Source organism: Anabrus simplex, chromosome 11 (genome assembly GCF_040414725.1).
Source record: "Anabrus simplex isolate iqAnaSimp1 chromosome 11, ASM4041472v1, whole genome shotgun sequence".
NCBI classification, from domain to species: Eukaryota; Metazoa; Arthropoda; class Insecta; order Orthoptera; family Tettigoniidae; genus Anabrus; species Anabrus simplex.
Window position 1 is genome coordinate 66,720,823 of NC_090275.1, and position 144,179 is coordinate 66,865,001.

The following is a 144,179-nucleotide window of genomic DNA, read 5'->3' on the forward strand; positions in this document are numbered from 1 at the left end:
AGCCCCAGCATTTGTCTAGTGTGAAAATGGGAAACCAGGTTGATCTCTAGCCCATATTCTAAACTTGCATCTTTTACCTTTTTTTTTTTTTTTTTTTTTTTTTGTTAGGGGCTTTACGTCGCACCGACACAGATAGGTCTTATGGCGACGATGGGATAGGAAAGGCCTAGGAGTTGGAAGGAAGAGGCCGTGGCCTTAATTAAGGTACAGCCCCAGCATTTGCCTGGTGTGAAAATGGGAAACCACGGAAAACCATCTTCAGGGCTGCCGATAGTGGGATTCGAACCTACTATCTCCCGGATGCAAGCTCACAGCCGCGCGCCTCTACGCACACGGCCAACTCGCCCGGTCTTTTACCTTTTACAATCGCATGTAAATACACTATTCTCATCATAATCCCGCTCTCTCAACAAATATTCAGGTACTTTATAAATGATGAATAATACCACTCGGGTAATTTCGATTCTGTAAATCTCACTGAATGAGATCAGCAACTGTATAATTTATCATCAATATGGTATAATATTTTAACGTATTGTCCCACCTCTGGTTAATTACTCAGAGCACTAGGATAACCTATTATTCATACTGCTAATAATATAATGTTCACACTTCAACTACACTGTATTAAGCATACCTTCCCATGTTTAAAGTAAGCTTTGTCCTTGACTGTGAAATAATCCTTTATTAAATAATAAATCACTGTTACCAGTCACTTTGGAAGTTTCATTTAAGTAGGGCCTAACTAGCCGTAGTACCCACCGTTGACGGGACAATCATATAGGATGTACAAAGTTATCTAACTCCTCAGCTAATTCCCGCCAATATTCAGGCATGCTGTTTTACTCGTGACGCAGCAGTAATCCCATCTACCGGAGGTGAGTGGCAGCAGAAGAGACAAATCACATCACAGCAAACAATGGCCAATGTAATGTTATTGTTGATCAGTTTTGTGAGCTTTCGGTATGGTGGACCTCTCATTTAGTTTTCTTCCGACTCTGTGATATTAGAGCATCTATTGTAAATGTAGTCTTTCTTTCTGTCATGACTCTCTCCTGTCTTATTCTTCAAGCGATCCTTCCTTTACGATTTTTTCTCATTTTTTATTATCATCTTCACTATTTTCCTTGACGGTATGGACCGATAACCACGCGATTTTACACCTTAAGACAATGATGACAAAAACCATCGCCAGTTAACACGATTGAACAGTGTGTCCATGTTCGCAATGCTCGACGTTGATATGGATTAAACAAAAATCTACATTCATGAATATTATGTTATCATAGTCGGTACGGTGGAACTGTATAAGATATAGGGCTAAATGATCAGAACTTGTAAACTTTTGTTATGTAGTGCTTTTCGATAGGACCAATAACATAGGCATTTAAAAATACATTTTAGGCACCTTCTCCTAAACTACCATTGCATCCAAGCTATACTGTATTACCTTATTCCCAGACATTACCGATTTTCATTAAATTCTGTTCACCCATTTTCTTGTGATTCGGCGTTCATATGGACTTTGGAACAAAAATCGAAATTCATTAATATCACTATTATCATAGCCGGTACGGTAAAAATGTATAAGGGGTACATGATCGGAAATTTACCCTGTATGACTATCGAAATCGTGATGCGCATACATCCATACATCAATCCACACATAAGCTACAGACAGACAGACAGACAGACAAACGGACAGAGATGGCGGAAAATTAAAAAGTGCTTATCCTTATTGCTGTGCACATGACCGATAGAAATATACAATTCTTTTTTAAATTCTGAGCAACGTGCAGACAAAACTCTTATTATTTATACATGGTGAACAAAAAATGCCGCACGTGGAGCTCGCCATGCGGCTCTTCGTCGAAATTCACGACAAAAGTTTATCTTGCAAAACCTAGTCCCACCAATAGGTTTAATAGAAATGCAAGTTAAGAAACGAGGCTCTGGCAACGCTGTAACGGCGTGCAGCGTGGCCAGGCACAGGTCGCATGAACTCGGCGCTCTGCCGGAGCTGTCTGATTAGCTCAGCGAGACGAGGTAATGCCATAAATGCCGGTTGTGTGGACGCGCCGATGTTCGAGTCGCATTTGCGCCAATTTTTATCAGTTAATGTTTTTTTTGCTTTACGTCTCACTGACACAGATAGGTCTTATGGCGACGATGGGATAGGAAAGGCCTCTTAATTGTGGTATAGCCACGGCATTTGCCTGGTGTGAAAATGGGAAACCACGGAAAACCATCTTCAAGGCTGCCGACAGTGGGACTCGAACCCACTATCTCCCGATTACTGGATACTGGCCGCACTTAAGCGACTGCAGCTATCGAGCTCGGTAGTTAATGTATCCAATGTATCCAATGTACACCTCCACTATGCAATACACTATGTTCTGTCTTACCGTTACAGTTGCCTTTATTTAAACATTCAAACATAACATGAACTTCTTACAGACGTACATGACCACTTTGTTTCGTCTATGGCACAAATAAAGCCAATACGTAGAACATAATAGTGGATTCAGTAACATCGTCTCTATCCAATGCGGTACAAGGAAACACAATACAGTACAGTAGGTAGGCTACACTGGATTGCCCATTATGCTACGCACAATAATTCCATAGTGTAAGTGTGACGTCCAGACTTATCTTCACAGAGCCGGCACGTACACTTACGAGCAACGTTCACTTCACAGCAGATGTTCAAAGCGACCACCTTGCATTTGCAAACACTTCGCCACTCGCTGAAGCATACTTTGCCGGACCCTACGCAACACACCTTCATCCACCATTGCCGATGCAGCATGCACGCGAGCTATTAGGTCTTGTACGTCCATGGGTGGAGTACTGTAAACATGTTCCTTTAAGTGTCCCCACAAAAAAAAAAAAAAAAATCTAGTGGATTAAGGTCCGGGGGACGTTGAGGCCAGAACATTGGACCTCCACGACCAATCTATTTCCCTGGAAACGCTTCATTTAACCAGTTACGTACAATCATTCCAAAGTGTGGCGGTACACCATCATGCTGAAACCATAGCTGTCGCCGAACACCAACTGGAACGTTTTCTAAAGCGTCATGGAAAGTATTGCCCAGAAACGTACGATAGCGGGGCGCATTCAACTTGTCCGGCAATAGGTAAGGGCATAAAAGCATTCCTCCCACTATTCCAGCCCACAGGTTTATGTCAAAGCGTGCTTGAAAGCCACGTTTACGGATGACATGTGGGTTGTGGTCAGACCATTAATGGCTATTGTGATGGTTGAAAATACTTTCCCGAGTGAAGCTACATTCGTCACACCATGCCATATTCTTTACAAAATGTTCGTTATATTCAACTTGTTGCAAAAGCCATTCATAGAACTGTACTCGTTGAATGCGGTCTTCTGGTGTTGGATTAACGTGGAATGATATGGAGCAGATTTTCGTCATCCAACACGTCAACAATCAGTGTTTGGGATACCTGGAACTGCCTTGCAATATCACGGGTACTTCGCCGAGGTGATTGGTGAACGGCTTCAAGAATGTCGTCCTCTGTTTGTGGAGTACATCTAGTCCTTGGACGACCTCTGTCCACTACTTGTGGACGAAGATTACCGGTTTCCCGCAGGCGTTGCTCAAGGCGACGAAAAACATTCTTATCTGGATTGCGTCTTCGAGGGTACCGTGCTGCTTACTCACGAGCAGCAGCAGACGCTTGGTTATCGGATGCACCCAACACTAAAAGCATATCGACATACAGTATTCGCCGTTTGTGTACTCCATCAGGAAGCCACCCTACATGCACTTGACAGGACCAGTTATGGTTGTGCACTGCGTGGTTAGTCGACTCATGCATTCAGTTGAATGGATCACACTGACATTTGTTCGACTATTGTCATGTGACAACAGGATGTCATGCATACAAACACAGTTACACGACGGGAACTAGGGACCTGACGTCACACACACAAAAGTATAAAAGAACTTAACGTAGATTCGAGTCGTAGCTCCATGGTGCATGTGGGTTTGATAACCCAGCCGTCTACTCAGTGAACTGCGACGGCGGGTACGGTAGAGCGGGATGATGCACGTTTCTCTATTACATTCCGAGTGCTGCATGATGTAACAGTGTTGCCAGCTTCTCGTTTTCGACTTGTTTTCCAACAGCACTATATCCGATTTGGCTATAGAAAATTTCGTCTTGCAATGGGATGAGGAATCGCATGCCGACCTCCAAGTGCGGCATTTTTTGTTCAACCTGTATATATACTACCTGGATGTACTCGTGCTTCGCTATGGAATTCTGCATTGTATACCGAATTCTAGGTTAAGTAGTGTACAAGTTGTAAGATTATATTAAATTGCATAGCTCTTAACGTTACCCCAGAAAAGCGACGGGAAAGTCACCATATGTATTTTCTTATGTGAAGACTGGGTTAGTGAATTTTCATTGTAATGGCAGGCCCTCTTGCCTATTATCAGCCACGATCAAATTGAGGAGTTTTTATTATGATGGCAGGCCCACTTGCCTACTGCCATTCAATCGAGTTGGACAGTTGGACTCTCCACCTGCCTTTTTACATCCTCAGAAAGACTGTCTTTGTGGTTTCCCCAACTGAAATTAACATAGGTCATTACAATGAAATCTGTAGGAATGTTGCAATTAAAACAATGCTATCATATAAAATACTCGATCAAATGAAAACCCGCACATTTAATGAACAGTACTACGATGCCGACCTAACAGTACAAAGTTCCCGAGCTGGAAAGACCAAGCCGTAGACAGCCATGAACACTCCTCTAATATTACTTTTTTTTTTTACAATTGGCTTTACGTCACACCGACACAGATAGGTCTTACGGCGACCATGGGATAGGAAAGGCCTAGGAGTGGGAAGGAAGAGGCCGTGGCCTTAAGGTACAGTCCCAGCATTTGCCTGGTGTGAAAATGGGAAACCATGGAAAACCATCTTCAGGGCTGCCGACAGTGGGGTTCTAACCCACTATCTGCCGAATGCAAGCAACTATACTAATACCACTACTAATACTACTAGTACTACATTGTTTTCATTCCTCCCCTGTCCGGCTCCATGCTAAATGGTCAGCGTGCTGGCCTTTGGTCACAGGGGTCCTGGGCTCGATTCCAGGCATTGTCGGGAATTTTAATTGGTTAATTCCCCTGGCACAGGGACTGGATGTATGTGCCGTTTCTACATCATTTCATCCTCATCACGACGCGCAGGTGGCCTACAGGAGTCAAATCAAAAAAGACCTCCACCAGGCCTTTCCGGAGGCCACACACGCCATTGCTCCCCTGAAGGGGGGAGGCGGGCCTCTAGACGGTGACGCCTTCACTCAGGCCAGGAGATCTGTTACGGTGAAGGAGATGTACAGAGAAGGTGAAAGGGTTGGCGGCCGTGGACTATACTAGGAACTGTCCCGCCATTCGCCGTAGTGCAGGGGAATGGAAAATCACGAAAAAACCATTCTCAGGACAGCCGACTGTGGGGACCAGCTCCTCTCCGTCTCCCGAATGCGGAGGTGTAGAGCAACGGCAGAGCCGCGGCCACCCCTCCTCTGCGTGGGTGGTCGGACTGCAGAGCCGTCGGACCAGCCGACGCCCACTCTGCAACCGCCCGAACTTAAGTGTGCACACTGCTCCTGCTCATTCCAACCAGCGCCTCAGAGTAGGGACCCAGTTGCTGGAATACTATGATGAACCAGCGTGTTACTTACCAGTAGTATCAGAAAATACATGAACCAGATGAATGACATGCTAAAGAAAAATGTTATCTAACTCCCCAGCTACTTCCCGTACTCCGTACGCAGCAGTAATCCCATCTATCGTAGATGTGTGGCAACAGAAGAGATGAAGCATATCACAAAAAAACAATTGTCAATGAAATATTATTGTTGATCAGTTTTATGAGGTTTCGACATTGTAGGCCTTCACATTTAGTTTTCTTCCGACTCTGTGATATTAGGGCAACTAATGTAAAAGGAGTTTTCCTTTCTTTCATGACTCCCTCTTGTCTTATTCTTCAAGTGATCGTTTCTTTACGATTTCCCTAGATCAACTCTTGTTCTTTTCTGACCCCAACAGTGTTACGTATGGAATCCTAGGGAGTATTTATTTTTCACGCCTTTCGTGGCCTTTGTCTTAGGCCGAAACCTTTATTTTTCGAAGTGTCGGACCCCTTCCATTTTTCCTCTCTGATTAATATTATATAGAGGATGGTTGTCTAGTTGCACTTTCTCTTAAAACAATAATCACCACCACCACTTCTTCATAGTCGGTACGGTAAAACTGAATAAGACTTAAAGGATAGGATATTGTATTCTCTATAACTTTTGTTATGTAGTACTTTTTTATACGATAAATAACATAGGTATTTAAAAATTAAATTTCGGGTGCCTTCCCCTAAACTACCTTTTCATCCAGCGTGAATAAAATTAGTTATAGCCTAGATTACAGTTCCTTATTCCCCGACTTTGCATAACGATTTTCATTAAATTCTCTTCAGTCATTTTCTCGTGATGCCTGTACACTAGAAATCTTTAATATCTCGTGGCCAGAAATATTCATTTCAGGCAAGAAATCAGTATAGCCCTCAGAACCACTCAGTACCTGCTTACACTTTCTCTCTCATTAGTCACGTCCATCAGACGCGTTAACACATGCACACATCTGAAGAGTGAGGGGAGGCGGAGGAAACGGAAGTACGAGGATTTCTAGCATGAACGAAACACACGCGGAGGTGAAGGTACTTGCTTCCCCGCCTGCCCACACGTCCCACTGGCTCAACAATGATGGGAGAGGGGAATGGATGGAGGAATCACACGCCTCCTTCAAGGCAACAGACGTAATGCGTATGTCAACTCATTGAGGGTCAAATTCTCCAGTTTCTTTCGTCATTCTTGTGTGCGAGGTCTGTTTGAAATGTTAGTGGTCTCGACTATGACTTCATTATTAAATGGCATCGCGCTCAACCACTGTAAGAAAGAATGGCCCTTATTTTCTTCAGAATAGGTCCTGTTAAATACTGCTACTACTAATTATTATTATTATTATTATTAATATTATTATTATTATTACTATTATTGTTGTTGTTGTTGTTGTTATCCTCAAAAACCAAAGTAGAAATAACGTGGCATTAAATAATTATGACCGGGCGAGTTGGCCGTGCGCGTAGAGGCGCGCGGCTGTGAGCTTGCATCCGGGAGATAGTAGGTTCGAATCCCACTATCGGCAGCCCTGAAGATGGTTTTCCGTGGTTTCCCATTTTCATACCAGGCAAATGCTGGGGCTGTACCTTAATTAAGGCCACGGCCGCTTCCTTCCAACTCCTAGGCCTTTCCTATCCCATCGTCGCCATAAGACCTACCTGTGTCGGTGCGACGTAAAGCCCCTAGCAAAAAAAAATAAATAATTATGATTATCACAGACACAAGGGCGTTTAGAAAACCGTTCCTATGAAGTTATTGTCAGGGATGATCAAAGAATTAAATGCCATATATTGGGGTGGGATTATATCGAGCAAACTTCATCGCAATTAAATTACAGTTAATTAATTGTTTTCCTTGATTAGGAAAAGCTCGTATAGCCAGAATGTTTAACCATAGAAACATATTAATCAGTTTCCGAAAATATGGAGTTGGGAGTGACCTCTGAGTGTGCAACGTCGCAAGCTGCACCTCCTGGAAGACGAACACATGTGGTGTTGTCTTGGTTACTTCTCCTTCATCCTCAGAGTTGGCCAAAATCTTCGCCCAAACGTTACCTTTTCCACCCGAAATTCTTGTGATCGTGATTGTACATACATACATTTCTTTAATGCTATTTGTTCGGGGCGTCGACTTACAGATATATTTTGCCTCTACTTGCACCATATGATATGAACCTGCGTGTAATTGGAATCGTGGAAGTGTAGAGTGTTGAATGTGAGGAAAGGAACGTTAAGGACGACACAAACACCCAGTAACCAGGCCAGGGATATTAATCATTTACAATTAAAAACTCCTGACCCGGCCGGGAATCGTACTCGGGGCCGCCGGCTGACAGGCGGACGCGTTGCCCCCCCACACCGCGGGGCCGGACTACATACGTACATACAAACAGACAGATAGAGATAACGGAAAGTTAAAAATTGCATTTACTTGTTACTGTGAACACGACCGATAAAGAAATACCGTTCTTTTTAAATTCTGAGCAATGTAGAGACAAAACTCTTACTTTATATACCAGGTGGCTCCCGAACGCTGTACTTTCTACGTATAAATGTCCCGCATGCACAAATGATGATATCTACCAACTTTATTTTACAGGGGCAGTACTGCCAGCGTGCAGGTTACGTCAGAATATGAAGAGATAAAAACCGGACTGTCGCTCAGCGCTACCGGTCTAATCCACCCCTTGCTTAGTAAACCTCGTTTTCCACCGCATAGTTCTAGGCTGGTGTATGGTACAGCCGCACTATATTTGCAATCTGCATATCGGCAAAGGCTAGTGTGTTCAGCAGCGACGAATACACAGGCATTATTTTGATCTGGACAACCTGATCGGAATGCATCCGAAGCTTCAAACAGGCGTTTGCCTTCTATAGACGTATTTCGCCGAACAGTATTAGTTTTTGTTTCATACAAGCAACACTGTTATCGAGTAGAATATCTACACGTATATAAATTAATAAATTATTAAATTTCCTTTTCTACATTTTTGGCGTGTTTACAAACAGTAGTGGCGATTAGGGGATGGGGCGAGGAGGGACAGTCGCCCCCCCCCCCACTTTGTGGAGTAAACATTACGTTTTTATTCCATTTTAGCCAGCTGAAACTAGGAATAATTTTTTAAAAGCTATTTGTACAAGCCTTGTTGTGTTATCTGCTATTTCTTTCCTTTATTTTCTTTAATTATTAACATAATTATTGGCGGAAATACGCACAAAATGCCGTTCGCCGCGGCTAACCGATATGTATAGCGCTACGGCAAGTAGTGGAGACTTTGCATGTGCTGTGAGTTAGGGTAGGAGGGGTACATACGAAGGTTGGAACTTAAATAGTGGAAACTATTTATTTACAACAGATACAAAAGAGTTACATGTTAGCAACCTTTAACGTCATTCAATGTAGTCACCAGCGTTGTGTATAACCCGTTGCGAGCGATGTGGAAGTCGTAGTATACCCTTAGCAGAGCCTGTTCTGTTGATGGTGCGAATGGAGCGGTCTACTGCCTGTCGAATCTCTGCAACAGTTCTGAAGCGAATGCCATGAAGTGATTCCTTCATCTTCGGAATCAAATCGAAGTTACAAGAGTTTAAGTCCGGGAAGTATGGTGGATGGTACAGTATCGCAGTCCCATCGACCGAACAAATCAGCCACAGGTTGCGCTGTATGCGCCCGAGCCCAATAATGGAGACTGTGAGTGTTGACAATGGAAACGTGCGAAAAGTAACATTCATCGCTCCACAGGATATGCCTGATAAAATGTGGATCGTGCTGTGGTGAGGCGGCCATTCTTCTACAATATGTTACCCTGCGATTAAAATCGTCTCCACATAGTTGCTGAGGTAGGTGCGCCTTGTATGGGTGCCATTTTCTCTCCTTCAGGATCCTTTGTATTGGCACTCGGGATACTCCTAGCTCATCCGCAGCTCGTCTTTGCCCTAAGTAACATTAAACATGTGCACGTTTGTAACAATGAGGTTTGTACACTGACTGAGCAAATGTCATGGGATAGCAGAGCACTGATGCGCAGATGTGTTGTGCCGGCGGCATTGTATAGGAAACCTTGTGAGCAATGGCTGTGCATGTGACAGATGTAACATGGAACGTCGTCGTGAGCTGACACCGTTCGAACGGGCTATGGTGGTCGGTGCCCGACGGATGGGAAGTGCGATTTCGGAAGTGGTGCGGGAATTCGGTTTCACACGATCAACCGTGTCCAGAGTGTGAATGGTTGAATGCGGGTGTCACCGTCCTCAACAGACGAACGACCGGCCGTCCAACCACCCTCGATGACCGTGATCGGCGACATCTGAGACGGATTGTCAATAGTGACAGACGGTTAACCGTGCAACAAATCAAGGCTCAATTCAACACAGGCCGTGCTAGACACTTCTCCAAGTGGACAATCCGTAGGAACATGGGTTCTGTGGGGTATAGGAGCTGGCGCCGCTCACGGGTGCCACTGTTAACCCAACGTCATCGGGCACAACGACGCGCATTTGTCGCCAATCACCAGGGATGGACACTGGAACAATGACGTAACGTGATATGGTCGGACGAATCACGATTTCAACTGCACCATGCCGATGGGAGGCACCGTGTATGGCGCAGACCACATGAAGCGATGGATCCCGCCTGCCTCGAAGGTGTGGTACAGGGGCTAGTATCTCTGTTATGGTCTGGGGTGCATTTTCCTGGTATGGAATGGGCCCCCTAGTTGTTCTGGAAGAGACTTTGAATGGTACGCGCCGCCACATCGCTCCCACGTCGCCCGGGAATATTTCCAGGAACATGCAGCGGAGGTCCAACGACTGCCATGGCCACCCAAGAGCCCCGATATGAACCCTATCGAACATATCTGGGATGTCCTGGAACGCAGGCTCCGTGCCATGGTTCCTGCACCTACGAACAGAACAGCATTGGCGGCCGCTCTGCAAACGATTTGGTGTCAGCTGCGTCTAGAGGACTACCAGGGACTTGTCGACTCACTTCCACGGCGTCTCACTGCAGTTCGCAGGGCCAGAGGAGGTCCCACACGCTATTAGGTGACTATCCCATGACATTTGCTAAGTCAGTGTATATTGTTATTATTATTATTATTATTATTATTATTAGTAGTAGTAGTAGTAGTAGTAGTAGTTTTTTTTGCAAGTTGCTTTACGTCGCACCGACACAGGTAGGTCTTATGGCGACGATGGGACAGGAAAGGGCTAGGAGTGAGAAGGAAGCGTCCATGGCCTTAATTAAGGTACAGTCCCAGCATTTGCCTGGTGTGAAAATGGGAAAGCACGTAAAACCATCTTCAGAGCTGCCGACAGTGGGGTTCGAACCCATTATCTCCCGAATACTGGATACTGGCCGCACTTAAGCGTCTGCAGCTATCGAGCTCGGTGTGTAGTAGTAGTAGTAGTAGTAGTAGTAGTAGTAGGCCTATTGGTTTCACCCTCCCTTTTCCCGCTATTATAGATCACGTAATTCATTTCATCTCATTAACTCCTCTGATGAGTTCGACGTCAGGAAGGTTATCCGGTTGTAAGAACTTACTGCGAAGATTCATCTGACTTCATATTCGAATATCGTCTCTCAAAATTCTCTCTTCCTCTGATATAGAGGTTGCGTCTTCAATTCCTGGCTTTCAGGGGATTTTAATATTGTTTTGTGTTCAACGGGGTTCGCACATCTCCGTGAGGTCAGCTTAGCAACAGTCTTATATGAGATGCTACGAACCCAGCCAAGAGAGCAAAGTATTATTATTATTAAATAAGGATAGTTAGGACTACGTGAAGTGCTTAGAGGTGTCCGTTTGCCTTCCTCCTCGCCTATTTATTTCATTCTTTTGCCGTGTTTTTCTTTTCTCTCTTTGACCCAAGTTGTTGACACTCAAAACATTGAGAAAAAGGAACGCCAAATGTTACGAAAAATTCTAGGCCCAAAACTCACTGATGGACAATACCAACTTAGAGGCAGACAGGAAATCCGACAGTAGTATGGACATATTAAAAGAATGGACCCAGACAGACTTACAAAATAAATACTCGAATGATACTAAAACAGGAGTAAAGCCAAAACAGACAAAATGAAATGGATAGGTGAAATCAAAACCAATTTGAAACAGACCGGTATTACACCAACAGATGTCCAAAAGAGGGTAATCTTCATATCCAAAATTCACAAATTCCTCTCGATCAACCTGCCATTTGCGATTAGATCGAAAGGTCTCTCTGTTCAGGATGTTTTCTTATGTGATTCCTGCCTGTTCAAGGCCGAATCTGATTTCGCCAGTCCATTTCATACAGTGTGTTTTGATTTTACTCGTGTTTTCATAGAATTCGGCTATTCGTTTTGTGAGTCTGTCAGAATTCATTCCTTTGATATGTCCGAAAATATGAATCTGCATTTTCTAATGTCGCTTTGAATATCCATGTATTTTTTTATTTCCTGTTTGGTTCTGAGTCTATATTGTTCACCTGTGGGTTTTTGGGCCTTGAATTTTCCAAACGAGTTTACATTCTTTTTTCTCGGTATTTGCGATGCCTGCTTCTCAGTGTAAAATGAGATACATTCTGGTTTAATAACCAAATTGTAATGTCTGCTATTAATATATTATAAACACAATACCCGTTGAAAAAACAACGGCTTTATTTATGGCCGTCTTTATTCTTCCTACATCATAGTATTCCGTACAGACTATAATGCAGTATTCCTCCGTATGATGCTAACACTTACAACCAAAATAATTCGTGGCATTTCCTCTTTGTATGTATTTTTACGATCGGCTCCTTGAATCGATGTGTGCTGCCATCACGAGAATCCCCGCCGAACTATCTACACATTGGCGACATCATAATGTACTTTATTATTATTATTATTATTATTATTATTATTATTATTATTATTATTATTATTATTATTATTATTTACAATTTGCTTTACGTCGCACCGACACAGATAGGTCTTATGGTGACGATGGGATAAGAAAGGCCCTTGAAGTGGGAAGGAATCAGCCGTGGCCTTGATAAAGGTACATCTCCAGCATTTGCCTGGTGTGAAAATGGGACAACCATCTTCAGAGCTGCCGACAGTGGAGTTCGAACCCACTATCGCCCGGATGCAAGCTCACAACTGCGCACCCCTAACCGCACGACCAACCTGCCAGGTATTGTTATTATTGATATTATTCTTTCATGCATAAGAAGTGATTATTATTGTTAGTAGTAGTAGGGTTTTTTTTCAATTTTATTGTAATTTTATCAGGATGAAATTCGGGACACTAAGTTATTATTTTCTCGGGATACCGGGACAGACCTCTGAAGTTCGGGATTGTGCCAGTGGCGACTCATGAGGTTAAGAAAAAGAGAAGCTCACCTGAAATGTTTCTTAATAAATGAAAAACCATGCTTAAACAAAACTCACCTTGACACTTAATTTATTGTACACCAGTTCTAATCTCCTATTTTTATCTGCAGCAAACTTCCTTTATTGCACGCTTATTAAAGCAAGGAACGATTTTACATTCATTTTCGTCGGTTTTGCAATGCCTGCTTCTCAGTGTAAACTCCCGAGTTTCTTCTCAACAACAGTAAACCCTCGGAGAATTTTCGCGATATATTATTGCCAAAAGCAGCAAAAAAAGGGGGGGCAATTCACTGGAGATAATGCACTGGCGTTCACAGCTATACAATTCTGTTTGCAATTGTATAGTTTAGGATATAATTTGGAATGTGTTGCAGTACTGGGAAATTATCTCACTTTTAAGAGCGCTACAGTGAGAAAACAAGTCAATATCTTCTAGCGACTGCAAAAGTAACTACAATGTATCGACAACATTATGTCAGCGCTAAGGTCCGACTCGTTGGCTGAATGGTCAGCGTTGAGGTTCAGAAGGTCTCGGGTTCGATTCCCGGCCGAGTCGGGGATTTTAATCGCGTCCGATTAATTATTCTGACTCGGGGACTGGGTGTTTGTGTGTTCCAACACTTTCATTTTCATATTCAGACAACACACTACACTACCAACCACCACAGATGTAGGAAAAGCGGTAGAAGAAGAAGAAAAAGGAGATTATGTCAGCGCTACAGTGAGAAACTGCAGAGTTATATTGTCCTTGAACCTAGACCAATGGAATTTATTCTAGCCCCATTGTCATCTCCCTCGGCTAAATGTAGGGGATGTCATTAGAAGGACGCTTTGGCAAATCTGCACCGATCTGTGAGCCCGTCGCTAAGTTTGCGAAGGCGAATACATCACCACATCAAACGAAAATTACCGCCCGTTTTTAAAGAAGAGGAACTATTTGAAACAAATGACATGTGATATATAATGAACGACCTTTGATGGAGGGGTACGTGAACCTTGTGCCCTTAAGGTAGAAACTTCCCTGGAATGTAGCGAGTTTTTCGGTATGTGTAGAGGAGATGTAAAAGTACCACACCTCTCTTTCCCGTCCCGCTGAAGAAGTAGTATTCAGGTCATCGACAAACAAGCAGGTGTTCTGACTACGAGTGTAACCTATGAGTTAAGAGTGCGAAATTGATGGTTTGCAAATAATTCTCAGAAATGAGGGGGAAAATACTCTTATTTTGCGGCTGTTTTTATAAACACTGCCTACTTTCAGAAAGCGCTGATAGTGTAAAAATGCTGGACTCCTGAGTTTGCATCCCGATACTTGTATAATCTCCATTACGCGGATAATTTCCGGCGGGGAGGTGAAATATGTGCCTGTGTAGCCACTACAATGACAGAGGGACGTAGGGGGTGTGGGTTGCGAACTAATTTCCCTTGTAAATTAAGCGCATGGACTGTGCAGTTAATCACACGCTGAAGCGACGCCAGGGAGGGATGGAGTGGGGTAAGCTTGTCTGCTGGGAGGAGAAGTAAGAAGGGTTGTTCTAACTTGCTCTCTGGTAGCTCAGTCTTACTGCTTATTAACTAACAAAGATTTTCTCTTAAGCATCTCACTTTACCTTGCTTGTAGATCATAGATTGGCAGTGCTTGCCATCCTGTAGTACCGTAATAATAATTGCAGACGACCTTGCAATCTTAACCCGAGACATTTCAGCAGCCCAAAATCTGATTGAAACTCCTGAAAGAAATTGCGGAAAGAATCGGTCTTCAGATATCTTTTGAAAAGACAGAACACATGACCTGCAACAAACAAGCACCAAACATTCCTTGAGACAAAATATGGCAAAATTAAACGAGTATCGCGATTTAAGTATCTTGTGAAACAATTCAGGAAAATTGACTTGAAACAAAAGCCAATGAAATTACATGCCGAAAGATGGAAACTGCATACCGATTAATCCAAAATATCTACAACAAAAATGTATCTCCAAGCACACAGTTTTGTGTCTTAATTTTGAGACATTACAGTACAGTCATTAAACGAGAATGTCTTCATGGATCAGAATGCTAACTTTGAACAGGAAAGCAGACACTCAAAACATTGCGAAAAAGGAACGCCAAATCTTAAGAAAAATTCTTGGCCCAAAACTCGCCGACGGTCGACTCAGAGACAGGCAGGAAATCAAACAATACACAAATATTCACAGTGAAATCAGAAAACGCAGGTTAAGATGCCATGGGCATATTAAAAGAATGCACCCAGACATACAAAACAAATAGTCGAATTATACGAAAACAAGAGTAAAGCCAAAACAGACAAAATGAAATGGATAGGTGAAATCAAAACCTATTTGAAACAGGCCGGTATTACACCAACAGATGTCCAAAACAGGGTAAACTTGAGATCCAAAACTGACAAATGGCAAGTTGACCAAGAGGAAAGACCAAAGAAGAATGGAATAACCTGGTCTGAAGACAAAGGAAGCCCATAGTAAAAGAATGAAAAAAATATGGGCACAAATGAAGGCAAATACACACCTTTAAGTACTTTGTGTAGTCCTAATATATATATGTAGGGGAAAGGGGGGGCAAGACGAGGTGGGGACTTCCTTGTCTCCATGGTGCTGCCACTGTCCTGAAAACGGAAAAAGCTTGAAGGGCAGATGTAGGTTACACAGTTCGTCCGACTTCTAGTCATTATGAGGACGTGCTCCGTTACGATGGATGGACCAGATCAAGAACTTAACCAGGATGAGCTTACAGCAAGCAAGTCACCATGCCCAAAGCAGAGACTCCTGGAGGAAGATCACCAAAAGGATTGTCGCGTGATGCCACTACACCCTTACGAAGGGTTGGACTAAGAGAGAGAGAGTATGCGTGGAGTGGCCTTTTTACTGTTTCTCACCCCTGTGATCTTATACATCTGTATCCTTTGGACTTTGATGAGGTAAGCTGGAATTGCAATACATTTGTTCTTGAACACTATCCATTAGACTGTACCTTAATGTATATATATTGAGCTTGTGGAGGTAATTCATAAATAATTGAAGATATTTTTATCCCGTTAGTCTCAATATAACATTTGAGGTAAGACGGGGACGTCCCCGTCTTGCCCCAGTCCCCATCTTGCCCTAGTCCCCATCTTGCCCCAGTCCTAATCTTGCCCTTTAGGATAAATATTAGCCTACTTCGCCTTTAGGTACTTATATAATTTCTAGTCATATTTCATTTTTATAAATTATGTCCCCTAGTATAGGCCCAGGGATCAAATACTGAGTGCAAAGGGTAGTGGATTTCTCACTCAGTCATTACCGACAGCAGTGGCTACGCTGGCTAAAGCGCAGCGATAGGTCATGGGGCCAAGCTCTCTGCTGACTCGGTAGACGCGTGGGTTCGAGTCCCACCGTCGGCTGTCCTTGAAATGGTTTTCCGTGGTTTCCCGTTTTCAACACCGGTCAAATGCTGGGACGGTGCCTTCTGACAGTCCGCGGCCACTTCCTTCGAAAATCTTGCCTAGTTTCTTTCATCTTCATCCATTCCATCTCTCATTCCGACGCGCAGGTCGCCCACGGGAGTCGATTTTGAAGTCCTGCACACGGCTTCTCACGAGGTCACATGAAAAAATAGGCCATTTAAAATCCGTACATTTTTACTATAAAAATGAATTTAAATTGTATTCTTGCTCATTATGCTATCTATGAGCCTTATGATGGTTTATTATGGTGTAATATTTTACGTTAATATTAGTAATTCAAGGTTATGGGAATAGATTCAAATTTAAGTATAATTTTTACTGAAAAATTTAAGTTTCCAGGCCAGTGGTAGCAACATGGAGGCAAAGAAACCTCCACCCCGTGATGCCCCATATGTGGGGCAAGACGGGGCATTGGTAGTATGTACGATTTTTTGTGTGTGGAGTTTTTTTGTTTGACTTTTCAAAACATATTTTGGTGCACTATGAGAAACAGATAGTGACGCAACAAAATGGAACTATTTATGAATATCTTATTAACATATATAATGCACCTGAACTACTTTTTTCTTAGCGTCCCCATCTTGCCCCCCCCCCCCCTTTCCCCTATATAATTATTATTGTACGCGAGTCGAAAAATACAAATTTACAGTTAATGTATAAGTCAATGCCTTTGCTGGCAAGATGTAGTGTTTACAGTGCACTATGTCTTCTGGTATGGGCTAGAATAAATTTGTTACTTTCATTGACCTGTCTCGGTCTCATCCTTGGCTTTGACAGTATGAAAGTGACCGAGGTATGCGTGATGCTAGTAATACCATTCCTTATGCAGCCAGTCCCTGTTATGAATGGTGTGAAAATGTCACTCAGAGAGTCGATTGGTGCATGCATTTCGGTAGGCTTGGCAGACTGATGTGTAATAGCAACTTCTGGCTCGGTGAGGAAAGCAACTGGAAACTACCTCACTCCTCATTTCCCTAGTATGCCTCTTCAGTGATGCCTAGGCTATCTGTAACAGCTGTTGGTGGAACTGTGTAGGATCAAACCAGCCTCCGGGCTGAATACCCAACATACATGCGTATAGCCCTGACGCTCAACGCATACCCAAGAGGTATCTTCTGATCTCAAAACTTGGCCCTCTCTGGTAATAATGAGGGTTGTCAGTCTCCCCGCCCTAGTGATAATGAGGGTTGACAGTCGGCTCCTTTCCTCTGAACACAAGAGGCGCGTGTCGTTTAAAAGGCAAGTGAGCTCTGTCAAAAGCAAGGTTGTCATATTTTGCGTCGATTATTTAAACATGTTAACATTTAATTTATTCTAAAGTCAAAATATAAAAACTTGATAATGAACCACAGCACAAACCGATATCGCAGAATAATTTGTTTCGTGCTTAACCCGTGCGGTGGTCGCAGATGTTGAAAGAAAGAAAGAAAGAAAGAAAGAAAGAAAGAAAGAAAGAAAGAAACGAGAAGAAAGAAAGAAAGAAAGAAAGAAAGAAAAAACAGGAAGAAGGCATTGGCAAATAAACTCGACAAAGACTAAACTTAAATTGATACCAAAGTAGGCCCATTAAAATATTAATTTTATGCTGCTAATATCAGTGTCTCGCTCTCAGTAGAGAAATGAAAAGTGCAACATTTTTATACAATTTGTTTTATGTCGCACCGACACAGATAGGTGTTATGCCGACTATGGGCTAGGAAAGGTCTAGCAGTGGGAAGGAAGTGCCCGTGGCCTTAATTAAGGTACTTCCCCAGCATTTGCCTGGTATGAAAATGGGAAACCACGGTGAACCATCTTCAGAGCTGCCGACAGTGGAGCTTGAACCCATTATCTCCCCGATGCAAGCTCACAGCTACGCGCCCCTAACCGCACGGCCAACTCGCCTGGCAAAGGAAAAGTAAAATCACGAACTAGGGACTGGAATAATAATAATAATAATAATAATTGTCCGCCTTTGTGGTGTAGTGGTTAGTGTGATTAGCTGCCACCCCCGGAGGCCCGGGTTCGATTCGCGGCTCTGCCACGAAATTTGAAAAGTGGTACGAGGGCTGAAACGGGGTCCACTCAGCCTCGGGAGGTCAACTGAGTAGAGGTGGGTTCGATTCCCACTTCAGCCATCCTGAAAGTGGTTTTCCGTGTTTTCCCTCTTCTCCTCCAGGCAAATGCCGGGATGGTACCTAACTTAAGGCCACGGCCACTTCCTTCCCTCTTCCTTGCCTATCCTTTCCAATCTTCCCATCCCCCACCAAGGCCCCTGTTCAGCATAGCAGGTGAGACCGCCTGGGCGAGGTACTGGTCATTCTCCCCGGTAGTATTGTAACCGTCCAAGCTTCTCCAGCCCTACTAATTTAATATAATATCATTTTACGCGATATCATTTGATATCAAGTTTATCCACCATCGGCAATTATTCGTAATAACATATTTATTCAACGTCAATCATTTGTAATCAAGGCCTTTTGGAATCATATTGTATATATGATAACATCGTTTTATTATTTAAATTATTATATTATGTAGGATAGGAATTCATTATGTTGTAAATACGGTCAATATGTTGAGACATAGTTGTTTTCATTTCATCTCATGTTTGTGTATACGGAAAGTTATTCTTGAAGCTGGGGATTTTGCGTGACTCATGGGTTTGGGGAAGACAGTAAACAGCGACCCGCGCGCGAGGCTTGCAAGCTGGTCAGAGTACATCATCACCACGCCTACTGGACTCGGCAAGGAAGAAGAGAAGGGGAGATGATAATGCGATCTACGAATCAGATGTTTCGTTATATAGAGATCTGAGATGAAGCTGTTACCAAGAGTGGGGGAGCCCGGTGATATTGTCAAGTGCGGAGCGAGATACTTACGGTGACTCCATCACTACTACTTCTACTGTGAACATCTACTTTGAACGACGTGATTTGATTTTTGAAGCAGTGTGTGGTCGCTCCGCGACATAGTTATTTTTGTACAATGTGTTGTCGCTTCGATACAGTACTTAGGTACGGTAATAGTATCGGATCTGCGTGAGACGAAACAAGCTTACGGCTTGTGTTATTTTCAGTAAATATTCTGGACGAAGAACTATGTTTAGTTCAAGTCCATGGAATTTTGGTACAAGTCTGTACCGTATAAATAGTGTAGCTCAGTTGGATTGAGATTTCTACTATGGAAAAATTCATATCTCTGAATTTTCTCCTCATACGATCAAAGCTGATCAGTTTTTACAAGTATAGGGCCAATGTCTAATTTAAAGACTAGGCAAGTAGGGAGTGTTTGTCCAGATAGCCCGTACCATATCAGAGAAGGAAGGAAGGATGTCCATGGAGCAAATTCTACATCGAGAAGAAAAGAACGAGTAACCACGGAAACCAGATGACTTCAACGGAAGCTGCAATTGGTGAGCTTCAATTAGATAAAGCAAGCAATTAGTAAATTCAGTAATGTAAATTCTAAATTCCTCCACGCTTTAAGGAAACTTTTCCGATTCATTTCATTTTTTGTATAATAAATTCATTTGTATTTTATATTGCGTTAATTTTCTTTCTTAAGCGATACTTAATGGTTAATTATTTAAAATCCTACCCCTGTGATTTTAAGTGTAAGTCTCTATGCTACGAAATATAAATTTTGGTTTACAGTTTTGTTTAAAACTGTAACCCTGGCGCCCAAACATCACATAGAGAAATGGGAAACCATGGAATGTTAATCGTTTCTATTTGCGTGGCAATTTGCGGGCAAGCCACAAATAGTTTATTTGATATTCATGTGTCCCAAGATAATAACTTTCATCTCCCCAAGTGTTTTGATGAGGGGTTGAACAGTTACAGTATCCCCCGACCAATTGTCTCACGCTCCAGGACACTGCCCTTGAGGCGGTAGAGGTAGGATCCCTCTGAGTCAGAGGGAAAAATTAACCTTGGAGGGTAATCAGATTAATAATAATAATAATAATAGTAATAAATATCGGAGTATGTAGTTGGGACAAAAATAGCCAGCAAACTTAGCTACTTTTAAAACAAATGCAGTATCTACCTTACCTCTATTCGTCGTCCTCGTCATTGTCTGCTAGGTGAATTACAAATTTATCTTGGTTGCTATCCGTGTCGTGTTTCATGTTCTTCTCTTCTGTCTTAATGGTGCTTCGAACACAAGCAGACCACCTCTCAGGACCGATCGTTCCAGCTCCTTCACGAGGAAGTTGACACACACTAGCACTCAAAGTTGGTGTAACATTATTTTTCCTAACATACGTCTTCAGCTGAAACCAGATCATTTCTATGGGGTTTTAAATACAGTGATATGGAGGGAGTCGCAAAACTTCGTGTCCACGTGAGGCTGCGATCTCCTCTACAGCGTACCTTTTACTGATATTGGCTGATTTGATTTCCTGCAACATAACTGCCTTGATGGGTACAGGTTTTGACACGGGAATGTTATTGTACTCCATAAACTTAATAATGTCCTTAATATTAGTGTTCATGGAAGGAAACCTAATCAGCTGGTGCGAATGATAGCTTGCGTTGTCCATCACGATTACACATTTTCGGTCACGTGGTAGGTTCTCTAGAAGATGAGACCTAAACCAGCTTTCGAAAACTTGAGCTGTCATTTCGTCATGGCTATCAGCTTTGCAGTCTCCAATGTATTTAGCCGATAAATAAAGGCTCTCAACCCAGCCCTCACTGCCTCCAGCATGCAATACCATAATACGCTTGCCTCGCGATGTTGGTGCTTTCAGTATGCAATTACAAGTTCCATCATCCCACCCTTTCTTCACAATGTCATGAGTATCGTACCAAGTTTCATCTAGATAGACAACTCTACATCCCTCGGAACGCAATTTCCGGAGACGGTCTATGAATTTATATCGCCAAGCTACTATTCTAGCAGATTCCATTACAATCTGTTTTTTCTTCAGAATACGGAAACAAAACCCAAGTTTTTTCAACAGCTGTCGTAGAGTAGTTTTTTCATAAGGAAAGCCACACTCATTTTTCAAATGTTTTAACAGTTCCTGTACGGTTGGTGACTTACCTTTAGTAAAGAATGAATATACCTCGCGTCACACCAAGTCACAGCAAAAATCATCAATTTTATTAAAGATAACCCTATTATTGCCACACTTTTTCGGAGTTGTAGGTCCCCTCTTTACTATTTTACTTACAGTTTTCCTGTTAAGTTTCAACATTTTAGCTGTCTCAGAAATATAACCCTTGCGAACGTTGTTCTTCATAACGTATTCGTATGCGTTATATACCAGCCGTTGACTTTGTTTACTTTAAGTTTTAGTCGCCTTTCTTTTCTCCGCGGAACGACTACTACCCGGCTGAGTATCACTCGCGGTCGCGGAACCACTGCTGCTCGGCTGAATATCAATCGTGGGCACGGAACCACTGCTACCCGGCTGAGTATCACTCGCGGACACGGAACCACTGCTGCTCGGCTGAATATCACTCGCGGGCGCGGAACCACTGCTGCTCGGCTGAGTATCACTCGCGGACACGGAACCAGTACTACTCGGTCGAATATCACTGTTACCGGTGCTCGGTTGAGGATCGTTTGCCTGCACTGGCAGATTTAATTCAGGATTTTCTGATGCGATAATTTCCAGGCCTCCACATTACTGCGTGAAGCGAAGTGGAAAACAACACACTTCACAAATATTAATTAACGAAGCAAAGAAATAATCCAAAACTTTCAAACAGCGAACAAAGCAAGTGTGAATTGTCTGAGTTGAAAAGAGAGACTGACGTCTATTTAACAAGAGGTGCATTGGCAACAGAGCTGTGAGGATTTCTGAAGGGGAATGCGAACTTCTGTTTTAAAGCCCACTGCCGCCATAAATCACCCCCTACTAGGCAAGTGAGTGGCCAGGGAGATCAAACGTTTGCCGAACTCTGTGAATGCCGCTGGGTACGCGTAGCCCGTCTCAGCTATACAAGTCAGTTTGAAGTACGCACAACATAACATGTGGGATCATATTACACATACCCAGTATTTTGCACTGTCCAGTGCACTCTGAGTGGCTTGTAGGAGATCATCCTCTGCGTAAGATGTTGGGCACGGAGAGCACTGAAGCATGTGGCTCGTAGTTTGTTCTTGTCCACATTCACAACTTGTCACACTTGTACTGAACCCGCATTTCTTCAATAATACTACTCCTAATAATAATAATATACATTATTCATGATGTAAGTTCCGTAGCTCAGGCGGCAGCGCGCCGGCCTCTCGCCGCTGGATTCCGTGGTTCAAATCCCGGTCACTCCATGTGAGATTTGTGCTGGACAAAGCGGAGGCAGGACAGGTTTTTCTCCGGGTACTCCGGTTTTCCCTGTCATTTTTCATTCCAGCAACACTCTCCAATATCATTTCATTAATCATCCATACTAATCATTGCCCCAGAGGAGCGCGACAGGCTTCGGCAGCCGGCACAATTCCCATCCTCGCCGCTAGAAGGGGGGCTTCATTCATTCCATTCCTGATCCGGTAAAATGACTGGAAACAGGCTGTGGATTTTCGTTTTCATAATTCATTATAGAATGTTATGTCTTTCAACGTTCAGTCTACAAGTCGCTATGAACTACCTAGCGCTTTGCACAATTCTACATTTGCAACTAAATCCGTTGCCTCGCTTAATTCCTCACCACTTATCGTTAAATCATTAAAAACTGAGCCTAACCATCGTCGTCTTCGTTTCCTTCTGCTTCTTTCATCCTCCTTTGTGGTCGATTCCATCCTCCTCCTTCATTCACTTAACCGAAGCTGATTTATTCGTAGGGTATGGCTTCAGACATCGAGTTAATTTCTATCTTAGAAATGGAGCCCTCTCTAGGGACACCATGACCTTAACGTCGGTGTGAAGGGTGCTTGTGTTCTTGTTGATCCCGAGGGCTGTGCGTGCTCAGGGTTACCCATGTTGGATCGGCCTCGGTGTAGGAATAACAGGGTGACCCCCGAGTTGCCTGAGAGGTATCTGCGCTCTTTTTCCTCCATTTCTATTTGTACCTTTCTATTCTAACCTTATTAAATTTAATTTCTCTTACTGTCTAGCCAACCTCCCTGCCTCGAGTAGAGCCCTAGGGGCCCTTAACATGGGAGCGTGTGTTGGCATCCATGGGGCCTTTAGCTAAGTCTTGGCGTTGCTTCCACCTTGTGCCAGGCTCCTCACTTTCATGTATCTTATCCGACCTCCATTGGTCAACTCTTGTTATTTTCGACCCCGATGATATTAGGTTCCGAATCCTAGGGAGTCGTTCGTTTTCACGCCCTTCGTGACGCTTGTCTTCCTTTGGCCGATATCTTCATTTTTCGAAGTGTCGGACGATTTCCATTGTTTACCTCTGATTAGTCTTATTAGAGAGGATAGTTGCCCAGTTGTACTTCTTCTTAAAACAAGAATCACCGCCAATCACATTGGAAAATGAGGGAAATGGAAAATGAATAGTGGCTTGGGTAAATCAGCGAAAACTCATTGTAGATCTCAGAGAATATCACTGGACAGATGGCTCTGTGGCTAACTGGCTAGCATGCTGACCTTTGCTTCAAGGGGTCCCTCGTCGGGAATTTCAAGCCTCATCGGTTTTTTCCTCTGGCTCAAGGACTGCGTATTTGGACCGTCTTCAACATTACATTTCTTCCCAGGTAAGGCCCCCGGCCTCAAGCTAGTAGGTCGCCCGTAGGCATCAAATAGAATGACCTGTACCGGGCCTCTCCAAATATTGCTGGACAGATGGAAGGAATATTTTGAAAATCTTCTCAACGTAAGAGGAAATACTTCTGTTGAAATCCCAAACAGAGGAGAATTATTATTATTATTATTATTATTATTATTCGCTGGGATCTTCTATTTTCCATTCATTTGGCAGTGAACTTTGCTTTCTTTTGAGCCCAGAATTCCCTAAACTTTCTGAGTGGGCCTGCTTGCGTTCCTCAGTCCAAGGGACACCGTGTCTTTATTTCGGTTGTTCGTCTCGGTTTAGCCCGTTCGTCGCTATCTTTTTAGTAAAAGATCTCTGTTAAAGGCGTCTTCCGGTTTGATCTGTAGCACTCGAAGAAGGTCTTCTTTAGTGTTTGTAAACCAAGGCGTAGAGGTTTTAGGTTTTGAATCAAACAAGTGAAAGATCTGTTTGGTCAACCTGTTTCCGTCGATTCGTTTGAGGTGACAGTAAAATCGTATCCGTCTTTTGCGGATCGTGCCTACAATGTTCTCTCTTTTGTTATAGACTTCCTTGTTGGATCTCTTTTTGGTGGATGCCATTCTTGTGGTTGGGTCCCATGATTCTCCTAATGATTCTGCGTTCCTTTTACTCCAGTTCTTCGAGGAGTCATTTATTGACATTTAGGGATAGGGTTTCGGCTACATACATAACTACTGTCTTCAGAACAGTTTCATAATGACGTATTTTAGTGTTTTGGGAAAGGCTTTTTTTCTTTTTTTCTTTCTTTTTTTATATCTTGCATGACGTTTGGTAGGCTATTTCAAGTTTGCGTATTCGTTACCTGAGTGCTTCCTTGTCCAGTCTATTTTTCATGATGATCTCACCCAGGTACTTAAATGTTTCTACTCGCCTGATGTCCCCGAATTTCGTCCGGAGTTTTGGTGGTGCGTCTTTGATGTTAGTCATTATTTCTGTTTTTTTCGAACGATGTCTGTAGGCCAGTTTGTACGTCGTTTGACAGAATGGCGATGTCATCGACAAAAGCTAGACAGTCTACCATAATTCCCATGGTTCCCATTTTCAGTGGGTTATAGTCGGCTTCCATTCATCTCGTTTCCCAGGTCCGGATGATCTTCTCAAGAATGATGTTGAAAAGCATCGGAAAGAGCGCATCGCCTTGTCTGACCCCTGTTTTGACCTCAAAGGAATCCGAGAGACATCCTTGGAACTTCATCTTGGATTTTGTATCTGTGAGGGTCGCTTTAATTAATGCCACCAGTTTCAGGTCAACCTCGAATTCGTTAAGGATGTTTAGCAGCACCTCGCGGTCTATCGAGTCGTACGCTTTCTTGAAGTCAAGAAAGACTGACACATACTGTTTAGACCTTTGAGTACAATACTTGGTGATCGTTTTAAGGTTATTTATCTGTTCGGCTGTAGAGCGACTTTTCTGAACCCCCGTGATATTCACCTGATTGATGCTCGACTTCTAAACGCTCTAGGATGGCAAGCGAGAGGATTTTTTAGGTTACCGGCAGCTATTATTACTATTATTATTATTATTATTATTATTATTATCCACACATTGCAGATACAATTCAGGGATGGTGAATGGAGAAAGAACATAGCCCCACATACACGAAGGTGCTTCCATTCCCATTTAAAATTTCAATATTAAATAATTACAATTATGGGTTACAGAATGTGCTAATATACAATTACCGTATTTACATAGACGTATTATTTACATAATGTGCACAGGATCTGTTCAACATTCGAGTAATTCTACTCTCTCCCTCACACACACACACACACACGCACGCTCACGCGCGCGCGTATCCCTACATATACTTCACCTAGGCCGGCTCATTCATACCCACATACAGTCCACAGACCCGGGATCACATAAACTTTCATCCGTCCTCCCACGCATACAGAACATTCACACAGTAGAAAATTATGTTATGCACAGAAGGTTTCGTTACGTATACATTCTTTTTACCCCTTAACAAAAATTTTCAGTAGATAGTTATTTTGTCTGTGGTGAGAGTTCATTCCATAGCCGAACAGAACTTATAAAGAAGCCACTTCGATAAGATGCTGCTCTTGCAAGTGAAGGGAAAACGGACACACCTCGACCTGTTTGAGCGGAACTGTAGTTCAGATGAAAGCGGTTGAAAGGGTTGATATGAATGTTACCTGCGAGAGATTTTCTCAGAAAAACAATATCTATTTGTTTACAGAGAGCTGTTATGGGGGGCAGTCAGCTGGCTGTATTTAAATGACCGTGTTGGGCAATTATTCGTTCTACTCGGTGTTGAACTCCCTCTAGTTTCGTCATGTTCTCTACTGTCCGGCTCCATGGCTAAATGGTTAGCGTGCTAGCCTTTGGTCACTGGGGTCCCGGGTTTGCTTCCCGGTAGGGTCGGGAATTTTAACCATCATTGGTTAATTTCGCAGTAGTATACGTGGATGGTTCGGCGGCTTCCTCCTCCTCAGGCTCTCGGGAGAGACCTCCTCCTCCTCCGCAGGCCCTCGGGAGAGGCCTCCTGCTCACGCTGACTAAGAGCGTGACCCTAACCTCACATCCGCCATCTTGGAGGGGCGTACCTAACATTTTATGCGTAAGAGAGCTAGCCTAACCTTATGGAAGGGCCTAACCTCAGTTTTACATCCGGATGATGAGACGCCTTAAGGGCGCTTGCGCAATATGGCTGCTGCTCTTATGAGACGCCCTAGGAATGCTTGCGCAAGATGGCGGACACAAGCTGGCGGCTATACACGGCTCCTTATGAGACGCCTTAAGGGTGCTTGCGCAAGATGGCTGCTGCTCTTATCAAGAAAGCTAGCTTAGAGTATAACGTGCGGTGCTAGAAACAACGGTTCGATTAATTAAATTTGGAGCTTAAATGCAAAATGTTAAATATCTCGAAAACGATGCGTCGTAGAGCAAAACGGACAAACTTTTTCTGCCCAATACTTCGATTCGCAGTATCAGGAACATGATAGCATAAGAAAAAGGTAGTCTAATGATGAGATCAACGGTTCGGTTCCTACTTAGGCCCTTTGTTATTTGGTCTGTTTTAGCTTGTTATGTCGTGTCTTAAAGCAAGTCTTCGTAACTTGATCAGGTCTTGCTATGTAGAGAGTATAACGTACCGGTACCGTGCTGGTTCGATTTATTAAATTTGGGGCTTAAATGCAAAATGTTAAATGTCTCGAAAACGGTGCGTCGTAGAGCAAAACGGACAAAAGTTTTCTGCGTAATACTTAATTTTGCAGTATAAGGAACATGTTAACATAAGAAAAAAGTAGTCTAATGATGAGATCAACGGTTCGGTTCCTACTTAGGCCCTTTGACATTGGCAGCTATCTTATACTACAAGATGGTAGCTATGCATAGCTTTTTATGAGAAGGTCCCCCTGTGGGTGGGGGCGGTAGAATAACACACACGGTATCCCCTGCCTGTCGTAAGAGGCGACCAAAAGGGGTTCCAGGGGCTCTGTACTTTCGAGCGTGGGTTGGCGACCACGGGGACCTCAGCTGAGTCCTGGAATTGCTTTCACTTACTTGTGCCAGGCTCCTCACTTTCATCTATTCTATCCGACCTCCCTTGGTCAACTCTTGTTCTTTTCCGACCCGACGCTATTAGGTTTGCGAGGGCTAGGGAGTCTTTCATTTTCGCGCCCTTCGTGGCCCTTGTCTTTCTTTGACCGATATCTTCATTTTTCGAAGTGTCGGACCCCTTCTATTCTTCCCTATGATTAGTGTTATATAGAGGATGGTTGCCTAGTTGTACTTCCTCTTAAAACAATAATCGCCACCACCACCACCTTTTATGAGAAGGCTTAAGGGTGCTTATGGCTGCTGCTCTTATGAGACCCCCTAGGGATGTTTGCGCAAGATGGCGGACACAAAATGGCGGCTATACCTAGCTCCTTATGAGACGGCCTAAGGGCGCTTGTACAAGATGGCTGCTATACATAGGCTCTTATGAGACTCCCTAGGGATGCTTGCGCAAGATGGCAGCGACAAGATGGCGGCTATACACAGCTCCTTATGAGACGGCCTCGAGGTGCTCGCATAAGATGGCGGCTGCTGTTATGCATGTGGTGGAGGGCAATTTGTAATTTCACGTGCTCTTATTTGTAAAATTCCACGTGCTTTTTTGACAACTCTCATCTTTAATCAACAGAGCATCGTGCTGCTATCTTTACACCACTAAACCTCATAACTTTGAAATGTGGTGGCGGGTAATTTTAAAAATTCTACGTGCTTTTTTGACAGCTGTCAGCGGCCATTTTTAAACAATGGCAGGTATACATAAGCTGTAAAGACCTCCTCCTATGTCAAGGCATAGCTTCATATCTTTATCGAACAAGTTTAAACCTGCATCGCGAAGGCAAGAGTGTGCAGCGATAACATCATTGTGCATGTTTAGACTTGCAGATGACAAAAGAAGTGATTGAAACATAACAAGACTAGAATCGAACACTGTACTCGATGTCGTTAACTTTAACATGTGATCAGAACATTGATTGATGTGTTCAGAGCACTAAATAAGTGATCAAGACTAGAATCGAACTCGATACAACATGTGTTTAGAACATGTCAGGGGATTCCTTTGTTCTAAGAAGATCAGATTACAAAAGAAGTAATTGAAACATAACAAGACTAGAATCGAACACTGTACTCGATGTCGTTAAATTCAACATGTGATTGTAACATTGATTGATGGGTTTAAAACACGGTACACGATACATGTGTTCAGAACATGTCAGGGGATAAGAAGGTGGATTCGAACAGAGAAAACATAATAAGACTAGAATTCTGAACAGCTTGCGCAAGATAGCGGTTGTTATAACGTCCTCTTCCTCTTCCCGCTCGGTTAAGGCATATCTCTATCGAACATACAACGCGATGATGATGAAGACGACACATACATCCAGCCCCGTACCAGCGGAATTAACCAACTATGGTTAAAATTCACGACCCTGCCGAGAATCGAACCCGGGACTCTTGTGAGCAAAGGCCAGCACGCTAACCATTTAGCCATGGAGCCGGACGAGGAAGTAGAAAGATTGGTAAATAAACTACACCATGAAATAGCAGGAATAGATTAAGACTTGAAATGGTGGAATATAGTGGGAATGCAGGGCTAGAGTAATAGGATTAGCATAAAATGTGAGTAAGGTACCATCTGATTGGAGAAAGCCGTAGTAGCATCAATAATAATAATAATAATAATAATAATAATAATAATAATAATAATAATAATAATAATAATAATAATAATCGTCATTAAGTTATTGGTTTTACGTTCATTAACTACTTTTACTGCTTTCGGAGACGCCAAGGTGCCGAAATGACGTTCCGCAAGAGTTGTTTTACGTAGTCCGACAGTCCCGCTAGCGACACGAAATTGGCGTAGTTGAGGTACAACCGGGCTAAGCCAGGACAAAACCCACCTACTTGGGCTCAGAAAGCCAGCGCTTTTACAGGCTGAGCCATTCAACCAAGCGATGATTATTGAACTTTTGTTTTTTTTTTCTTTACGTCGCACCGACACAGATAGGTCTTACGGCGACGATGGGATAGGGAAGGCCTAGAAGTGAGAAGGAAGCGGCCGTGGCATTAATTAAGGTACATACCCAGCAGTTGTCGGGTGTGAAAATGTAAAACCACGGAAAACCATCTTCAGGGCTGCCGACAATGGGATTCGAAACGACTTTCTCCCGTATGCAAGCTCTCAGCTGCGCGACTCTAACCGCACGGCCAACTTGCTCGGTGAACACTTTACGCGTTAATTAGGGTGGTTTCTGTTGTAAAATTAGCGGACAATTAAGACTCAACCGTAGTACGCCCAACGGAGTAAAACATGGCAATGAACAAGCAAACAGCTTGAGCCACACGATTATTATTTTATTTATTTATTGTTCGCTTATCGGCCAACTAGGGACCACGATAAGTATCATTATACATTCTGGCGTTTATTCATTTTTCTTTTCATCAAGCTGGTTTTCACTCTAGAAAGCCAAGAATAACGGCCGAGAGGATTCGTCGTGCTGACAACACGGCACCTCGTAATCTGCAGGCCTTCGGGCTGAGCAGCGGTCGCTTAGTAGGCCAAGACCCTTCAAAGGCTGTAGTGCCATGGGGTTTGGTTTGGTTTGGTTTTGGTTTTCATTAGTTCTTTATGTCGAACACAGCCTTCATCCCACCACTTTGCACCAGTTGTCTATTTTCCTTTTCCTCGTTGTAATATCTGTTTGGGTGAAAGAAAGAACTGTAAATGAGACGTAATCATTGTTATTTATAAGTAAAATCTCATATCAAAATACTTACGGTCTCCACGTAAACAGTTGGTCCCACTTTACTGCTAGGTTCGAAACATAAACAACACTGAACACTCTACTCAGACACAAGCAGGTAAAGTAATGATCCGGCTTCCTGTTTGTTTTGCATCATGGGTAGGTCTATCATTTACGCTATGTATGGTCGAAAATATTAATGTCAACATACTTATGGCCGGTACTGTACCTGTGTTATTCTGATGCAACCGTCTGGGTCCATGGCTAAATGGTTAGCGAGCTGGTCTTTGGTCACAGGATTCTCGGGTTCGATTCCAGACAGGGTCGGAAATTTTAACCATCATTAATTTCGATGGCACGCGGGCTGGGTGTATGAGTCTTTTTCATCATCATTTCATCCTCATCACGACGCGCAAGTCGCCTACGGGTATCAAATCAAAATACCTGCGCCTGGCGAGCCGAACATGTCAGTAGAGGAGCTGTGACAGTTCTAAATCACTGGCGTCAGCAATTCTTCTGCTGATTTAGCATCCGAGGTCATTGACCCCGGCCAAAGTAATTGACCCCATGACCACGTGACCGTAGACGTCACGACCACGTGCTCTTGTTTGTAAACAAAGTATGTGCTTTGTGACAGCTGTCATCTTGACGGACCCTAACCTCACTTTTTCAGAGAAGTGAGCATCGCTAACCACAGTGCTGCCATCTTAACAGGGCCTAACCTCGTTGTTGCCACCTTATGCACGTGGTGCCGCGCAATTTAAAATCCACGTGCTTTTGACAGTTGCCAAGATTACAATTCCAAACCACGTGGGTGTGGATTTTGAACAAGTGAACGTGGCTAAGCTGAGTGCTGCCATCTTAACAGGGCGAAATCTCATTGGTGCCACCTTATGCACGTAGGCGCGTGGAATTTAAAATCCACATGCTTTTTGACAGCTGACAGGATGACAGGTCCTAACCACGTGCACTTGTTTAGAACGTGGCTAACCTCACTGCTGCCATCTTGATAGGACCTATCCTCACTGCTGTTACCTAGGAGCGCGGAATTTATCTTGACGGCACTTAGCCACACCATGGAATTTTTTGAACGAGGACATAGCCAGGGGGCATAACTACAGTGGATTACTGCAAGCTGCCCTTCTCGACATGCCCCTTCCCGTTACCATCTTGGAGGGTGGCTAACCTTAGAGGTTTAAGGCAAGCTGCCCTTCTCGACATGACCCTTCCCGGCATGGTTTTCATGCAAGCTGCCCTTCTCGACAAGACCCCTCCTGTTATAGTTTTGATGCAAGCTGCTCTTCTCGATATGGCCCTTCCCCGACACTATTTTGGAAAGAGGATTATAATTTTAAAGCAAGCTGCCTTTCTCAACAAGACCCTTCCCGACATAGTTTTAATGCAAGCTGCCCTTCTTAACATGACCCTTCCCGACATATTTTTAAAGCAGGCTGCCCTTCTCGACATGGTCCCTTCCCGACACTATTTTGGAGAGAGGATTATAGTTTTAAAGCAAGCTGTCCTTCTCGATATAGTTCCTTCCCGACATCATTTTGGAGAGAGGATTATAGATTTAAAGCAAGCTGCCCTTCTCGACATGAGCCCTTCCCGACACTATTTTTGGAGAGAGTATTATAGTTTTAAAGCAAGCTGCCCTTCTCGACATTAGAGATTATAATTTTGTTAATAAAGAGCCAACTCATGATGATCTAGTCTAGTTTGCAAAGAGAGGATAAGTCAAATATTACATTTTACTAGATATACTTACGTTATGATATTAAACTGGAAAGCATGGTGTAGCGTTGTCCTCTTGTTCTTTTTTACCTCGTCGCATAAGTTTTTTACTTACCCTTTTTACTCTTTTCGATTGAGGTGGGAGCGGTAGGAGGAGGAGGATGCGGTAAGGATAAGGTAATACTTTTTTACCCTCTTCAGTTTTTCCTTTTCGATTGCAATTCGACAATACAAAACATGTTGACCATCTGTGCAGGATCAGTCTGTTACAGAATGCAATTAGCACACACGTAAACATATAGAATTGATTGTAGAACAAGCAAATGCTGTATGTCGCTATTCGACAAGACAAAACATGTTGACTATTAGACATTATACATTTCCTATCGTGTTCTGAACAGAAAAACTTTCCTTGATTATAACGCAAACACAGTAGTTACCGTGCTGTATGCCTCCATCCGACAAGACAAAACATGGTGACTATCTGTACAAGTTCTATCCTGTTACAGAAGACATAGAACATACTGTTGTTATCTTACAGTAAAGAATAGGATTCGAACTCTGTTCCCTTTCTACTAGAAAAAAATCTGTAACACATGCATTATGGGATTCGAACACTAATCTCTTCGTTTGAAACAGGATGCACTTCTTTAAGTGATATATGCAATCAGCGCACACGCAAAACTATAGATTTGATTGTAGGACGAGCAAATGCTGTATGTCTCCATCTGACAAGACAAAACATGTTGACAGGTTCAATCCTGTTACAGAGGACATGGAACATACTGTTGTTATCTTACAGTAAAGATTTGAATAGTCATTATTCATTTCCTATCGTGTTCAGAACACAAAAACTTACCTTGATTATAACGCAAACACAATAGTTACCGTAACAGAATAAAAATCATGACATTCAAACTCTGCTTCCTTTCCATTAAAAAAATATCTAATACATGCATTATGAGATTCAATCACTAATCTCTCTGTTGAGAACAGGCTATACATGATAGCAAACGCACTTCTTTTAAGTCATATGTGCAATCAGCGCGCACACACAAAATGTGGAATTGATTGTAGGACTTGCAAATGCTGTATGTCTCCATCCGACGTACAGTTGTACTTCCTCTTAAATCAATTATCGCTACCACCGTGCAGATAAAATGATTTTACATTTTAGTTACTACTTAGCAGAGGATACCATGAAAAATCTTTGTCCTACCTATAATTCTACATCATATTGTGTTAAGGAGATAGATTTTGCGAGATTCGAACACTGACACATGAAAGAGAAAACATCTGTATTACAGGTATGGATTTCGAACTCTGATTTAGTTAGCGTAACAGAAAAAATCATGGATTCTCTCCAAAATGGTGTCGGAAAGGAACTATGTCGAGAATGGCAGCTTGCCTTAAAACTATAATCCTTTCTCCAAAATAGTGTCGGGAAGGGACCATGTCGAGAAGGGCAGCTTGCTTTAAAACTATGTCAGGAAGAGTCATGTAGAGAAGGGCAGCTTGCATTAAAACTATAACGGGAAGGGTCTTGTCGAGAAGGGCAGCTTGCATGAAAACCATGTCGGGAAGGGTCATGTGGAGAAGGGCAGCTTACCTTAAACCTCTGAGGTTAGACCCCCTCCAAGATGGTAACGGGAAGGGGCATGTCGATAAGGGCAGCTTGCGTTAATCCACTGTAGTTATGCCCCCTGGCTATGTCCTCGTTCAAAGAATTCCGTGGTGTGGCTAAGTCCCGTCAAGATAAATTCCGCGCTCCTAGGTAGCAGCAGTGAGGATAGGTCCTATCAAGATGGCAGCAGTGAGGTTAGTCACGTTCAAAACAAGTGCACGTGGTTAGGATCTGTCATGTCAGCTGTCAAAAAGCACGTGGATTTTAAATTCCGCGCCCTCCACGTGGTTAAGATGGCAACAGTGAGGTTAGGACCTCCTAAGATGGCAGCACTGAGGTTAGCCACGTTTACTTGTTTAAAATCCATGCCCACGTGGTTAGGACCTGTCAAGATGGCAACTGGCAAAACACGTTGATTACATATTCCGCGCCCCTACGTGCATAAGGTGGCTTCAATGAGGTTTCGCCCTGTTAAGATGGCAGCATAGAGGTTAGCCACGTTCACTTGTTCAAAATCCGCGCCCACGTGGTTTGGAACTGTCATCTTGGCAGCTGTCAAAATCACGTGGATTTTTAATTGCGCGCCACCATGTGCATACTGTGGCAACAATGAGTTTAGGCCCTGTTAAGGTGGCAGCACTGAGGTTAGCGATGCTCACTTCTCCGGAAAAGTGAGGTTAGGGTCCGTCAAGATGACAGCTGTCAAAAAGCACGTGGCTTTGTTTACAAACAAGAGCACAGGGTCATGACGTCATGGGCTCAATGACCTTGGCTGGGGTCAATGACTCAGCAGAAAAAAAATGCTGGCGCCAGTGATTTAGAACTGTCACAGCTCCGCTACTCATATCCTCGGACACTCCCGGCACTGAAAGCCATACTCCATTTCGTGTCATTTCTTCCCTGTATACGTATGAGTTCCATTTCCTGTTACTGGATCGGGGATGAGGTGCGATCAAATAATAAGGCATGTTTTTACGGCCGGCTGATATTGATGCCAATCTCAGTTGAGCTAACGAAGATGAAATGAATGATGATGAATGAAACTGGATAAGGAGGCGGAAGAAATCGGCTGTGGCTTACGAATAGGAAGAATAGGAACTATCCCGGCATTTGCCTTGGGAAAACAGAAAACCATTCCCAGGACAGCCGATGGTGGGGTACGAACCCACTTGTGTCTCGAATGCAGAGCTTGGCCACGCGCGGCCACCCCATTCGGTCATAGGTTACGAATACCTATGTACAGTATTTAATTTGTTTTTTTATTTATCCTCTTTTATTATAAGCTAGCTGAATTGCCCGTCGTTGACGCTTAAAACAACAATCACCACCATCATCAGACCGTGAAACGAAACCACGCTGACTTAGGATTGTGATTAATTCGTTTATTCCTTCCTTCATTATTATTCACTGCTTTCCATTCCGAGAGGCTTCTCTGCTTCTATGAATTTTATTGCTAACTGCGCGGTATGTAGTATGTGTGGTTCATTTTTGGTTCGTAAATCAAGAAAATAACGGGGAAAAGGGGTTTGATTCCCGCCTCAGCCATCCTCGGAAGTGGTTTTCCGTTGTTTCCCCATTTCTTCTCTAGGCAAATGCCGGGATGGTACCTACCTTAAGGCCACGGCCACTTCCTTTCCCGTCCCCCACAAGGCCCCTGTTCAGCACAGCAGTTGACGCCGCCTGGGAGAAGTACTGGTCCTCCTCCCCAGTTATATCCCCGACCTAAAGTCTCACGCTCCAGGACACTGTCCTTGAGGCGGCAGAGGTGGGACTTCTCGCCGATTTCGAGGGGAAAACTAACCCTTAACGGATTAAAAAAATTAAAAAAATGAATATTTTCTTTCGTTATTTGAAATCTGAGTCAAAATATGCCTGGAGTTCTAATAATATCCTCCATGCCGTTCAGGATCCTGATTCACTGTTTTCGGTAGTGTTGTTTCAGGTACCAGATTTCACAGAAGTTTTATAATGAATCAGTGTGTCACGTACCAGTAGTTATCAGAACATACATGAACCAGAGCAATGGCATGCTAAAAAAAAGTGATATAACTCCCAAACTACTTCTCGCCATTTTTCAGGAATAAGTAATGTCATATGTCGGATATACCGGGTGGTCCACCAGCCCCATACGATCTAGTTTTATGCATCCCTTCACATTCACTACAATTCTGAAAGACTTCGGTCCCTCTCCCTAAACCGGGGTAATATAACGAGATGTGTGTTTACGGGCTAGAAGACAGCGAGAATCGTGAGCGCCACTATTAAAACGAGTACAGAACACGTACTTTAAAACAGGAGGTGGACGTACAGACCGGGAGCACGGTGCTGTATAGGCTGGGAAGTGGACACCGTAGGTGAAGTGTCGCAGTAGCTCACATGGCAAGCGGGCGAAGAGATATGTGATAGTGGACAGTGCTCGAGGTAGGAGGTTCGAATCACATATAAAAATCTGTTTTAATTGCCAGTTGCCTGGGGTGTGGTAAGGTTGCATACTTGATAGCTTCCAAGGACTGATTTGTTTAATTGACCCTGTAAAAGCCCGTATGTATGGGTATGGTGCTGGGTTGGACGAGGATGAGGAGATAATTGTCTGCCCCTACATGACGTAAGTACTCGATAAGCTCTTCTATGTAGTGCTAAGTGTAGTATTTAAGTATACGAGAAACTACAGGGACTCTCATATAAACTAAGACCGAACGCACGGTGTTTGTACTCTGCGCTACGGCAGCTGCCTCAGCCGAACTTATGTCGCGCGCGGTCGCCCTGCTTTAAGCGTGTATACATTCTTATATGAACTCCTACCCTATAAAAGATGCTGGAAGTGGCATCCTTCCTGGTGTATAACCCAGGCAGTGTATTCGGTACCCATATTCTGGCTGACGCGAGTGAATTCTACCACTGTCATGTTTCTGATTTTATTCGTAATGCTTTCTTTCAGTTTACCCCACAAATAAAAAACACACACTGTTAGATCTGGAGAACGAGCACTGATCATTCTGTCTGCAAACACTTCCAACATTGCAAGTATGGAATCTTTTGCTGTATGAGCAGGGGCTGTTGAAACCACCCACGGGATTTTTTCCCTTCTTCCGTTAACTAATGAAAGAACGGCGTCAAAATGCCATCTTGGTACCTCTCTGCACTTATTGTCGTCTCGAAAAAAGTCCCAATTATTCGTCTTGCACTAAAGGCACACCAAATACTAATCTCCCTATTATAATGAGGGACTTCATAAATACCATTACGATTTTCTGCACACCAATAGCGAGAGTTATGACTGTTCACACGACCATTAAAATGTAACCAGAACTTTTACATACAAAAATACGGTGTTGTAACGATAACTGTCTCACCTTGTTAACAGCTGAGATTCAGACTGGCGACTGATGCTTGCCAGGTCGAACATGTGCAGACTGCTTGCAAGGCCAAGAACTATTCGCGAGCCTCCCATACTGCAGCTTACGGATCGGACAGTAAAAACGCCGCTTCCACGGTCTTAGTTTATATGAGAGACCCTGTATATATGTCAGTGAAATTTCGCTTGTGAGAGAATACTCAGATGGTGAAATACAATCTTAACAATAGTGACAGGTCGACCGACCATGTTGGCGAGTCCTGTTAAAAGCAATGGTATCTAATGAAACGCTCGGTCAAATGTCAAGTGGCCCAGATTCTCACTTTCCACGAATACTACTACGCTTGCGATTTTCCAACGGTAATTTCCAGTGCTGGAGTAACCTGGCCACATGCGGCGGTGAAGAAAGCTCTGCTATATTCCGTTCAGTGTGTAAACTTCCCATTCCTATCTGCGCCTCCATAGCACAGGTCGAATAGCTCGAATACTATGATGGGCAAGAGTCAAATACCACTAATTATCAGAATATATATGATCCAGGGGAATAGCAAGATAAAAAAGGTCTAATTCCCCAGTTCCTCGTCATCAATATGTATTCAGACAAACGGTGCTTCATTCCTCTTCTCTTATAAGAATTGTTCGGTAAACTCAAAAAAAAATCATATAGTGAATGTTTCATTTATTATTCGTCGTAGAAACTATGTGTTCTACGGATTAGATAGCAAAGTATATTTTTCACAACTTCTGTAACTGTATCGATAGGACCAGTATGAACGGATACACGTGAGATTTATAAAGAATTACTTTCTCCTTAACTACTGTATTTCACCCACCGTTACTTAAATTATTTCAGCCTAGATTACAGGCTTATTTTAAATATTTGTTTTCGTTAAATCCTGTTCAGCCGTTTTCTCGTGATACGTGTACACATGTATTCTTCTGAATAACTAAAATGTTTTCATTCCTCCCCTGAAGGGGGAGGCGGGCCTCTTAGACGGTGACGCCGTCTCTCAGGCCGGGAGATTTGCGACGGTGAAGGAGATGCTCGGAAAAGATGAAGGGGTTGGCGGCCGTGACCTATACTAGTAACTGTCCCGGGATTCACCTTAGTCTAGGAGAATGGGAAACCACGAAAAACCATTCTCAGGACAGCCGACGGTTGGGGTCAGAGTGCAGGGCCCTGTTTCATAAAACTAACTAATAATATTACCTAATAATATCAGAATTCGTAAAAATAATTATTAGTTAACAAAATTCTGGTCCGCCTCTGTGGTGTAGTGGTTCGTGTGATTAGCTGCCACCCCCAGAGGCCCGGGTTCGATTCCCGCCTCTGCCACTAAATTTGACAAGTGGTGCGAGGGCTGGAACAGGATCCACTCAGCCTCGGGAGGTCAACTGAGTAGATGGGGCTTCGATTCCCTCCTCAGCCATCCTAGAAGTGGTTTTCCGTGGTTTCCCACTTATCCTCCAGGCAAATGCCGGGATGGTACCTAACTTCAGATCACGACCGCTTCCTTCCCTCTTCCTTGTCTATCCCTTCCAAACTTACCACAACCCCCCCCCCCCCACAAACAAAGCACCTGTTCAGCATAGCAGGTGAGGCCGCCTGGGGGAGGTACTGGTCATCCTCCCCAGTTGTATCCCCAGACCCAGAGTCTGAAGCTCCAGGACACTGCCCTTGAGGCGGTAGAGGTGGGATCCCTCGCTGAGTCCGAGGGAAAAACCGACCCTGAGGGTAAACAGATTACGAACGAACGAACAAAATTCTGTTTCATAAAGATGTACACATGACTAATAAAAATATATTCACTAATAATATTAGTTCATTACACAGCTGATACAAATGGAGGTTAGAATCGGTCTGTTGCCTATGTTCTTGGTTTGGGTTTTTTCCTAGCAGTAGGCTAATCCTTGACTACGACCGACTATTAATCCACATGTTCAAAAGGCTCACTTGATATTTTCGTTGTTGTGACATTGATATATATGAAAACGGATAAAAGAAGTGAAAACAATGTGAGAGAAAATTTCTTTGCGGAAAGTGATTGAGTTAAAGCGTCAACTATTCGCAGCCTTTTGCACACTATAACCCAAGGTAACTACACTACTACTGTAACCCTCCTTATTCCTTTTACTTTTTAATTTCAAGTGCTCTTAAAAATCTCTGTTGAGGTGGACTAGCAAAATCTTTGTTTACTACCCCCAGTTGGTGGGGGCGGTAGAATAACAGCCACGGTATCTCCTGCCTGTCGTAAGAGGCGACTAAACGGCGTCCCAGGGTTCTCAACTTGGGAGCGTGGGTTGGCGAACACGGGACACTGAGATGAGTCCTGCCATTGCTTCCACTTACTTGTGCCAGGCTCATTTTCATCTACCCTTCCGACCTCCCTTGTTCAACTCTTGTTCTTTTCCGACCCTGACAGTATTAGATTGCGAGGTCGAGTGAGTCTTTCATTTTCACGCAATTCGTGGGCGTTTTCTTTCTTTGGCCGATACCTTCATTTTTCAAAATGTCGGATCCTTTCCATGTTTCTATCTGATTAGTGTTATTATAGATGATGGTTGCCTAGTTGTAGCCTACTTCTTCTTCTTAAAACAATTATCATCACCACCATCATCTTGGGTTACTGGTGATATAAGCCAAGATTTTAAACGATAGCTGGAGTATCCGAGCAGAACTGCACTAGAGAAACACAATGATACTGTGTATCACTATCAACCGGTGGAGTGCAATGCGAAGCTGCTATTTTAAGGTTAAGCTTCATTCCTTGCAGTGGAACGTTCTATTATCTACCAATCTTATCAAGCAAATGCTCAAAAGTTCTGTAATCTAACCTAAATCTCCCATTGTACCAGTATTCATATGTTTGTTACATGCCAGTACAGGCTGTTTTTGACTTAACATTTATTGAACAGTGAATACCTACACTCTGTCCGGCTCCATGGCTAAATGGTTAGCGTGCTGACCTTTGGTCACAGGGGTCCCGGGTTCGATTCCTGGCAGGGTCGGGAATTTTAACCTTAATTGGTTAATTTCGCAGGCATGGGGGCTGGGTGTATGTATAGTCTTCATCATCATTTCATCCTCATCACGACGCGCAGGTCACCTACGAGAGTCAAATCAAAAGACCTGCATCTGGCGAGCCGAACTTGTCCTCGGACACTCCCGGCACTAAAAGCCATACGCCATTTCATTTCATTTTTACCTAAACTCTTTCATTATCACCATTTGAATCAGAGTCGGCCATTTCAGTGATCTTCACGATTTTATGCCAAAATATTAAAATATCACTCGCTCACTTTGGTTTCACTAATAATATGAATTATGAGTCAAAATACACTCATGGAAATAATCCTAATAATATGAGTAACTTTCATTAGTCATGTTGTCTATGAAACAATTTAGGTACTAATATTATTAGGAATATCTAGTAATAATTTTGACCCACAAACTAATTACTAATATTATTAGCTAATAACTCTATGAAACGTAATACTAATATTATTAGTATTGGTTTCTTACCAATAATATTAGTGAAAGATGTTTTATGAAACAGGACCCAGAGTTGTTGGACCACGGATCAGCCGTGACCACTTGAGGGCCGAGACCCACTCTGCATCTACCGAAGACATATTTTTGAAAATTCTGACCAAAGTACTAACGACACTCGTTATTTTATTTATAGAGATACTATGCATATCATTTCTGAGATAAGACTATTCGTGACTAAACTTTTCTCACCGGGCGAGTTGGTCGTGCGGTTAGAGGTGCGCGGCTGTGAGCTTGCATCCGGGAGATAATGGGTTTGAGTCCCACTGTCGGCAGCCCTGAAGATGGTTTTCCGTGGTTTCCCATTTTCACACCAGGCAAATGCTGAGGCTGTACCTTAATTAAGGCCACGGCTGCTTCCTTCCCACTCCTAGCCCTTTCCTATCCCATCGTCGCCATAAGACCTATCTGTGTCGGTGCGACGTAAAGCCACTAGCAAAAAAAAAGTTTCCTCTCTGTTCCTCAATGGTCCTGAATGGTTTTATTTCATTTTCAAGCACTTTTAACAACGTGAAAATCTTATTTCCGTTACATCAGATAATTACATCCCTTGGCACGGGCTCTAGATGGCGTGGCAATGCACTTTCGTCCCCAACCAGTCCTACACGCTCGCCACCAACTTTTACACTCCCCTTTACTACACTTCATTCAATACATTTCTCATCTACTCAACGAGTGTAATTCGCTTAATGCATTTGCAAATTGCATTCTCTGTTTCATTGGATGAAGACGAAGTTAGGACAACGAACTTGAAATCCTCGTTTGAAAATTAAGCCCATACTCATTTTTTTTTCGGCCGATGACCTTCGATGTTAGGCCCCTTTAAACAACAAGCAAACAACAACATACTTTTTTTTTGCTAGGGGCTTTACGTCGCACCGACACAGATAGGTCTTATGGCGACGATGGGATAGGAATGGCCTAGGAGTTGGAAGGAAGCGGCCGTGGCCTTAATTAAGGTACAGCCCCAGCATTTGCCTGGTGTGAAAATGGGAAACCACCTTCAGGGCTGCCGACAGTGGGATTCGAACCCCCTATCTCCCGGATGCAAGCTCACAGCCGCGCGCCTCTACGCGCACGGCCAACTCGCCCAGTATATACTCATACCATGGGGGCTGATGACCTTCGATGTTAGGCCCCTTAAAACAACAGTCATCATCATCATCAATACTTACCATGATAACTCAGAAGAAACCACAGAGCTAGAGGACTGCTTGGCATGAGTCGCGCAGCTCTGAGAGAGACCTGACCATTTTCACACCAAACAAATTCTGGGGCTGTACCTCATTTAAGACCATGACTGCTTCCTTGCCCGTCCTACTGCCACCCTAATACTTTTTAAAATATATAACTTACTTGTATATGTTCGACGAATATGGCGCATTGCCGTTCCAGAATATCTAAGTAGCATGTATTTATATTGTCTCATTCATTCCCCTTTTATTAGAAGTATCGCCTGTTTGGACTCCTTTTGATTTCATCTCGCAATATGTCAAATTATAGCACATAATTGTATTACTCTCTTTGATTTGCTACATTTCCTGTTTAGAAACTTAATACTTCCACTTCATTTCTATAAATATCCTTCTCATCCACGCAAATTTACTCTTGATTTTCTCATTTCTTCACATTACTTTAGTAGGTGTACACTTATTGCATGATATGTAATGATTTTCTTTCCTTACTTACGACTTCTTTGTAGTATACCACCATCAACCACCAAATTACTACACTAATTTTCCTTTTGTAGGTGAATCGTAGATACTCTGTGATAATGATAGTAAAAATTTACAGGACTTAAAACAGTTCCTCGGTTTTTTATTATGAAGCATACTTATTGTAACTAACACAGTTACATTATTAAATTTCAAACCATCTTCAATTAGTATCACAAAATACCTCCGATGAATATCCTATGAAAATGACTGCTAGGAATAGGAAAGTGTAGAGGAATTTAAAAAGAACAATTATTTCTATATTTTTCAGGTACTTTTATTTTTGACGTTTTTTTTTTATTCGTCGGTAACCACACAATTTGGTACATAACACATCTCTAGGAGTAAATAGTATGTATGTATATATAATATTTATATGATAAAATAAAAAATTCAAGCTTGTATGTATGCATGATGTGTAGATGGTACATTGTTTCAGGAGACATAACGGAGGAAGAAGTACTTTTTCTATTACATTCCTTTGTTAATTTCAGTTTAGTCGCATTCAAGATCAGTATGTAAGTCGTAATTAATGGATTTCAAGACTTGGAAATAACTGAAATTGCCATTAGTCCTATTTTGTCTCATAAGACAAAAGGGGGTTTGGAAGTTTTTGCCCAAACTTAAATGTATGGACTTGATTATCAGAACTTAGGTTTCATTACCTCAAGATAAATTTGAATTTGTCACCTGTTTTATATGTATAGATTGTAGTCAATTCACAAGGAACTAACAATGCTATTAGTTACTAAACTCGTGAAAGCGAAGATGCCTTTTTTAAATAAAAAAAAAGAACATCAAGTCCGCTTAGGAATACAGTCATGATGTTTGTATGCTGATAAAATCAGGAAAAAAGTACTGCTAATAAATAACGGTAATTATTATAATCTTTTTACGAATATAATAAGCTTCTTATTTCTCCCTATGCCCATGTTAAGTTAAAAGAAATATAATAATCAATACAATATACTGCAATAAATACATTTTTGTCGTCACAACCCAGGAAAATGTTAGTAAGAGAAGATAAACACGTTCTGTCTTCTTCAATCTTACTTCAGTTATCGCTACAAAAATATGCATGACGATATTTCATCATCAGAAAGAAAAAGGCAATATTGTATCGTATCAGTCCTACCTTTATTTTACATCATTTTGTGCGCTGTTTATCTTCTCTTAGAGTTAGGAAAAAACTTTTAGAACATTTGTGCTTAGAAACAAGAGTATGTTCATAACTGATTATACATAATTATAGATACATAATATAGTATATATATTTAAAAACTGAAAAACTATACATTTTCTTTGCTTACAGACTTCAAGTGATCCTTGAAGCCGTTGAACAATAGAACCACAGAATCTTAAAACCGTTTGATCAGGCCAGTGTCGTTTTATTTCCATGATAGCTGCATTGGGGTGAAGATTTGTGAAAATGATAATATATGAATGAAATAAATATTTTCACTCAATCCCTTTTAAAAAGAATTCTGAGAAACAATCTGGATCTTATTTCTTCTTCTGTCACGAATGTCCATTAGCAATTAACAATTATGATAAAAGATGAAAAGTTTTCTTTTCTCAATGAAATAATACATAACTTGTCAATTGTGTAGCAAAGAAACAATACATTAGTGTTGAATCGTAAAAATATTCCTGATATAAAAATGTGAGAGAAACTTTAGCATGTGTTTAAATACGGTCAAGTACATCCATCTACTATTCATCTTACAATATAGATTCAGAAATCGGGATAGATTCTATATTTAGTTTTCCATTCTGGAGGAAGAACATTCCATTTTAAGATGCGTTATTTTATTACTCTGTTGAGTAGTTTTGTTACGAGAAAATAGATTTGCCGATTAACTGCAATTTTTCAACTTTTTTAAATAATAGACTATCAACAGACATCTCTCTGCTCAAAAATCATTTTCAACCAGAATGGACTTTTGTTTTTGCAATACACTTGAAATACATTTTTAAAAATGTTTCTTTCATGCCTCTAATTGTTATTTAAAAAATTATGGTGATCTTTGACAATTTCTACAAAAGCAATATACATCATTTTTTCTCATGAAAGACAAAGAGGGCGATGAATTATATGATGGCTTTAGTAATAGCCCATATCATTAAATGGTCGCAAAATATCATGTCATGTCTTGTTCCCCCTAATATCATTATCAAAAAAGGCACTTGTATTATTTTTTTCAATTTGATTTTTCTTGCAAAATGCCGAACTATATAATAATAATAATAATAATAATAATAATAATAATAATAATAATAATAATAATAATAATCTGCATTTATATCTCCACCAATTATTATTTGGGATGTTTTGTACAATTCCCTCTTTGTCCTTCTATGTATGCGCTGGCAATCATCTACTTCTGAAAAGCGGCTATTAAAAGCGCAGAATCACACAGAAAGGAGAGAGAGCTAGAGAGGGCAGGGAAGAGAGATATATGACTTATTTAAAATTTCCAATATTAAAAAAGGTATTTGAAATAATTTTCCTCACAAGAGTTGCTGCATTAACACATTCAATGATTTAATAAACAACGGTACAAATATCCATTTTCAAAACCAAATGTTCTCAACACGACTTTATTCACTACCTAGGATTCCTACGTTTTAAAAGGTGGAAGTTGTCAAGACCTGTCCTGATTTTGCCTCGGTCTTTTAATTGTACTTATAGGGAGTAATAAATCATTGAAACTCTAACTGTTGATAAAAAGCGTATTTTCCTGTGTTTATCTCAACTTTACATTTATCTCGAGAAAAATCTATAACGAAGTTTAAAATGTTCAAATAATTGGTCACACATGACACCAAACTTATATTTAAATTTAAATAAAGCATTTTTAACAGAGAATTCCTAAAATAACTTTTTGGTTTTAAGGACCTTCATTCTACATTTATGTATAGTTTCAACTTTAAATATTAATGACAAGTCTTTGAAAGAGAATGGTTTAATACTTGACATTTCTGGAGAGTTTCCTGTTTTAAAGGTATATCAACAATGCGCGATTTTGGTACTAAACTGAATACTAAACGGATTATTTGCCTCTGAATGATTAGGATAGTTTTCAAGTTTAAAAAACGGAATTTCAGGGGATATGTTTTGCACTTAATGGTGTGCAAAAGAACAAAATATTTGATTATAGTATGAAACAACGGAAGTACAAGGACCATCGTTTAAAATCTTTTAAAGAAATCGGTGGTCCACGATGTTCATCACCGGGCGAGTTGGCCGTGCGCGTAGAGGCGCGCGGCTGTGAGCTTGCATCCGGGAGATAGTAGGTTCGAATCCCACTATCGGCAGCCCTGAAGATGGTTTTCCGTGGTTTCCCATTTTCACACCAGGCAAATGCTGGGGCTGTACCTTATGGCCACGGCCACTTCCTTCCAACTCATAGGCCTTTCCTATCCCATCGTCGCCATAAGACCTATCTGTGTCGGTGCGACGTAAAGCCCCTAGCAAAAAGATGTTCTTATAAAAATAAAGAATTGTGTTCGTTTAGATTTTATGCTTACTTAGGTTCATAAAAAATAAATCAAACATGAACACATGAGGAAATCATCAATTACATTACATGTGAAGGTGACTTCTGTAATATTAAACAAATAACCAAGACGATTTCCAGATTCAGTTTGATATAACCGTTTGCCCACAACATCTAATCAGTCTATTATTCAATAGTGACTTAACACCTTGACGAGTTTCTGAAGGGGTAACATTACTGCTACCTGTACTTTCAATCTATCTTCAATATTCTCAGCAACTTGTTAAATATACTGAACGATGGCAGTAATTGTGAATATTTGAGAAAACATCATTCGTCTAATATATTTCTAAAATAATGCAATCAGTAGGAACTTTGAAACTTGACTGATAGTAATTCACACGGAATTATCAACTGAACAATGCTACTGTGAATCAACATACTGAACTAAGTAACTGTGACGGTTCCTGACCATTAGAGGCAGTAATCTGTGGTTTAGAGTACTTAACAGAACATCTTTGCATCTTTCCCCTTTATTGACCCACCATTAAACACTGATGTTTCTATTTTCCACAGACTAATAAGAATGAATAAACTAATGTACGACAGTTATGAATTCGCCATTTAAATATACAAATTCCTGCTATTAACCAACATACAGTATATCAACGATTTAAAAGTAGAACTTCCGATCTAATAATACGACACCCACGCAAATTAAAGCATGTTGAAAAACAGTGAATTTCGGCGGGATTAACTTAAATCAAAGTTTTATCAAACCTCTCAAACAATGAGTTTATGATAACTGTCGAAGATACTTAGTAAACAGATGGAGATTTGCACTAAAATAATGGATGATTGCGAACTGAAAAATAATATATTCTGCAGTTTAGTTGAACAGGAACGCCGTTTCGGAAAGGAGTTTTCCTTAGATTATTATTATTATTATTATTATTATTATTATTACTACTGTTTAGGATACAAGAGTAGGTTCAATTTTACATGCAGTTCTACAGAAAAACTCTTAAAAGCAGCGATAGACAAAAGACTTAAACAAACAGAATTCAATTATTAAAGAAGTTGTAGGATTGTGGAAAATGTGTTAACAGCATTCCATCGAAGTACCAGTCCCAGTAAGATGACGACAGAATGACAAATACCATCAATTATTCAAAGGTATATTTTGGATATCCACTATGGTGATGAAAGTGGGGACAACCTTCGTAATTTTTCCAGATTTTAGACACGATGTGATCCATAAATTATTTTAGAAAATATATAGAGACGAAGGAAGTTTCAGAAGAGCTGGTGCCCTTAATCGGGACTATTCAGACAATTCCCCTATGAGTAGCGGGAAGTGTTTGATTAAAAGCCAAACAGGGCGTTAGTTGCAAGATCAAGCGGACTAACAATCATGAGTAGTGTAGGGCCTCCACTGCATATGCACAACAATACGTGAAGTGCCGGCCCCGCAATCTAGGGGTAGCGTGAATGCCTCTTAACCGGAAGCCGCGGGTTTGATTCCTGAGCAGGTCAGAGATTTTTACCTGTACCTGAGGTTCACTCAGCTTTCATGGTTACAACTAAGGAGCTATTGACGGAGAGATAACGGCCGCGGTCTAGAAAGCTAAGAATGACAGCCGAGAGGATTCGTTGCACTGACCACGTGGCACCTCGCAATTTGCAGACCTCTGGACTCAGCAGCGGTCGCTCGGTAGGCTAAGGCTCATCAGGGCTGTAGTGTCATTTTATATATATATACGTGAAGTCATGATTGAGAAGCTGGAGACGTTCGTTTGATGAAACAGCATAATGGAAACATAAGTACGATGTTTTTAACGCCCAGTATGAATCCACTTGGCGTTCGCGGAATTAATAAGGCGAGTTTCCGTAGAATTTTTTCAACTAACTGGATATAGGTTTACGACTTTGCAAAGATCAACAACATAACTTTCCTAAAACAGTAAAAGATCAATCCCAGCCTGCCATCAGCCATTAAAACAGCTATCTCTACCTCTTGCCGTCAAAGTGCCGTTCTATCAAGGTACTTGAAATATAAATACCTCACATGTGCTAGGTTTATCTCCCTTTATGAAATACGTGATCAAACGAACTGTTGCAAATAACAGGATTGATATATGCTACAAAGAGCTTAATTTTAACACTTTACATCGTCAAATTGTATCTTCCTTTTATATAACTTCAAACGAACTCTTTTCATTTCTCCTTTTTAAATTCAAACTCATGATGAAAAGAAAATTACAGTTATGTTTCAACTGGCACTTACAGAAATCTTTTATATTCTCCTAGAGGGTGTTTGTTTTAATATGGGTACAGTAACATATGTACTGATTGAGTGTAAGATATACTCCAACCGATGTGACACGTGAATACTTGAATTTGTTTGAATGGAACAGAGAAGTCGATAACAAAACAGAACAATTCGTTCAATGTCAATAATAGTGAAATAATTACGAGATAAATCATATAAGAATTGAGGAAAATTTTGAACTGAAAATCATCAAATAATGGTGGTCTTTTACTGTTATGATTATACAAATAAGCAAGGGAGAGAACTATGATCAATCCATTAATGTTCAATTCTAAACTGCTTTATTAAGTACCTTAGTCAATACAAAGCGAAAAATATGTAAGTTCTTTGATTTTCTGATTAGGTAACAAGGCCGCTAACCCTAGTTCATATCAGAGCTCGGTGGTTAAATAAATCAACCCAATTTTCCCCAAACAACTGAAAATAAACCTATCAGAATGTTTCATTAGCCATTCAATTTTCCTCGTTTTTTTATAGGTTAAACCTGCATATTTTTGAAGGTAAGTCGTAACAATACTTATATGAAAATGAGTATGTTTTATTTATTCAACTTAAAATAGATTGTCTCTGAAGACAATAATTTTCACAAGTTTGACAATGTAGTCGATTTCGAAGCTTTTGCAAACATTATGAATAACTGCAGGCACATAAAATATGTCAAAGTAATCTCTAAGTACAATAATTGTTACGTTCATTTCCGATTTCATTATAAGCCCAACAATGAAAAATTCATTTGGAATTAAATCCTATGATAATTTATTTCACAAGGGAACTAATATATTCTCCCGGCAAAGATTTTGGAATACAAACGGATCAAGTCTTTACAATTTCCATGTCACATGTATGCCAGCGAATTTAACCATAGGCTGTGTGTAGAATTAAATTTAAATTGTCATTCTCTGTGAGCAAAATTGTTTTTCAGATTGCCATACCATATGCTTAATTATACAACAAAAATTCTGCATGCAATTTATTCATTACTCCAGTACCACAAATGCAATAAATAAGATTTTTTTCATTAATCATCAATCAGAGCTTTGTAAAAAGTACTATCAAAAGACTCAAATTTTTCCTTCATTCCTCATAATACTTTGTTTTTAAAATTTTGACAACAGAAAAAAAATTGAAAAATCATGCAAGATATAAACACAGAAAATATGTATAGTATCACACTTTGGTAATGCCAACGTAAAATAAACTGCCCATTATTTTGTTCCAATTTGGTAAAGTTCAAATAAAACCAGTAATTATCTTGAGATAAGTTAACCAAACCTTAATTTCAGGTTGTCTGTAAAAACACAATGACTTGGTATGTAAATATTACAATGTGTTGGACCAGCTATTCCATTTATAACATTTTCTCAGCAGTTTCTACCAATTGGTCAGTTAACTGTAATTATACTGTGTTTCACTTAAAAATGAACAAGAAAGAAAGAGTTGAATTTTGGAGTACAAACCAATTTATATTCCAAAAATTCACCAGTATACAAATTCGGTATTTGTTAAGCCTTACCAAGACATCAACAAAATTAGCACTTTGAAATATGCAAGGAAGTAAATAATGTTATTGGTTTAATTTTTATGGTGTTTGGAGATGCAACGCAAAGAAGTATCTACTGGTATATCTAACATCTGAATGGAGTTAAGAGCTTATTTGTTTCCTTCTCTATTCTGCATCATTATTGAAATAATCTACCAGTGTCTCGGAAATGCAGAATTCATGTAGATAAGTGTCTGTGTGACTTTACATCTAAAATTTATTACTTTGGTATTGGACACTGTTAAGTTCCCTATTCAGGCAGACAAACATCGAAAATGTGCATGCTTACTTATTTAGATAAGCCTCCCTTGAAGGGACGAAAAAAATGAGAAACTAGGATACAGTATTTGGAGTTCTGAAAAGGTCCGTTGTAAAACTGAAGGATAAAACTTTTTGAGAAGTTTGATTGAGTTTTGGAGAAAATGTGGAGAATTACTGATCCTGTACCTTTTGGCAAAATGTAGGTCATAACATCATCAATGGAAGAATTATAACATACTTTTTCCTCCACAATGAATTAATTAAATAATAAAATTGCGCCAAATTTCTTTAAAACTTAAACAGCACACAAAAATGGGAATTTGTTTTTCATTAAATCAAAAGTTGTAGTTCCTCTTAAAACAACAATCACTACCTCTAAATCAAATTCTCTCATGAAAACAAATAAACTCTTCATATTCAGGCATTTACCCTCCAAAGAACGTGCTATAAAATCCAGTATCTAACATAATTACAGTGTTGTGCTCATCCTTCAGGCAGGTCATACAACTGCCTTCTGGAACCTCCTCCTTCATGATATAACTCAACTTTACTGTGTTACTAATATTGTACGTGAATACTACATTTAGGCCTTCCTGAATGTGCCAACAAATTTGTTCATTTTTGACGCCTCCGTACAAAGAAATGGCTTGTTCCCAATTATGTAAAGTTATTACAAATGAATTTTTAATTTTTTCTAATAAACACTTCCACATTTTGAAGTCAGTATCTTACATTTAAAAGTATAAATTACAAGTTCAATACAATGACCTCAAGTGACCTCCAATATCAAATTTGACTTCCAACAAAAATTTCAATTTCAATGACTGGCAAATATTCTTTGCATGATTTTAATGTGCTAAAAAGTAACTCCCGTTTTCAAAATCAGAGCTGACATCAAATCTGGTAATTATATATGTAGGCTATATTTGAAGGGCATTTCCAATAAACAAATAAAGACTTGGCCATCCTCTTTCTTGCCACATCATGGAACACAGTGTAGTACATTGGGGGTAGAGTGCTAGTAACAAAGGCAGATTACACTTTTCCACTGGGCAGAAACATACATTTCATTTGCATATTCATGCATTACCATTAGATACACTCTCTTCTCTTATCACCCTCTCCATACAAAATACTTGCAAAACACAAGTTTGTTTTTAGAATAATTCATTTTTCTTTCCCTTTACACATCTAAAACTGTTTTCCAGACATTTTAAAAATGGGAATAACTTTGTAGTGTACTGTATGTTTGTGTAATTCATATACATGCAATATCTAAATTTATATACATAACTATGTTAATATACATTTCTTTTCAATTTAAACTCTATATATAACATTGAAATTTTATGTCACTTCAGTTTCCTCCTTAATTGTGGACCACTTGCCTTAAGTAAATTTTCGAGGAAACAGCCTCAACATTCTTAACCGAAATAGTCTGTATATATTTTGGACCAACAATGTAAAAATCCAACAAAGCTGTCATCTGCTTTGATGCCTTCTTACTTCTTTTTCTATTTTTACATAAAAATAATATGTAACAGTTTCTTACAATTCTGCTGTGCTTTTATATTGCTTGTAGAAAGCAATAGTACAACAGAATTTAAAAAGTCGAACAAAAAAAGTTGCATGTAAAACTATAACTTCATATAATTTCACACAGTGTGCAGGCAACTAGATTTATGTAACTTCAAAATACTCTCATATACTTTCTCCATACTTTTTTTTTATAATTCGAGGTTTTTAAATAATTCATTTTGTTTCTTCAGGAACCGACCGAAGTCCAAGTGAGTAACGCGTTTATACAGGGAAGATATTTAAAACTACATTAAACGAAATTTTACGAACGGTTATTCCTCCATTTTCGGTTGGAGTGGTCGTGTTTTGTATCATTCACTCGCTACGACTCAAGAGAAGCTATCAAACTATGATACACTACGGACTGGATCTCACCGAAAATGGACGAATGACCGCAAGAGTACTGATGTTCTGTCGTATCCAACACCATAGCATTGTTGTTATTGTTGTTGTTACCCAAACAGAAATTACCACACGGTGACATCACATTCTTGTTGCTATCACTGATATCAAACCTGAGCGGGTGAGAGTCCACTGTCGTACACTGATCGGTTGAGGTTTGTTGAGATCTCCAACATGAATCGATCGTTGGTCTCTCTTCCTCTATATGAACGGATGACGGAGATGATCTTGTCCTATTTGCGTTACTACACAGAAAGAGTCTCCTTTCAACATCCTCACTGTCTTCGAGAACAACTTCGATATCGTCAGTCTCTTCGGATTCACAAGAAAGAGGGTGGGAGGACGGAGGATGAGAAAGGGAGGGTTCCGATGATCGGGACGATTGCTGTGTTGTGGAATCAATTGTCCTACACAACCTATCACACTCCTGCTCTTCGACAAACCTATCCACTGATTTACTGCTCTCACAATCATCAGTTTGCAATGATGAAGGTAAGGACATTTCGATATCCACAACGTTCACTTCGTCGTCATTGTCCTCACTATCAAACCTCGGCCGTTTGGATGAAACATCTTGTCCATTGCTATCAACAGTAGCAGAACTCAGAGCTGAAGAAAGTGAAATGTCAAGGTCGAGAGAGGAAGAACTGTCCACATCTTCAGCGGATAGTCGAGGCCGCTTACTCGGTTGTTCAGGGGTGAGTACGCCACTAGACTGTAGTGCTGAGGATAAGGTCATGTCAGGTGTCACAATATCAATATCTACAACATTGACATCCTCATCTTCATCGTCAGTATCGTCAATAGAAGTCAGCATCCTGGGTGTTGGTGGCATGTAGAACTGACTTAGGACATCGTGAACATCACAGTCTTCCACTTCATCGAACGTACGTTTCTTGCTACTAGATGACGTTGTTGAAGATACTGTTGAAGAGATGGTAGAAGATGAAACACTGCCGTTACTGTCCTCGCCCACTTCCCCGGTAACATCCACTAATTCGTCGATGGTTTCATCACAAACAACAAGCTGGGAAGCAGGCTTTTGAGGAACGGCATCCTCAACTTGCTGAGAAGAAGGTTTGTGATCGTTCTCGAAGTCAGACACAGTGAAAGGTGAGGCATTCTCCTTGTTGGCTTCAGTGGCAGCAGAAGGAAGAAGAGAGTTACTGTCGTTTACAACAGAGGAAGGGGTGCCATTCTGACGAGATGTGTTACTACTGAAACACCTATTAGGATATTGTTTCTGAAGCTTCTCTTCACGAGCTTCTCGTTGCAGCCTTTTCATTGTGTTGTTGATGAGCACAGATCGCCTAAGAGAACTCTCAGGGTCCTCAATCTTACGCAACTTATTGATTGAGATCTTGAGCACTTTGCGCCGTTCTTCTTTCAGGCGGTACTTGGCACTTATCATGGTGGGACGCAGTTTGGTGACAAATCCACCAGTGCTGCCGCCATTGCCATACACTCGTGAACTAGTAGAAGAGGAAGAGAACAAATCATCTCCACTCCCACTATTATGCTGATCCACCAACGCTCCGCCACCCGACTTCATCCTGGGGGGAGCGATGGATTTCTTGGCCTCTTCACTTGGGGTCTTACGGTCTCCACCTGAAACATAAAAGGGAAATATTTAGTGCTATTAAATAACAGTCAAATTTTCTTATGCAAGTTTCAAAATATATAATACGACAGTGCCGAGAAGGTTGGCATGTGTGTAAAAGTGTTTCCTAGTTAGAAATGCACTGTAACCGTGATGGGTATTATAAAAACCTCAAACGGATATACTCATATCAAACAATCTGAATGCGCACTTCTTACAATGGGCTATATCCCCTCTAACTGAATGGGAGTAATTTTAGGAATTAGGTTTGAGTATGTAAACAAACGAGGTAAAGGAAACTCGTACAATGGGTGGAGGATCACAAGACCCTTACGATATTATATATCATAGTGGAGAGAGAGAGAAAACGTACAGACACTAATAACAGCACAGAGAGAGACAGAAAGACGTTCCTCTTCTCGTCTCGCCATACATTATTCATGGGCCCTTCTATAGAGACTATTTGCCTTGTGTGCGCCCGCGCGCTACATAACGTTACTGCAGAAGGCAAAGCCAGGCGAGAAGAGCCGTGGCTCTAGATTGCGGTATGTGTGGGGGAGAAGCCAGCGACACTCACAAAATACGTCGTCTGATCGCTCAGCTAGATTATCGGTCACAAACAAAATGTATATCCACACAAGCCTTACTTCGTAAGACCGATTCGGCTGAACGATGAACTCATAAACATCCACTTTCCTCAAAATTGTATTATTTTTCACTTTCCACAGAACTGCAGGAAACCGAATTCATCTCGTACCCATCTATTCATGTTTAATATTCCCCAGAAAGGCGTTCCAAACGTTAACATTAAATTTTCACTTGCCTTTAGTACTAGACTTTCCAGTTAAAAGCAGAGATACAGTATATGATAACTTACACTAACAGATTGTAAACGAATGATTCGATCAACAGCACACGCTACTGGTCTCCTACGTTTGATTACTGTCAGTTCTATAGCAGTAGTCAAGTGTATGGGTGTTCAGTCTTCAGTATTTTCCTCGAAAATAAGAGAAACTGAGGAAACCATATTCTGATTAGCCAATGCTCGTACAGGGTTTCTAACCTCGGATCTGTGAATGATGTAGTTTCATCAAATTGCGGAACGAAATCAGCTAGGAATGCGAGTAGAGTTCATCAATCTTCAAATGCGGGTCTCAGAAAGCATAAGTGAGAGAACTGTTTCTTCTACGGAGCTTGGAATGCCTGGTCATAAGCGCCGTATACTTGGTGTGTGTGAATTCTTGCCAGATAATAACCGGTGTCCAGTGAGTAAGAGCGATGGTAATAGACCAACTCAGAAATCGTTCCTGATCGCTAATTGCAGAGTTCAATGGCAGTGATTTCAGCAATGAGTAGACATCATATGGAGGTGAACCAAAAGGACCAATTCATGTTCTCGTGAAAGGCAGGAAGGTTTCGAACCTTCTTCCCACACTAATTAGAGTGAAAAAGGAGAGATTTGATCTCTAGAAAAGAAACTGAGAGCAAGGACGATGACGTATGATTCTTACATATTATTTCAGTATGTAGAATAATGTGAAGAGATATGCAACAATTCCGTGGTTTCCCATTTTCACACCAGGTAAATGCTGGGGCTGTACCTTAATTACGGCCACGGCCGCTTCCTTCCCACTCCTAGCCCTTTCCTGTCCCATCGTCGCCGTAAGACCTATCTGTGTCGGTGCGACGTAAAGCAACTTGCAAAAAAAAGATGCAATTCAAAAAATTTGTGGTAGTTCGAAATAACAACTTGATCAGCAATTAAACGACCATGGCGATCAAAAACGATTTTTAAATATAAACTACAGCAATACAGCACAAGTTTCTCGGAGAGAGAAAAATATTCTTCCTATGTGAGGTATTTATCTAGTTATACCATATCTGGTAGATGCATCTTATAATTCTTCTACTGATACATCAGAACCCATATTAAACATGAACTAATAGGTCTCGATTGAGAGTGGTTGGTTGAGTGTGCCAGAACAAAGACAGGAAGTGACGTGCCCGTGAGGTCAATGGGAAGAGGGCTTTTTCTCTAAATGGCTTCACTGTGGTCTAGCGGTACATAGTGAATACGGTATTGAGAAATTCACTTTCTCCCGCAATTAATGGCAATTGTGGGCCATTGAACAATTTGCAGCAAAAAATAATTTATTTTCGTAATCGTGCACCGCAAATGAAAGGAAATTTGATTTTCCAATCAATTGTACAATATATAACATTTCATTTCATCTTGAGTCATTTATTATTGCCCCAGAGGAGTGCGACAGGCTTCGGCAGTCGGCACATTTCCTATCCTCGCCGCTATATGGGGGGCTTTATTCATTCCATTCCTGACCCGGTCGAATGACTGGAAACAGGCTGTGGATTTTCATTCATAATTACATCATTGAGTTTTGTTATAATTTTAACACTCGTCTACGTTACTGGTGGAAGACAGCAAACAATAACAGCTGGAATAAGAAAAAGCCGATATACAATGCAGACAATACCTCAAAAACGTTTATACATTTTCTACGAAAGGGTTTCTTCTTTTCTGCTGCTTTTTCCCCACACCTGTGGGGTCGCGGGTGCGAACTGTGTCGCACAATATGGAGGGATGTAATCACTACTGCGTGGTTCTGTGGTGGTTGGAAGTGTGATGTATTGTCTGAATATGAAGAGGAGAGCGTTGCGACGTACACAAACACCCAGTTCACGCGCCAGAAGAATTCATCAGAAGCGATTCAAATTTCCACCCGGCCGGGAATCGAACCCGGGACCCTCTGAACCGAAAGGCAGTACGCTGACCATTCAGCCAACGAGTTGGACAAAGGGTTTCTCTAACAGAGTTTTTATAAGACTCTAACAGAGTTTTTATAAGACTACATCTCCTTACGAGAAGGGCGTACAAATAGCGTAAAACACAATGCATAGGCCCTATCTAGTTAGATATTTGGTTTACATTGGATAATTAGTAGTTTGCAGCTCCAGTTTTAATACAAGTAAAAAAATAAATGCGTACAACTTTGAATTTATTGTTGATATACCCGGGAGCCTCCGATAAAGCGAACATGCCTTCAGGACTTTACATTAATGGGCAATGAATCCATACACCAAGTTACTTCTAATTGAACAGAACCTCATCCTCAATAGTACGTTCACCACTTGTAAAACAATGTTTGCTTAACTGTTTGAGTATTTTTTGACAGGTATATTCCTGTGAAAGCTCTTTTTTTTAATTTGCTTTACGTCGCACCGACAGAAAGGTCTTATGGCGACGGTACCTGTAACAGAGTAAATCGGACGGCATAGACTGACGACGACCTTGCTCAACCAAGTTAACGAGATATACAACACACAGTTCTTCAAAACAAACAGCTTCGTTACATCGTTCCTCTTTTTTTTAATATACGACTTCCCTATTACATGCATGCTAATATTTCTTTATAACAGATAATATTTCTAAAAAAAGACCACAGCACAGCTATTCTCTTCTGCGTGTTTTCTTTTCTCCTTTTTGCTCTTTTAAAATACATGTACGTAATTTATAAAACAGGAATAAATTTCATGGACCAGTTCTATGCACGCGAACAAGCTTCACCACACTGCATTAAAACACACACACACACTAAATATCCAATAATGAGATGAATACATTTGAAAAATATAATGTGAGGTAGTGAAAAAATGAAATTAAATACATTAAATAGATGCGCGTTCGTACACATCCGGATTTTTTGTACTCGGTACAGGCAATAACAAAAAATACTCTCCTAAAAATATATTTAAATAATCCTTTTACTTCTCTTGTCAGGTTGAATGCGTGAGATGCACTGCGCTTTTGTTCCCTTCTATCGTTGGGAAAGCGACCGCCAGGACGCGTGTGTGTAGCAGCTAAGCAATCCAATATTCTACAAAATTCGGGCCGCATACAAACCTGGTTACAACCTTACATTAAATCCAGTTCCCCCTCTACACACAAGAGAGAGGGCGGAGGAGGGAGAGAGGGATGCTAATCCAGGTTAAAGTCGCTAGAGGATAATGCAAATTAACCGCGGGCTTCTCTCGTCTCGTGCTGTTTAAACTGAGACAAATTTTAAAGCTGCTACATGTCTGAGACACTTGAGTCTTAGTAATTGTTGTGGCTTCCCATGCTTGCAGAAAACAATCTAGCTAAAATACGGGTGACGTCGGAGTCCAAGTTGATGTCAAAACGGACTATATTCATTATTTCTAATAAACGCAAATAGTCGTAACTCATCTGTATTGCAGATGTGAATTTCATACTTAGAAGGGCAATGTTAGCCGTAAATTAAAATCAAACAGTTGTGGTCACTGACTGGTTCTAATCCCGTTGATAGAAAAACATACAGTATTTACCATCAGAATATTGGCCGGCGGGTCTCTAGATTGCATGCCCTCGCCCCCACAAAAAAAGTTTGGGTTCAATGCCACAACATCGCCGCAGTCCTCATACGGTGATTCGTCCGTCGAATGGAGGCGTTAAGCCTTCAGCAGACCCTTGGTGTTATCCGGCAGGAGTAGGTTCTACGCCGGCGAACACAACCAGACGCGCAGGTCGACCATGGACCTCAATCAGGCCACATGTTCCCATCGTCATCTCTACGCAAATTCAAAAGCACTTCAATGTACATTTACGAACGTAATATGTATGTTGAGTACTCGTCCCCAAGGCTGGTTGGATCTTCAAAGGCGAGTACTCAGCTGTCGCAGATGGCCTAGGTGTCGCTGAAGATGTTTACCAGGGAAACGAGGAGTGAGGTAGACACGATATGGGCCGTGAAAGCATCAATGAGTGAGGTAGTTTCCCCGCTGCTTTCCTCGCCGAGCTGGAAGCTAGCCAGGCCTATAACCTATAACAGTGTACCAACCCCACTGATATGCATGTTCCAATCAACCATATGAGCGTCCTTTTCACACCAAACATAACAGACTGGCTGCATAAAGAATGGTGTTACTACAGTAGCATCGCTCATACCTCAATCACTTTCATACTGTCAAAGCCAAGGATAAGACTAAGAGGAAGTAACAAAATAACTTAATTTAGTCCATACCAGAAGATAGTGCACTGAAAAAACTAGTTCTCGACAACAAAGGTAGCAACGTAAGATACACGAGTAAAAGATCGACCAAGTTGTCTGAGCGGTTCGTGTCACGTACTTGTATTCGGGAGATGGTGGGTTCGAACCTGAATTTTGTTTTCCGTATTTAACCATTTTTACAAGAGGCCAATGCTCAACCGTCCGGCTCCTTGGCTGAATGATCAGCGTAGTGGCCTTAGGTTCACAAGACACCGGGTTCGATTTCCGGCCGAGCCGGAGACTTTAGCCGCGTTTGGTCTATTCCTCCAGTGTGAGTGCTGTGTGTTTCTGATCGTCTTATACAAATTTGCATACAACACATCACACTACAAACCGCCACATAAACCCCTAATTTTGAATACATCCCCAAAAGGGTTGGCGTCAGGAAGAGCATCAGGGCGTAAAATCAAGCTAAATATACATTAGTGCCTGCCCCAGAAAATAAGCGTAATGTGACGTTAAGTTATACACTGTTTTGGAAAACAGGAAATAAAATCAGAGTGTCAAGAAAGCAGCAAGTACGGCTCGGGATAGTTCAGGCTAAGGTCACACACGCTTGGTTCACCGGAAACAGTTCAGCACCAGTCAGTCAGGTGAGAAGGCGGCCTGGCCTCTAACAGTCCCCTCCACACACAGCTGGCCATGAAAGCCGCAGCAACCTGGGATGCCATGTTACGCTACACAGCGAGCAAGAGAAATCTACACAACTAAAGATCGTTTTGTGTGTGTGTGTGTGTGTGTGTGTGTGTGTGTGTGTGTGTGTGTGTGTGTGTGTGTGTAGAATTCACTGTCAAGCGTAAATCACTATTTACATGGTATTTGTGAGGAAAAATAAAGTATTCATTGTCGAGGATAAATCCTAAAAAAATACTGTGTGAAAAAAAGGCATTACAAAATGTTATTACTTTGATGCTGCTACCGTACGACATCCCTTGTTCTACGGCACCTATCCCTTGTGGATTTTCTCTCTCTCTACGGAAATGAGACAGAAAATGTATCACATTTACTTCACTGAGAATTGTAATGGTAATAGAAAGGTCGAAGCAATAACACAGTGACCTAGCCGGATTAGATATAATTAGGCCCTCCATTATTATAAATAAATTAGGACGAAAATGTCAAAACTGCTGATGAGCACGGTTATAATATAATCAATTACCGGTAAATAACGGTGAACTTTAACACGTTACGGTGCTCCGTTGTCCATGGCCCACTAGGAACGGAAATACATATAACTTGAATTCAATTCTTACCACACAACTGTAAACTACAATGAAAACTTGGAATGGCGCGTAAAAAAGCCGCTCAACACAGATGACACTGTGCCACAACAACACAAAGAAAAATATGCCTCACTGCCAACCTAATAACCGTATGTCATCCCAATTGGGGAACACACAAATGGTAACTTTCAAGATAAGATTATATTATTACCTCTCTTTTAGCAACATTTAAAATAAATTTAAATATATCATCTATATGCAGATTACAAGTAAATCAGAATATATACATCGCAACATAGGTTCACTGTCTTTACTCTCTGTAACTTTCTCGGATGATCAAAGACCTCCATTCATAATGCTAATTAGATAAATTGCGGAGAATATCTACGTCTTTATAGGCTCTACGTGCGCCTTCATTGTTGCTATTAGATGCTATCCTGACATCCTATAATCGTAATTTGAAAGGTGAACGTTCACAACAAAAGACCATCACAAATGATATAACAAAATGATGAAAGCAATACTTCTTGTTAAATGGTGCAAACAAATGAGATAAAAAGCAGTTCACATATCTGAACACAGCTGAACAACTTGACACATGACTTCACTCCTCTACTGATAACAGACGACGCAATGAATAAAAACTATCAGAAAACAAGAACTTCTCCTTTCTGCAAGCCTCTGTGAATTTACTAACCGCCACCACAATCCTCTATTTGTAACTTGTTCTGTGGCCTCGTTCAGTTCTATACCTCATATTTTTAAATCATTAGAAAATGAGCCTAACCTTCGTCGTTTTACCCTCCGTAACAGAGTTCTAGGTAACCTATCCTCCTCCATTCGTGTCACATGACCCTTCCACCGAAGCCGGTTTATTATGCATACAGCTTCATCCATAGAGTTCATTCCTAATTTATACCTCTTCTTCCATCCCGAGTCTGCCGTTGTTTCCACTTGTTTGTACCAGCGATCATTCTCGCTACTTTCATATCAGTCACTTCTAACTTATGAATAATATATCTTGAATCTACCGAGCTTTCACTCCCAGAAAGCGACATTGGTCTGAAAACAGACCGATGTAAGAGATAGTTTCGTCCGGGAGCTGACTTCCTTCTTCCAGAATACTGTTGATCGCAACTGCAAGCTCACTATGTTAGCTTTACCTTGCTAAATAACATTCCTCCTGTTTTTCTGGCAATTACCTCTAATAAAACGGCATCTAAGAGACTTCGGTTCCCAACGCCTAAATTACTGCGCACAACATACGTATCACACTGATATCAACAGTTATTTTATTACCACGTGGATATTAAGGATGACCCAGTTTTTAACTTGCATCATTCTCTTTCTCTACCCGTAACATGAGTTTTTGCAATATTAATACAGTGTTTCACTAGAATTCGGTAATATGCATCCCTGATATACCGCAGGTTCTCTGAGAAAAATGAACTTATCACGTAGAATTTCTTTCTTGAAATCAACAACAATGGAAGACGCATAATGCCCTTCACCCTCCCTTTTAGAAAAGTCCTTCAAAGAGAAATAAAGAACGAGTAGCAGCAGGGTAGGAAGAAAATCCATATTGTAAAATGTATCATGTTCTGCGGGTGTTCCGCTATACTTGATAATATTTCTGGACAACAAATACATGTTTTCGGTTCTACAATACCAATTTCGTCTCTCCTTATTCTTCGAGATTCAGTATGAAGAGTGTACATCCAAATACAGGTTTATATATTTTCTAATCCAGTTTGAAAATTTCAAATTTAGAAAGCAAGTGGTTGTAGAGTGGTCTCAATAAGCCACTGCAGCAACCGGGAACTCTCAGGGTGCTCCTTTCGCTGCAGCTCTTAGTAAGTACTATTTACACAAAATAGAAAAAAACACACTCACCAGATTACCACTCAAAAGACTTCATATGTGACGCTACAATAACACAACATTGCTTGAAGTAGTGTGCAGGTGAAACATGGAAAAAAGATCCATTACACGTGAGGTATTAATAAGAAAAGGCTCCAAGGTCCGGACTGACTGAACTATTACTCTAATTTTTAGAGTGATTATTCTATCATCATCTTGATACAGGCAAAATAACATTTAAAAAATAAGTGAGTCTGCTGCAAAGATCACAGACAATACGCGCGAAGCCTAGTTAGTTCTCCGATCGCCTCATAGAGGCCACGAGCGTGCCCGTAGCGTAAGTCTTGCTTGAGTAGACATGGCTCATCGAGACACTCCCGGTAGAAGAGAAAAGATACGTTCTTAACGGGTGGATGAAAGAAACATCGTAATAATAATAATTTCTAGAGATGCCATGATGATATCTTTACCTTAATATTGCTGACCAATGTATTCGACATGGGCTACTAGGAAAATCGCGAAGGTTCTTCCGACGTGTCAAATGTAACATCTAAACTGAAGTATACGTTCATTGTTGGTATTACTGACGATATAATTAACAAGAGATAGGCATTTATGGCGGGAAAGTATGTTTCTTAAAGAAATTAACGAACAATTTGCTCTCGGAGAAAATATTTCCTCAGAAATCTTTGCGAGGCTGAGTCCTTATTACTCTAGATCTTCGAAATAGCTTACATTCCTGCAGAGCTAGAGATCGAACTTGGAGCCACTTGGACGACGGTTCTCTACGCCTTCTTCTTCTTCTTCTCACGCACCTTGTCCGTTATGTGGGGTCGGCGACGCGACAGCGACGTTTGCTTAGCATCCTGTCTGGGCATCCTCAGCGCTGAGCTGGAGTTCTGCTATATCCATTTCGATCTTCCGGTCCAAGGTCAGTTTAGGTCTTCCGCGGCCTCGTCTTTCTTCCCTTTGCTCCACCGCTACTCTGCTGAGCAAGTGTCCTTCCTCCCTTCTTGGCAAATGACCGCGCCAGGAGATTATTTTCTGTCTAACTTTGTTGATAATACGAGTACTTGCGAATCTCATTTTCTTCCCGAATGTCCTCATTCCTTCTACCTACTATCCTCATAAGCTCTCTAATTTCCTTAACGCCCAGCACTCCGCACCTCTATTAGGTATATTTAGAGTAACAGCTTATTTTCACCAGCTCTCTAGTCGCTACGCAAGAATTTATTAATCAGGATTTTTCAAAGTGCAGCCGAACTAAATACTGACAAGAAAGGCACCTTTTCCTTCTGCCCTTGGGCGGTGTTGGTAGCACAAGGTTATTACCAACTTGCCTCTAGAACTGTAGCCTATACTAGAGCAAGGTTGGCATGACTACCGTTAGCGGACTTATGGAGCAATACAGGAGGCCATGCTGATAAGAGGTCCGGTGACCCTACATAGGAGACCTTGATCCAGTTCGCTACCATCATTGAAAACACCGCTTTCTTTGTTGTAAGGATAACCGCACATTAACAACACAGTAAGATTCCACTAAATAACGTTGACGAATAACTTCTGCAAACTGAAAGTGAATGGCAGTAAAACTTGTAGCCTACTTCTTTCTCTACTGTACATAAACATAACGAATTTATGATTTAAAGAATATACCAGAATTCGATGGAACAGCTTAATAGATTTTGACCATTAACAGAATATACAACAACAAAACAGTAATCACAGAAACGATCTCACATTTGGAGATTTAGTAAAGGTCTGACAAATGGAATTCCCCACAGTTAAAGATAATAGCAAAAATAATTAATTACACTCTACCAAGACACAATAAACTTTGCATGCCACAACTGGCAAAGAAAGTAGGCCCTACAGTACTAATAGACAAGGAAGTTAACAAATTCAATTAAGAGCAAATGAACGTATTTGGAGATCAGAAGCATGACATTCTTCAAGTATCTCCAAGTTTCGGAACGTGACAACTTGTGGATATTTAAAAGGGGTGGCGCACAACACTGATACTCTCAAAATATTCTGTATAGGCATATTATATGTGAGGCGCTATCCTACGTGTCATTGAATCTTTCCTTACTAATCATAAATATGATAAATTTACATCAATGATAAGATATAACATAATCATTACTTGATAGATTGTTCTAAGGACGGTTTCAAAGATATTTCCATAGATAATATTAACATTGACAGAAAGAAATCTTTGAAAAACAATTACTACTGAAGTACTGTATCACTTATAGAAGCAATTATTCCCTAATAAAATAGAGGTTTAGGTTAGTAACAAAGGTTTCGCGCAGCTTCATGTAACAATATTAAGGAATGTCCGTTTTGGAAGCATTCCTGTGCCAGAATTCCTCATGCCTGTTCCTTTATACAGACATTGCGACAAGCTGTCAAAGCCCACAGTAATCAGCTGTTGCAGAGCTCGTCCCACTTGCGCGGCCTGGCGTGACCAAACGCAATGGATGACGGGAGAAAGTACTTCGCTATATAAGAGAGAAAGACCAGTCTCTTATGCCGTCACGAGCAGCGGAATATATTCACTATCTTGACCCTATTATTTCATGTAGCTGTGCAGAATTTGTTCTACAAACTAAAATATAGTGTTCTAAATGCTATTAATGAAACAATCCACTAAAACATTACGCTGAATGTACACCAGCAAACTTTTCTGGAATGAATACAACACGGAAGAGATTCCGTAATTAAACTGCCTGAAATGATGTCTTGCTACATTGACGAATTCATTCACAACCAGTGTTACGCACGAACTTGTGAATAATTAGAAAGAGTAATCAAATCATATTAAGTGAAAAAGAGAAGAATGGCAATAATCATGTATATGTTTAATGAGTTGATAGTTTGCAAATCGATTTAAAATTAACATTTTGCTCATTCATGTCGTTGTTTTAATATACACTGCAAAACCTAGTGAGAAAACACGCGTATTTCAGCTATCAACCAAATCCTTAATGTATGTTTTTGTAATCAATCTACCACTCGCTCTTACTTGTAGATAATACGACTGACATTCCGAGGTCCTAGTTAGGATTGCTAATCGCGCTTTGCATAAACGTCTGGAATGGAATTCACTCAGCCTCGTGAAAGCCACTCTATTGTTTAGAATTTTACAAAAACGTCGCTTAAAATATTATTATTACAATTATTATTGGTTTTACGTCCCAGTAACGAATTGTTATGGTTTTTGGAGACGCCGAGGTGCTGTAATTTTGTCCCACAAGAGTTCTTTTACCTGCCATTAAATCTACTGACACGATGTTGACGTATTTGAGCACGTTCAAATAACACCGTAGTGAGCCGGGATCGAACCTGCCAAGTTGGGCTCAGAAGGTCAGCGCTCTACCGCCTGAGCTAATCAGCCCGGCTATTATTATTATTATTATTATTACTAAGACAACATGAAATTAGGGTAAACCTAGGAGGAGTACGGGCGAAAGAGGTAAGAGAGAACTTGAGAAAGTTATGTAAGTTGTGTAATCGTAACGCATCGGGGGTTGAAACAAAATAATAAGCCTAATCATAATCATGGACTAGGTTGCAGAAATTCTTAAGTGATACAATCTATCAGATTCAACATTCTAACTGCACTGATATCTAGAAACGAAAGTGAAGTTCTACTGGACGGGTCCTAGGCTATGTTGTACAATTATTTTGGAGATCATTAATATAAACTTTAACTTTTTATTTTTCCAGAACGCTGTATTGTTTCGGATTTAAATATCTTAGGCTAACTAATGGTAATTTCGCACAAAAACTGTGGCTGTATTCTTGTGAAAACTCTTCATTTGATAGATGTACAGTTACAAATCAGAATGCAAGATAGGAAAGGGTCAGAAAAGAGGGAGAGTGGTAGTGAAGCCGTACTGAGAACAAGAAGCAGCAGGAGCCTTGCATGCTCAATGTGCCGCCTTACGAAGCCATCAAACGGAGCCCAGAGGAGCAAAGCGGCTCGTGTGTCAACTGTCTGAACGTTACACAGCGTAACGACAACCCTGCAGTGCTTACTGAATATCGCACATTCTAGCGGAGCAATTTCACTAAACTACAGTGACTGTGTACGAATTCAGATGCTTGATACATAAAGCTTTCAGATGAAAGTCGGCGAACATAATTTCAATTTTCCGTCGCTCACTACCGTTTATTCGAAAACGATTATTATCAATTGCAATTCCTACGGATATGCTGAATATTATTAACGAAGCCAAATGTTGATTATACACATCTGAATGTTCTGAATTACAGTAGACTTTTCTTCCCTTTCGAGACCAGTTATAACTAGACCTTTGACTGATATGGTAAACATAGGCTGCTTACAAGAAGAGAAACATCAGGAGCAGCTTTGACGGGCATTTATAGAGGTAATTTAAGTGTTAGGGACGGTTTTCTGGCAAAAGAAAATTAGCTTGCTTTTGCAGGTACCGGTACATTTCTCTACCCTTGGTATATTCATATGAAAACCTACAACCTGTTTTTCAGTCATTGACCGGGTCAGGGATGTGATGAATGAAACGTATATAGGCTGTTATTACAATGGGGTCGCCACTCCCAAGGGGATTTATTAATGAGTGATAAATGCTATGAAATGATAATGCAGAGTGTTGCTGGAATGAAAGCTGACAGGGAAAAACGGAGTACTCTGAGAAAAACCTGTCCCGCCTCCGCTTTGTCCAGCACAAATCTCACATGGAGTGACCGGGATTTCAATCACGGTATCCAGCGATGAGAGGCCGCCTGAGCCACGGAGGCTATTGGTATTGGTATATTCATATATGTTTCATATTCTCCCATTAACTGTGCAAAATCACAACGCAAGGGAGTGAAACGGTGGTCATATTTCAAATCAGCACACCAAGTTCTTTATATATACATCAGTTGAAATGATTATTTCAAGCGATTTTTCAACAGTCTCAATTTTGCAGGCTTGTCTACTTTATTCATTTTGAGAAAGACGATCAATAACATTCACTGCCAACAACTTACGAAGGAAATGTTTGAATTTTGATCACGTAAACGGATGTGAAGAAACTTCTAAACTTCGTGCACATCTTTAAAGTGATGTCTCGAACACACATTACCGTCAGTTATATCAGCATCAGCACACAGCACCGGAATGCAACTATGCATTAGCTAGCATTAGCAAATAGTGACGGCTCAAGCCCGACTCGGATGTTGCGGTGTATGTTGTGTAAGAATACCTAAAACCAATTTTCATACTTGGATGGGAACTACCAAATTGAGGAATCACCTATTTGTGCATTTTGAAATAATATGTCGAGATAGTCCTTTTTAGTTGTAATTTATAACCCGAGGGCCGACATGGTTCAAATGCTAATCATTTCCTCAGAACATACTAATGCACATGCCCTGTCAATATGAACTTCCTATTTCTATTCTTTCAAGGTGTTCTGTTTTTTATGAACATGAGTGTAACTAGGAGAATCATTTCTAGTCAAGCCGTCGTAGTTCAATTAATTTTTAGCAGGTTATTTACTCTCTTCTGAGTATGCCTTTAACGGATGCTTTGTTAAGCTCATGTCTCTAATAATTAATATTAAAGAGGGTTAGGAAACGGATTTCAAAGGATCATTGGATTATTATGCGTTGAGAATGAGAAATGTGGAGGTCTTTCAATCTGGTGGAGCGGGGACAGGGAAAGAGAACAACGAATCTAGATATTCCGAGCGGAAATAGCTATTTAGAACCCCGTGAAGGGAAACTTAGGCCAATTGCCTGTCGCCTAACGTACAGCAGTGACACGTTTACCGCCCTTAATACCTGCTGGCTTCTGAACATCCACCCTTCACTCCCGTACATTTAAGTCGATCTGTAACCAAAGTGATTATTACTTTGCAACACCCACATATCCCCAGACTCATTACCCGCCACAGCCGTCAGTCACACTAAAGATGGGTCACAATATTTTTCTGGAATCATAAAACTTGACTAGAAGAGTATAATGTTCCCTGATGTAACCACGCCAAAAGATGGGGGGAAAAAAAAGAGAACACGAAAGAGAGAGAAAAAAATGCGAGTGGAGTTGTGAATCAGTAGCAAGCTAGCGAGCGGCGGAGGGAGAGTGCAAATGAATTGCCTGCGGGCATCCCCCGCTGTATCGAGTGGAGCATGCGCACTGGGGATGTAACACTGGAATCCTCTCTTATAGCGTTCAGCGACGACTACGATCTTTCAAATTCTACAAAACACAGCAATCGAAGTCTACTATTTTCGTGGAACCTCGCAGTATTCCTCCTATTCCCTCACACTTATCCAAACAGGTCAGGAGAGCGGGTGGCAACAAAACAGACAAGTTCGTGGTTCATATTCTGCACTTCTACTGTCTTCAACCACAATCAAGTAGGCCTATGATATGTTCTGCTTCTTTCACAATCACTAAAAATATCCCTCTTTTCTCTATCCCTACGTAAGAAACAACCCTAAGCTGTAAACTTGCATTTAAGCGATGTAGGGTTCGAATTCCACCCTCGACATCCGTGAAGATGGTTTCCCGTTTCTCCTGTTTCCTCACCATTCAAGGCCACTACCTCCTCCTATCCAGTCCTACAAGTTTCCTCGTCGCCTAAAGACGGAACAGAGTCTGCACAACGTTAAAAACACTTGCTTAACACTTAACTTTCCCGAACAGAGAACTCTGCCTTCTGCAGTCTCCTCTTGACCTTGAACATTATTAACAAGCTACTGAAAGATATTTAACGTAGATAGCAGATGCCTGCACTTCCACACTAAACCTACTGCCTCTTAAGGTAAGCCGCTTACAGATAGTGAATCTCTCCTTATCTCAAACGGATCTTGTAACGGCTTCGGCGATGTATCCACGGTGTTAGTATAATCTAAATGGCGGACGCAATCTTATCACGCTGAAGTACCCTCCACAGGTCTCATACTCGGACTTTAAAATAATAATAATAATAATAATAATAATAATAATAATAATAATAATAATAATAATAATAATATCAAGGGTGTAGTGATGCCCTTTCCTCATGCATTCGCACTCCTTTTCCGAGATTTCTATCATTCAATTCTTTATAATACAAGCTCGATTTTTAACACAGTAAATCAATAGCTTTGCTGAATTATTTACTGATGTAGTTATAATAATAATAATAATAATAATAATAATAATAATAATAATAATAATAATAATATCAAGGGTGTAGTGATGCCCTTTCCTCATGCATTCGCACTCCTTTTCCGAGATTTCTATCATTCAATTCTTTATAATACAAGCTCGATTTTTAACACAGTAAATCAATAGCTTTGCTGAATTATTTACTGATGTAGTTATACAGCCTTCTAGATCCTGTAAATTTATATAGGGTGTAACAAAAAGTTAAGACCAAACTTTCAGGGCATATTTCTCACATGTAGAACAATAAAATATGTTATATGAACCTAAGCCAAGAAACGCTTTATTTACACGTTAGAGCTCATTACTACAAGTCTACATAGTGCATTAATCATGAGAAAAACACAAAAACAGAACGTAGCAGCATACCACATGAAACTGTTTCTTGTGTTCAAAATGGCCTCCGTTAGCAAGCTCTCTCCCACTTGGGCTACCCAGCCCACCATTTATCTTTTCATTCGATATACTGTATATTAATCAGTCCTGGGATTAATCTGATGCAGTACTCTAATCCAATTCACCTTCTACCCTAATCGTCCAATTATCTATACGGTATAGTTTTATATTAACCTTCCTGTTACAGACCACCCGACTGTCCAGAGTCAAGCTACCAGTCTCCAGTACCGTCAACTATACGTTAACCGATACATAAATTATAAAACAAAACAAAAACAAAAAAAAAACATCGCTGTAAAAATGCTTTTAACTTCATGTTTAAGAGTATTCTTGGTCAACGATGGGAAGCGCTTGATTCTCGGAACTACTATGTTCGTAGATACCGGGTTCCGGTTCCACAAAATTAACAACTCCCCAATAATAATAATAATAATAATAATAATAATAATAATAATAATAATAATAATAATAATAATAAAATTGCCAAAAAAGAGGTGATTTGTTCCTGAAGTTGTTAGATTTAAGACCATTAGAATGTATTTAATTTCCATCTTCAGTTCCTCACATTCATCGCAGGCCTACAGGTTCTTCGAAAACAAGACCAGATCGAGGGATACCGAGACATACACTGAAGGTAGATGAGAGGAAGCTGTCACAAATGAAAACAATACCAGTTCGGCGCCTCATTGTCACACATTCACCAGCTGTGTACTTGCGGAGAATAGACTATCTGGAAGGAAGTAATATGGACGGTCTCTGAAGCTATCGTCAAGAGAAAACAAACAACACTAGGATACGGTATACTGACAGGAGGTAATTATACCCAGCAACAGGTATCACGTTCCATTAGTGTGTAAGGAAATCGATCTGGGAGACACAACGGAACGCCAAGAGGTCTACAATAATTAGTTTCGACTAGGTTATCAAGAATACGACATGATTATTATCAGCTAACTAGCTCGATTTCATGGCTAAATAGTTGTCGTTTCAAAAATGATTTACGGCTGAGCCCGGAGAGCTGCTCTAGATCGCTACGGGATACCGGTAGGTTGAGGCCACACGCCATTACTATCAGCTCACGTCTTGAATTCTGGTCAGTATTACATGTACTGCACTTTTAATTTGTCATTACACTTCGCCTCATTTCGCACCAATAGGGGCCGATGACCTAGATTTTAGGCCCCTTTAAACAAGGATCATCATCATCATCCACCTGTTTTTTAAAACGTAATTTTCAGTGATATCTGCAAAATAATATCATGAAACATTCAGTCAAATGTAACGCAATCTAATATCTAAATGAAGACGATTTTAAAGGAAAATAACCGGTGGCACACTAGACAGTAAGAAGTATCAAACAAGACCTTAACTGACACGCTAGGCGGAAAAGGTTTGCCATCCCTGCCCTAAGCTCACAGAAATGTCTCTGGTTTATGCCAAACAGTTCCTCTGTAATACCGACTTCCTGCTCAACTCGCACCCGGCTGTAACAGAAATAAATTTGTGCTCCTGCCCTTCTGCCAATCTTAAATCGAACCCTGGCCTCCGAGGACGAACGCTAATGGCGCTAACCGTTTCACTACGGAGGTGGTCGGCTGTGACATACCTGTAGACATACCACACCCAAGACTCATTTGCTGTAACAGAAGCAAATTTGTGCCCCTGCCCTTCTGCCAATCTTAAATCGAACCCTGGCCTCCGAGGAAGACAGCTAAAGACGCTAACCGTTTCACCATGGAGGTGGTCGGCTGTGACATTATACCTGTAGACATACCACGCTCAAGACTCATTTCCCAGACCTAAACTAGGTCAATCTGTTTATACAATAAACTGTCCTCATCGAAGCAAACACTGTAACACCTTGTACAGTATTTGATCGAATTTAGATAACTGTCACTATTTCGATCACGGAATAATTTACTGTTGAATAGTTAGCTTCCAATAGACTTTAATCTTTCAACTTTTCAGGTCTTGTCGAGTACATATAAATATCATAAAGACATGTTAAGAACAGAGCAAAAAATTACAACTGAAATCGCAAACTTTGCTTTGCAATATAGCTCTGTATTATCTTATTTCTGGTTATTATATCGTGTCCGTTGCGTTGAAAACTATATAAGGTCTACACGAGGCAGTATTCCTGTAATTATGATGAACTTCTCCTTCAGAGATCTTCTTCTTATTTTTCTTCCGCTTTTCCCACATCTGTGGGGTCGCGTGTGCGAACTGTGTCGCACATGTGGATTTGTCCCTGTTTTACAGCCGGATGCCCTTCCTGACGCCAACCATATATGGCGGAATGTAATCACTATTGCGTATTTCTGTGGTGGTTGGTAGTGTAGTGTGTTGTCTGAATATGAAGAGGAAAGTGTTGGACAAACACAAACACCCCCGGGTCAGAAGAATTAATCAAAGGCGATTAAAATCCCCGACCCGGCCGGGAATCGAACCCGGGACTCTTTGAACCGAAGGCCTCAACGCTGACCATTCAGCCAAGGAGTCGGACTTTTACTTCAGAGATAGGAAAGTAAATAATCTGCATGCCAGTGAAGATTATAGAAGCGTTGGATTCTAATCCTTGGATCAACTATATTATATTACCGGTGTGCTAGATGTTCGCAATGAGCAACGTGAGCAGTGTCACGTATTCCTAGTTATTTTTTTCGCGTCACGTTGGCTGCATCGTGCGCTAGAAAGTCTTGTTGCGGCTGTGTCGACACAGTGTCAGCCTGTCTGTCGCTCACTTTCACTGGATCCAGGGCTATCTGATCTCGACTCGTATTGAAGTTCACGAGCGGGCCATTTTATCGTCCGCTTCTCAGCTAGCGGTGTTTTCCAGTCGACAGAACTACTCTTGTCTGCGGCGATTTGTAACGAAATGTTGATCACGGACCGTACAGCACTTGCGCGTTGCAGACAGCTACCTTGGACCGACGTATCTTGCCTCAAAGGTGGCAAGGTGCAAATAGATTTCTGTAAAAATGCCAAATAAGTAACCTTGATTCAAAGACATTTGTTCCAGATTCTGGAGCGGGAAACCGTTGTACTTTCATCTTACTGAATAGTCCAGAACTTCGTAGGCTATCGTTACTGCCGATCGCATATTCTCGCAAAAAGGGTTTTTATCACGGTTACTACCTGTAATAATACCGAAGGAGTTGGCTAAGCGGTTCGAGCCACGAAGTTGCCATCTTGCACTCGGGAGACAGTGGGTTCGAAACCCACTGTCAGTAGCCCTGAAGATGGTATTCTATGGTTTCTCCATTTTCAATATCAGGCAATTTTTCTAAGGCCACGGGCGCTTCTTTCCCAATCCTCACCATAAGACCTGTCTGTGTCGGTACGACGTAAAACAAATACCAGTTATAAAAACCAGAATAATGGTGACAGTGTCACACGGCCTCCTTCCAAATGCAAACTTTTAGATGACATTATAAGTGTGGCCTACACATGTATTTTAGCGTTCAGGTGAAAGAACATCCACTTATTTTTGCTAGATAACAGAATCTGAAAAATCGACATACTGGGGAAGACACAAATAGTCTAAGTTTGGATCAACATGGATAAAAACACAGGTGGGCTGTATGTATGTTCAGTCTTCAGCCCTAAGGCTGGTTGGATCCTCAACAGCTCCGCCGTCAGCTGTCATAGGTGGCCTAGGCATCACTGAAGAGACGTACTAGGGAAATGAGGAGTGAGGTAGTTTCCCGTTGTTTTCCTCACCGAGGCAGAAGTTGCTATTACATATCAGCCTGCCAAGGCCACTGAAATGCATGCACCAACCGACCCTATGAGCAACATTTTCACACCATTCATAGCAGGGACTAGCTGCAGAAGGAATGGCATTACTAGCATCGCTCGTACCTCAGTCACTTTCATATTGTCAAAGCCAAGTATAAGACAGAGACAGATCAATGAAAGTAACAGAATTACTTTAGCCCATACCAGAAGACACAGTGCACTGTAAACACTAGGTCCTGCCAGCAAAGACAAACAGGTGGGCTACGATACGCTAAAACTGAGTTATTTTCCTTACAGATATTTCCTAATTGCTTTCATGCTCTTTGTATGAAAAATCTAATAATACCGATTAAATCAGCTGTAAGCTTGCAGTTAAGGGCTAAGTGAGTTTGAGACCCACTATCGCCAGTTCTGCAGATAGGATGGTTTCTTATTTTTACACCCTTTCACATTCCATCGGAGACAAAAATCTACTTGCGTTCGTGCGTCGTTAAACATTTATTTTATTTTTAAATCTTAACTTCTATTGACACACCCTACATCACGAATCGAAAGAATGATTGTCAACCAAAAGAAGTTGGAACACAAAACATGCCATGGCGTAAGTTACAAGCAATCAGCTCGGGACGTCAAGGACAGGGCAGAATCTCATCAGTTTTCAATGTCTGAGAACAAACAAAGCGTCCCTGGAGAACGGCATCGATGTTGACATGTGGAACGATTATCGTAATCATGTAACATTTAATAAAGATACATATTGAATGGACACTGAATAACAGAACTGACATGCTGAATCCAAAAAGTATCCAAAGAGGAGTGTTAGGCTTTTTAAAATAATATTACTGTATTCCATCGCTCTTATGAAGATATCCAAACATGTTTTTGTACAACTCACTGCGTCTGTTCGGGTCTAGTTCTGATAGGCGTGTGTGTTCTTGTACCGACAAGAGTTATCCAACAACAATAGAATGGAGTTTCTACCACAAGCCCCTCCAGTGAAAATATAGCTCTGCAGTGTTTTGATAACAGAGCTGATCCTGGCTGCTAGCTCACTGGCCGTGTTTGGGCGCGCCGACACGAGATGGCAGCAACTGTTACTTTTTTAAATCTTTATTTAGTCGCTCGCGGCTACAGGACAGGACCTTGTAAAACATAACTGTACTTCTTTCTGCGTAAGCTCTCACTCTACGAAGACGTTAAAAAGTCAATGGTAAGGCGTGTGCGACAATGTATTAGAACTTTACGAAGAAGACTAGCGTAGCGATCACCAAATACACTTCTAAAAATCACTTCTGAGGTAATCTATGGAAAGCAGTAAGAGGTTACACATCAGCTTGGAGGGAAACAGAATCTTGTTACCGTGAAAAAATCAGGAACAGGATAATTACAGAATCTTCTTACCCTGAAAAAATCAGAAACAGGATAATTGCAGATGAAATACATCCTTACTCTAGAAAGCCGAACGCCATGAGGATGATAACGGATGCAATTCCGATATTCCCCGAGGCTATGGTCACGATATCAACAGTTACGTAAAACGAACTTGTTTGATTGTACTTTTTTAAATTAACATTTTGGCATTTGGACCTTAAGACCTTATGAAGATAGCGAGAATGATTGCTGGTACAAACAGGTGAGAATAATGGCAGGAGGGTTTTCGGAATGAGAGGATAAAAGGTAAGTTAGAAATAAACTCTACGGATGAAGTTGCACGTAGCCTATGAACCGACTCTGCCATGGGAGTGTAAGAGAAATAAGGTGACGGTGGTTAGACTCGGTGTTTAAGTATTTAATGATAAGAAGTGTGGAACTGAACGAAACAGAGCTAGTTACAAAGACGATTGTGGAGGCACTTAGTTAACTCGCAGAGGCTTGCAGACTGAACGCTGAAAGGTATAACAGTCTACCATCAAGACATATGTTTGCCTAATAATAGTCTAAGTGAACAACGTGCGATGAAGATACGTATAAAAATAGGGCAGGCCGTGAAAATCGAGATAGTCGCTATCTTCGTATCTAAGGGGCCGCGGCTCAAGTGTTACGGCCAGTACCTGTGGGAGTTTTGAAACGCGGTTCGGTTTCCACGTTATACGGTACGTCTCGTCGCTCAAGATCAGAAGATTGACAATCGTGTAAACACTGCACGCTTGCTTTCAAACATATTGGCCGACCTTCATGGCGCAGTCTTTATTAGCACTCTGTTCCGGAGGCAGCGAAGTCGAACCTGGCTGCAGCCGGTGGCAATGAAGGTCGTCTACATGCACGCGGTTTCCAGGACGTTAAAGAACTCTTGCAAGACAAAATTCCAGCATCTCAGCATTAAGGCCGTTAACAGTTAAAACGGGCGTTAAACAAATAATCCCCAGAATCAGTATAGAATGTATCGACGTGGGCTAATAATCTTGATTCTTCCGCCCCCTTGCAACTACAACAACCACCACCACCACCACCGCTACCAACAGCACAGAGATAAAAGGCTTAGTTTCGAAGTACTCCAGTCGTTAACACCAAAGCACGTGGAATCCAAGTTAGGCTAGCGGCAACACTGTACAGTTATCACAGTAACATAAATAGAACTCTGCCTATTGACAGAGTGAGAAGCTTTTAGTGTTCGCTTTCAAACAAACAGTTCAGAAGCTTTAATTTAGCAGCTTAAATACAATCTTCCGTCACTCATTTAAGGGACAATGGAATTCAATTATTAAATTTCCAAATTTCTAAACAGAATTTTCTGAAATATCCATTACCAACTAACTGCTTTGAAATTGTATGTATACCAAATTTCATATGAATAGGACAATGTTTCTGAGTTTTTTTTATTAATCTGACTGTTAAAAATGCCCTGTAATCGAAACCTTCGACATACATCAGAATTTCAATTTAAAACATATATATTACATACAACAGATTATGCTAAACAACTTTACAGAGACTTATTCCAAATGACTTCAAAAAACAGCGGTTATAATTATTTAGGCCTATGTTATAGGCCTACATGACATAATTATTGTGTTCTTCTGTAACCTTCATAAGAAAAACAATTCATGTTTCAATAGCCTGCAATGATACTTGAAAGTTTGATCTTGAATTTTATTTTTAGCCTAAAGTTGAACATTCTCCACTGAACTTAAAATTTCGAATACATAAAAATGCAATTGGTCTCTCCTTTTTCTTAGCAGCTTTAATTTCTTTGATCTTAAGCTACGTGGTCTCCCTGACAAGAGCAAATTTCGAATATTTAACTGGTTTTCCTCCATAAGCTCAGCGGCAATATTCTTGAAGAAAGAGGATTTGCTCACAAAATTATTCTTTTACAAATTTCTCATCCATGGTTCGCAGGTTTCTCCCAAAGTGTGGGAAGACTACAATTAAACGCAACAGCACATTACACTGCAAAAGCAGTGGCGTTTGCGGAAATATTGCACTAAATGGTTGTGATAGCATACCTCCAGAAATAACAGGATCAGTCTAATCATGTACAGCAAAGACTAGCTTTTAAGATAGCTGCCGAGGGGAAATGTATGATAAAGCTGTAAGTAACAAGAAACGTATGGGGCTGGTGACAGTCACTCGAGAATGGCGAAAGTGCGGTTGCCTTCCCTTATCGCAAGTACGCAACGTGATCCTTCGCAGCTGAATGACCCTTGGCCGGGGTTAGGGTGAGTCAGAACGATAGCACCAGGACCTACTTGAGCACGACCACAGATACAACAATCATATCTGCTTCAATTAATACACTGCTGATTAACATTCCAATCATAGCAGCTACATTTTGTTAAAATTAACGACCTAGCAACAAGGGAATTCCACAGAAAAACTGACAATGACCAAAGATAAATCAATTTAATGCCGTTATGTAGGTGAGGATTTTCTATTCACAAATTTAGAACTTCCTGAGTCGTTTCGAAGTGTACGGTCGGTCAAAGAAAGATTGTTAGCAGAGTGTATAAACATCTTACGAATTGAATATGTATGGGCTCGACCTTTGTGGCACAGTCGGTTAGTTGTTATCAAAGGTCGGGGACATTTGAGAACTTGAAAACGCGATTAACTCCCAGTCATTGAGTTACTAACCGTCGTGGGACCAAATTCCGACATGCCATAGTTTGCATTTAAATAAATAAATAAATAAATGTACAGTAAGACTAACTTATTTGTGATCAACGTTGTCATGTTCTCTGTTCATCACGGAATAATTTGTTAATACTTGGAAGGAGGCGGAAGTCAGGAAGTCGACGTGGCCCAATACTGACCTACTCACCTCTGGCTTCCTGATCGTAGCAACTGCGCCTTTACTCACAGCCTTAGGACCATGCAAAAGTTATCCTATAAATGTCAATCTTTAAGTTACCTTACCGCAGCTACTTTACAGGTGAGTAATGCTGTATTTTTTTTTTTAGCTCGGCGTTTTGTGGATGATTACTACACCCCGGATTTTTACGCTGTAATAGGTTAGAATACAAATAATGTAGCGAAAGCAACATAACTTTTAGGGGTTGTGATGGGCCGATCATGACTGATGTGCATGCTAGAGTATACTTGTTACTCTAAACTATTTACTGCTTAAAACCCCGAACTCTAATAATTAAGAATCAGAGTATTAGATCGATATCAGGGATACCTACAGCGCCCCGTTGAAAAGGTTACAGTTGTTTCAATGTTTTAATCATAATAATGATATCAGTGTCAGAATTTTGCACCGCAAGAATTCTTCAACGTGCTGGAAGCCGTCACACGGACAATACTTCACTATACTGCTAATAATAAGAGTTGGCGTCTGACAGGTAAGGTTGGAGGGAGGAGCACTGCACGTGCCATTTCACGATGTTGCCACATTCCAGCATTCCTTTCTACATACTCTTACCCCTCGCTTCCGGCTCACTTGTTCCCTCCTTCATTCTGGCCGCTGTGATCTGTTGTAGACTACCTGGCCAGGCGGTGTCGTCCCATTTGCGATCACTCTTATACAAACAATCAGGTTCTTATCAGTGACAGTGACAGGTTTGGCAACTCCCATCAAGACGAGCTGCCCTGAAGTGTTATCTCCATGGCAACCGCAGTCGCCCCACCCTCGTTTCCATGGCAACCACACAGCCACTCCCTTTATCCCGCCTCGGCAGGCAGTAAACGGACCTCCCTCTAAAAAATGTCAGACACCAACTCTTATTATTAGCAGTATAATCATGACAACTTCCGCTTTTAACGCAGATGGCGGTGGAGATTATTATTTCAAGAGAAAGGCCACCGTCCATTCTTAACCTAATCACGAGTGAAAAAGGAGCAGGTCTGACCCTTCGAAGGTACAGCCAAACTCGCCATAGATCATCCAACAAAGATCCGGCTAACTCTGCCATCTGGTAGAGTTAAACAAAACGTCGAAATTGACGGGCGAGCAGCCTAAATGGCATAATATTAAAATATCTGCATGCTGTAGCTGAGGTCATATTATTATTATTATTATTAGAGTATAAGAAGAGAACGAAAATTTCCCAAGTGAGATCAGACAGGAAGGATGAGCACCAGAACCCTGGCACAAGGAAATAACGCCACAATCTGCTTCATAATTGACAAGTCGAGAGCCCCTATCGACAGGTAAAGAATCTTTCAACGCAGAAAACTGTCGTAACCAGAGTGTGAAAGAACCGGGTTTTTACATATCTGGAGGAAATCCGACCAGTTCTTTTTTTTTTTTTTGCTAGTGACTTTACGTCGCACCGAAACAAATAGGTCTTATGGCGACGATGGGATAGAAAAGGCCTAGGAGTGGAAAGGAAGCGACCGTGGCTTTAATTAAGGTACAGCCCTAGCATTTGCCTGGCGTGAAAATGGGAAACCACGGAAAACCATCTGCCCACAGTGGGATTCGAACCCACTATCTCCCGGATGCAAGCTCACAGCCGCGCGCCCCTAACCGCACGGCCAACTCGCCCGGTCCGACCAGTTTTGATATTCATTAATCATTATACTACACATCGCAGATTATAATTCGGTAGCTGCTACAGTAAAAGAAAAGAATACAATTGAACACGGAACAATAAAAATGAGCCTTGCATACATTAGAGAAACTGCTTGTCAGAGAGAGCCATTCGGAGACGGTAAATTGGCTTCCCAGGTCAAAAATGACGTAAACTGTCTCACGTTTACATGAGCTAAGGTACGTAAATTACCTCCTTTTCGCCCGAGAGAGTGAACGTGCTTTCCGTTTACAAATACAACACTTTAATCAAATTTTCTTTCTCATTTACAGATTGTAAGTGAGCAATTCGCACAAATTACTGATATGGTTAAAAATGTTAAAATACTGGTTGGAGAGAGCCTCCGTGGCTCAGACGGCAGCGCGTCGGCCTCTCACCGCTGGATACCGTGGTTCAAATCCCGGTCATTCCATATGAGATTTGTGCTGGACGAAGCGGAGGCGGGACAGGTTTTTCTCCGGGTACTCCGGTTTTCCCTGCCATCTTTCATTCCAGCAACACTCACCATTATCATTTCGTAGCATCTATCATTCATTAATATATCACTTTGGGAGTGGCGACCCCATCGTAATAACAGCCTCCATATGATTGATTCATTCATTACATCCCTGACCCGGTCACTGACTGGAAAACAGGTTGTAGGTTTTCGTTTTTCACTGGTTGGAGAACTTAGTCATTGAACTTGAAAATGTGTTTAAAACATTAAATTCGAAGCAAACAGCCCAACTCGAACGGCCTGTTCTTGCCGAAGTGCAAGTATTTTTTAAAAGACTTATTTGTGCAAATCGGATTTACTCCTTTTGCCCGAGTTTCTAAGCGACACATACGTGTCGTTCTGTGTTTAAGTAATAATAATAATAATAATAATAATAATAATAATAATAATGAGTGGCCTCCGGAGAGGCCTATCGGGATGGGGCTTTACGCAGGTGAAATCTAAAGCTGACGGCGGCACAAACACCCCGTCCCCGAGTCAGAGAAAATAACCAATAAACCAATAAAGACTGAAATCCCCATCCGGCCGTGAATCGAACAGAGGACACCTTGGACGACAGGCCACCATGTGAATCAATCGGCCACGGAGCTGGACTATTTAAGAACTCCAGTAAAATGACCAATATGAACAGTCCTACTGAAACGTCACGTCATTTCGGCGGATGAACAAGTAGTACCGAGTAAGATGGCGGATTTCGATGGTTCGGCGTCCTAGGAATTGGGAGGCAGCTTACGTACAAATACCTACTAAACAGAGGCAATTTACGTACTTTAATGAAGGTGAACAGCCCCCTTGGAGGCAATTATATCACCCCGAACCATTATTGCGCTACCAAACGGATCCAGTGACAAACTCTATTTTCCACGTGATCCTTAGTTACTGCTAAGTCCCCAGTTCCATTACAGCGACACCAAACAATTAGCCTGACCTATTCCAAGGCAACCTGTGACCTCAATACGTCCCAAAGCACGCCCACAGCAGAGAGAGAGAGAGAGAGAGAGAGAGAGAGACGGAGGAGTCCATAACATTTTTTGTCCCGTCATTCGGCTGCTTGTGAGATGCGATGAGCCTTACGCAACGTCCAAGGACGTCACCACTACGTTTCCCATGTTGTAACAGTCATAATGAGTGCGTCTCATAATATCGTCTTCAACAACTTCACGCAGATTCTCTCTGTTTACTGCTGTGCTGTTGACAGTCTTTCCGAGTGTTTTATCTACGCCATAACATGCCACAGCTGCTCAGTTAAAAACACATAACAAAGCAAGCGTAAAGTAACCATACCACGTCGGACTTGTATCAACTCCATGATGACAAACGTTGCCAATTATTACCTGATCGAGGTTATTACAAACAAGATAGTCGAAGTTTCAAGTTGTCATTGGGAATAATAATGGCATTTGCTTTACGTTCCATTAACTACTTTTACGGTTTTCGGAGACGCCCAGGTATTAGAATTTAGTCCCGCAGGAGTCTTTTTGCGTACCAGTAAATCTACCGACTCCAGGCTGACGTATCTGAACACCTTCAAATACCACCGGACTGAGCCAGGATCGAACCTGCCAAGTTGGGGTTAAAAGGCCAGCGCCTCAACCGTCTGAGCCACTCAACGCGGCTGTCATTGGGAACTGACATTTTTAATATGTACATTATTTATCATTATTGAATATTTTTATTGTCGATTGTACGAGGCGTTACGATGTCTAAAATTTACATTACGTGTCGGAAGCTACCGGGGCGCAGTTGTCGCATCTCTACTACTTCTACTTCGGGTTCCTTCTCCCACCGTCATGCAGCAATATTATTTCTACTTTGCGCTTCCCGTGTCAGTGTTGCTATATCGTAGACACTGAACCACTGCCGGACATTCTCCACCCAGGACCGAGCGAAATGGCCGTCCGGTTAGGATAGCGTAGCTGTGAGCTGACATTGGGAGATGGTGGGTTCGAATCCCATCATCGGCAGCCCTGAAGGTGGTTTTGCGTGGTTTCACATTTTTCTAGCCTTTTCCCATCCTTCAGTCGTCGAAAACCTTCAATGTGTTAGCGCAACGTTAAACCAGCAACAAAAAAACTTCTCTCCACCCACGTCCGTATTTGAATCATGACTTGTTAAAAGGGCGTTATCCATAGAACCTAATTTTAAGAACATACAAAAAACGTTATTTATCAACCGGTTAAGTTTGTTCTTGTAAAGTGCACTATTCTCATGGTTCAACCTGTAATGTATAATGTAGGATACAAGTTCTTTAATTTTAATGCAATTTTACATACAGATAAAGGTGTTTAAACTACATGGACTTCAGTCCTTTTAACCATTCATTCTTGAGTACTGTTAGCATATGTCATAGTTTGAAACCATACACATGTAAATAGTTTATTAATATTAATACCACTTAATTGACTAGTACACCTCATTTGGGCTCTGCCATTGGTTTTTGCGGTTTCCCTATTACTGCATAGCCTTTGGTAGTGCTATTTGAGGATCCAACCAGCCTCTGGGCTGATGACCTAACAGGCAGAAGTGACTTGGACACCCTTTTTACAGACATGTGACAAATGGTAGAAGTACTTATTAGGTTCGTATAAAATCTAGTCATTTGCAATGTATTAAGACATCAAACTTGAGAAGTTATGAGTGCGACAACATTATTTCATTAGTCTTCGCCACTAACATCACCCCCTCTGTCTTCATTGTTCCACTGCATAATCTCCTGGTAAAATGTGTCTTCTTCTGTAGCACAAGGAATGTACGGTAGTACTTGTTGAATATCAACTAGTTTGTGTGTGTGTGTGTGTTGATGGAAACACTACACTGTGGGTGTCTTTGGAAGAACTACTGCCTGTACTCCTGGCTCTGCAAGTTTTACGTAAAGTATGACAAACAGGACTGCTGATGTATGGAGAAGTAACTACACAACCTTTCATATCTGCAGAGTATTTGAATTCCGTGTACTCTGTAGGTTTGAAGCTTATCATCTCAGAATGTGGGACAGAACGTTTCATGATTTCCAGTGATACTGTTGTTTTTTAAAAATCCTATTAACACTTCATCTCAGAAAATTATCTTCAATATTATGCTGCAGCATTCCAGGACTGAAGTGTTTTTACATAACATTGTGTATTAAGGTCTGTAGACCTTGTATTGATACTTAACTCAAAATTAATAAAAACTGGACTTAAGCCCTTTTAACAAGTCATGATTCATTTGTAACCAAAATAAGCTGTTTTCCTGCGGTTTGCAGGTTCGCATGATTTTACAGCATGACAAAGAGTACCTCTTCGTTGGTGACATGGTCTAGAGAACGGATCTTCAACATTCTGTTTCATCTTCAAATGACCGACCATGGTATTCTTCTGAACTTCGTGAAAAATATTGAGTGACAGAATACTATACTGCACGAACAAAGAAAACTAGCATTCAGCACAGATAGACTTATCGACAATCAATGAATCACTCTTCTGTGCTTGTGTACCTTGACTTAGGAACCAGAAGTAGGGAAACAGAAGCAGCGATACGAATCAAACTTGCCTTTCATCATCTCAAGATAAGGCTAGTGACTGAGGAGGAAACAATGGAAGAATATTTATTCGTAGTTTCCCAACGACGTCAGAAATATCTTTAAGGGCTTCATAACAGTTGCAGGTTCAATTAAATAACACCATGTAGATTTAAATACAAAAAATTGATATATAAGCTCCTAACTCAACTTTTAATATATCTGATTACGAAATCCGGAGCCTATGGAATGATGCACAATTACTGTACTTTTCCGGGAGGTGCCCAGTAACAGTCGTACTGTATCTGTCTCATGTGTGTTGATCTAATGGAGAGCTTCCCTACCCTTGTCAAATCTCGAACAAGAGTACCAGGTAGTTTCCTAGACTACCATGACCAATTTATTACACTTGAGTGCTTTCAGCAAACAATCAGTCGATGGCAAAAAGGAGTTGTTGAAAATGGAAGTTATTTTTTAAAGAAACTTGCACACTACGTCTAAAATGTGTTCGAACTATTAAACCAAAGCAGGATTATAGTCAAAATATAATAAATCACCTGCTAAAATATACCAGAACTGGTATCACTAAGACTCTCACTCCACACAATAATGTGTCAGTTTGAGTATAATAATTTATTGCATCTTATTTAGCATTTGTTCCACGGTTTCATACAAGAAGCAGAACATAGTTAAAAACTCTGAAACATGTTTTTCATTACCAAGTTCTTTCTTTTCGTTCAGTTCTGTGCATTTTATTGCTGTTGATTTATTCAGAAATAATTCTGGCACATTTGTGGTCATCATAAACAAAGGTATGAGGTACAAAATAAGGAAAGACAGTGAGAGCAGAGAAACATACAAAACCTGGGGAATAACATGGCTTATCTAAAGTAGCTAATGATGGGGAAACAACTAACCGAGTCATCAAGGCAGATAACGGCACAGTTCTCCTCTGACGTTGGCTACTGCATGCGGCAGAAACTATTGCTTCACATTAGTTTAACAAGTTAGTGGGAATTTGAAAACTTAAGCAGCAAAGGAGGAAGAAGTTTTAAAATATAATTAATTTTAAAACAGGAATTAATATGCTAGACAAGTAAATACGGTACTACTGTTTCCAAAATAAAATGAAGGTTCTGAAAAGCCACCCTGCTGTTGGGATAAAATGCATCAGGACACGATTAAAGTTCAATCAATAAGCATGACGAGACAGCACTGTTAATGAAATTTAAATTTTTAAAAAGCCAGCAACTAATTCGAGGGTGATGACTGTAGATGAACAGTGAGGATCGTTATAGACTCAAATTCCAAATGTCCATTCAACTAGGCAGGTTCGATCCTTGCTCAGTCCGGTGGTATTTGAACGTGCTTAAATACGTCAACCTAGTGTCGGTAGATTTACTGGCACTTGAAAAGAACCCCTCCGTGACAAAATTCAGACACCCTGGTCTCTCCGAAAACCGTCAACAGTATGTAGTAGGACGTATAAACAATAACATTATTATTACTAAATGCCCAACCTAGGTATAAAGTGGATTAGAGATTGTACTGCATTTTTTCTGTAAAGTTTATTTGCCTAGTGGAATGTATAATATACAATTTCCAAGACATAATAGGAATTAGGTACACCAAATTTACGAACTCACTGAGGTAAAAGGACAATAAAGGTGCCACGTAGCAGAACTCGTGTTGGGTTTCAAAAGAAAGAACAGTCGATTTATACAAGATCTGCATTCTACAACACTTCCGGATTCAAACAAAGTTAACTTTTAAAAACCGCCAGCAAAAAAGTAAATAAATCTGCAATCACACGAGGCGTGATCGAAAGGAAACGTCTTGGTGGAGGCTTGCTTGCTTCACTTCACTTGGTGGTCACGTGGGAGCCAGCGGAACTCTGTGTGGCCCACATTCTCGACTTACCCAAGCGCCAAGTCTGGCCTACATACTCTAGTACCTGTCTACTGTAGCCAGCAACACACAGCCGGAAATACTCAAGAGTGTACAAGTAGTAACCTTTAGCATCAGCACTCCATCGACAGTGACCTTACTAAACCAAAAGACATAGCAACCATTTTCAAGAGCAAACAAGCAATCGCCCGAAAATTCAGAACAAAACAAAAAGAAACCCTCGCATTATCCGTATAATCATTGCAATACCCATTCATAAGAAGCACCCACCTGTAATCAAATCGAATTAGCACGAGAGATTAAAAGAGACAATAATAGCTCAAACTGATCACAATTAAAATGAAACAAATTCTCTACCATATTATTTTTCAGGAGCCATTCAGAATCAACGTATACAAAATACATTACGGACCGTGTATCAACCGCATTTTCAGTTTTTATAAAGTTGTTACTAGAATCTGGTAAGGCCAAACGATTGCTGTTGTAAGCGAGAATACGAATTTTGGAAAATATGAGCCTATATCGTACAAAGGGACATGAACTGGGAAGATTTCTTCCGTATTACTGTGTCGGTATACTGTAAAGTATGGAGAGTACTAATCCTACAATTTTTTTTGTCATAATATGAGACGTGGAGAAGGCAATCTCGAAAATCACAAGATCCTCGGAAATGTCCCTAGAAAGAGGAAACATGGTCGAGCTCCTACCCGCTGGATTAACTGCACAAACATTCAACCAGAACATCCTTCACACAACCAACCCATTTGGTAGAGGACAGTGACGAACGGAAATGTCCTCAGAGATCACAGTCTTCAGAACTAAGGGGACGATAACAAATAAGAATACTATATTCGATGGCATGGCCATTTTATGTTTTTATACTTCTGTAATCCGTTGAACAGAGATATTCACCATCGTTTGTTGTCATTGCAATGAAAAATCAAAAAGAAAACTGAAAGTATTCAAAACGACATCGTCCAAATTGAAACAGAACAGTCAACACGAAGAAACGTCACAGCTGTCTACGTAAACACAGCAAAGGCCACGGATATGTCGAACTTCAGGAAAGTTATCAAACATACATACCCTGTATGACTGGTGACATTCTGCCACGCGACCAAGAAATAATCGAACCACTTCTGTGAAGATGAAACCTTCCCAAACCAGACAGTTTTATTAATAGGGTAGAAAAGAGAAGTATATCAGGCAACACTGAACCTCACTAAGGAAACAAATAGTGCCTATTCCTATCAAATTGTGAACGCTCTCCGTGTTAGTAGTGAGCAGTACTAGGGTCTATTGCTGTAAGATGATGTCATGCTGACAGTGTTCTACTTAACCAGCGTTCTCAGATGATGACAGCAAATAAAATCGTGGTCTACAAGAGTCAACAATACTAGCAGTGCAAAACGTATAATTCAACGAGGATATATCGTCGCTCCTACGCCAAAACCAGGAATCTGACAATGCTCTTCCTATCCATTATTCCTCTTAAGACTGGTCACGCCTCCCAGCCACATATTGATGCACAGTCCACATCAGAACAATATTCGTTCATTTTCTTGTGCGCATGTATAAAGGAAAATGAACCTTACCGTACCGTACTGTAGGAATGTATGTTTGCATTGTACATTTACCCACTCCTAGAGTATGATGTACAGTATTTAAGGTTCATTTTCCTTTACACTGCAGCATAGGAAAATTAACTCAACGAAAATTGTTCTGATGGACTGCATATCAATATGCGGCTGGGAGGCGTGATCAGTCCTAAGGGAAATAATGGATTGCAAGAGCACTGTCACATTCGTGGCTTTGGCATAGGAGCGTCGATATATGAATAATGAAACAAACAGCAAACATCCACACGTATCGCCTGGGGTCGAACCCATGGCTTACAGTGTCGGGGGCGTAAGTCAATATCGGATGAGCCCTGGATTGACACATGGTAATTTTATTGTATTGTTAAACAACACTCAACCCAGCAAGTCCATGCTAGTTGGCAGCTTGTAACTGGAAAGTGTTTTATTAAAAGTGAAGCAGTGGTGTACACTTTAGACACACACATCACCGACATGCTTTTAGAGTCAATTGCTAATTGAACTTCAAGCCTGCCAACCGCTTACACATCTGGCGGTAGCCCACTTAGAGCAATCAATACCTCAGCTAACTGACTGGCTGCCGTACTAACGCTGATATCCGACTCTTTACTGATTCGCTAGAAATATTAATAACTATTAAAACACTCTTCTCCTCTCTGTGAAATTAAAGAACTGAAGTAGGTATTACTCCAAGTAGCTTGAGTGCATGACGTAATATTACTTTCCTTGCACACGCCAACACTTTGCTTGAACAAAGAGCCTTGATTCCTCACTGACTTCCCTTTATCTTCTAACCGACCAGTACCGACAGTACAACCACAGCAAGCACGCTGGAGCACGTATACGAGCAAAAGAAACTGATACGACCGTATTAATGAGGAAGTAGAGGTGATTGTTGTTTCAAAGGACAAGACAGGGAGACTAGCCCGCCCCACTTGACATCAGTGGAAGAAGAAAAACTAAAAGACTGAACGCCACATCGAGTGGTGGTGTAAGGTATGAAAATCGTGATATTAATAGCAAATCCCGTGAACAAACTGTGCTAACGGAAAATCCACCCAGCCTTCACTCTCGTACAGCAAAGTCGGTCTAAAAACATATCGTTGTAAGGACAGTACTGTATTTCTATTAATTTCTCGTATGGCTTTTAGCGCCGGAAATGTCCGAGGACATGTTCGGCTCGCCTGGCCCGTAGGCGACCTGCGCGTGGGATGATAATGATAATAATGATGAGGTAGGGAAAGGTTGAAACCCGGTGTCAGCACGTAGCCTAGTCCTATCGAATAACACCAAGGGGTCTGTTCAAAGAATTGCGTCCCCATCCGACGGACCAATCACCAACAACGCCATATGCTCTCACTCCATGTGAGAATTGCAGAGAGGCTTGGAATTTAATCCAGGTTTTTGGCTCGCAATCTAGTGATTATAAACTGTATATCACCACCTCCACTACGCTGCCGGCCAACATTCTGATGGTAAAGATTTTCGACCAAAGGGACTCGAACGCCTTTACGACCATGGCCACCAGGCAGAGTATACAGTATCAGTGACAAAGGTGAGGAGCACTTCGGTTGCTAGAGGTAACCAGGCACTAGCTTTGTTTGATTGTATCATACAACACACGACCACGGACAATATATGCAATAAGTTCCTCAGTTTCCCCACACAATGTTCTGTGCTGTGCAGCGTAGTGAGTTTCTAATGACATTGCAGACAGTCCAATACAGTGGACGTGATAATGGCAGAGCCAACAAATTATGAATCACCAGCCATACAGCTTGCCACTCATCCTGAAAATGGTGCCATGCAATGCCATGCCCGTTGAATCACGACGACAATAATACTTTCAGAGAGCGTACGTCTATCTTATCTTTTGGCATCGTCGTAGAAAAGCTCTCTGGGAACTGTCATGCACCACCACGGTTCAGTAATGATAACTGCTGTAAGGCACATACCTCTTCAAATTCAAGCATGGCAAATAAATGGCTTAAGCAACAGATTTCACTCTACAGGTGAATACAGCAACTATCCATACCTTTTTCCAATAAATACACTCAGCATATTCAGAGGACAAAATAGAGAAATTGATTCCGCCCTTATTCAGTACCTGCGCGAAACAAATGTTAAGATATAAACCGGGAAGGAAACGTATATATCTTATAAATTAGGCACCACCCCACCACTTGTCTCGAGTATAATTGGAGTAAACACGGAAAACCTCTTCCAAGATACTCGATAGTAGGACTAGAACCAATCTCTCTTTAACAGTATTGCCTGCAGTCCCACGAACGGCCTTGAAAATTCTCACTATGTCCTGGATTATTGTCTTTAGGAAGCAAAATGTCCGTTTATTTTGTACATAGTGTAGGCTAGTACATTATACATTTTACGTACAGTAAGATAGGACAGTAATATAGTCGTTTGCTTCAGTTTTTCATGGTACTTCAGGTTTTCACTGGCTAAGTGTAAGACAGGGACAACTGTCCCTTAACTTTGCCAGTTAAAATAAATCATATATCTATCTAGATCTCTTAATTTAAAGTTCGAAAACATTAATATAACAAAGAGGATCTCTGAACAGAAAGCAACAATAATCCCCAAACGGCGCACAGTTTAATAATATATAGTACGTCTCATTGCTATTTTGCTTTACGTCGCACCGACACAGACAGGTCTTATGGCGACGATGGGATAGGGAAGGCCTAGGAATGGGAAGGAAACGGCCGTGGCCTTAATTAAGGTTCAGCCCCAGCATTTGCCGGGTATGAAAATGGGAAACCACGGAAAACCATCTTCAGGGCTGCCGACAGTGGGATTCGAACCCACTATCTCCCGATTACTAGATACTGGCCGCACTTAAGCGACTGCAGGAGCTCGGTCGTCCCATTGCTACCAGCAATCTACAAACCACTACTTTCGTTTTAACATTAGTCATATGCACTGCTGAAATGACAAAGATACAGCATTTTCTGCTTTGTAGATCAAAGAGGAATAAAAAACGCGTATAAAAAGTTAAAAAGCACATAACCACTCCCACGTGAAGCAGTATTTCATTCCATTAAGCTCTAATAATCTTCGTAATTATGTCACACAAGAAAAAAGTTACCGTAAGTAAAATTATTTTAATACGACATATAGGCCTACTACTTATTCCAGTTTACAAAAGTTGCCTTGCAAAAATGCACTTGGATGGCATTCAACGTTAAGGGAAATAAAATAACAGCCTATATTTCCTCTATGCTACGTTGACACGAGGCTTAGTCTTGGATGAGTATCAGATACGAACCATTTTACAACAATAACCTGAACACCATTTGCGTGAGATTTGGGGCACGATAAAATGTGACTCTACTGGGGCACATACTGTACAACACGTGTTCGCCATATATCTCCAGGCACTGACACGGCATTCGGCATCCAGCCAAAAAATTATGAACTCAAGGAGATTAATTCAACAGTAAAGAAACGAAACATTAAAAAAACAAATGGGAAAATAACTCAAGGGTGCCAATTAAATTGCTTCTTTAACAACTTCCTTCACATTCAACTATGTTAATGTCAAAATGACGACAAATAGCTATCACTGCCTACTAAATCATTACTTCGTCATCTTCGGTATGCGGACCCAGTTGCCAAAGGACAGAAATGAGGCGAATGTCGGCAATACCCCATCGTGTGGCGTTCGTACGTTAAAATTACTCATCAGCCTATACACAATGAATGAGTCACGTGAAAACCAAACCGATCATCCTGATAAACAGAATATGAAGGCTTACAGTATCCCAATAACTATTGTTAAATTATGTGGCCAGAACACTTTCTATCATATATTTAAAAACTATTGTCCTTTTCCCTTTATCGCTCCTTATTTAGGTCTCAAGGATTCGATTTTGGCCGGAGACTTTCTTTATTGATTCAGATGTGTTTATCCACGAGTAATAAAGTACGAGATGGCAAAAAGTCAGAATTTTGTTCCACAGAAGTTCTTTAACATGCCGGAAGTCAAGGATAATGGAGCTATAGCATGGGACCACCTTCGAATGCCACTGACTACAGCCAGAATTGATCTTCAGCTCTAAAGTACAACCCTAATAACAGAGTAGTACTGAGATCGGTTACTAATACACAATCCATAACAAAACATTAGAAGGTCAAGGCATGCTCACGGATACGTCCGGCTCAGTGTACGAGGAAAACGAAACTATGCAGGGATTCCCTCGAGATCGCTACTTCCTGAAAATTATCAGACCTGAGCAGCTACGGAAGCTGTACAGGAGTTCGTTACGTTCACCATGTCTTTGTAAAGCGATATCAAGCTGCCTCTTAGAACCGGTGATAGTGTAGCACGACCCCAACTTCGTGGGTTCAATACCGGCCGATGGAGTAGATGTTTGAAGGGCGGCACTCCACGGCATTATTGTTGGCATGTTCTCTGCGTAACCCGACAAAATGAACATCCATGAGAGTTCTACTTTCGCTGCTAGGAGACTGTATAATTGAATGTCAAAATGGGTAGATAGGCCGCTACACTGTACGTAACCGGCTAAGGAGGCCTGTAACTCGACAGATGAAGCCACCGACATAAATAGGTATTCAATGTTATCTGAAATTTTGCGTTACAGAAGTTTTTGTCACAAAACGTGTAACAGAGGTGTAAACTAGCAACCGTGCAGGCTGTGATATAAGGTATGGATGGCTGACCAGACAATGTTACCTAGCAACCGTGCCGGCTATGTCTGGCGGTCATCTGAAAGTGGTGGTGATTATTGTTTTAAGAGGAAGTGAAATGAAATGTATGGCTTTTAGTGCCGGGATATCCCAGGACGGGTTCGGTTCGCCAGGTGCAGGTCTTTCTATCTGACACCCGTAGGTGACCTGCGCGTCGTGATGAGGATGAAAGGATGATGAAGACAACACATACACCCAACCCCCGTGCCAATGGAATTAACCAATTGAGGTTAAAATCCTCGACCCAGCCGGGAATCGAACCCGGGACCCTCCGAACCGAAGGCCCGTACGCTGACCGTTCAGCCAACGAGTCGGACTTAAGAGGAAGTATAACTAAGCAACCATCCTCTATATAGCACTAACCAGAGGAAAAAAATGAAGGGATCCGACACTTCGAAAAATGAAGCTATGATCCAAAGTAAGACAAGGGCGACGAAGGGCGTGAAAATTAAAGATTCCCTAGGCCTCAAGTGCTCTAAAACTGTCGGGATCGGAAAAGAACAAGAGTTATCCAAGAGAGGTCGGATGGGATAGATGAAAGTGAGGGTTGGCAGCCGTTGATGGATGGCTGTGACAGACATATATTTGATTTTGGTAAAGAGAAAAATGGTTCCTTTTTTATTACATTATTATCCGATTCATTGGCTGAATGGTCAGCGTTGAGGCCTTCGGTTTCAGAGGGTCGTGGGTTCGATTCCCCGCTTGGTCGGGGACTGCTTGTTTGTGTTCGTCCCAACACTTTCCGCTTCATATTCAGACAACGCACTACACTAGCAGCCACGCAGAAACACGCTCCGTATAGGGTTGGTCTCAGGAAGAGCATCCGGCCGTGGAAGGTCAAATCCACATGTGTGACACAGTTCGACCCGCGACCCCACAGATATGGGAAAAGCGGTAGAAGAAGATTATTATTTTTATTATGCACTTATTTACATCAATACAGCCAATTGTGAAGAAGGATTACAGAAACTACCTGGTTCTCTTTCTTAGGCTTACACCTTTCTGTTTACTTAGTAACCAAAAGTTTCTCATCTCACGCTCCGTTCTTCCACCGAAATGATCCGCGGTTTAGCAACTTATTATTATTGGTGTGAGTTTCCGTACCCCATGTTCTAGTTCATGACTCATTGGCAAGGTCCGAGTGGCCTAGTAAGATGTACTGAGTGCCGAGATACTATTAAGGAAAAAGGGGGTATCATCTCGAAGTGGTCGTCCTTGTTCCCTGGCGGCTAGGATGCCCAACCCACCGGTGGTCCCTAAACCGTCAGTGTGAAAATTGTCACTGGGACCGTGTATAAGTAAAACCAGAACTCTGCTTCACATAATTTGATTTTTATTAAGGACACAGAGTCTTGGGCAAAGGCCTGGAGACTGACCCGAACAAAGAAAGGCATAACTGTCTATAACGAAGATGCACGTATGCTGACATACAGGAGAGACAATCATAATTTAGAGTGCCAGCTTTATCTGCTATTTAAGAAAGAGTGGAGTAGTTTTGTACGGTTCATTTCCCCGCGTTTATAGGAAGTATACTGCGCTGAACATTCCCCGCTCCTTTTCTTTTTAGTAGGCAAGTGAGGACTGAACAGGTCACAGTCATCCGTTGTACATTAATGCGTACCATAAACTTCTTAACGACCAACTGCACCGAGCAATCAGTGGATTAAAAAATGCACCGTTATCAGGAGCAGCAACATAAAACCAGGTCATGGCATGCATTTAGTATGTCCTTCGTTCTTTGTGACATGTCATGTAGTAAAAGGTGGATAGAAATGCTCCACTATAACCATGCAATAGCTCAATGACAATGGGTACGATCCTGCCGAGTTCTTGCCGTAGCCTAACTTGTGTAAACTTGGCCTATTTAAATTGGACCAGTGTTTGATTATGAAATTTCCAGCAGGTGTTTCAAAGTGACAGACAATTGGTAAGCAACCAGGGTCTTGGGATACAACTGATATGAATGATGGTTTAATTCGGCGATAGATTGTTTTAAAGACCGTTTGCTAGTAGTGTCTCCATGATATAAGGGATATATATACAGTATGACAACGTGGGTATGGAAATGATTAACCGCAGAGTTATCGGACCTTTCCTTAGTCACCACGATCTCCTGACTTCTTGGACTTTCAACACTGTGGACACAGAAAGTCTGTCAACACTGTGGACACAGAAAGTCTGTCGTGTATTAGACTGCTGTTGATGAGGTAACTCTCCGTGCACGCACTGTAGCAGCCTGCTGCCAGGCAGTACGCACTACACTAGGCATTTTTAATCTTATTTAGCATTAAATGCGAAGAGGGGTGGAGGCCTGTATTCAGGTCGGAGGAGGTCACTTTGAATATTTCATTTCATACGTAAACAGAGTGTTCCAGTTGAGACGTATTCAATGTAACAGTGTAGTAACGTTACTATAGCCCTAATACTAAAAGAAGAGTTATGACAGCTAGCGGAGGAGGGAGAGGCTACTGTGGTGCCGTCCCTAGTCTGGCAACTCCAAGTTTACAGCAGGATAGTCTGCATGGGGACCGCAGTGAGCCCGCTACCGTTTCCGTGCCAACCATACCCCTACAGCCTTCTGTCCAGCCAAGAAGGCGCTAACTGTCAGAACACTTCTTTTAATATTAAGTCTATAAAGATTGGATAACTCTGCAATATGCATTTCCAGGCCCATATTTGCATGCCCGTTATTGCCGCTGAGTTTTGTTGCACCCTGTATTTTATTCTTTGTTAGTGATTTAATCATGTTAATGCGGCCCACTAACTACTGTTACGGTTTTGAGACACAGAGGTGCTGGAATGTTATACCGCACAATTTCTTTTACGTGCTGATAAACTTACAGAGACAAAGTCTGTGTACATGAGCATCATCAATGACCGCTAACCAGGGTAGGGATCGAACCCGGCAAGTTAGACTCAGAGCCATTCTGCCCGGCAGTAACTGATTTAACTTCGTCCTAATTGATATAGAATTCCCGCGAAGCGGGGACGTGGAATGGCTAAGACTGGGAAGGTAGCGATCGAGGCATTAGTTACAACAGTTTACCTAGTGCGAAATGAGAGAACCACAAAAACCAAGGTCTATCTTCATGACTGTTGATGGTGAGGTTCGAACCCACAATCATTCGAGTGCAAGCTAACAGCCACGCAACCCATACATACCACACAGCAAATTCGCACACTTCTAATCGCCTACTTGTGCAAACAAATAAAAAAATCTCAAGTCTGAAAAGGTGCTGTTCTTTAATTTAATCCGTTAAAGCCCTAATTATTATTTTTGTACAGTCACTTTTAGTAGAAACATATCACTATAATATGACAATATACATTCTGAAACGAATAATCTCAGTTTGAGTGACATGAACTCTTCTCAAACAAGATATTAGAGCAATAAGTAGTTGTAAAAAAACTATCAATTCAAAAAGAACAACAAAAGGCAGGATGATAATATAAAAATTATAAGGTTCAATCAGCGCTACAACATAAGTAAACAAGGGTAAGAACAAGGAAACAGCTGTGAATCACCTTATCTATTTAGCTAATAACTTCACTCCACATCATTTGTTCTAGCGTGATGGTCCGGAAACAGCTTCGCAGAGGCAGCACAATGGGGCAGCAACAACATATTAATTTCACCACGCAAAAAAATGCACAGGCCTACATTTCAAACCACGAAGCGAGATACAGCAACATGTGAAAAGAGAGAGAAATGGGAAATATATATTCAGTTAAAATAACGGGGTAAAAGCTACAAGGGAAGCTGGTTGGATGCAGGTACATATAACAACGTCCAGCGGCATTCTGCGTACCCACTGCGTTGGTCAACTGGATATGCCACTCTCACCTAGTACAGTAGTTCTAGAGAGATACCAACAGAACAAGCAGACGATTGAAGATCCGTCACATGGTATATCGTAATGAAATAATTCTGATCTTAACCTCTAATAGGCCCACACATTTGCTCAACGAACACTTTACAAAACTAATAAGTACTTTAAACTCGATGATCAGCAGAAAACTTCTATGTTCTGAAGTATAATCACGGCCGAAACTACATTATCATAGAGATTTCTTGGATAGTTAATAAACAGAGAGGTCTATCAACACATTGCCGATAAAAGGTTGCACCTCCATAAAAATTAAGGTGTACATCGTCAGTTGGTACTTCAAGACAAAAGCAGCACATAGAAAATTCGATAACCAGTTATTCGGAATAAGAAATCACAGCAATACCAACTAAGTACTTCTTGTTTGTATTATTAGATATCACCGCACGTATGTTTCCAGGAAGTTGAAAGGAAAGAGTTTCCAGGAAACAGCTAACAACAAGCAAGGGAATACTCCGACTTCAAAATGTTCTAAGTACTGTAGTTGCCACAGTAAGTTTCCATGGAAACACTACGTCATCAATGACGAGAGAAGAGACGGACATTTCGTTACGAGGTCATCGGCTCCGTGAATATACAGAGTGAATTTTTACCGTCATCTACGTATTGGTATAGATCTGTGAGCAAATGACCCAAAAACAAACAACAACAACAACAAAAAAAGCCCCACTGAAGTCCTGTCTCATTTATCACCGTGGCAGAATGGAAGCTGCTAAGGTATGAGTGGTGACGATCACGCCACAACTAATGGGTTTGGATGTTACGAAAGGTGCTATTTATAACCTAGTCGTGCTACAATAGCACTTTCTGGCCAGGTGAGGAAAGCAACGGCACACTACCTTACTTCTTAGCATGTCTTATACACCTCAGTATCCAGAAGATAAGCCTGAATCGGTTTAAATCATATAGAATCCCTCCGCTTCTTCTCTTAATGATAAACTAATCCACAACTCACATTAAATTCTACTTTGCAAATAAAATTACCGTCAACGGTACTTTCCAGTACAGTATATATTTGAGGTAGCCAATCACATCATGCAGCACGTCGATCGCATGATAGGATTTATTGCATAGTAAGCAGTGCATTGTTTACTGACGCAAAGAGTTCGCGATGTAGCCAGAAAGCAAACGTGCGCAAAATAGACTCGAACAATAGTATGCACTGTGCTCTACTGTGCATATTAAATAACAAAAGCTCCTGAACACAAAACACTCTTATCTGATGTCACCAAATACGTATCTGTGAAGCGCCATTCATCACAGAAAGATAATGAATTATACATCATCCCTAAAAATTTGCTCCTTCTCCTTAAAAAAAAAAAAAAAAAAAAAAAAAACCAACCCTAGCACAATGTAGCAGCATGTTATGGGGGAGAATATTGACTTCCTGCACTAGATGTTCACCGTCAGCTGGATAGATGAGTAATGACAGCATTGCGCACCACTATCGAGATTCTATGGAAATTAACTCAGACTCTCACACAACTGTTGACCATTTAAAACATAAGTAGCCTCATATCAGAAGGCATGGAAATAACACCATTGGTTATCGTTTAATTTAACCTCTAGGAAACTCGACAACTATCACCACATGGCATATGAAAATGCAGAAAATCAAATTTTGAATAGAACTACACATGAACGGTGAATATCAGCTTACATCGTTAATCATGCAGATCAATTCCAATACATATCACTAACATTTTCCAGGTTATAGGACAATTTCGATGAACGCCAAAACCAAGAAAAAAGCAAAATTAAGACTTCTGAATGTTGGATACCAATCGACCATCTTTCCGCATCCATGAGATCTAAGCTATCATTATTACGAAGGAAATTGAAAAAGAAAAAACACTTTTCCCTTTGCAAAAATCAAATGATCATAAATATGTCTCCCGGTCATGGCCATCCAGCAAAGGCTGCTAATTTCAGATGACCACCAGCCGTAAGACAAAGCCAGCATGGTTGCTAGGTAGCAATGTCTGGCCATCAATCAACATCTTAGACCACAGCCAGCATGGTTGCTAAGGTTACACTTCTGTCACACGTTTTGTATTGTCAAAAAGGAGTTTCTGAACTAAAAAGCACAGTATCGCGTAATGAGACTAAGGTGATTTATCTACAATATCACTGTAGAAACAGAACGTGCGTATCAGTATTTTCAAGGCCACACTATTGATGATATCAAATCCCAGCCAAATATGACAAAAGAACTATCACACCTCCACAAAATAAATTATTCCCATCAAGATGGAAAATGTTCGGGGAGCAGACATCAACTTTGCTCCCAGCTGAAGAGCTTGCAGTAGTCACTACCACCTGTGGACGAACTTTCAACACTTCATCAGTCTGGATGGTGGCATTTGAAACTCATGTGTTTTACCAACCAATAAGAATCCGTCCACGATTAGAGGCTATTTGTGAAGCAGACATGACAAATGAAGCATGGGTTATTTTTCGCTACCCGTACTACATTAACACGTACACCGTTTACGCAAGAAGAAATCGCAGAGAACGACAGAAATAGAAGAAAACTAGATTACTCAACTACACAAAATCCTTACAGAACCATGAACTGTTAAAGGATCAGAAAATTCATGTTTTTAAACCGCAATAATTCTCATATCAGAACAAAATGGTAGCGTGGTACTATCTGAGGACCCAAACAAACTTTGGACTGAGCATCAAACAGACAGTAGGCATTTAGTTGTTAAAAATTATGTACTTAGGTCCAACAAATTGCAAGATATTTATTGTGAAGAAATGGGCAAAAATGTTGCTAATTATTTTATGTACTAAAATATATTTCAGCTAGAAAGTTGACTTTTTTATATCTCAAGCTTATATTTTTAAACACTTTCTCAGAAATTATACCTACATCACAATAGTTTATTTTGTTGTTGTCAATTTTACTTCGAAATATTTTGTGCTAGAGTATTGAAAATGCAAAGAAATGAAGATCAGGCTTTGGCAATTTACTGAAAAATCATGACCAAAATCCTATTTGTTTTATTTAGAAAATAATAGTAACAAGGAATGCATTTCTGTTTGGAACACTTCCCGGTTCCTTTATATTGTTACCGGGTGAGTTGACCGTGCGGTTAGGAGCGCGCAGCTGTGAGCTTGCATCAGGGAGACAGTGGGTTCGAACCCCACTGTCGGCAGCCCTGAAGATGGTTTCCCATTTTTACACCAGGCAAATGCTGAGGCTGTACCTTAATTAAGGCCACGGCCGCTTCCTTTCCATTCCTAGGCCGTTCCTATCCCATCGTCGCCATAAGACCTATCTGTGTCGGTGTGACGTAAAACAAATAACCTTTATATTGTAATACAATATACAGTCCCTGTGCACACATCCTTGTCCCATCAAAAAGCACAAATTACGATCAGTCAATTCGAAGTGGAATGTACGATACAAAATAAAAAAGGAACTTCCCAGGTGAAGATAACCTTGTCTTTGTTGCGTCATATTTCACGTTCATTCCGGTCTGTAACTAGTCGTCGGAGCACGTGCGAGAGAGAAAACTAGATTGGCCTTCAAAGGGTCGACCAACTTCCTTCTCTTACTCCTATCATTTGATTTGGCCAGATAAGATAACCGGCAAATGATATCTCAAAAGAAAACTGACGTACAGATACACAGTCCCGCGTGGCCATACGTGAATTTCCATGATGTCCTGTATCCGTCAGATTTAGTTGGCAGTGCTATCTAATTGCCTTTGTCTGCACTACGTCAGATTTAGTTGGCAGTGCTATCTAATTGCCTTTGTCTGCACTAATCATTTATAAAATCAAAATACCGAAATGCCAAATTACATAGTTCCGCAGTGAAATTATAGCACAATTCAAACTTTAAAAGTATGAATGAAAGAGCAAAGAAGAAAAACCAACGAATGAGAAAAGTAACGGAAGACAATTAAAAATACTTATGATAAATGTAGGGAAACAATAATAAACAATAAAGTGCATTAAATAACTAAAGTAAGAAACAGACATCTGAATTATTTTTAAAAACAAATTAGCAAGAAAATCACTGATGTGAAATACCCTATACAATGCAATGATCTTCAGAAAATCGATGGATTATGACAATAATAAAAATAATTTATTCAGCTTAATCCCGTTATTTCTTTTGTCGTTGGAGCCATCCAGGCTCATTTTAGGTTTACGCCGAGGGCTTAAAACCTGATGTCCTTCCTGACACCTCGTATTTTTTTCCAAGTAAAACATTCCAATCGAATCTGCATCGGGATTGGCACCTCCGCCACTACTCTAATCACGACTCTCCAATAGCAATAGCTGTGTCAAGCACCCCGTTAACTGCTAGCGGACCGGGCTAGTTGGCCGTGCGGTTAGGGGCGCGCAGCTGTGAGCTTGTATTCGGGAGATAGTGGGTTCGAATCCCACTGTCGGCACCCCAAAAAATGGTTTGTCGTGGTTTCCCATTTTCACACCAAGCAAATGCCTGGAATATACCTTAATTAAGGCCACGACCGCTGCCTTCCCTCTCCTAGCCCTTTCCTATCCCACCGTCGCCATAAGAACTATCTGTGTCGGTGCGACGTAAAGCAGCTTGAAAAAAAAAGAAAAGAAAAACCACTGCTAGCGGCCTAAAGAGGAGTCGAAAAACTGAAATTTTGCCTTTAAAAGAGGTGCCAGGAAATATCGATATTTGATGGCATTTAAGCACTCTTCGAATCATCGATGAATTACTCAACATAAGGCAAGGGTTGAGCGCGAGGTATACTACTCACCAGCCGACTCCGCAATTATTGTATATTCACCTACAGTCCGATGTAATACTACATCATTATCCAACGACTTATTTCAAGTATATTATTTGTAACACAAATGCACCAATAATTCGTTTACTATACAGAAACTAGATTACTGTCACAGAGTATACAGAACGTAAAAACCGATCACGGACAATTTTGTTGCCGTTCATATACAGTGTTATGCCCAAGTACTCCTAACTGTGCGGTAGCAGATTATTAACCTAAAGAAAACTACGGTATCACGATTAAATGTCTGATAGGATCAGGGTTCGGAACACTTGTATGGAGTGGCAGTCGCCTCGAGAGACACTTGCGAGGAAACCAGTTCCAAAAGACGATCTTGGTTGACTCACAGATTGGGTTGTGCGAGACACGTGTCCAAAACTGCCATAGGCAATGAATGTTACCTTACCCCGGCAGCATTATTAAAACGGTAATTACTAAAGTTAAGTTGTCTACAGAACTGAAGGTGATAACAATACATGTTTGAATTTATAACGAAAATCTTGGCCAGCCACAAAGAGGTAGTCTCCATTCACCCCCTCCCCCGATTTATCAATTTAATCTACCATTTCCTTCTATGATTATCTGCCTCTTTCTATTTGTTCTTCCAGTTTGTTCTTTTTGGCCGGCCCCACAGTCTAGGAGGTGACGGGCCTGTCTCTTATCTACGGACTAGAGTTCGAATCAAGGATGACTAGAGGTTCACTCAGCCTCCGAAAGAACATTTGAGAAGCTACCTGACACTGAGATAGCGAACCCGGTACAGAAAGCCAAGAATGATGGCCGAGAGAACTCGCCGCGCTGACCACGCATCATCCCGTAATTTGCAGGCCTTCGTGCTGAGCAACGGTCGCTTGGTAAGTTACGGTCCGTGAGGGAGTCAGTGCCATGGGATTGTTTTTCCTTCTTTCTTCCGAAAAATTCCGTGAACACTTGCATAAATACCAAGTTATATTTAGCAGATGTTATTGCTCTGTTCTCTCATGGTAAACTACCTACCAACTACTACGACTACTACAAACAAATAATAATAGCAAGAAGGATGACTTAGCGAGACTTCGAAATAGGCTGAATTTTTTCGACTGCATCCACTTCAGACCTTACTTACCCTCCGTACAAATGTCAATACCTAACAATATCCCAAATTTAGATTTTCCAGGAAAACTGTCAAAAAATTCGAATTTCAGGCAGGATTCTTCTATTTTAAAAAAGCCCTACCTAACAATAACATCGAGCTAGTCTAAGTAATTGGCTATTTTTATGAATTACACAGTACCTGTTCGAACGACATTCTAAAATCACTTTGTAATTTAAACATACTGATACACACAATACTTTTCAAATCCCCATAGGCAAAAGAGGGAACCATAAACCTTCATGACTCATGGAATCCTCCCAATTTCGACAACCAAACGACAGGTTGGTTAGCGAACACACAAACCTAAAGAAACTGTACAATCGTTAAAAAACGAAGGCAGTTTTAACGTCATATACGAAGACGGTCACGGAGAAAACGTATCACCCACGAAAAATGGTTGTCAAAATATCTGAGAATAACACGATATAATACACCTTGCTACTTCTCCCAGGTGTCTTCAAGAAGAACCCACAGTTCTTAAATCAAATCTTCTCCTGTACGAACTACCTGTCGAAGGTCGACAGTGCTGACGATAGGAAATTTTTCACCTTCGTGACGTAGCTTCTCGGACAATAAAATGTTACACAGATCATTTTTTGTAGAAACTTATTTATACTCCTGTGATATTAAAAACATCGTTTTAGAATGATGATTTTAACCTTTTATACCTTAATCACCTTGAATCGTATAAATATGAAACAAAACAGAATAGCTAAGATCCTTCTTGGCTAAATACTTGAACCTGAATTTGAATAAGGAAGGAATTATCCCTACGCCTTTACCTGAACGTTAATTATGGTGACCGTAATAAAAATTGTAATCCCTACTCCCATGTAGTGTATTATATGTTCTATCTTCTTGTGCCAAAGGTTAATTTTGCTGCCCTTAATATCTCCCCGTAGTCCATCTGAACCTTCCAATATTGTCAGTCTGTATTGTAGAAGACAACTCTTGAGTGGGAGTCTACGTATTACTTACATATACAAGCAGAAACAAGAAAGAAATCGGGAATGCTATACGGAAATAAAATCTTCCGCTCATTAAGTTCCAAAGGCAAGCACAGAATGTGATAAAGCATTACGGAGAGCGAACAAGTTCGTAAATCGGGATTTTATTTCCTTCACAAATTCTTTAATCCAACAATTTAAATAAAGAAAGGAAGGTTCAATGTAAATCTGGTCTTCAGTTTTGTTTTTCATCGGCAATAATAGACAATAAAATTCTGACGGGATTCGCTTTCTTCTCGTATTCCGAGAAACCATTCTTCTAGCAGACTTACTATACAGTTACCTAACCAGTGTCACGAAACCAATCAGATATCCTTTACTAATGACATACAGCCCGTAGAGAGAACTAAATACCGTACAAAAAGGATTACAAACTCTCGCAGATTGAAATCCTCATCTTAACAACAGCCAGTTATGTGACAAAGAAAAGGCAATATTTTTCTTATCTGGTTCGAACGTTACGTTTACCTATAGCTAGGTACATCTTTTTGCTTTTGATGTTCATTCTCAAACTCCAATCATTTATCCGCGAAGTACTTGGTAAGTATATATCGCGTGGGGTTTGCAGCTATTAAACCCATCCTAGCTTCGACAATAAAAGAGGACGTTATAAACTCTAGTCATAAAGTTAATGATTCTGTCTCCACATAAAACGGTACAACACTTCGAACATGATATATCATTATTAAATTACATTTTTAATTGGCAGCTTACCGTTCTCTATTTCTAGTCCGTCTGAAGTGTTCTCATTAATCAAGTTTCATTCCAGAGAGAAAACAAAATCAGAACAGTCCATTACAGTAATAAAAGATGTCGTCACAAAGGAATGAAATGCAGGGATGTTTGTAGACTAATAGTTTACTCACACATACACGCACACTAACACTTTCACATTGCTTCATAAACACACACAAACAGTATAACAAAGCACCAACAATCCCTTACCTGCCGCTTTCCTAGAAATCAAAGCCACCTAAAGCAGCTAAATAATCCTATATCGTAACCACTCACAGCGCGAGCTAGACTTGTTTCAACGCGGCACCGCCAGCACATCCAAGCTCTCAGTTGCAACTGACTGCTTTGCAGCTAATTAAAGTTAATCGTCGGAGTTTCAGGGGAACTGACTCATACGTCAGAGAGAGTGCGCTGCGCAGCGGAGAGAAGTGGAAACAACTTACAGGCCAACTTCTGAGAAGCGAAGCGTTGGGGGACCCGAGAGATAGTGTGGGCCTTCCCAGTACCGCTGGCCACGTAAACACACAAATTGAATGTACAGTGTAGTAATTTACAGATGTAACGCGTTCCTCTAACTATAGGGGTTCCCCAAATTCTCCACAATAATAATGAATCCCTAAAATACATGCTCAGTAAGTAAATAAACTATAAATGTATTTATATATTATACAGATAGCACACATTCTCTTAAAAGTATATGCACTATTTTCTGAGTACTTCCCTTTTTCAGTACTGTACTCTTTTCCTACACGAAGTATCCTAACTAACTTACCAACAAATTAAAAATTAAAAGCAGTAGGCCTATACAGCGGAGTTAATGTAAAAACGTTGGCCAATCACAACACAGCAGTCAGTCTAGTTACAGACAACAGCGAGGTATTCTCATACAGCTTCTCATTGGCTACCTATCATATTCATTTAAAAATGAGACGTCTGTAGAATTAATACAGGATAGAGTTACTTCTCCTTTTATTTTATCAATGTTAAAACAAACAAAAAGTGACAAAGAAAGGGGATTTTAAAAATACGTTCAGTGAAGCAGTGTCTAATAAAAAGTGGACGAGCAGACATATAATTTAACAAATTAATGATATTCCGTTTCTTGACTTCTAGATATTCTATATCACAGCAACATTCTATATATCAGAAACTACTCTACCAGGTTACTTGTATCAGTTGTTGGAAAGTTTACATACGTTAAGATCAGGTAGATTATTCATAACAGCCTGTGTTTTTATACTGCTATAGGAACTGTTACATTAAAAGTAGGCTAAAAAAAAATTAAATAAATTTAAAGGTACAATTTCTTGCACCCGTAGTGAATGCAGGTTAGCCTCCGTTGCCGGTAGATTTCTGAATGATGTTAAGTCCCCCAGTCTATTGCTTCTACCCTCAGAAATAAACCGATCAGAATATAGCAGATGGTGGCATGACGATTACATCTAAATAGAAAAATATTCAGGCACATGGTTGTGAAATAAGAAAAGGAGGTATAAGAAGATTCTAGCCGGCATTGGTGTTCTGCCCTGGTATATGAAATAATGCATTATTAAAACTAGTCAGATATGTATACAGTAGGCTTATTGTATTATAAATTTATTCCAGCAAGGATAGGAAAAACACACCTACGGTCTTAAGAAAGGAGCACTCGCAATATTTATTTGGAAATGAAAAAAAACTACAGGAAATAAATTCTACGACTCCGGGACGATGCCTTTTGGAGCTGGCCTGACTTCCGACTCCATTCTCGCCAGAACGCTACGCTACCTCGATGGATAAGATGAGATTAATAATAATGTTACTGGCTTTACGTCCCACTAACTACTTTTACGGTTTTCGGAGACGCCGAGGCGCCAGAATTTAGTCCAGGAGTTGTTCTTTTACGTGCCAGTAAAATCTACCGACACGAGACTGACGTATTTAAGTATCTTCAAATACCACCGGACTGAGCCAGGATAAGATGAGATTAGAAGCACCTGATACAAATGACATCAGCAAGGATGCGGATATATGATGACATAACTTACATCAGGCTGAAATCATCCACGATGCGGTAGAAAGGTTGAGGAAGATTGTTTCAGAGTCAATACTATAATAATGATAATAATAATAATAATAATAATAATAATAATAATAATAATAATAATAGCAACGATAAGAAGAACCAACCAACTTGGTTCAAGGTGATGAAAAGGGAGCTTCGGGAGATGGAGAATACTTATGAAGATATACAAGAACGCAGCCCACTCAGGAGGAAACTAAAAGACGACCAGGGTTTTCAAGAAAGGCGAAAGTTGAAGATGGGAAAAACGTGGGCGGAGGAAAGAAAAGAGCAAGACTGGCAAATGACTGAAGGAGCACTGGGCAAAGATCTTCTAACTGATTAGGACCGTACCCAAAATGTACCAGCAACCTCACTATGACAAATTTCGCAAGTTTATATTACAGGTGTGTCTCGTTTAAAATATGCTTGGCGTTAAAAAATATCCCGAATTATTCGAAGAAAAAAACACGATCTGATAACTCTATTTCCTAGAATGTAAAATTGATGTTGTAGATGTTGTAATTGTCCCGATGTTGCGATGTCCTGCTTGCTTGTACCCTCATGTCAGTCACATTCGTTGAGGTAAGAACCTGGATGCAGTGCGAGAGGTAGTTGGAAGCTCTCCAGTACAGAATAATCAGACCAAAGATTACATGTTAAATTCTCGTGGAGGTAAAGTGTAATTATTCTGTTTTCACTTCGCTGCCATTTCCGGGAATAATGAAGCCTTTACGGCTCCCCTCGCAAAACGACAGGAAATGACCTTGACACTACCAGGTCTTAATAATGAGTTCTGTGATGTGTAAATACGCTGTACGCTATGGGCACGGGTTCAGCAAGTGTGGACGTTAAAAAAAAACCGACTTCGCACGTTACTTACCAGTGTGAAACCAAGAGTGAGAATTTCAGAGCTCTTAAACGGAAGATAACTCTCACGACAGCAAAGTAATCACTTAAACCGAGCGAGTTGGTCGTGCGGATAGAGGCACGCAGCTGTGAGCTTGCATTCGAGAGATAGTGGGATCGAACCCCACTGTCGGCAGCCCTGAAGATGGTTTTCCGTGATTTCCCATTTTCACCAGGCAAATGATGTACTTTAATTAAGGCCACGGTCGCTTCCTTCCCACTCCTATTCTATCGCCGCCATAAAACCCATCTGTATTGTTTTCGAAACACTCCATACATTATTTCTGGAGTCATTGGAGCCATCCAGCCTTAATTTGGTTTTGGCTGGGGGATTGAGACTGAATGCCCTTCCTAACGCCACCCGATTTTTAAGATGATAATCCCAAGCCAAAATCGACCAGAATTCGAACCTCAGCCTTCTGGGTAGGAAGCCAGCAGCTAAGGCACTGAGCTGATCACGCCTCCCACACAGAACAATTTTATGAGTATGACACATTTATGTAAAAACCTAAAGGTACTGCAGAGAACGCGCGTGCTGCTTTTGATACTAGAATACACTAAAGTTATTGTGGAGAAGTAGAGATATTTGGCATCACTTAGACACTTCAGTGGATGGGACTGCAAGGTTGAACGGTTGCAAGATTGTTTCTAAGCCTTTCCACTCGATTTGATGCCGGCTGGGGATTCAATGAACGCAGCGACTATACCTGTACAGTCGCTGAAAAAAAAAAAAAAAAGAACAAATACCTACCAGGCACATTTTCTCCTATACATCGTTGTTGCACCTCGAAATACCGTTATGCGACATTGGTGAGGGGAGTAATACTGACCCGCAGCACATGTATTACTTGATATGAATACATCGCCCGCGGCATGTCCGGTCATGATAGTGTCTTCAATAACAGACATCACTTTCTTGACTGAGAGTCGTGTTCCGTTGCAAAGGGAAGGAGGATTCTCATTGCTGAGAAGGATAATCGGTGCCACAATCTTCAGCACCAAGATGTTCGAGGGTACTCCAGGTGACTCCAAGTTGTTCAAAAGCTATGTCGTGTACATGACAGCCTCATCTTTAATACATGTCGTGTCGATATACTTGTACATTTGCAGAACACCGAGTAATTCTTGTAAAAGTTCCTTGTTGATGACGTTCACAGCTTCATTTCTCGGAGCAGGAATATTGCTCTTTCACACAGCCATGCGTGAATGTAATGAATATCGCGTAAATATTGAGCTTTACCCATAAAATAAATAACTTAAACAATAGGAAGTTATAAAGTAGTTAATGAAGGCATGTCTTGACCTGTAAAAAGATTCATTTAAGAATACGCCTCTTAACAATTTGTCAAGAGTTCTAAGCTGAATTATTAGCACATAGCGGTTTTTCAATTATTATTATTATTATTATTATTATTATTATTATTATTATTATTATATTTTGAAAATAATTAACATTAAGTCTGATGAAATATTAAATGCGAGAAGGATACGATACCACGCGCTCATTTTTTTTTTTTTTTTTTGAGCGACTATACACACAACACGTCACACTACACAACCAGAAACAAGAAATAGCTTAACACATTCCTGCACCTTGTGATGACGCCAGGATACGCATCCGATCGAAACACTGGACAAATGCCCATACAGTTCCAACACCAAGTAACTGATAAAAGGCCAGGAAGAGGAAGAATGACGTTAAAACTGTGAAGGAAATCTGATAACTGAAATAATAATAGTACGACGTCTGTACATCCCGGAAATCAAAAGTTTGTATTCCCTAAGTTAGGTCACTCTACGTCTCAGTAATGACATCACAAGAAAGGGACGTGAGCCGGGAAGAAGGAAAGGCTGGCAGCTCGGCGAGTCTCTAATTGGCCGGACGTCCTGATTGGCTAGCAGCAGATAACAGGTGGTTGCTGCTTGCTTGTACAGATCGTCTTACTTTCCTCTTCTGTTCGCGCCCAGCCCCTCTGAGCCAAGAGACGAGAGATCAAACAATAACATTCTTGGCAGGGGAAGCTCCATTCGAAACCCGAACAATTCACTTAACATCTAGGACAATACACCCTATTTCCCCTCGTCAACAAAACGGAATTATGTGGTCAATATTTTCGTAAAGGAAGGGCAGCGAGAAAATTCAGGAAATCCAGCACTAATTCATATATTACATATAAGATGCCTATGATGATGATGATGATGATGATGATAAACTGGAAGAAGTGGTATCCGAATTCGAGAAGGTGTCGGGAATTTTTTAAACACAAGTCATTTTCTTGAAGTAAAAATTATATTATGTAAAACAGTTTCGAGACTTAGACATGTCACCATCCTCCTCAGCTCGTTTCTGGATGTTAATAATGTGACCTTGAAATAGCCATGTTTTAACTTAGTTGGATCAAACACAATCAGATGGTGGCGAGTGGTGATGATTATTGTTTTGAGAGGAAATACAACTAGCCAACCATCTGCTATATAAAACTGATCACAGAGAAAAATGGAAGGAATCCCGACACTTCGAAAAATGAAGATATCGGCCAGAGAAAGACAAGGGCCATGACGGACGTGAAAATGAAAGACTCCCTAGGCCCCGCAGCCTAATACCACCGGGGTCGGAAAAGAACAAGAGTTGACCAAGGGAGGTCAGATAAAAGTGAGGAGCCTGGCACAAGTAAGTGGAAGCAATGCCAGGACTCAGCTAAAGGCCTTGTGGTCGCCAACCCACGCTCCACACCCACCAAGCTGAGTACGCCTGGTGCCCCTTTTAGTCGCCTCTTACGACAGGCAGGGGATACTTGTCGAGGAGGTCAAACAAGTTTTTTTTTTTTTTTTTTTTTGCTAAGGGCTTTACGTCGCACCGACACAGATAGGTCTTATGGCGACGATGGGATAGGAATGGCCTAGGAGTTGGAAGGAAGCGGCCGTGGCCTTAATTAAGGTACAGCCCCAGCATTTGCCTGGTGTGAAAATGGGAAACCACGGAAAACCATCTTCAGGGCTGCCGACAGTGGGATTCGAACCCCCTATCTCCCGGATGCAAGCTCACAGCCGCGCGCAAACAAGTTTTATGAACAATGGCGAGGTTAATGTTTCAACCGACATGGAAGAACTTTCTGGAGTCATGATGAGGTTCATCTGGGAAAATTTCCTTTAAAGCTCACAGGAAGAATTAGCTACTGTAGAGTTCTTCTGCCTGATACTGTACATATACTATAAAATAATTACGGTAATATATTAAATAATTTAAAACTACTGTACACTTCTTTTAGTAAGTTCATTTATGATTCGTGTACCACTGTGAAATTATATAGCTTTGAACAACAAAATAAGCACTGATTTGCCATTGCTTAATACGCAGTTCGGGCCGAAACACCGAATATCAAGAGTTGTTCGGTATCTACTTATACTATTAAAATACCGTCACAAGGAAATGAACCTAAGTCTATGAATCAATATTGTATGTTTTTAAAAAATAGTTTCTATCTGTTCCTGACCATATTTAATGCCAAATTTATGTTACATTTTTTTTAAATCAGGGCATTAACAAATCACCAACTAGTTATGGCATGCCATTCCTGGTTTGTAAACACTATTTTAAGGGACGAGGAAAATCGTAGTTGTTGGTTCCATATACTTAATGTACGCAATCATATTGCCGAATAACTGTTATTACTGGTAGACCTATGTGTTATATTCGTACGTGAACAAGTTAAGCACTGGGAGTTACAGACAGCGAAGTTCTGCACGATAGAATCTGACAAAATCTCAGTATTTTTTAAAAGAGAGTTTGCAAAACGCGGATTAAGAATATTCATAATAGCAGCAGTGTGCACCAAAATTACATCGACCAGAGCCCCCAGTCCAACATACTTCCTATCAGAACCAGAAGTGTTAATAATAATAATAATAATAATATGGCCTCAGCTACCGTGTGCAGGCGTTTCGATTTTACGCCTATATGTAGGCTGCCTGCGAATCAATTTATATGTTCTGTTTTACTCTACTAGATGGCGCAGAAATTGGACCTTTATTGGACGATCTATGATTGAAAATGTAATTAATTTTGTCGGGTAACCATCAAAAGTGTCGCGAAACCTATTTTGGATGCCGCCATCATACGCCACGGACTGTCAACAGTACATTTATCCGATCTTCAAATTATCCCACTATCTCTGCCAAACTTGATTTTGTACTTCGAAAGCCGGTCCTCTACAAATGACCCACAAAGGCAGTCGGTTACTAAATGAGTAAATTTAATGTCAAAATGTCGAATTTCACACTGCCCACACCAAGTTAGCGAGAGAGAGAGAGAGAGAGAGAGAGAGAGAGAGAGAGAGAAGTTATGGGCTTGAGTTAACTTCGAATAAAAAACAATATTTGTACACCCAGTTTCACCTCTTTTCGTAAGTTGGGTGTATAACAAACGCAGGAGCACCTTTGTTGCCAACAACCCACAAAGGAAGGGAAGGCTTGTCTGATCAAACGCACCACACAGTGTCACAGCTGATTACGTGGGGGGGATCAGTACGAGGTGGGGGTTGAAGAGGATGAAGCCAGCCCATATAAAAGAAGAGCAAGAGCCGAGGTGGGGGTAGAGGGAAGAGACTTCCCTAAACTGCAAAGTGTGTGTGTGAGAGAGTGAGAGAGAGAGAGAGAGAGACAGACCTGCCTAATAGAAAGAACATTCGTTGAGAGAGAAAGAAGGCACAGCGGAGATTCAGATTTTTTGTCTTCTTTTGTTGAGGCGAAACGGCTTTCTGTTCTTTCTTCGCCAAGAGCAGAAGTAAGAGACAGAAATGGAGAAATGTCAAGAGAGGATCGAAAAAGTTTGGATACCTTCTTTCTCCCGGTGAAGTCTAGCAGCACACTGAAAAGAGTTTACATGATAGCATACAGAGGAGTAAGTTATTGAAGTCTATCATAAGTTCAAAACAAAGGTTAGGGAGAGGAGGATAGCTAAACGAACGATGAGACCGCAGTGCTAGTCACCAGCAGAGGGTCCTTCACATAGGCTTTGAGATCGGAAGCTACAAGGTACAGCAGTGTACTATAATAAGAAGATAAAGATGGTGGTAATAACATCTGAGATAAAAGTGTTGAAGGCTGAGAAGTTCTCGATCCCGCGGGATAGGGGGTAACGAGTCTGATTCTTATCCGAAGGCATCGGGCCCGACTCCCGGCCATGGCAGTTTTCTTTTCAACCGGGCTCTGAGGACTGGTTCGAGGTGACAACAATTTGAGGAGGTACCTGAGGGTGAGATAGCGGCCCTGTTCTACGAAGTCAAGAACAGCGGCTGAGAGGATTCGTTGCGCTGATCACGCTTCATCTCAATCTGGAAGCCCTTGGACTGCGTAGCTTTGGCTTGGTAGGCCAATGGCCATTAGAGTTGTAGATAGCGTCATGGTTTTCATTTGTGTAAAGTGGATTCTTGTAACAACGCCATACGTTTAACGTAATCTGACACTGTTCCCTTTGCGAAAAACTAATGATCATGAACATATCTTTCAATAAATGAAACTGAAATATTGATAACGAACGATTTATTTGTATCATTTCACACAGAATATTTGGCGACCAAGGCCTACGGCAACGACTAATGTGACGTCACTAACGATACACTTTCTATTTCAACTTCTTCTTTTTCTACCACTTTTCCCACACCTGTGGGGTCGCGGGTGCGAACTGTGTCGCACATGTGGATTTGGCCCTATTTTATGACCGGATGCCCTTCCTGACACCAACCCTATATGGAGGGATGTAATCAATATTGCGTTTTTCTGTGGTGGTTGGTAGTGCAGTGTGTTGTCTGAATATGAAGAGGAAAGTGTTGCGACAAACACTAACACCCAATCCCCGGGCCAGAAGAATTAATCAGAGGGGATTAAAACCCCCGGCCCGGCCGGAAATCGAACCCGGGACTCTCTGAACCGAAGGCCTCAACGCTGACCATTCAGCCAATGAGTCGGACACACTTTCTATTTCAACACTTTATACAAATACAGCATCTTTGGCGACCAAGGCCTACGGTAACGACTAATGTGACGCCACTTCCGTCACACATTTTGTCGCGTTATACACATTTTCGGATGACGCCCGGCCACAATACATATTCATGTCAAAAATAAAGTAGTACTTGTATTCAGTGTTAAATAACGATGGAGAATGATATAAACACTAATATTCTTCCTCTGATGCACAATACCAACCGAGATGTATAAGGTAGAAATTAATTCTTAAAGCAAGCTTCTGGTTATGTGACTGCTGATATCGTGATCGTAGCCATGGGACCTCCAGTTTTACGAGGAATTCGAGCCATCCATAGGATAGGATTCGAACCTCCGTCTGTTTGGTGAGAAGTCAATGGTGAAACCACTGGCTATCACACCCCGTAGAAGAATACAAAAGATTATTTGAATCCTTTCCGTGCTTCTGGGATCGGGTGAGTTAGGCCAACTATAAACAAACCTGGAATTGGAGTTGAAGGATCGGATCGACCCAGCAGAGGTCCAGTGCTTGCTTGTGTCCAACAAGGTTGCGAACATTTGTATGCATGAAAAAGGAAAGAGTAAATAGCTGGAGGCACTGAAGATGGTTACTGAGGTTAGCCTTGTTAAGAATAAGGAAGTCAAGAAGTGAAAATCACGCTGCGATATGATTACAAAAGGAAAGAGGCAGAATGTAATTGAAGCTGGGAATACCTTGAGTATATCGTGCACGCCGAATTAAGCCGCAAGCAGGGGTATCAACACTACTTCCTGGCTTCGAAATGCTGACCTTGTGCTTGTACCACAATCGCAGTATTCTTCAAGCTCGTGTCTTTTGTCTTCTGAGAACATTACACCACCGTGTGAAAATTCATAAACATGAGCTGATAAGGGAGAAGGAATGTTGTTTTTTGGGTCTGGTTTAATACAGCCCTCCATGCCACCCTATTATGTGCAAACCTTTTCTTTTCTACGTAACTACTACATCCTACATTTGCTCTAATCTGTTTGTCACATTCATGCCTTAGTCAACCCATACGGTTCTACCCATTTACACTTCCCTCAAAAACCAACTGAACAAGTCTTGGGTGTCTTAAGATTTGTCTTATCGATATCCCTTCGTCTCGTCAAATTTCGCCAAGTCGTTCTCCTGTAACCAATTCGATTCAGTATATCTTCATTCGTGGTTCTATCTGCCCATCTCACCTTCAGCATTCTTCTGTAACACCACGCTCCACACGAAAGTCTTCAAAAACCATCTTTCTAATTTCTACATCAATGTTCGAAGTCGGTTTTTTTTTTTTTTTTTTAAATAAAGGCCTTTCTTGCTTGGGCTAGTCTGCATATCCTTACTTCTGCCATCGTGTCCGCCTCTGTGGTGTAGTGGCTAGTGTGATTAGCTGCCACCCTCCGGAGGCCTGGGTTCGATTCCCGGCTCTACCACGAAATTTGAAAAGTGGTACGAGGGCTGGAACGGGGTCCCCTCAGCCTCGGGAGGTCAAATGAGTAGAGGTGGGTTCAATTCTCACCTGAGCCATCCTGGAAGTGGTTTTCCGTGAAATCCCACTTCTCCTTCAGCAAATGCCGGGATGGTACCTAACTTAAGGCCACGGCCGCTTCCTTCTCTCTTCCTTGTCTATCCCTTCCAATCTTCCCCCCCCCCCACAAAGCTCCTGTTCAGCATAGTAGGTGAGGCCGTCTGGGCTAGGTACTGGTCATTCTCCCCAGTTGTATCCCCCGACCGAATGTCTCACGCTCCAGGACACTGCCCTTGAGGCGGTAGAGGTGGGATCCCTCGCAGAGTCCGAGGGAAAAACCAGCCCTGGAGGGTAAACAGATTAAGAAGAAGCAGAAGACTTCTGCCATTATTATAGTGATGCAGGAAATATTAGATCTGATTAGGAAATGAAGCAGATGAATATTGTTACTTGTGTCGTAGAATAACTAACGATGCCAGAAGTAAGGATATAAAGTGCACACTAGCCCAAGCAAGGAAGACCTTTCCTAAGAAATTTGCCGACTTCGAACATTGATGTAGGAATTAAGAATGTTTTTGAAGACTCGTCTGGAGCGTGGTGTTACAGAAGAATGCTGAAGGTGATATGGGCAGATCGAATCACGAATGAAGATATACTGAATCTAATTGGTGAGAGAACGAGACGAGAACAGAAGCGACAGGACAAATCTTTGCGCATTCCATTTGGATTAATTTATTTTCATCTTGTACTCGCGCATTCCGTATAACCACATAACCTTTGGTGGAACTATTTGAGGATCCAATCAGCCTCCGGGTACATGACCTAACAATCTTTTTTCACTCGGATTATCATAAGAATCCTAGGAAACATAAGCTTTAAAAAAATACACTATGCTTTACGCTGCACCAACACCGATAGGTCTTAAGCCTATGACGACAATGGGATAGGCAAAATATATCGCAGAACGATATTCTGTGAATAGACCGGCATCTCAGCATGATCGACTAGGATGGCAGGTGGAAGTACGCTACAGGCTTCTGAATTTTGCGGAGAAATAACTTCGGTACAGTCTAATTCAATGTATCCTTTCGAGTGTAATACAAACCCCATAAGAGTGGGAAACAATTAAGCGGTACTACTTCCCTTTATAGAAATTGAGAAAATATTGTAATCACTCCGACTTCCACTAGAACACATATAAATAACCACTAAAAACAAATATAGGGGAACCTTGACATATGAGTTCTTGTTGCACAAGGTAGCCATACAATTCGCAACTGTGTCTGTGATGCAACTATAGCTACTAGAAAATTAGGGCTTACGTAACAGACAAACCTGCTGTACATCCAATGGTAGAGCGCAACAAGCTTTGATATGCGAGATGAACAACAAATTTATACTTCACGGTAAATGAAATTACACGTGTCAGCAGCCTGTTCAACCTCTACGTGTCACAGCGTGCACTGTATGTAGTCCGTTTGGGGAGTTGTTTCGTATCCTTCCGTGCTGTGATTCAACTTCAGTTGGATACTTTTATTTTACTTGCTCAGAATGTATCTCAGTGGAGGGAAGAAAGGCAGGCAGCAGCTTCATGCATTGCTAAGGAAAGCTGAGCTGCTTAGTACGGGCACGAGGCGCCAGGCGTCAAAAGAAGGTAATGCCGTAAAACGGAGAGAAGGGGAGAGATAGAGAGAGCGGGGGAAGAACTGTATAATGAAGAGGGAGAGAGAGAATAAAACACTCCTTACTTAAGACGTGCAGGGGAAGAGGGGAGTAAATGAAGAGCATAAAGTTTAAAAGGAAAAGAGAATTGAAGATATGGCTGGAGAGGTGGTGGTAGAAGTCGTAGAGGAATATATTTCGTAGCTAAACCAGCGCTAGGTTACAAAATGTGTAGTGGTGGTGGTGGTGGTGGTAGTGGAGGGGTGAAAGGGAAAAGGAGAGAGAATTATACAGCAAGCCAACAGGGCCGAACAAAGCAAGCATTCAACGTTATGGGACGTGGAAAACGGAGCAATCGTGTTTCACAGAATTAGGATACGAGGGGAGTAAGGTCGAAGAATTCTCAGTTCGCTCTCAAATTTATCGAGCTCATACTACAACATACCTGAATGTAATAAGCAAAGAGATTAGAGACAGAAGAATGTAACAATCTGTTACTGAATGTAGTTCCCACTTGGAATTAATCATTCACATGTGTAGAGCGTTCTGTTCGGTCTGATCTCACCATGATATCGTGTTTGGTCTGCAAATCACAAAACATGGCAGGGATATACAAAATTCTATTAATAATAATAACGAACTCCCATGGTGATACAGCTTTGATAGGTTTGGCCTACCAAGCGACCGCTGTTAAGTCTGAAGGCCTGCAGAGTACAAGGTGACGCCTTGTCAGTACAACGAATCCTCTCTGCCGTTATTTGTGACTTTCTACACCTTATGATCTTAAGTATCATTTCAGTGCCAGATTTTCAAGCTTAAGGTTCTTTAACGTAGCGATAAACCTACCGATATATGGCACTACAGGTAGGCGTAGGCTACCGTGGGGCCTTGACTTACTGACCGACGTCTGCTTTCCTCGAGGGGCCACTATGCGGCACGTGCTCAGTGCCAAGGATCCCGCGGTCTTTAAATGGCACCGTGCGAGCGCTACCTATAGACTGTCCACACGAGTTTGAGTGGATCTACCCCACACCTCTAGGACAAGGATAACTCCATGCTAGGGGAGGGAATCCAACGCTGCATCAAATAAATAAATAAATAAATAAATAAATAAATAAATAAATAAATAAAGCTAACAGCCTATAATGAAGTGTGGGAGAGAGAGACGTATATTCTAATCGCCAATCATTACATACCTTTCATAGTCACCTCATAAATAAATCAACTGCTTACACGAAAGGTACTGCAGAGTAATGCAGTGGATGAGACCGAGGCAAGCAAAGTAGCTAAGATTTCCGCTGCTCTTTTAAACTAACTGCTGCTCTCCTTATGCCAAGATAATTTGCACTCGCGCCAACTTACTGGAATTAGCTGGTTCGCTATGAAACAAGGTTACTAAACGTCAAGCAGGACTGATGATTTTACTAGCGCGGAAATTTATTGCCGTACCCGGCTGAGACTGTGTGAATTCAGATACCATATCAGTTGTCCGACTCGCTGGCTGAATGGTCAGTGTACTGACCTTCGGTTCAAAGGGTCCCGGGTTCGATTTACGGCCGGGTCGGGGATTTTAATCTTCATTGGTTAATTCCAATTGGGTGCTGCAACTCACACATAACACTATCTTCCGCCTACACATGGCAGATGCCGTCCACCCTCTTCGGAGGGTCTGCCTTACAAGGGCTCCACTCGGCTAGAAATAGCCACACGAAATTATTATACCATATCAGTTTATTAAACCGATCTTAGCGGCGCAGTCCGTTAGTCGTAGGTGTTCGATAGCGAAGATATCGGGTTCGATCCCGCCTGTGACCGGTGGCATTTGAAAATTGTTGTTGGCCAAGTAGTTTTTTTTTTTGGTATAATTTAATGTCGCACCAAATCAACAGAGTTTCTGGGGACGATTGGATAAGAAAGGGCCAGGAATGGGAAGGAAGCGATTGTGACCTTACTTATAAGGTGCTGCCCCACCAGCATCTCCCTGGCGTGAAAATGAGAAACTACGAAAAACCATCTTCAGGCCAGGCGATGGCGAGGTTTGAACGCACTCGCTCGCTGCCGGCACGTTAAAAAATACTGCGAGACAAATCTCTGACACCCCGGCTTCTGTTAAGACCAACATAAGTTGAAAAAAAAACAGCAGCATTAAACTACTACTACTACTATATTCTTTAAAGCGTTTATTACGTAGATATTGCTTGAGAAAGCTTCTAAAAATAACCCATGTTCTTGTTCTGACTGTAGCAACAGTGATCCTAGATTCAATTCCCAAATCCGCTACAGTATTATCCCAAGGCGAGAGTCTGGAACGGGGTTCACTCAGTCCTCGAGAGGACACTTAATTTCCGCTTAGAAAGGTGTGTGCTTCAAAACGGCTGTTCAGATCAATAGACATTTCAACGGCGGTACATAGGTTAGTGTGTTTCTATATATTATTGAGTAAATGTGGGTGCAATATTAAGTGATTCTGTGTATTATTTATTAAGGACTTGGTTCTTTGTTCGTTCGTTTGCATTAAACATTTTCAATTGCTATTTGAAAAAATCAGTGAATATGAAAGTTTTTTCATGGTTCCATTAAGCCATTGCAATACTAACAATCTAGCGTGCCCAGTAATTCTTAATTTCCTTGAGAATTCTCAATTTACCGGTTTGGTCTTTTTTCTTCTTTTTTTTCACGGTTAGGTGTTGGATTTTCGACACTAAACATCACGACTTATACGTTTATGCTATTAATGAGTATTTAAAGCAAAATATTTCGATCAAATTGTATTCTAAGAAAGAGTAATCTTTAATATACGTCATCTATGATATGCAGCAATATACGTCAATTACTAATTTAAAAAGTTATCAGACTGATATACAAAATATTGCATTTATTTTAAGATCTGCGTGGGATCTAAATGAGCAGAAGTATGATAAAAAAGACCCTTTATCACCTCATTACGCAAAATTTAAAGTCTATTATCTTTAATAATAAAATCTGAAGGAGACTGTTGAAATTCTGATTCATATTCCTGCATTCAGTTGGTTTTTGAGGGAAGTGTAGGGGGTAAGAACGGTAGGGGTAGACCAAGGAATGAATATGACAAGCAGATTAGAGCAGATGTAGGATGCAGCTGTTAGGTAGAAATGAAACGGTTAGCGCAGGATAGGGTGTATTTTCAACGTCACTAATGGACAATAAAAACTTACGTTTCTACAAAATGTAATGTAGTCTATTCACTCAACATGGCTTAATTCTTATTCTTAGCCTCCGACTTCATTCACCTCGGTATAAGAATAATTCGATGGAAAGAAGCCCAAAAGTGTTTTCATGTACAAAACTTGAATATTAAACAAGTAAGTAAGCACTTGTTATAAAAAGAATTATCTCCAGAACAAGGCAACTCTGATAACATAACAATTTGAAATAAAAATTATCACGACTAATTTTCAGTTCGAATGTAACTATGTACCTAACATTCTAGTCTGTACATCACTTGGGACCATATTCAACTGATCCTAGTGAAGAAAGCATACACTACTGACGGTGGGATTCGCCAAGTCGACCGTGTGTGATCCAGGAAGGTAACTGTCAGTCAACAAACGTCCAACCCACGAACAATTGCTATCCACCGTGTGTTCATAAACCTGTGTCTGCTTACTGTACACCGTCATACATCCGTCTGTTTTAGAATAGGTCTACTAGTGCAGAGCTTATGTTTCTTATTGGTATCTCATAAGTTTCGCTCCCTTAAAACAGCAATCGCAACTGCCTTAGAAATGCTATCAATCTGTGGCGCACACAGGATTTCATCAAGAGGGTGTTCATTCTTAAGACTGATTCATGTGCAATTTGCCGAAGTGTTAATTATGTTAATACTACTTGGTCTGAAACACACCGATGAATATATTAAAATAAATTATTTGAATTACCGAAAGTCTAAAAATAAATTAGAATGATGATAACATAATGCCGAATTCACACTCTATTAAGATTTCTTGCATAGGCCTACAGTTTGATCCTACTTTATCATTGTGAATAACACAGCTGTTTGCAAAAAGTTCCGGAATACCTAACGAAATCCGCACAAATGCTCTATGTACAGGTTCACACTTTCGACACTTAACATGGTGAATCACAGTGCAACATCCAAAATTATTACCATCACTATTACGCTATTATTATTATCTGCTCGCAGGTGTTACTCTGAATGTGGGAAACTAGCAGAGATTAAATTTATAATACGCAATACGTATTGTTTTATGTTTCAATTTATAAAAAGGTTTTCGAATGTGGCGTGGAAGATGGGGTTTAAACCGGATAACCCCTTCACCTTCCGTACGCCACGCCACTGCTATCGATCGATCTATAAGAAAAGCGAATGGCTATAGATTATGACATAGCCTATACGAAAAATTATTGTGTGATGAAAAGGCTAAATTCGGTATCTTACCAATACTAACAACATGTAATTAGACAAGGAATCTCAGATGACGGGAATATAATCCAATTAATAACCTTGTCAAAGCCTATAATGCCAGACGCGAGCAGCAGCAACCTTACCACAGCCCACTGTATTCGTATCAGGTCAAACGATCGGCAGTGAGGGAACCGGTTTCCAAGCAACGACAAGACACCGTATCTACTATTATACTGTGCCCGTCCTAGTCAGTCATCGAACACGAGACACCCCAGGGGTGCTCAGTTCGGTGGCTGTAGGCTTATAAAACAAATGAGTGTGGCAGGATTGTCATAGGGTTCATCAAATGAGTGCGTCACAAATAGAAAACAAATATGACACTTTTATTCAATTAAATGCAGTATTGGCCATCCTGAAAGCTATGATTATGATTATGATCGTTACGTTATGGAATTTAATCTGGCTCTTGATGTAACAAACCTAGGCACACACAAATGGGATGGTACACGGCAGTTGTTTCCCTGATATTCTAACAGAGTATTTACATTGTAAAAAAAATTTTTTATCGTCTTCAAAGTTATTAAATTATTTGTTTAAAGTTGAATTAAAAATTTTCATTCGGAAAAATGAGGTCTGGGCCAAGCCTTCATCGATAATCTGGAAAAAATGCAGTAATTGTAAGAACGAATTTAGTAAAGAAATAACCAAGATTCAAAAAGTTAACACTTATGACAAAATAATAAAATTTACAGTCGTTATCTTAACGATAAAATGAAAAGTTGAATTTGCCTTGGTTTTCTCTAAGTTAATCCGAGACGTCGGATATACCTGTTCACGTCATCTCACATCTCCTTTCGTGAGAACTTATATTGAACGTTAAGTATTTGACCACTGATTAAACTAAATAAAACGCCTCTCGGGCTTGCAAACGTAAATAAATGGGGATAATACCATCCATGTGGAGATCCTGTCCACTATCAATCGATAATATCAGTGTCACATGTTTCAGAATAGAACACATAAAAGAAATAACCCTCTAAATACTAATAAATCACTACTTCTACAGCTAACTACGGAAATTGGTAAGAAGACTGTGAGTACTAAGAAGAAAATATCAACATTATGTACATGTCGACGAGTGTCGATCAACCGTTTTACTCTCCTATTAACAAATTTATTGAGTTACAGCAAGATTGAGTTATCACATGAGAGTAAAATTTACATCAACGAATGAGCTGGTATAATCATGAATCAGACATTATTTAGATATTTCGTCGAAGACTTGTTCTTTAGACCTAAGGTCTTCTCGAACATTCATCTGTACCTTGAGATTGAAATTACTGGATTACTTGAGAACCTTTGGGATATTCCCACGAATTAAAAGTACATCGATAAACATGGACTTTCATTTTCTTCATCTGAAGACACTAATATTATGCTACACTGCATTTATCGCGAATAACCCATAAACATGTGAAAAGCTCAGTTTCGCGAAGATTCATGCCAATTATTCCATATACTCTATACGTACAATGTACCACAATGACGACTTTAACTTGTCGCATCTTAATCTCAAATATATAGCCGTGAAATATCAGGACCTACCACCGTCCTACAAATACATAATATCCACTTAAAAGTGTCTCGATGATTAATTACATCCAATTAATTATCACATGCTTCCAATGCACATGTTCACATTAAATTCGCACATAGAATTCGGACTCAATATCCCGATGACACGTTGTCTCAGACACGAGGGACAAGTAGAAGTTCCAAAATACAAGGAAAATATAGAAAATACGGACGAAATATCCTACCATTAAACCCATCAAACATAAACTAATTCATATTCGTGACGAAATTTACTCAATAAGCAGAGATGGTATCGATAACACATGGATAACTCTGTCAGAACCCTCACTGTCAAATTCATGGCCACATGGTCATTAAATAATCACATGTGTCAGTTATATGACGTATTCGAGCAAATAAACTGCCATAAGAGTATCAAAATAGCTTACTGAGAAAAAGAAAGAATAGAACAAAACTACATAGAACAGATATAAATGAGACGTAATCGACTTAACTTATAGATGAATCTTCATGTCTGGAAGTCTGGGTTCTCAATCAGCCATGCCAGGAAGAAAGAATCTGCATCCCGGCGCCGCCAACGATGGTCAAAGGTTTAGAACCTCATGGTGAAGCACTGATAATCCATGATGTGAGATTCCGTCCTCTTCTGGAATTTATTCACGTCCACGTCTTCCGCGTCCACTCGTAAGAAAGCTGAAACTTACACAAAATGTTTTAGAGTAGGCTCCAAGCACACACGTAACAGTATTTTAGAAATGACACGTACTTTAAGGGATTAATGTCTGCACATTCGACGTCTGATCACAGCACTGTTCTAAATTATATCCAATTTTCAGACGTGTAGAGCACAGGAGTGAAGCGACGTTCCACGCTGAGCGACTGAAGGTGGTAGTCCAAGACACGCCAGAGGGTGTGTGAGAGCGAGTATACGTATCACATGACTTAAATGTCATGTCTGGTGCACATACACGGAAGTAAAGTCAATTGAGGGGCTAAATTCTTCTCCTGTACGAATCTACAACTTCATCACCATCTTAGCCACAAGGTCGTGCAAATTATTCCAAAATTTCAGTTTTTAATTTATATCCTCCAAATGTGCTATTCTTTTATCCAGTTTATTTTACTTTAGTCCTTGAGCCTTCCGTAATTATGCACGTCGCCACCAAAGATATTACAAATATTTCATTCATATCATTCCTCACAATTACAAGTGACACGCGCTGGCCTCCTTCTTCCAGTCACCAACCTTCATTTTTCTATTTTTATTCCGTTAGCCAGTCGGCCGCTCTCTGCACAAAAAAACTCGTTCTCGCCCCTGCCAAGGTCGCGCGCACCCCATCTCGCCGACAAGCAGACACAAGCCGCACCAACACCTGTTCTTTCATTTGTGGCCTCACGGTCACATCCACCTCTTACTGGGACAAAAATTTTTAAGCAAGGTTAAAAATTTTTAAAATCGTGTTCATTCCTTAAAATATGGTCCGTATGCTGTCCACTTTACTGTTTAATTTTCCATGTTATTTATAATTTCAGGCATCTGTCAGTTGTCTGAACGGTAGTCATTCTGCACGGCACAAACTGGTATTTCTTCGATAGCCGACCTGGGTCTTTTCTTTTTTTTTTTCTTCACTCTTCTGCTTTACGGTAGAGTCTTAGGTTCGAGGCATTGAATATAAATTCCTGTCGTCCATCGAGACTTTGGACTCGGTAGGCGTTGTTGTTATACGACCTTATAACCTTAAATGGTCCAGTATACAAGTCAGCAAACTTGCCGTAAAATCGTTCTGTAGGACTGGAGACCATCGGTTTTCTCACTAAAACCAGTTCGTTCACTTGTAAAGGTCTGTGAAATCTTTTCCTCGCAACTCTGCGTAACCTGCGGTCAGCCTGTTTACGCAGGTGCTCTGCTGTTATTTCAATGCGCCTTGCTGGAGTCGGTTGTACGTCAGGCGGACATTGTACGATGTTTTCCCAAGGTCGAGAGGGAAACTGCCCGTGTTGAATAAGAACGGGTATCTGGCCTGTAGATTCATGAATGGTATTGTTATGGCAATCCATAAGAATAGGCAGTACTTTTATCCAGTTCCAGTGACATTGTCCAGAGTATATTCTGCAAAACTTAGCGATTTCGGGCATGACCCGCTCGGCTGGGTTACCGGCTGGATATCTGATTGAATTTAAGACGTGTTTGATATCAAGCTGTCTCATGGCTTGTTGGAACTCCTGAGATGTAAACTGAGGACCATGGTCCGATAATAAGAACTCTGGTTTGCCCATCGTAGGTATCACGTTACGTGTAATGCGTCTCAAAATTGACTTGGTATTACTCTTCTGTATGGCGAAAAGTGACAAGAATTTAGAAAAGACATCTATGGTCACTACTACATGTTTGTTTCCATGGGTAGACCTGGGAAGTGGTCCGAATAGGTCGATTGCGAATACCTTCCTGGGCTGTTCAGGCAATAACGGAATGGGATATTGTTTTAGCAGGCGATTGTTCGGCTTTACACGCTGGCACGTGTCGCAGGTTCCGATTGTTACTCGTACCATCTCTCTCATCTTTGCCCATGTGAATGTTTCTTGTATAGCAGCCACCACCTTATCTGTCCCAGCATGACCTGTAGTTCGGTGTGTTAACCAAATAATTCCCTTCTGCAATTTTGCAGGAACCACAATTCTTAATTTCGTGTGGTCCGCGTCCACATATTTATGTAACAGTTTATTGAACATCAGGTAGTGAGATGCCAACTTGTGGATAGCTTCATAGTCTAGATCACCAGCTACCAGCTTCCTTTCAAAGTAATCAATTAGTTTGCGAGTAAAGGTGTCTCGTCTCTGCGCCTGTCGAAGATATCCGAGTCTTCTTAGTATTTCTTGATCCTCGTTTATTAAGTCTACATATTGTATAGAAGCGCTATTTTCTTCCGGGTTCCGGCTCAGGGCGTCAGCTATGATATTATTTCGTCCATGACAGTGTTCGAATTCAATGTCGAATTGTTGAACAAAGAGAGACCACCGTGAAACACGTTCGTTTGCAATTGTGGTTTTCAACATGAACGTTAAAGCCTTATGGTCAGTTCTCAATATCACAGGGTATCCGAAAACAATTTTCTGCCAGTGTCGCAGAGCACAAACTATGGACAGCATCTCTAGCTCAGTAGTGTTATAGTGCAGTTCATGGCTCCGTAGTTTTCTACTATAAAAAGCTAAGTACACTTTATTCGTAGGATTAGTAACATCTTCTTGGAAAAGAACAGCTCCTATTCCTATTGTGGATGCATCCGTCTGGATTATGAATTTAGAATTAAAATCTGGGTAACCCAACTTTATGCTTTCATTGAGTAAAGATTTTATTTTTCTAAAGGCTTCTTCACATTCGTGGTTCCAGCACCACCTGTTGTTTTTATGTAGCAGTTTTTGTAGTGGCGCTACTGTATCAGTATAGTTAGGACAATGTTCCGAAAAAAATCCACATAAGCCCAGGAATTGCCTTACATGTTTGACCCGTCGCGGCCGCGGAAAATTACTAATGGCCTGAATCTTCGCAGGATTAGGTCTTATCCCTGTACCGTCCACAACGTGACCTAAAAATAAGATCTCAGGTTGGCAAAAGTTAGACTTTTCCAAGTTGATTTTAAAGCCAGCGTCTTGCAGGTTGACCAACAGTTTCTCCAACTGTTCCAGATGTTCTTCAATACTTTTACTTGGGAGAATGATATCATCCATGTACCTCACGGTCTGTTCTTTCACCTCATCTGTGAGATTTCTATCTAAGGCCCTCAGCAAAACACATCCTGATGTCTTGATTCCGAATGGAAGTCTGACGAAGACGTAGGTTTGCTGGTCAAAGAGGAAACCTGTTAATAGTTGTGATTTATCGTCCAACACTATGTGATGGTATGAAGAAACTATATCAACTCCGGTCAGGTACGAACTACCTTTAAATCGTCGGATCAGGTCTTTCAGGGGCGTAACTTGATTGTGTTCCGGTATGATACGCCCATTTAATAGACGCGCGTCGAGGCACAATCTCAAGGACCCGTTCGGTTTACGAACCACGGCCAGTGGATTAACGAATGGAGTGGTAGCCTTTCGAATAATTCCATTAGCTTCCATTTCTTGAATAATTTTCTTCACTTCCGTGAAGTACTTCTCAGCGATAGGATAAGGTTTACGTTTGTACGGTGTCCAGTCATTGACTAGGAGTGAGTACTTGAAATTTGGGATCTTTCCCGGCTTGTCACTGAAAACACTCTCATATTTTGTCAATAATTCGAGTAATTTTCCCTGATTCTCCTTGGAACATTTGGCTTCGCTGACCTTTCTCCTTACTAGGCTAATGAAATCCTCCTTCGTTTCATCCTCTGCCATTTTCTCCGGTGAGGTAAAAAACCCTTGTTCTATTTCAGTGTTTTCCTCCTGAATTACCTCAGCAACTGAGCTAGCCGGGCTATCTTCGTCTTGATCCGCCTCTATCTCCCTGGCTTTCAGTACCTCATGATGATCAGACAGAAGTGACGCTCGTTCCACTGTATTTGCGTTATATAGATAAATTTCATTTTTTTGCATGTTGATAATGGCATTGTACTCTTTCATAAAGTCAGCTCCCAATATAAGATTAAAATTAATTTTGTTCATGACAACAAATATGTGTGGAAATACAGTGTCACCTAGCTGGAGATCAATGTACACCTGTTCTTTGCAAGTAGTGGTTTTGTCCGGAATTATTCCCTTCACTTTAACATTTGAGACCGGTATAGTATGTATGGCATGTTTGTTTTTCAGTTCCTCACACAAAGCTTTAGAAATGATACTAATGGACGCGCCTGTGTCTACAAGAGAGTACACCCTAAGACCGTATAATCGGGTGACTATAATTGGTAGCCCCTTAGACTTATCAAGTTGACATGGTTGTTTTTCCTCGATTAGGTCTTCCGGTTTCACGAACCATGAATCTATTTGAGCAACTGTCCATTCCTTCATATAAAATAAATCGTTAAAGGAGAGTGAAAAAGTCGGTCTTAAATTGACGTTTTTTTTTTTCTTTGACCCTCCGGCGCGTATTGTGGCGCGGAAGGATTTAGCTCCCTAGCCTCCAGCTGTTGATTCCTATGTCGTTGTAACTCTAAGCTTTCGGCTCCTGTCACATCTGGGTCGGTGTCTTGATTATGAATGGCGTCCTTCCATTTTGAGCCTTTTTCAGTTTCCTTCCTTAATTCTTCAATGTACCTCATGCTTTCTCGATGACGGTTCTCCATTTCATCTCTGAAATTCCGGTAGTTACGATCTGAATAATATCTAGGTCTATCATAAGGCCTATTCCGTCTATAGTCCTGTGGTCGATCCCGTGTCCTGTAATTTCCCCTTCTTCGGACATTCTTCGGATCTTCCATCCTGTCCTCTCTGGGTCTCATTCTTCTCTCTTCCCATCGACGATCGTACGCTCTGGGATAGTTTTTGTACTCTTTAGGTCCACTCTGATTTCCGTTTTCAGGCATTGGAGGCGAATTCCGGTTTTTCGGAATGTCTATTACGTTGACCTGATAAGTATTGCTCCTTTGAGTTTTCGGTACTGTTGAGACATTCATGGTGTGGTCGAGCTGTCTGAGAATAGTCTCAGCCTGCACGGCGGTCTGAACATTAGCAGCAATGAGTAAGCGCTGTACTTCCACAGGAAACTGCTTTGTTATCGCCTGGACCAACTCATTTTCAGATGGTGGAGTGTCGAGGTCTTTCATTCGTCGTACTTGATTACAGAAGTAATTAGCGTACTGCGTCTGCCCATCTGTGGAATATTTTCGTGAATACAAATCCAACCGTAGTGCTTGTTGCAGATCCGCTCCCCAGTATCTCTGTAGGAATAAGCGCTTGAAACTTTCATAGTCTTCAAACGTATAACGGAAAGCATGGTACCAGTTGAGCACGTCTCCCTCTAAAAATTTCTCCGCTGTTCGCAGATGTTTTTCAGTAGGGATCTTCTGTTCACGAATATATTCATCAAGGTCCCTAATGAAATTTTTAGGCGTGACCCCGTTTAAGTTGTTGAATTTTCTAGGCCTGTCCTCGCTCATTCGGATAAAATTAATGATTTGAGGTACGCTTTGTGCCGGTGTAGTACTGGGATTTACTGTGGGTTGTTCAACGTGGGTAATATTTTGAGACGATTCAGCTATGGGCGATATTCCTTCTGTTACAGTAGATTTAGCCTGTACGACCTCTTCGACATTACTCTGTCGGTCCATTAATGATGTCACTAAGACCCTAGTGCTCCTATCCTGCAACTTCAAGAATCCTACTTCTTTTTCTAATTTTTGGAGGGCGTCCATATTTTCCTCCATCTTCTGTTTCCCGGACTTGACATCTCCGGCAAGATTAATAATTTGCTCGAGTATTTCCGACTTGTCTTTGTCAATCATGCTCTTGATATCATCGAACTGGAGTGAAATATCTTGTATCTCCATTTGGTTGACTGAGATACTGTCCTTTACGGAACGGAGATCATCGTCGACCTTCTCTTTTATTTTCTTCAAGTCTTCTGCGACCTCTCCTCTAAGATTTTTCACTTGTTCTGACATCTCTTCTTGTGCCGTGGAAATCTCTACCTTTATAACATCTATCTCCTTCCTCACAGATTCAATGTTATTTCTGACTAGGACTACGTCACTCTGAAGAGCGGTGACCTTCCCGGTGATAACCTTATTATCCTCTTTAATCTGGCTCGTCAAAGTAACAACTTGTTCCAGGGTTTTTTTCTGATTTTCCCTGCACTCTAACACGATATTGTCAATCCGACAACTAGTTTCCTCCAGTTTTGCATATAGTTCGTCACGACCTTTTTTCGCCTCTTCCTGTATCGCAGCACCCATAATGTTCATTTTTTGACTCAATCGTTCATTACTATCTTCCTGTATTCCCTGTATTTTTCTAAATTCCTCTTTATTCTCGTCTTGTGCTCTCCTACTCTCTTCCTGCATTTTTCTGAGTTCCTCTTTATTCTCCTCCTGTGCTCTCCTACTCTCTACTGTCATAGTCTCTAATAACTTCCTAATCTCCTCGAGATCCATTCTATTATTCATAAAGTGACCTGTGTCAGCAAACGCCGAAATGCAGAAACTTTCCCCCCAGACATGTTGATTGTGATAAGGCAAATTCAAGTTTCACGAAGAAAATTCCTAACCCTCATTTTTCCATGTGAAACACATAATCTTAAGTAAAATAGTCTGAAAATTCCGCGTACTCTGTTAGAATTCTACCTAACTGGGATGGCATTAAATCTGAAATGAACCTGCCGAACCGTGAATAATTCATAATTTGAGCAAGTCAATTTAAACCACGTGGAGAAGCAATTAATCAAGTTCCACGATGGATTAAGCCACATTTTTAAGCCACAACTCGAGCCCCACGGATGGGAAAAGCCACTAAGATGTGCCCGTCCTAGTCAGTCATCGAACACGAGACACCCCAGGGGTGCTCAGTTCGGTGGCTGTAGGCTTATAAAACAAATGAGTGTGGCAGGATTGTCATAGGGTTCATCAAATGAGTGCGTCACAAATAGAAAACAAATATGACACTTTTATTCAATTAAATGCAGTATTGGCCATCCTGAAAGCTATGATTATGATTATGATCGTTACGTTATGGAATTTAATCTGGCTCTTGATGTAACAAACCTAGGCACACACAAATGGGATGGTACACGGCAGTTGTTTCCCTGATATTCTAACAGAGTATTTACATTGTAAAAAAAATTTTTTATCGTCTTCAAAGTTATTAAATTATTTGTTTAAAGTTGAATTAAAAATTTTCATTCGGAAAAATGAGGTCTGGGCCAAGCCTTCATCGATAATCTGGAAAAAATGCAGTAATTGTAAGAACGAATTTAGTAAAGAAATAACCAAGATTCAAAAAGTTAACACTTATGACAAAATAATAAAATTTACAGTCGTTATCTTAACGATAAAATGAAAAGTTGAATTTGCCTTGGTTTTCTCTAAGTTAATCCGAGACGTCGGATATACCTGTTCACGTCATCTCACATCTCCTTTCGTGAGAACTTATATTGAACGTTAAGTATTTGACCACTGATTAAACTAAATAAAACGCCTCTCGGGCTTGCAAACGTAAATAAATGGGGATAATACCATCCATGTGGAGATCCTGTCCACTATCAATCGATAATATCAGTGTCACATGTTTCAGAATAGAACACATAAAAGAAATAACCCTCTAAATACTAATAAATCACTACTTCTACAGCTAACTACGGAAATTGGTAAGAAGACTGTGAGTACTAAGAAGAAAATATCAACATTATGTACATGTCGACGAGTGTCGATCAACCGTTTTACTCTCCTATTAACAAATTTATTGAGTTACAGCAAGATTGAGTTATCACATGAGAGTAAAATTTACATCAACGAATGAGCTGGTATAATCATGAATCAGACATTATTTAGATATTTCGTCGAAGACTTGTTCTTTAGACCTAAGGTCTTCTCGAACATTCATCTGTACCTTGAGATTGAAATTACTGGATTACTTGAGAACCTTTGGGATATTCCCACGAATTAAAAGTACATCGATAAACATGGACTTTCATTTTCTTCATCTGAAGACACTAATATTATGCTACACTGCATTTATCGCGAATAACCCATAAACATGTGAAAAGCTCAGTTTCGCGAAGATTCATGCCAATTATTCCATATACTCTATACGTACAATGTACCACAATGACGACTTTAACTTGTCGCATCTTAATCTCAAATATATAGCCGTGAAATATCAGGACCTACCACCGTCCTACAAATACATAATATCCACTTAAAAGTGTCTCGATGATTAATTACATCCAATTAATTATCACATGCTTCCAATGCACATGTTCACATTAAATTCGCACATAGAATTCGGACTCAATATCCCGATGACACGTTGTCTCAGACACGAGGGACAAGTAGAAGTTCCAAAATACAAGGAAAATATAGAAAATACGGACGAAATATCCTACCATTAAACCCATCAAACATAAACTAATTCATATTCGTGACGAAATTTACTCAATAAGCAGAGATGGTATCGATAACACATGGATAACTCTGTCAGAACCCTCACTGTCAAATTCATGGCCACATGGTCATTAAATAATCACATGTGTCAGTTATATGACGTATTCGAGCAAATAAACTGCCATAAGAGTATCAAAATAGCTTACTGAGAAAAAGAAAGAATAGAACAAAACTACATAGAACAGATATAAATGAGACGTAATCGACTTAACTTATAGATGAATCTTCATGTCTGGAAGTCTGGGTTCTCAATCAGCCATGCCAGGAAGAAAGAATCTGCATCCCGGCGCCGCCAACGATGGTCAAAGGTTTAGAACCTCATGGTGAAGCACTGATAATCCATGATGTGAGATTCCGTCCTCTTCTGGAATTTATTCACGTCCACGTCTTCCGCGTCCACTCGTAAGAAAGCTGAAACTTACACAAAATGTTTTAGAGTAGGCTCCAAGCACACACGTAACAGTATTTTAGAAATGACACGTACTTTAAGGGATTAATGTCTGCACATTCGACGTCTGATCACAGCACTGTTCTAAATTATATCCAATTTTCAGACGTGTAGAGCACAGGAGTGAAGCGACGTTCCACGCTGAGCGACTGAAGGTGGTAGTCCAAGACACGCCAGAGGGTGTGTGAGAGCGAGTATACGTATCACATGACTTAAATGTCATGTCTGGTGCACATACACGGAAGTAAAGTCAATTGAGGGGCTAAATTCTTCTCCTGTACGAATCTACAACTTCATCACCATCTTAGCCACAAGGTCGTGCAAATTATTCCAAAATTTCAGTTTTTAATTTATATCCTCCAAATGTGCTATTCTTTTATCCAGTTTATTTTACTTTAGTCCTTGAGCCTTCCGTAATTATGCACGTCGCCACCAAAGATATTACAAATATTTCATTCATATCATTCCTCACAATTACAAGTGACACGCGCTGGCCTCCTTCTTCCAGTCACCAACCTTCATTTTTCTATTTTTATTCCGTTAGCCAGTCGGCCGCTCTCTGCACAAAAAAACTCGTTCTCGCCCCTGCCAAGGTCGCGCGCACCCCATCTCGCCGACAAGCAGACACAAGCCGCACCAACACCTGTTCTTTCATTTGTGGCCTCACGGTCACAATACAGCCAGCCTATACCGGCTCTGGTGTGCCAAGCCCTTGTCAGCAAGTACTTTAGTCGCCGGCCCGTTCGTCTCTTTAACTTATTTGTCCTTTTCTCTTTTTTTCTCTCTCTCTAGCTGTTGTTTATTTCTGGGTCGCCGCAACTCAACCGTGCATGCGAAGCGAACTTTTATTTCATACTCAAGTAAACTTAATTATCCCTATAGCTTTATGGCCATACAACACAGCTAAGTGGGAGGGCAATAAGACCTACAGCAGCATACATCTTCGCTACACACACATGTACGTTTATAGTTCCTTTGACAACTGTTCACAATAATGGTATAAGGTATGTAAATATTAACACATGTTTTGACCGAGTACACATGTAAATAAGTAATAATGGCAAGACTCGCGAGTTTACTCTCAAATTATTTAAAAACATAATGAAAAAAAATGACAAAAAATCTGGAAAAAAGTTGACAGTTTTTTTGTCTTGGTGAATTTTGCAGGAAAATTTGTACTGTGAAATCTGAAGGCACGATAGCTCATTGAGCGACCTCCTAGCCAACAACAGCCTACCTTGGGGCGTTACTAGGTGTTAAGACAGTCCTACATTATTACTGTTGATAATAATAATAATAATAATAATAATAATAATAATAATAATAATAATAATAATAATAATAATAATAATAATAATAATCGAATGGTCTCAGCTACAGTGTTGCAGACTTTCCGAAGTGGTCCCATCTACGTAACCCGTTAACCAGTTGCGACATTCCAATTGCCCTACTGTCTAGCAGCGAAACAGAATTCCATTGGACGATTCTTATGGCAGAGTTAATTTAATTTTGTCGTAGGGCTCCAAGATTTTTGACCGTCTTTCAAAACTACTACACTTCCGCAGAGATCACAGTCGAGAATTCGGACTTATAAGTTCGACACCACACCACTCATCCACCGAGTAACTATACCCGTAATGTTAAAATAAACGTTTTGACAGATAGGGCTGAAGGGAGGAGCAACTGTAGTGCCATTGCATGGTGTTGCCATATTTATGCATTCCTTTCTCCTTCCTTTCGCCTTCGGCTCACTTGTTTGTTCAGACCGCTGTGTTCTGTTGTGTGGTAGGAACTCAGAGCAGAGAGGTTTGGCAACTCAAAGCGATACTGGCCGGCCAGCAGGTTTATGTCCATGGCAACCGCAGTGGGTCCGCCCACGTTTCCATGCAACCATACTCCCTTCTCCCAAACCAGGCAGGCAGTAAATGGATCTTCCTCTAAGAACTGCCAGAAGCATCTTTCAATATTACGACCATATTACTGTTGCTGATATAGCATGTTTGTACTGTAATGTGCTGTGCTATAGTTATTTGGGGGTAAGTGGTGGCTAATGAGTATCTATAAGAATCAGGTTCAAAGAGAGAAATATGAAGATAATTGTTTGTCAAGTGGATAAATAATGGATGAGGCAGAGTATATAGGGAGACAGGCTCACTTAGTTTCAAATACCTGGGAAGTTATTTCAATGCAAAAATAAAAAGAGAGAATGAATTGTATACAATTATAAACATTATCAAACAGAGTGTATGCAACGAGACAATTTTGAGTGTGGGTGTAAGAAGTTATTATGCTTAATCATAATGTTTAATGTAGCCTAGTGAAAGATAAAGTAATTACTGTATAATAAAGAAAATCATGCATGTATCAAAAAACAATTTGGATTACAATAAATGAATAACTTACTCTCTACCCAGTTTCAGCTGATCCGGAACTAGGAGGCGGGAGTACTCTACTCTATTTGGGGTAAAAGTGGAAATGCGGTCCCACGACTTGTACACAAATATAGTGCGTCATTTTCGTAAAATGCTCACCGTCAGAGTTGGGAGACTATTTCTAGCTGCAATTTTTAAAAATCTGCCGTCCTTGAGAATAATTATTCTTAGCGAACTGAGACTTAATTCGCCCCTGGTGCAATGCTATAACAGCTTACCTCTGCAATCAACTGCACTTTGCGAGCTAGAACACAGGGTGTGATAGGAGTCGCTTTCCCCCAAAAATATATGTACATTTCTTCGCTATACGAAAAAAGCATGGAATCGTTGATGTGGTTTTGGGCTTAGACGACGAGAGAGCGAGTACAGATAATACGACTGCTCCCCTCTTAGTAGCCTTTTACGATATGCAGGGGATAAAGATAACTCATCCTTTCGCTCCACCCGCAGGGGAGATAAGAAGTTCCAATATATCAAAAGAAATATGTAGCATAGTGATCTACGTCCAACAATATGACAGCTGATCCAGCACACAACATTCTAATGCCATGTCACAAGATAGCCCCACCTATCAAAATCTACGTCCAACAAAATGGTCGCTGATTTAGCACACAATTTTATGGCCATAAATATTCGCAAAATACGTATTATAAGAAAAATTCTGCTACCTTCGGTAACGTCACCATGTGTAAGGGGCTTTGTTGTGACGTAGACGAAACGCCAGTCAAAGACAGTGGAAACTTGTTTAAAACACGGCGCCATTTGTACCTACTGTATATAGAAGGCAGAGTTCTGGCACACGGCAATAACGTGAGGAAGATGACAAAGACTGGTTGCCTGGTTACTAAGGTGTCGGATTTCTGTCCACGCAAAACTGTCTACGCTAAATTCAGATAGACCTCCAGGCCTAAAACATGATCATGTTAAAATTCGTTCTCTGTTGATTCCACTATCAAAGCAAAGCAAGAGTAGAGTTTTAACTAACTGCTGATATCGTGATCACAACCGCAGGACTTCCAGTTTTTGGTGGAATCCAAACTATACAGAGACGTCAAAATTCCCACAGGCACTGACCTATATTCGAAAGATCCAATGTCGTTTGAGAAAATCGACAGAGATATTCCACCATCTGTAAATCAGTGTCTAAACTATGTTAATTTGTATCACGAAACAAGGTCTCCATTTTGAAAATCTTTGTTAAGGAATGAGCAATCTAAAGTTTATATATATATTGGGAAAGCTACTTTTACCTCAGGTTGTACTAGGAATAAAGAAATAAATACCTCAAACAGATTCCTGTACATCCGGGAATTATTTGTACCTTGCAATCTTGTCCTTACACTCACCTGAAAACAGAAGAAAATCATCGTTAGTTACTGGAAAAGAAGGGGGAAAAACACTAACCTATCAACCATATTCTAACAAAGAGTAAATTTGCAAAAACTGTAGTATAACAATGAATAAAACCAGTGACGGTAGAGGAAGTTATTTTTGCACAAACGAGCGAGACAAGACATACAATATTACAGAAGATTCATTGGAAAATGTGTGGATTTTGTTTCAATAATTTGTTATGTGAATATAGTGATAATATAAATATAACAATAATGAATAATAATATTAGCAAGAACGTCAACAATAACAGCAGAAACAACATTATCAGTATCGATAATGTAGCGATCGTGCTGTAGCCGACATGTGTCCCGGAATATAGATAAAAATCTGGAAACCTTATAACAAAAGCAGCTTAAGACAATTTTAGGTGTATTGCCTTAAGGTACAGCCCCCAGCATTTGCCTGGTGTGAAAATGGGAAACCACAGAAAACCATCTTCAGGGCTGCCGACAGTGGGATTCCGGGACAGGCGTCTCCGGGAAAGACTATCGGAGCCGACCAGAGAAAAGACTAAAACATAATTTAAAACTCTAAAATTCGAAACTTCAATTCTTTCCTTGTTTTTCTTAGTGTCTTTTCAGATGTTAAACTTTGTTAAACAATAACAAATAACAATTGGATCGATAAAGGTTAGCTCGTGAGCTCAAGAAACAATATAAGAAACGCCTACAACAATCAGACAACAACGATTTAACAAAATGAGCTTGAAGCTCCCAAGTTACAAATTTTTACAAAAGCACCACTGCTCCATTAAATTAATCCACTAGGAGACTGAGGTCCAAAATTTACTACATTCAAAAGGGCGTCTTTGCTCCACATACTTAAATCTGTAGGAGGCTACTATCCAAGATTTACAAGATTCAAGCCTCTCCAAGGCACAATCTAACTTTAACATAAAGACAATACAAACAGTTTCAACGGTTTTAACCGCTCAACAGTCTAAGTTACATTTAAACTTTGTTAAACAATAACAAACAACAATTGGATAGATAAAGGTTAGCTCGTGAGCTCAAGAAACAATATTAGAAAAGACTACAACAATCAGGCAATGATTTAACAAAATGAGCTTGAAGCTCCCAAGTTTTACAAGTTTTATTTTTCTATTTGCTTTCCGTCGGACCGACACAAATAGGTCTTATGGCGACGATGGGAGAGGAAAGGCCTAGGAATGGGGAGGAAGGTACAGCCTCAGCATTTGCCTGGTGTGAAAATGGGAAACCACAGAAAACCATCTTCAGGGCTGCCGACAGTGGGATTCGAACCCACTATCTCCCGGATGCGAGCTCACAGCTGCGCGCTCCTAACCGCACGGCCAACACGCCCGGTTTTACAAGATTTACAAGATTCAAGCCTCTCTAAGGCACAATCTAACTTTAACATAAAGACAATACAGGGGCAATAAATGCCATGCCCATTCTACCTAGCTTTAGTGGAAAAAGGAAAGATTTAAGATACTGGCCGAAAAACAAAATGTTAGGAGGTGAACAGTTGTACTCCTTTGAAAACTCACTTGAAAATTTTAAAAACCCTATGTGGGCTCATGGCCAATAATAATAATAATAATAATAATAATAATAATAATAATAATAATAATAATAATAATAATAATAATAATAATATTGACTTTAAACCCCACTAACTACTTTTTTCAGTTTTCAGAGACGCCGAGGTGCCGGAATTTAGTCCTGCAGGAGTTATTTTACGTGTCAGTAAATCTACCGACATGAGGCTGACCTTCGAATACCACCGGGCTGAGCCAGGATTGAACCTGCCAAGTTGGGGTCATATGGCCAGCCACTCAGCCCGGAGATGTCATAATTAAAGCTCCGTTACATACAAAGCATTCTTTTCTATCACTGTTTCATATTTGTGACCAGTCCCTTCACATTTAATCCATTATCAGGTCAGTTTTCTCATTTACATTTTGTTAATATTTACCACATTGCTAACAACTAACTGATGGAGTTCACAGAATAAACACTCCTAATGAATTCAAATAATGAAGCCCATAAAAAGGTGATTAGGCAAGTTATGGTTAAGCAATTAAGCTGATAATTATTGCGCTGTAAAGTGTTGACGAATACAATGTTGCTTTTCCCAGTTTATTTATTCCCAGAACTTTTTCCCTTCAATTTCCGCCAAATTCATCTGACAAACAAAAGAAATGTCTATTCATATCAATATCTTAGCGTCCGGGGTCTGCAGTCAATTATTAGAGGAGAGTAGCTTCTCATAGCCTCGGTGTTCTTTCAGTGAGAATTTTCAGAAGCTCCTAATGAAACCCACGTTCATTTAAATGCATTAGATAATAACTGACTCCCTGAAAAAATGACCAAACATTTGCGTTCGCAATTTAGCGAGCACTGCAGAAGTATTCTATGTCAGCAGACGTACTGCGACATTATGGATATCGAAGGTCTAACAAATCCTCGCCATATCCCATACTACCATTAGCTTCAATGTAGAACTCCTAAAGACCTAATGGCTGGAAAAGTATTACTCGGTTCAAGACTGATGTGGCTTGACTGGGAATTACAAATATTAACCAGCATTTCTGTTACTGAGCGTAGTAGAAATTACATCCTAATACTGTATATAATTTATGAAACGTGAGTTTGTTAGTATTTGTGAGCCCTCGAAGTTCGGAATTCGGATTGTCCAACCTCTCAATCACAAAGCAGAATGGGAAGTGTGCCGGATAACACAAAATTGATTGTGTACTTTGAGCAGTGTCACAGGATCAACATACACTTGCTCTTTGTTTGGTCAACACCGCTATTACAATAGAAAAAACAACAAAGCATCTTCACTGTTGTGTGGTTTTGTTCCTGTTTTACGTAAATTAAATTAATTCTCTAGTACAGCAACAGTAGTAGGATGAGGGTAGGAGCGGAGTGGGGAAAAGTGGAAAGGAGGGGAGTGTTGACGCTCCGCCCTCCAACCCCTTCCACTTTCCCCTCTTGTTAAATATCCATCTGTTAACAGAGATTCAACCCTATCGCGGGCGGCAAGTGAATCACAACACAGACGTTCACAGTGTAGTAAGCTTAAGCTGCCACTCAAAGCCGCCTGCACAGCAAGCCGAATCGTGAGTGCTTTGCTTTTGTTTCTACTTTAAGAAGCTGTAAGTGGCTCGTATATGCTACTAAATACAAGAAGAAATAATCAACCCACCATTTAACTGATGAAGAACACAAATTTGAGGACTATGTTAAATGGGTTTAACAAATATCACAACTTTAATATAGAAAGAGGAGGCCACCGTTTTGTTAAATGCTTTGATTTGTTGATACGTATTGAAATAAAACACCAAATATATTTCAAAAGCAGTTCCTGGTGTGGAAATGGGAAACCATCTTCAGGGCCGCCGACAGTGAAATTCGAACCCAGTATCTCCGGAAAACAAACTTACTAAATAGTGTCAACTGAAAATGCTTGCATACGGTAGCTGAGGCCATAGATTATTATTATTATTATTATTATTATTATTGGCTTTACGTCCCACTATCTACTTTTAGGGTTTTCGGAGACTCCAAGGTGCCGAAATTTAGTCCCGCAGTAGTTCTTTTATGTACCAGTGAATCTACCGACAGGGGGCTGACGTATTTGAGCATCTGTAAATACCACCGGACTAAGCCAGGATCGAACCTGACAGGTTGGGGTCAGAAGACCAGCGCCTCAACCGTCTGAGCCGCTCAGCTCATTATTATTATTATCATCCTCATCATCTTCGAATTACGGAGAACTGGTACTTAAAACGCGTGTCCTTTTCCTAATACAGATTTCTTTCTTCGGAAAATAAATTGGGAATATTCCAACACAGGTTTCCTTACTGCGGAAATTCCAAAGTCCCTGCACAAATTAGAATTACTGCCATCCCGAAGGAGTCATTCTATTGAGATAACGTTTCAAACTGAGTGAGGATGAGCAGTTGCAAACAGATCTTATCTCAGTTGTAGCCAGTTCAGCTCTGCGACAGAGATGCCATAGCAGATAAGAGGCACTCGTCATTCGCTAGACCGTAATAATCTGCCTAGTCGCCGGCCGCTCTTTATAAAGACGTTCTGCAATCCACTTGCTTGTTACTGTACGGTAACCTAGGAAACCTGCTTTGACAAAAGGGAGAGCCGGACAGAAGGCGGCGCTGTGAGAATGGCCAGTTTTTCAGAATAAAATGAACATGACCCAAGTTTGCTTTATATAACAGAGACTAATAAACTGGTCAATTCTGAAAGATGGCCGGCGTATAAAATGCAGTAGGTTATCAGTCGAGAGCATTACACGTCAACTCCTCCTAGCACTGTTCAATTAACAGTTGTATTTTGATCTATCAAGAGTGTTCGTACATTACAGGTACAAATTGCAAGGATGCATACAGCACTATGCAACAAGGAAAAAAGGCTTAATAAGCAAGTCTAAAAACATATCCTTCCCGGATATGATTGTATGCACATCGGCTACCGTTTTGGGGCGAGCAGTAGGCACGCTATTGGACCGAATACATTATACAGGGTGTTAGGTGTATACGTGCAGATATTAAGCCAGTCGGCAAAGAAAAAGACATATCACAATATATGCTATGTGCTTTTTACCTTGTCCTATTAGTTTGCCCATAACTGAGCCAAACATTTCAGGACCTAATGTGTTTTGAACGGCCGTAGCAGGATATGCCGGTTACGTCATTCTGTCCACGCGTAGTGGAAGTACAGTAGCAGAATATAGGGCTTGTTGAACCTGTTTCTTATCGCAGGCCAACGCATGTTGTTGTGCACTTCCCCTAAAGGCTTGGCAAGTAGGAGAGGATGACTCACGTGCCAGCCACTTGCTGTACTTGAAAACCGGTCTAGGGTACTCTGTATGAAATGTACACAGAATCCTTACAGTGACCTCGAAGATACGTACCAGCACATACATGCGAATCAAGTATTGTGTAGGTGTGTGTGATTCATAAGACGTCAATGGCAATACTCAGTGATCCAAGCTGACAAAATGAAAGGAAATAGTTAATAAGTAAATGAAAAATGAGCGCAACATTTCGGTGCTGTTATTGCGACAGGCTACAATGAATTTCGGACAATAGACAATGCGAGTTGTCTATGCTTATTCATAAACTTTTCAGGTCAATGAAATGACGGTGGACACTGAAAGAAAAGGCTGTAAGTATTCAGTCATATTGTTATTAATGAGACAGATTTCAAAAACCGTAGTTGCAACCATGCGTGAACATTGCTCGAAGGAAAAATAGCTACTGTGGATTTTTTTTGCTAGTAGCTTTAAGTCGCACCGACACAGATAGGTCTTATGGCGACGATGGGACAGGAAAGGGCTAGGAGTGGGAAGGAAGCGGCCGTGGCCTTAATTAAGGTACAGCCCCAGCATTTGACTGGTGTGAAAATGGGAAACCACGGAAAACCATCTTCAGGGCCGCCTACAGTGGGGTTCGAATCTGCTATCTCCCGATACTGGATACTATCCGCACTTAAGCGACTGCAGCTATCGAGCTCGGTCTACTGTGGAATTGCCGCCGGGCATTTCTAATAGAAGGCTTATTCTTCTTTTTCCTAATCTGTTTACCCTCCAGGGTAGGTTTACCCTCGGACTCAGCGAGGGATCCCACCTCTACCGCCTCAAGGGCAGTGACCGGGAGCGTGATACATTGGGTCGGGGGATACAACTGTGGAGAATGACCAGTACCTCGCCCAGGCGGCCTCACCTTCTATGCTGAACAGGGGCCTTGCGGGGGAATGGGGAGATTGGAAGGGATAGACAAGGAAGAGGGAAGGAAGCGGCCCTGGCCTTCATGACGTTACAGCCCTAGCATTTGCCTGGTGTGAACATGGCAAACCACGGAAAACCATCTTTAGGGCTGCCAACAGAGGGGTTCGAACCCACTATACCCCACTCATGAGCTGTGGAACATCTCCATTCAATAGGACAAGGCGATTTCCAGCACCGGTTCTAATTAACATCTGGATGGGTGTAGTTGGAGGTCGGTTACATCTTTTTATTAATGTTATCTTGCTCCTGTAGAGGCAGTACGTTACTGGAGCTTTCAGAGGATGTGTCGCTTCGACTACGCCGAACCACGTGGATTTTACACGATGGTGCAGACATTTCCTCAACGGTAGACAGGACGATGTGGAACTATCAATTGGCCAGCCCTTATTCCAGACCTTTTTCCAGTGGATTGTTATGTCTGGCGGGACATGAAACACAAAGTATACTGAACTGAAGTAACCACTTCGGATGACCTCTGTAAACATATTTTTTCGGCACCAGAGGATATTCTGAACAACACAGGTTCCTTGTCTCGAATGCGTCGCAACTGCATTCGGAGAAGTGAAGCCCGCAGAGAAGCCCAGGGTGGTCACTGTGAACAATTGCTACGAGTTTCGCTTTGGTATGTCAGATGTTACGCCATTTCTGCACCGTAATGGCTTGGGAGTACAGTACAGTATCGATATAGTATTTTGAGTCCCGATAATTCGATATTCTCATAAATCCGAGCAGTGAAATTGAAGTACCGGTAACAAAAATTATAAATCGAGAGTTTCAGTGCGCGAGTGACTTGTACGTGCCGAAAGCTGAACACAACACAGGGAAGACGTGCTTGTTAAAACTCTAGACATTGACCTTGAACGCATTTTGGCAGTTCCTCAATTCTACCCTGCATGTGGTTTTGGTTTTTTACGTGTGTTCGAGCAATTTATATTTTGTTTCTTATTCACTACGAGTTAAAACAAAAGGCACGCGCTTTTAAGGGCCGATGACCTTAAAACAGCAATCATCATCATCATCACCATCATCATCATTAACACGTATAAAAATTCAATAAAATGCTTGTGTTATATTCATCACTACTGAAATAGGAAAAAATTCAATCAAATTAGTTATTTCATTCCCAGACCTCGTGGAGGAGTGGGTGGGCCTTCAGCTATGCGTGTAGCTCATGGGCCATGTAGTAAGGAAGTAGAGTTGTGAGGATGAAATAATTCAAGTTGGACGTATGTCTTGTACATACAATAAATTGAATTGAATACGTTAGTAAATATGCTTGTTGTTTAAAGGGGCCTAACATCGAGGTCATCGGCCCTGTTAGTAAATACCTGACCGCGCAGAGAGATAACCGCAGCAACAACACGGACCCCAGAGGAGGTCCGCAGAGCACCCCACCCAGGACAGAGGTCCCCCCAAACACCCCGTTTATTGAGTAAATTTTCATGGTACGATGTTGACATAGTACAATGTTGACATACATACATACATTGGTAAATAAACAAACAAACAGAGAGAAGTGGTTGGCCTTGTACTTGCTGGGCCGATTGAGACGAGTTCTTAGTCCAGTTATGTGAACAAAACAAGCACTGAGGTCATTGACCATGCTACACTCTTAAAGGCTACAGAGCAGATTAAAGGTGATGTATCACAAGGTCAAACTTAAACATGTAACAGAACGTAAGATGTAATTGTGACACATGAGAAACGAAACGCAATCCGGGCTGGGAAAACAAACACAGATCTTGCAACACTGTCTTGAAGCACAGACAGAAACATAGATGTACACTGGCACACGACACAAAAGGTGAATTAAAGACGGAAAATGTATTGTGTCAAGTGAAGCTAAAGAGAAGTTATAAATAAACGAAATAAACTAAATCTAAATAATAAAAATAACAATAATAATATAAAAATAACAATAATATTAATAACAAAATATCAAATATGAATAACAAGTATACGACTTAAAAAGGAGAGTAAAAAGAGGAATAAGACGAAAATATGAACAGGTGAATAATAATAATAATAATAATAATAATAATAATAATAATAATAATAATAATAATAATAATAATACCGGTAATGTTATTTGCTTTACGTCCCACTAACTACTCGTACTGTTTTTGGAGGCGCTGTAATGTAGTCCCACAGGAGTTCTTTTTACGTGCCAGTGAATCTACCGACACCTTCGAATACCACCGGATTGACCCAAGATCGAGCCTGCTAAGTTGGAACCAAGAAACCAGTGCTTTAACCGTCTGAGCAACTCAGACTGGCCACTTTTATTTTGATACATTTATTAAGCACTGCAAAGGAAGCAGTATGTTCTACTTTATTTTACCATTACACACATGCTTTTCGATTGTAAGCACGAAATAATAATGTAATTTTTTACGTCCTAATAATTACTTTGACGGATTTTGGAGACGCCGAGGCGCCGGAATGTTGTACCGCAGGACTTTTTTAATGCAAGTAAATCTACAGACACGAAACTGGCGTATTTCAGCACCTTCAAATACCCCCGAATTGAGCCTCCATCGAACCTGCCAAGATGGGATCAGAATACCAGCGAACTATCGTCCGAGGTACTCAGCCCGGCATTAGAGCTTGGAATACGTTGGTCGTGTGGTTAGGGGCGCGAAATTGTGAACTTTCATTGGGGAGATACTGGGTTCGAACTCCACTGTCGACAGCCCTGAAGATGGTTCTCCGTGGTTTCCCATTTTCACATCAGGAAAATGCTGGAGCTGAACCTTTATTAAGGCCACGAACGCTTCCTTCTCACTTCTACACCTTTTCTGTCCCATCGTCACCATAAGACCTATCTGTGTCGGTGCGACGTAAAGCCAATTTTGAAAATCATCATATTTAGGACATTATACAACTGTCGAGATCCATAGTTATAAACGATGAGAAGTATTTTCTGGGCAGACATTATTGGCGAGTAGTCAATAATAATAATAATAATAATAATAATAATAATAATAATAATAATAATAATGATGATAATGGTATTTGCGTTACGTTTACGGTTTTCGGAGACGATGAGGTCTCGCAGGGGTTCTATTTACGTGTCACTAAATCTACCGGCACGAGTGTGACGTATTTGAGCACATTCAAATACCACCGGACTGGGCCAGGTTCGAACCTGCGAGGTTGGAGTAAAAAGGCCACCACCTCAACCGTCTGAGCCATACAGCCCGGCAGGAAGCACGAAATGTAGGTACGTACACCGGTAGCAGCCTTCAGCTGTTATCGTAGTTCAGTTGCTCGTAAACATAAAACCAGTTTGGCAAGTATATTACGTAACATCTCGTTACAGTAGTACATTTGCTCTGAAACATAAACAGAAACCGGTTTGGCACGGGTGGCGCGTGACTTGCCTGTTATCAACGGAAAGCTATTCATTCACAGAACAAAGCATACTACCTATTCTAAAAACATCGTACCCCTTTGCTTTCGAAAATAACTTCCGCTGATTACTAAAAGTTTGATATGTGGTGGTTCGTCACATCGTTCTCTATTGCTACAAGAAATATCTGCACGTATACACCTAACACCCTGTATATATAATATTATATATATATATTGCAAGTTGTTTTACGATATGAAAGGGTTAGGAGTGGGAAGGAGGCAGCTGTGGCCTAAGGTACAGCCCCAGCACTTGCCTGGTGCGAAAACGGGAAACCGCGGAAAACCATTTTCAGCGCTGCCGACAGTGGGGTTCGAACACACATCTCCCGAATGCAAGCTCACAGCTGTGCCGCCCTAAAGCACGGCCAACCCGCTCGCTCTCACATAAATCTTCCATTACCGACAAAACAAAATTAATTTTACAGAACACAAAGGATGATATTAGGCTGCACTTCAAGTTAACATTCCTAAAAAAAAAAACATGGTTCGACAACATCAAACTCGCCAGACGTCACCTTACATTTCTAATACGCATAAGTCTCGGACACGGATGTTATACCAATCATCTCCACCACATTAAAGTGTGAATATGATCTCCCGTGTATCGCAGATATTGCATCTGTTTGTACAAAGTAAAGTGC

The 144,179-nt window shown here is 40.9% G+C and overlaps 1 protein-coding gene across 1 annotated transcript; it reads right to left on the bottom strand.

The window, feature by feature from the left end:
• Nucleotides 1–42,735: 42,735 nt before the first annotated feature.
• Nucleotides 42,736–103,259, bottom strand: LOC136883148 (uncharacterized). The gene is made up of 2 exons (XM_067155330.2): nt 103,138–103,259; nt 42,736–53,693 (listed from the first exon to the last, which is right to left on the bottom strand). The coding sequence occupies exon 2, from the start codon at nt 53,635–53,637 to the stop codon at nt 52,006–52,008; it is 1,632 nt and encodes a 543-aa protein (XP_067011431.2). The 5' UTR covers nt 53,638–53,693; nt 103,138–103,259; the 3' UTR covers nt 42,736–52,005.
• Between the last annotated feature and the right edge of the window lie 40,920 nt (nt 103,260–144,179).

Excerpts from the sequence above, each read along its gene's own strand:
- LOC136883148 (XM_067155330.2), bottom strand. The coding sequence starts at position 53,637 with ATGAAGTCGGGTGGCGGAGCGTTGGTGGATCAGCATAATAGTGGGAGT.